Raw genomic sequence first — 144179 nt, forward strand, 5'->3', positions numbered from 1 at the left:
CATTGATTAGTTTTAGTTTTTTTTTATTGTTGTTGCTTTTTTAGTTGTTTTGTTTCTTTTGTAATTTTAAGGATATTATATACATGTACACATTGAATACTATTTAGTCATGTACTTGAAACAAAGGAGACCCTAGCCTTACAAGCCTTGCTTTTTCAGGGGTTCTCCTTGTCTTTCTCTCAATACGTAATTAGTTATTTGCTGTGTTTCTTTTTTTTTCTACTGTAACAATGATTTATGGTTAGTTGACTTTCATTTGAAGAATGTGAAATCACACTTGTAAGATAAAATGTATGTGCAGACCACTTATAGAGATCAGTGGTGCAGACAGTAAGACGAATAAATATCTTATCTTATAGATAGACGAGTTGGCAATTGGACGAATTGACATTAGACGAATCGGAAATGAACCGTTTTGGCTTTGGAAAGCAAAACGGGCGAGGTACACAAGATTCTATACTCGGCAGACTTTCGAAATTTGGGTCTGTGTGTGTGTGCATGCGTAGGCGTTGTGCTGTTATGGCTGTTATACACAGCTGAATTGAGGGAATTGAGTTCAGTGAAGAACACTTACTCTAGGGAATACAAATAACTGAAATATTAAAGAGTGACTTATGCTTTGAGATTTATTAAAAGAGAAAAACAAGTTTGTGCTACATCAACAGTCTTATTACACTTCACGTGCATATTAAAAACATTGTAGATAACCCCTCTTTCCTCATAGCGCCTTTGTCCACTGTGCACTGTTCGAAGAAACAAAGCAGAAATCCAAGCGGGCCTTTCAAATATATGTTAGATTTCTTATCGAATTGATAAAATGGAAATTTTTAAGACAAGACGAGGAAAATTTTGTGTTTCTTTTCGTGGATACACTTATACAGAACGGAACAGAGCGAGGGGAATGATTTATTGGAGATGCAGAAACCGGAAAACCTGTTCTGGCACACTCGTCACACTAGCCGCCGCAGTTTCGGCCTCGGGCCCGGAGGGTTACGGCGAGCCCGAGGAGAAGAATCCCCACTCCCACCCGCCCGATATGAACGCCGCAGCGATTGAACGTGTGCAGTCAATAATAAATGAACGTGCAAGGTCTGAACTGACGAGTGTCCCAGATATATATAGACAAGAACAAATGAGGTTGCTTCTTGAAAATGAGAGTGCTGCAGCAGCCCTTCCACCTTTGAAGTAAGCATCCATAGCCAATTTTTACATATCGTACTAGCCTACTAGCTTACTAAAAAGTACTAGCTACTTTATAGTAACTTACATTATCATAGTTCATACTCATTTTAAGACATTAGTCTTGAGGACTCCATGATGATGTCTTTTTAAAAAAAATTGACATAGGCCCTATACTTCTTCATCATTGGAGTCTTGAATCCCTTTCCTAATAAGAGAACCAAGTGAATAAAAGATGGATTCCCCTTGGAAATCCATCTTTTTTATTAAAAATCACATAATTGGTCGTGATCTATTTATTTCTACACCTTCCTACACCTAATGCGTAGGAAGGTTTAAAAAAACAGGAAAACAAAGGTGAAAAATAAAGGTTTCTTACCAGACCAATGTCGCTTAGACTAGCCTGGAGGCGTCTGGGGAGTAAAAAAACATTTACTTCGTGGGCTTACTCCCCAATGACGCCTGGAATTAGATCCCATTTATCTCTGTGTAGGGATGAGACTCGCGATCAAAGTTAGGCTAAATCAACACTTGTCCATTACTTTTGGAGCCCAAATTCACGTAAATGGGCCCAAACCATATTAACCCCCCGTTAGTACTAAATTTCATTTTATTTATTAAATAAATAGTACTAAATTAAAAAAAAACATAAGAGCACGAGCGTAACTTACCCAGTCTGTTTACGTCGCCATTTTAGAATCTTTTGTTATCGATACCAAGATACCACACATGTGTAGAGCTGCAACCTAGGCTTTATAAAAATACTTGCATCGGCTAATAAATATTAAGAATCGTAAAATATTTTTTTCAGTCAAAAAATATCATTTAGCATGTGTTATGATATTTTTTGACCGAAGGAAGTATTTTAAGATTCATGATATCGGCCGATTGAAGTATTTTTTTAAAGCTAAGTTGGCAGCTCTACACGCGTGTGGTATCTTGGTATCGATAACAAAAGATTCTAAAATGGCGACGTAAACAGACTGGGTAAGTTACGCTGGTGCTCTTATGTTTTTTTTTCAAATTTAGTACTATTTATTTGATAAATATAATGAAATTTAGTACTAACGGGGGGTTAATATGGTTTGGGCCCAGTTACGTGAATTTGGGCTCCAAACGTAACGGACAAGTATTAGCCTAACTTTGATTCTTGGAATCACATCCCTACACAGAGATAAATGGGATCCAATTCCAGGCGTCATTGGGGAGTAAGAACACGAAGTAAATGTTTTTTACTCCACAGACGCCTCCAGGCTAGCGTAGACCCCTCGATCCACATGTAATACCAATGTAAACAACGCAAATACAATGGCGTCGACCCTTGAACCGCTTATGTATTACGTACTTCGGTTAGCGATGCTGTTCTGAAGATTGATTTATAGATTAAAATGATTATTTTACAAATAATGAAATATAATACCTGATTATAAATAATTGACATAATACTGCCATTTTGTCTTTCATTTGGTCCACCACCCATTAGGTCAATAATTGGTTCGTTTAACAACCAAATCATCTAATTTCGTCCAATTCATAAATCGTCCAATAGTCATTTAGTCTAAAAGCCAAATGGTTCAATAGCTATTTTGTCTTCAATAGTTTCCATTATACGAGTGGGGGTGGCAAAATGACTTCTACCTTGAAATTATTGCAGATAAAAAATGATTAAAAAAAATCATGATGATGACTAGGCCTACTATCAGGAATGGAATAATACATTACCGTGATGGGTTTAGACTATCGGTAGGTGACAGTGGACCAACTGCAGTTAGACCAAATGGAACATACATGTAGACAGAATGAAAGTACATATATATATACCCTTTTACACAGGATTTTCTTAGCCCCGGATTATCGCTAACCCTGTACTATCCTTAACCCCATACTGTTTTTTTTTTCCTTTTCACACATGCCAAATTTTAATTGCTAACCCCGGATAAGAAATGCTTGCTTTTTACACACGAAACTCGCTAACCCCGGACTAGTGTTTTTTGTCGTAGTACATTCGTAGTACAAGTACTTCACTCGTAACTTTCTTACACATGCTAAACTTTCCTTAACCCCGTACTATAGGTAGGGCTAAATTGCCATTTAGCCCTACCTAAAGTACGGGGTTAAAGGTAAATGCTAGTTTTGGTAACGATATCAAAACGAGTTCGTACAGAATCCAATGAAATGACTACCAAAGTGTCTGTTTGTATAAATAAAACGCATGTGCCAAATGATTCTGGAAGAAATTGCGTAATTGCTGAGAAATCAGCAAATAAGCACAGGATTCGGGTAGAGCGTCGGGCCCGACGCCCTAAGCAATAATTATACATTGTCCCACGTACGCTTATCTGTGTTGGGGATCTTCGGTGTGAACATTTTTCAGCGTAGATTTCAAGATTTCACAAAGTTCAGTTAATTTAACTGTACCAGATCTAGATCCTCGATGATATACTGACAATTAAGCCTTGTTTTACAGACTTTCTCATGAAATCAGTGTTTACTGCAACTACTGGAATTTCTCTTTAAGCTTAGCCCACTTTCGTTTTATACTAGTGATCTTAACCCCGTACTATCGCTCTTTGCACCGCAATTGCTGGCATAACCCTGTTTTTGCAGGGCCAAATAATCACGTACTAAAGGTGGGGTTAGCCCACTTTGCAAAAATGCTGTGTAAAAAGAAAGTGGGCTAAGCTTAACCCTGTACTGTATGTGGGGCTAAATGGCAATTTAGCCCCACCTATAGTACGGGGTTAAGGAAATTTTAGCGTGTGTAAAAAGGGTAATTGACTAAGTGGTCATTAGACCATTTGCCTTGAGACCAGTTGGCTATTGGACTAAATGATAAAAATGGACAAAGTGACTATAGGACCAATTGGCAAAATAATGCAATTAGACCAAATGATTATAGATAAAATGGTTATTAGACCAACTGGCTATTAGAAAAAATGGTAGTTGGACGATGTGGATACTGGATAGTAGACCAACTGATGGTAGACGAAATGACAGAACTTGTTGTGAGTGGACAAAATGGCAGTAAACGAAATGGCAAAGTGTTTGTATTAGAGGTGCTGGTCAGAAAATTGTGAGCGTCCCAGTTTACAGGAACTGTCTCACTTTTCAAAGATTTTCCACACAAGAAATCTAAAGGAAAGTTCATTCACCTGTCAAGTGCCGACACTAATCAAGTGCACAAGTCAGACGGTGAAGGGGGGGGGGGGGGTATTGAGGTCACTGAATCTTTTTTGAGCACTTGATTGCTGTCTTGTGTCCTACAGGAAAAAGTGAGAAAAAAAACTGTCCCCATAAACAAGGACAATCCCAATTTATCAAGACATGATTTGGATATCCGTGTTTTCTGGGACAATCCCAATTTTTGGAGTGGCACCTCTACTGATTGATGAGTCGAGTGGATATCATGCATGGAAAAGTCAAAGAAGCTTGTAAAACTACAAAGGATCTCTTCGCAGTCGTAGATCATGGCAGGGGCAGGTTAGGTACGTACTAAATAAGGGACCTGCATGATATCCACTTGTCAATGATTGGAAGTGCCCCCCTCCCCCCTTGACGAAGTTGTGACTGCCGCCTGCGAGCATGGTTTTGGGGGAGAGGGGTCCTCTAGTTAATAGATAGTAGTTTCAGCAAAGAATTTCATGAGAAAGTCTTTTTAGTCAAGGTTAATTGTCAAGATATACATCTAGATCTGGTACATTAATGTAAACTTATCTTTGTAAAATCATGAAATCTTAGCTCAACATTGATAATTCTGATGATCACTAACTCATAAAAGTATATGGGACAGTGTATTAATATTGCTTCAAAAAATACCAGACATTTGATGGAATTCTGTGCTTATTTTGGTCATTTCTCAGCAGTTATGCATTTTTTTTCCAGAGCATTTTGGCACATATTTTTTCATACATACATACATGTACAAACACTTTGATTGTAATTTTATTGGATTCTGTTTGAACTCATTTTGAGATCGTTACCAAAACTGATATATCTTTAACGTTAGATCTGATATACTTGTTTATATTCAGAGGCAGAAAGTTTAGACAAGATCTCAAGTATTCTTATATTATTCCCACACTAATAAATGAAATACTCTTTTCATGCATCCATAATTGAAAGTATGTACCTTTTTTTCGTGCTTTTGTGCAACTTTTGAACTTCCCCATTTTTCTTAAGTCACCCTAATCTAATAATCTGGCACCCCTATTATTGGTATGAAAATGGTCATAACTTGAAATACAATAACTTTATCAAACTTAGGTATATGTATACACCTTTTCTAACAGGAAATATTATGAAGATACATGTATTTAGAATTAGGTACGGTGCACTGCTTTTATTTTTTATTTTTTCTCTTTGCCTGTATCGTAGTTTGTAGATTTCTTATCAGATTTATTCATTTTTTTTGCAATGTTTAAATTATTACTATTTTGCAATACTAAAAGATGTCATTGATTACTAACTAGTTTTTTCTTTTGGTTGGATGGTAAAGTTACATTATTTAAATGTTCTACTTACTCATAGGAAATGCACCATTTTACAAAACTTATTAAGTTGAATACATTTCCACATTTTTCCTCTACATCTAGCTTTATTCCTGAGATTTCTATTTCTTTGCAGAGCCATGGCAAGTTGTGCTTACAGATCAAGGAAAAAGTCGCTTCCAACACAAATCGCCAATCTCACAGGAATCACAATGGAACAGCCTATTCCTCAGAATACGGTACAATCATGCAGTGTTTTCTCTCCTTTTTTTGTATTTCATTTAATAATTATTTTCTTTATTTGTAATATTTGTAATATACTTATTTCTATATTTAGTATATATCTTATTTATTTTGTGTGGGAAATGTTGGGCCCATTAAGGGTCTTTTCCCTATTAAGGGACCTACATGTACATGTATCACATTTCAAAATAACTGTGAAGGGCAAGTGATAGGTGTTTTGCCTAATTGAATAAGTCTCTGGGCTCTAAACCACAAGACCCAGGGTTCAAATCTCATTGCAGCATACATGTGCATTCTTTCACAAGGCATACGTTTGCCACTGTCCACCCTGGTGTAGTAAGTGGTAGGCACCTAGTTAGAAGGAATTCCATGAATGCTCAAGCACCCAAGTAGGGTAGCCATAAAAAAATCCAGGATAATAGTATGCTATGCTTTTAAACATTGCATTATGTCATATAATTCATGTTGCATTGAATAACTATTATACTGCCATTATTACCATTATGAATATTTTGTATTATTTTGATAATGATAAGATCATGAATTCAGGGTCAAAATCTTGATTTTCTGGAAAGTTAGGAATTCTAAAGTACCTTATCTTTGAATTAAGATTTTAGGTTATTTCATGGACTCTTGACATAATTTTTTTTTGCTTTGTGGCTGATGAGGTTATGTAAGACTGTTTGTTTTATTTTTCACCGTGCATAACAAAAAATAAATTGACAGAATAGATAATAATGATACTAGTACATAGTAGGAACCTAGATGTGTCTTCACACATCAGAAAAAAAATACATCCTGATTATCCAGACGTCAGTATATATACCAAATAAAAATTGAAGAAAATCATTTGATAGATAATATACTCTCAGAGTCCCAGGACATATTATACACCTTTATACACATATACCAGGCTTTGAATTGTATAGCGGGAGTTATTCATCCAAGGTTGGACTGGCATTACCATTTTTTCCTGAGAAAAATAGTGATTATGCCAGTACAACCGAGGACAAATAATAATTTCCTCTATACTTTCAAAATAATATATCCTTCTTTAATACCGGTAAGTTAGAGCAATAGATCTTGATGATCTAGTTTTTGTACTCTTAGTTCATCCTTTTGTTAGTCTGCACCAAACCAGCTCCGCTGACTGACCTACTTTTCATCATTGAGATGATGGAATAGCACATTTTCGACATCATCGCAAAATAGTGAAAATGTTTGGTCATATAATGCTATTTAAACCAATCAATCAGCATACAGGATTTGATTTATGTGGGATATAATTCTAGCTATGAAATCATGGCAAATATGTTCATTTAATTTGCAGTTTTTAAGGTGGGAACTATTTTTGTCTCATCTCCATAGCAGAGCAAGAAGATACGCGCCGTTTTTTATGTGGTGGCGGTGTCAACATCAAATCTTAACCCAGGCCTGCTTAACCTAAGGTTGAGTTTTTGAAATGACATCATAACTTAGAAAGTATATGGACCTAGTACATGAAACTTGGACATAAGGGTAATTAAGTATGACTGAACATCCTGCTTAAGTCTCAGGTCACATGACAAAGGTCAACGGTCATTTAGGGTCAATGAACTTTATCCTTGTTGGGGTTATTTTTTGAATTTCCATTGTAACTTTTAATGTTTATGGAGCTTCTGTAGTTCATAAAACTTTGACATAAGAGTATTAAAGTATCACTAAATATTCTGTCTGAAGTTTTAGGTCACATGACCCAGGTCAAAGGTCATTTAGTCAACTTGATCCATGTTGGGGTTATTTGTTGAATTACCAGCATAACTTTGAAAGTTCATGGAGCTAGTTCATAAAACTTGGACATAAGAGTAATCATGTATCACTGAACATTCCGTTTGTTTTGTCAGTCACATGACCAAGGTCAAAGGTCATTTAAGGTCTAAACTTTGGCTACATGTATGTTGGGGGTAATTGTCATCATGATTGAAAGTTTATGGATATAGTTAATGAAATGTTGACATACATGTATATGGGTAATATGAAGTATCATTGCTCATCTTGCACTAGTCTTAGGTCACTTCATTTAGGTCAAATGTCATTTATGGTCAATGAACTTAGTATTATTATGAATGGTGTTTTTGTGAATTATTATTTTATCAAAGTCAGCACTGCTGCTATATTGAATCTTGTAATGCAGGCGAGACTGCCAGAGGCGCTCCACTTATTTTACTCACTCGATGCTTTAACACACTGCCATCTTTTGTTATTTTGTTCCTCCAAGTTTGTCATTTTCATCCATCAATTAGTCCATCCCTCCTTTAAATATTTTTCCATCTGTCCATTCAACCATTTATTTATCACAATTTATCTTCTTGTATTTTCTGCCATACATGAATTCATTTAGCAATACCGTAATCCAAAAATAATGTCCAGGGAAGCATTTTATGGACATTTGTTGTCTGACAATCAGATCAGACAACTTCCCTTGGTTTAATTTGCTGAGAAGCATTAAATTACTGTGATAAATTTCAATGATTAAACAGGACTTGTCATTTTCAGGTGTTTTATCATCTAGTTACATGTTTATTAGTGAAATGCTATCCACGAAGTGTATAGTGAGATGGAAATGTATTCATGGAGAAGGGGGCCTGGTCGAGAGTCAGTAAATTTTGAGGTTCTGGAGCTTCTGTTAATGTTTACACGTATTAATGATATTTCATTAACTTGTCTTTTTCCTAAAAAGTTTATTTCCAAGTATCATATATATAGGGGCGATTCCACGGTTACTCACGTTACATTTGGAGACACCTTGACTCATACTTGGAGCTGTAACTCCATTATTATTGATAGGAACTAAACATCTCCTTATCACAACAAAGTACACAGTCTGACTATCCTTCGTATAAAAACAAAACTTGGGAAATTCTATTATGCTCCTGGAAAATCTTTGGAATGTGTCGGTTACTCACGTTACATGATTTGGACATGCATAAAATGAAAAGTCGACATAAGTGAAAAGTCTCCTCATACAAGGCTTTTATGAAAGTTGATTATATCCATTTCACAGAAGTATATTAGGGAGACAAACTTTGTATATAATTAAAAAAATAAAGAACACATGGTTTTTACTTGGGGTGCAGATAATATGGTTACTCACGTTACGGTTACTCACGTTACATTTTGTCCATGTATGGTTAACAACACACATGTCATTAAAAATTCAATGTGTATAAAATTCATTGCTAGGAACATCTAAAAGAGATTTTATACCAAAAATTGGAACAATTGGAGCTTTATTAGGGAGTAGGAGGGAAAAGTACGATTTCGCTTACTAATTATGCATAAATTAGCATAATCGCTTAATACCAATTTGCATGAAATAAATTACTGTATAGTATTGTAGATTATGTCCAAGACAACCTGCATGCAAATTTTTGGCATGATCGTGCGGCCAATGGCCGAGATCTCAAGGGGGGCCTGGGAGCCCCACCCCCCCTCCCCCACCCCCGGGCCATATCAACTCCCAAAATACCCCGGCCTAGATAGGGTTACAGGTAGGGGCATTCAATGTGTTTTCGAACACTCTTTAAAGTTTGGTTAATCAAAACCAAGTCTTACTAATGCACTCTCGCATTGTGAATACTTCTACTAATATTCAATTTTTTGTGTGATTGTATGACCACTGATATTTTGATGAACAAAGAGTCGCATCAAAGAGATGTACCCTCATTTTGCTTTTAATTAATCAAAAATAACTTCACAACTCACCATGAGAATTAAAACTTGACATCCCACAGAAAATGTTACCGAACTGAATAATTTTTACTGGTTACTCACATTACATGATGGTTACTCACGTTACAAAGTTACTCACGTTACAGTTTTTCTTCATCATTTTTATAAAAAAATCGTACTTTTTAATGATTTTGATAGTCATCACTGTGTCAAAGATTGTTTGAAGGAAGAGAATTTAAAATCCCACCAATTAACTGTGAAGAATTTTTCTCTCAGAAAACAAAGTCATTTTTTTGGTTACTCACGTTACATCACCTGAGCAGGTTGCAATGTTCATTTTTGAATGAGTACTACAAATTTACTTGAAAAGCGGTTGTGTATTTTAAGTAATTTGACTCTTCTAAACTTCAGAACTATGTAAAGTGGTATGTTAATGCAACAACAAAATGGTAATATGGCATATTTCATTTTTCACTGTTTTTCTTGTATTTTGGTACACAATGGAAGACACAACTTTTGACCATTTTTTTCCAAAGTATACATATGAAAATAAACTTTTTATTTCTTGTTCCTGAAACTATCATGTATGAAGGACTTAAAGTATTAAAAAATTCAAGAAAATATTGAATTTGAATTTCTAAGCTCATGTCCACCAACCTGTGGAATTGCCCATATATATATATATATATATATATATATATTACAAAGTCGAATGACATGCTCAGAGATTATGTGAAGGTTCAAACAAAGAAAAGTATGAGAATTCTGTTAATAATGTTTTTTTAACAAATGTTCAACCATAGAGCTTTCTCAAGTTAATGACAAATTTATTAGCTGGCATCAAAATAATGCATCAAAAATTTGTTTTCCACAGAGTTTTTTAAAAATATTTGTCTTTGTTTGAACCTGTTTTTGGTGGTGAAGAGGTGTCCCAGTTGAGAGAGATCTTTGATATTTGTGATTTTTCTGAATTGTTTATTTGCTCTGGCTATTTTGATTATGGTTTTTAGTGGATTACTTCTGATTGATGTTTGGCATATTGTGTTCTTACTTCATTATGGACCAATTTACAATAAAAAAAAATAATTGATAACATTAAGTGATAACGATGTAAGAATGCAAAGGACGATAATGTCTCAATGAGATTCCCGATCACCCTTTGAAAAAATAATCAATTTGTTTAACTTTATTTGTACCAATTTGCTGATAAACATTGGATAGGTTTGGTTCGGAGTCATACATTGTATAGGCCATTTTTTTAAATATGAGTTGACATATCATGCTTGCATAGGCCTAGGCCCCCTAGCACTCATTGACCTCATTCAATTTTCCTGTAAAATATACCATTACCATAGTTAAAGGTATTCAGTTATTACAAAAGTGTGATTTGGCCAGAAATGTGTATTAGTGTTTGTTGGTGAAATATAGAGTCTCAGATATGATTGCTTTTCTAAATTTGATTAATAAAAACGAGATCATGTTTAGTTTATCGATCACCATATTCCAATCCGTGGAGCTCAGCTCCTCTGATTTGTGGACATTTTGTGGCATGGGTGAATTTTGAGTTTCAGTTTGCACTAGTTACGAATAATTTTGAAATGTGGCATAATAATCGATAATACCAAATATTCTTTGTGCAAGTAAATGATCGTTTGAGATTGAGATTCTCGAAATTAAATTAGTTTGATTCTTCAATGAAAATCTCAAAGCGTTTTGTCTGGAAATCAATTTTAAACGGTGGCGAGGTCTTTAAATTTTGTTTTGGATTATCGCGGCGCTAAGGTAGCTTTTTGTTTTTATCAGATCGTATCAGACCACTCGTGGAAATAATATTGATCGTAGAATGTTCTTTTTTTTTCTTTTTTTAATGGTTCAAAAACTTTTGCGATCAGTAATTACAAAACGCCTATCCAGTATCGCGGTGTTCGTAAAGGATCACACGACAGTTGGAACGAGGTATTGGGGCGGACAAAGAAATTTAAAGGTATAGTCATTTTGCCAAATGAATTAAACGGGGTTATTCGGCCAAGATATCTATTATTGAATCTATTCTTTCGTATTCATCCTTTCCTATTTTTTTTTTCTCTGAGTAATTGCTGGCGGAGGAATTATCGTATTATCGGAGGTAGTTATAGCGGGAGTTGTCGGCAGAGAATTTGTCAATAGAGCAAAATAATATCGGCGGAACACAGTCAGACTGCAGGTCCCAAGAAAGTGGCTTCTTTCATCCAAGTGATATTCATGACTTGAGATGTTTTGCATATTTAATGAGCTTGATGCGAACCAAAAGACCTCTTTTCATTCGGTCATTGCTGCTCTAATTGTGCATCGAATTTCATGAATTTGGTACCATTGTAAAGAAGAATCATTCTTTCAGGACATGTGTTTGGATTTATTCAAATATTTTGTAATATAGGTTAAAATTTTGATCTCAAATATGCTACAAAATATTTTCACCTGACAAAAGCTGCTATTTTCACACTTTATTTATGTTTGAGCCTAAATGATTTTTATATCATGATAAAGCTGAATATGTAAGCTTTGAAATGATATAGGTTTCAAAATAAGAATTGGTTTAATCATTTTCATTTCCAAGTACATAAAGCAGTTTGAAAACAAGAATAATGCACTCTGTTGGTCAAAGATACCACCCAGTGGCAAATTCCAACGGTTCCAGTGCCTGGGTTCATTTCAAGGTCACACTTCCCATGTGGTAATCTCCTCAAATACCCCGCGTCTGTTGTTCTGTGAACCTTATCCAGCCAATCAGGACTCTGGATTTCATGCAAGTACAAAAATTCAGAAATCTCGTCTTGTACCTTGGTGGGAAAAGTGTGATCTTGACCCGATTAAAAGGTGCCGCATATCAAGAGTGGCATTGTGAGAAAGTACAGAATTTCAGCTTTATGGTGATATAGATATCATTGAGGCTCAAAATAAAAAGTTTTGCACAATTTGCATAAGAAAACAGAGGTAGAAAATTCAGTTTTGAGGCACATTTTCAGGCCAGAAATTTACTTGTTTAAACCAATATGAAAGAGTAACTTTTACTCTATCTGATGGTGCAATAATTTCATTTAACTTGAGGTTAAAACAGGTAAATTGTTAGAGAAAGAAAATCTCACGAATCACGAGATTTTGCAAGGGGGAGAATTCAGCCACGAGATGATTTGGATGAATCTGGCCTTTTTGCTCATTAGCATAGGGACCTGCGGTCTGACTGAACATTAATGTTAGTGGCGCAGTCTCAGAAACTTATACACAGTTTCGGACAGTGGCGATCATTGACGTAGCCATTATGCGGATCCAGTGCATGCATGGCGAAGCAGAGATAAGGGAAAAAATTGCTTACCCATGATAAACAAGGCTGTTTTTCTGCAAGTTTGTATAAAATGAACATAATTTATAAATGCATAAAAAACAATACATGTCGTAAATAAAAAAACAAGGAATTATAACACACAAAAAAGTACAAAAGGCGAAAAAAGAGAACCAATCTAAGATCTTAAACGGATGATATTCAAATTATACATGTATAGCAGAGCGAGACTATAGGCGCCGCTTTTCCGACAGTGGCGGCGGCGTCGTCAACATTAAAATCTTAACCAAAGTTAAGTTTTTAAAATGTCATCATAACTTAGAAAGTTGATGGACCTCATTCATGAAACTTAGACATAAGGGTAATCAAGTATTACTGAACATCCTGCCTGAGTTTCAGGTCACATGACAAAGGTCAAAGGTTATTTAGGGTCAATGAACTTAGACCATTTTGGGGGTATCAATATATCAAAATCTTAACCAAGGTCAAGTTTTTGAAATATCATCATAACTTCTTAAGTATATATTGACCTAGTTCATGAAACTTGGACATTAGGGTGATAGTGTATTATTGAAGATCCTGTTTGAGTTTCAGGTTTCATGACCAAGGTCAACTTCACTTAGGGTCAACGAATTTTGACCATGTTGAGGGTATTTGTGGAAATGTCACCATAACTTTAAAGTTTATATATCTATAGTTCATTAAACTTGGAACAGAAGAGTAATCATGTATTCCTGAATATCTTGTGCTTGTTTCTGGTCATATGACCAAAATAAAGGTCATTTGGGGTCAATTAACTTTTGCCGTGTTGGGGTCATTTGTTGAATTGGCATCATAACTAAGAAAGTTCATGAATCTACGCATGTATTCATGAAACATTATAGACATAGGGTAATCATGCAGGTATGAATGATTGTTTTGCATATCATGGTCAAAATCATGTTGGTTCAGTTGAGTATTTTTTATTATCATATTAGTGTTTTCTTTCGTGAATAATTATTTTATAGCTGTTTTCAAAGTCAGCACTAATGCTATATCGAATCGTGTAATGCAGGCGAGACTGTCAGAGGCGTTCCACTTGTTTAAAAACAAAATATGGCTCTGCTTTCTTTCAACTGTAAAACAGGGGGAAGTCGGGTATATGTTGGGATATTAATTCCCGCTCTTATAAAGCGCGCAGCATGTTTCATTGGTATTTCAACGAAAATTATCTCATCAAAATTATTTCAACCATGCAACTACACTGTTATCTCTCGTATAAAATGATGTATGTTTTGATTCATCGATCCAGGAAGGAAGACAAATTACGAATAAACATATATCTGATCATTTGGACTTACTGTTTTGAAACGGAGAGAACAGTCTTAAAGCTGAAGAAGCGTCCCGGATCGGATCGACGTGAAACTGTTTCAAAACATAGTCCAAATGATCAGATTTCTTTCTCGTATATATGCGCATGATTCGAAGTCAGTTGAAATGTGTATGATTAGATTTAAAAAATAACCAGGAGTGCTCCAAATTGGGGGAAAAACAAACAAAAGCACGTGAACAAGTGAACACGTATCATTTTTTTGGACCCAATTGTTTCCATTATTCTATCTTCATTAAAATATCCAATTAAAGGCACAGAATATAAGAACAACGTATTTATCTCAATAAACCCAAGCGCGTGGCGTGAGTTGATTTTTTTCTTCAGATTTAGACCCAAGAACGGGACTCCCTTTTTGTGATCAAGAACAGGATTTTTATCCAAAAAAAGGTCTTCAAGCTCGTCGGGGGGGGGGGGGCAGGGGGCTATACGCGTATGGCTACCAAAGCTTCTTGGGGGAAAGAAAGAGTAGTGGGGGCAAAATATAGGCAAAGAGGAAACAAGTCACAACAATTACTGATTTATGAACGAGCTTAGAAGATGATGGGCATCATGATTTAAAATGAGTGAGGCACGCGACACTCAAGATTTTTCCTGGACAGGACAGGGCGCTCGGTAATAATAGAGCTGCACCACGATTGATGCTTCTGAATAGGGCCACCCTCCCGTTATTTTATTAGTATTTTACTGTTTTTAGCAGAAATAAATTTAAGTAAAATCAAATCAAGTTCTAGGCCATAACCCCCCCCCCCATTAGCATTAATTATAAACCGTTATTCCCCTTTAAAATTCAGAAATGCTTAAAAAGCATACACATCTTGGATGTTGATTCCCCGGTTGATTCTCATTTGGCTCATCAGTTGTAATTAGCCCTTGGTGGCTAATTGGCCGTAAATCTTGCAAGTGACTGTGTTTTCTTTTTGTACCACGCCCCCCTACGTAGAGATTTCATCAGCAGCTGATCGATATCCAGAGTCCGCTTGCAGTAGTAAAGCGCAATTTAGCTTCCGACTGTACTGTATGTATGCAAGTCGCTGTCGCGTCGGCCGCTAGCAAGCGCGAGCTACACCGGCCGTATAGCTAGATAGCGGTCGAGTTCATCGCATCGTGTGCCGCATAGCTCGCCGGCGCCGCGCTCTTCAAAACAATCTCGAGGGCGACTTGCACTTGGGAAATATTTGAGGCGGAATTTACTAATGAAGCAAAGGATTATTTGTTGCAGCTACCGTACTGAATTCTGTATAGATTTTTAGAGAACATCGTTGCCGGATTCACATTCTTGCTCAATGTTGCTTGTTGAATGTTGTTTCCTGCTTTAATACTGTGAACTGAAACTGAAAGTGCGGTTGAACTTGATCGATGTTCTAACTTCTACTAGGGCCTAGTGTGGATATATTTGGGAAGGGCATTTTGTTGTATATTCGTGATTTGCAATATCATCAGTACCACTACCAGTGATGGCGGCAATGGAAAAGGTGAAGTAAAAGGGAATAAGAATAGAAGCGGATCTATGTTTTTTCTTTTGTTTTTTAGTTGACCCCTCTACCTATTAAAGCAAATGTAATTCCATGTAAATACATCTGGGAAACCTGAAAAAAATTTTGGTAAAATGTGGACTGGTACATTACTACTCTTGTAAATATACTCAAAAGTATATTGTCATTTGATTTTCTTAAATCTACAACGCATTTTGATGAATGTCAGTGTAGTTTGGTTCGGAAGGGGCAAGTAAAGAGATGGATGTTTACAATTAATTCAAGGCCAACCTCAACCTTATCTAAAAAGCTAAACCATATGATTAATTACAATAATCATGAAGATTTTTTTAAGGGCAAAATGAAAAAGTATAGCTGGTTTTGATTGTTCATAGAACAGTGAATTCATCATGAAGCATTGAAGAATAATATTTGTTATACAGATTATCATTACCAGTAGTAAATTACATAAGAAATAGTGAATGTGAGACATCAATTTTTTATAGCCCATTAATGTGCATACATGCATGTAACTGTTTTGTGATGATATGGGAAACTTTTAAAATGAAAAAAAATTATTAGATCTTAATTAAGTTTTCAGTGTGTGTGTTTTTTTTTCTTTAATATGATTCCAAGGCGTATATTTGACATTTAGAGCCTCATCATGAGAACATTTTTCAGTTTGTTTTTCTATAAACTTCAAGTAGAATACTCATGCAGTTTAGAAAATGTTTATAATTTTTTTCTGTTTTCCTGAAGGTACATGTGAACTTTTATTAGGTGACTGTTGCTTTTCATTGTTATTGACTTTTCTTTTGAAAACAATATACCTATTTAAATGTCTATAGTTTTGTAAATATTTTTTACTTTGCCTTATCTATCATGACTTATCAACACATCAGATATGATTATCACAATATCATGTAAAGTTTACATATTGTGATATACATGTATATCTGATGTGTTTCAAAATGCAATAGATATGTAAAAGTAGGGGAGAGAAAAAAAAAAATTACTGTGTCGTTTACTTCAATGCAATCATCAGCACAGAATAATACAAAAAGTTTATATTTTGATTGATTTTAATTTCATTTTGTAATATAACAGACTGGTAAGCTATGGGGAGGGCGTTTCACCGGCGACACTGATCCAGTCATGGAGAAGTTCAATGCCTCGATTGGTTTTGATAATCGCATGTGGAAGGCTGACATAGAGGGCAGCAAAGCTTATGTAAAAGCTATCTGCAAAGTTGGACTGGTCACAGAGGAGGAAAAAGATATGATAACCCATGGTCTTACACAGGTGAGTATCTCTGTTATTAATCTCAGACTTGGGCCTTTTATTTAATGCCTTCAAGAACATGGCCATCCTGGCCTTGTTTGCCCCCCTTTTTGCCTTTGAAATTGGTAGTATCCCATTTGGTTTTTAGGAAGCATTGTGCCATTTAAAATGGCCTAATACATGTAAGGTATTGAAATGTAAGGCCTTTGTTTATTCATTGTTTATTTGGGTGCGTCGTGGTCTAGTGGTTCTGACTCTCGCCTTTCGAACAGAGGGTCGTGGGTTCGAATCCTAGCCATGAGGTGGTTTCAAACCGCCTCGATCACAAGAATCCCCGTTAAATTACAAGAACTTTTAAGGCTAAAAAATACCCCTTAATTATTCCTGCATTCACACCGCCCCGAAACACATCCTTCGGGATAAGTTCCCGAAGTTACGAGCATGCGCAGTATGGTCTGATAAGCAGGCAAGGTGCGGGATTCAAAATCACTAGCCCAGCAGCCACCCACGCCGCCGCGCCCAACGACACGCTGGGATAAAAGTTCCCGTAATTTGCTTTCACATTGCCAAAATACCTGCGACCTTGGAAAATCCCCACGAAAGTTCTCGTAATTTCTCCAAGTACCTACTATTTAGCGGGTATTTTCTTTCGGGGAAATTACGCGTAGTTTGCTTTCACATTACCAAAATACCTGGTATTTTCTGATCGGGGTAAATTTCCCGATCAGAGAATACCTGGAATTGGCGAATTTCGAGGCGGTCTGAAACCACCCATGGCGTGTTTTCCTTCAGCAAGAAATTTATCCACACTGCTGCACTTGACCCAGGTGAGGTAAATGGGTACTGGCAGGAAATTATTCCTCAAAAAGCTGTGCACACCAGAATCGTAAGACTAGCTTAGCCTGCGTAATATGGGAGCGCCTTGAGCACCTAGCAAGGTGGATACATGTACATGCGCTATGATACAAATCCAATATTTATTTATTTAAATGATAAGCACTTGCTGGCAGTGTTTGTTCTTGTACACCATTGCTCATGAATATTATTCCACGATCCTCGGTATTTTTATTCTGCAACATTGTTTCATTTTATTTTAATGTGTTGTAAAGAAGTGGTTCAGATATTTTCTAAGCTATGGTAAGTTATGTTTGCATGCCTGTTTCTGTATGTTTGAAATATTTTCAGAGGAGATTGTGCATTTCCAAAATATTCTACACCTTGCTAACCAATTGCACTAATCATGAATTTAGTATGTTTGATATGTGGTTGCTTGTGTTGTGAAGAGAGCTGTTGATGTCGGGAATCACAATTTGATAAAGACCATTTGGTTGTGTAGGAAAAAAAAGAATCTGTCGCATATGGTACTTACTGTTCATATGATGGTGTACTCACTGTGAGAATGAACAAGCATGTTGTATATTACATTTTGCTTTCCCTAGATGTTGTTCTGTAATAAAATTTCCAGAGGAAAAAATACCGGAAGAACTCTGGAAACTATCTAAAAGGGAGCACTGGAAATCCCCATCAGATTTAGGCAGTAAGCTGTGAAAGTATCCTTCGGAAAAAAAATGATCATTTCATTGTAGGTTTTCTTTTGAGATCTGCTTTACTTCCCCTTATTGAAGAGTCCATGCTTTCATATGATTTTTTTGCTTGCTTTCATTGTGAAAAAAAAAACAGTTTTACAGAAGTAATGAGCTGTGTTGCAGAAAGAGAGAAAAACGATTTTCAATGTACAATATTTCTGTTTTAAAAGGTAGAATATGTCTACTAGGGTCTGGGGATATAGTGTTGTGCATGGTATTCCTTTTTTTTACTCAACAGAAAGCAGAAAAATATAATTTTGATTTGTAACTTTTACCCTGTACCAATGTATTTCTTCTGAGTACCTTACATTTGTACTGCTGAATGCTGCTTGTATCTCAGTCCTGTCCTCAGCCAATTTTCTCCTGTTTTTATCTGGTAAACAGACCTCGCAATCACTTGATTGCTCTCTGGCTTGCCTAAAATTAGTCTCGAGTGTATGCACAGTTTTAAAGGGGCAGCTACGTATGCAATCTGAAATTGAATGCAGTGCCTGTGTACTGCATTGTACTACTAGTGGATGATAAGAAATAAGAATGCATCCCAAAATATATTTTGATTACATTTCAATTCAGATCAGAATATTGAATGAATTTGTAATTGCTATCATAGAATTTCTTCAAGTATGTGTTTTCTTCAAAATGATAATGCAAATACCGAAAAACAGATTAAACATAGGAAATGAAAACGAAATCTTTATCGGTTTGTTTTCAAATAGTATTGTTCATAAATTAAAGGGATGGTCTGGACTGAAAATATTTATTTATATCGAAATAAATAGAGTAAAATTCACAGAGCAAAAGGCTGAAAATTTCATTAAAATTTTATAACAAAAAAAAGTTATTGAATTTAAAGTTAAGCAATATTTTGTGAAAACAGTGATCGTCATGAATATTCATTAGGTGGGCTGATGATGACACAACCCCACCTCCACTTTATGTTATTACGTGAAATCATAACTGTTTCATTATGTATTTTCATTTGTGTATAATACAAGTACATCTCCCTGATAATGAAATAAGTTGCAGCTATGAATATCTAATGCACACATGTAATCAGTTTTCAATCCAATGTTTTAAGTTTTTTAAGGAAAACATTTGAATAAGCCTATTTTTCATACATAAATACAAAAGAACAAGTGGGGATATGACATCAATTTGCTTTAATATTGAATATAAAGGCAAGCCTAGAACTATTTCACCAGATTAATGCAAAATTTTAAAATGTCCTAACTTTGTTTTTCCTTGTTCGATTTTGATCAAATTTTCAATGTTTTTCTCGTCTGATTTTTCTTTATCTGTTCAGATCATATTATCCTCAGCCTGGAGTACCCCTTTAACATATTTGTATTAATTTCAGATAACACAGATTTTGGCATGGAAATAATCTTTAAACAGTAGCAGCAATCATAAAATTCGAAGCCATACATGTAGTTTTTCTAATAATAACTGGTATAAAAACATGACTAGATATCAGTTTTTCTCAATTTTATATCGTATAGTTAAATGATATGCAATCTGAAATTTGAATGCAGTGTCTCTGTACATGTATAATTTAAGAGTAATTCTGATTTTGTTACTTAGAAAATCAGCTTAATTTAGTAAAAAAAAAAAGAAGAAGCAGCAATCGTATTTTCAAGTCATTATTCACTATCCCTGATTGAATAGTATCCGTGTGTGAGTGTGTATTGAATGATAATTTCAAAGTCTTGACAGTCTTTCACTTTAAAGGGGAAGTTCACCCTGAAGAAAACTTTGTTGTAAAAATAGCAGAAAAAATAGTTTAAAAATATTGGTGAAGGTTTGAGGAAAATCCGTTAAAGAGTAAGGAAGTTATTAAGTTCAAAATTTTGGATTTGTGACATAAACGAGCAGCTGCCCCATGTGTTATGTAATATAAAATGTGTATGAATTTCAAATTTTGTATGGTTCCTGATGACTTAATTTTGTTTTCTTTTCATGATCGGGTGTGAAATGATTTGTCTATTGATATACAAAAGTTACAGTGAAAACCATTGTCAATTTTCTGAGAAAATGACATTTCATTGATATTTTACCATTCGCTATGTAGGAACGCTGCTCGCATATGACGTCACAAATCAAATAATTGAAATTCTAATAACTTTTTAATTATTTGATGAATTTTTCTCAAACCTTCGGCAATATTTTTATTATTTTTTCTGCTATTTTTACAATAAACTTTTTTGTCAGGGTGAACTTCCCCTTTAAGCAAATATGTACATACAGCTGATTGAAATCTGCTTCTCTTGGGTAATAGGAGATTGGTGCAGTCCAAGCACGTTTCAAACCACTCAATCCATCCATGCCAGATGAAACAGCCTCAGGGTAGCTCATTCTCTCAATAACCCATTATCATAAATCTGATAAACAAAGATACAAGCTAATGTTATATATTACTGAAATGTTGCAACTTGATGAAGAGGGGGCAGAAGTGCACTTCTGTATTACATATATATGTTTGATGTATGATTTATGAGAATTTTTTTCATAAAAATAGGAATATTGTGATTTCACTCGTACTTATTCAGCTTCTTTATGCTGTATGTGTTATATGTGTGGCTATGAGAGAGTTAGCATAGGATATACATACATGAGGGTGACAGGCCATTTCTCCCTCACGAAATCCAAAGTCGCCTCTAAAATTGGGAAAATGGAATGCTTTGGGGCAAGCATCTTTTCTAAATCCACCCCAATATCTGCCACAAACAATATCAATAAAGAGTAAGAAAATCAATATTCTACAAATCACAATAATGCTTTTACAGCATAATTTCTCATTGGGGGGGAAAAATAGACCTTAAATCAGAGAAATAGCATGAAAATCCAGCCATCGTGACAATGTGGCAATAAATAGCCATGCCCCCCTTAAAAAAATATTTCCTACCTTTGGAGAGTGTAGTAATATTTTGTGTAAAACATGATTTTGTAGAATTCTTTTTGCTAGGAATATTATTGTTTTGAAATATTGTAGATGTACATGATTATTCACTTGACTCTTATGTAATGTACCTTTGCCATTCCATGATTATAAATTAATTAGTAATCTCTAGAATGATCTGTGCTTTGACTATTAGGGTGAGATTTTTACTAGAGGTCTAAGATATCTCATTCAACTTGCTTCAGTTTCTTTTATTTATGGCAAGTTTACATTGTCACTTGAATCAAATTAGAGACTGGTAACATGTTTTGTATGAACTTCATTCTGCATCAGGTAGCAGATGAATGGGAGAAGGGACAGTTTACAATAAAGCCTGGAGATGAAGACATTCACACTGCCAATGAAAGAAGACTCAAAGAATGCATTGGACCAGTTGCAGGAAAATTACACACAGGCAGAAGCAGAAATGACCAGGTAAACATACATGTAAACAATATCTTAGACTCTCAGCATCTGTAATTACAAAAAAAGACGATTTTATTATTCTATGAAAATGTGATGATCACATGATTAAAAAGGCGATAAGATTTAATGTTCGAAATTAATTATTTTATGAATTATGCACAAAATGACAAATTAAAATCGAGGCATGACATACAATCCCAACTCTTTCTGCTTTTTACATACACAAAATGGAATGTTAAAGTAAAAATGAATTACATAAAATTATCTGAAACTCTAAAATGTACCGGTACAGTAAGTTCTAGCCATATCTTGATTACTTCAACTTACAAGTATTGTGATTTCAAACTTTTTGTGGATATTTATTTACCTGTACAGTACTTTAACAATGATCCCAAACTTTTTGTTCTTTACTCAGTGTGCTACTGACATGAGGCTATGGCTGAGAGATAGTCTAGAATACATGTACCCGATGGTTAAAAATCTCATCAATGTACTTGTACAGAGAGCAAGACAGTGAGTTATTTCTATATATTCATTGTAACTAATGTAAGAACCCATTTGCATCAAGAAATTTTTGATACCCTTTCAATAAAATGCATAGGGTAGCGCTGTTTTGTATGTGAATATTGCACTCCTGAAATAGTGTGAACATTATTGAGTGAAAGACATTATGATTTCCATATTTATAATTATAAGGACCTCTTTAGAAGTTTACATTGAAAATATTAGATGGACACTCCTAGACAAATCCCATGTTGCATTATTTGTTTACCCATGAGGATCCGTTTTGGTTTCAAATATTTGCATTATTAGCGTTCTGTTTTCCATGCATGTATTTACACTGCACATCAGGTTGAGATGCAGAGAAAAGGCTGTTTATGTTTTCATGTTGCACATTTTAGCAAGGTATGTGTTTTAATACTTGAAAAAAATCCATCGACATGAATATCTTACTTTATAAAATGAAATCCTTCTGGACTCTACTAACATGGCTACTGACTACCATTTTTTGCTCTTTCTCCTTCTTCCTCTTCTCATATCACTCTCACCTGTCTCCATTCTACTATAATGGTATGCCTTCTGTACAGGGAGGTCGATGTACTGATGCCAGGGTACACCCATATGCAGGTATGTGTAAATGTATTCACTAGAATGTACATGAAGCTTTAATAATGAGATAGAATAAATTGAATACCGGTACTCCTACAAAATGAAAGGAAAACTAGAAAGAAAGTATTGCTGCATTATTAATAGAATTTATAATAGGTGAATAATTAAATTATGTACCAACTATGTTTTAAGACTGTTTTAGCTTTCATGTACTATGGACAGTGATTTTCTGTTTTACCGGTAAATAACACTGAAATTCTGTTTTGTTCTTATTCTTTTTGTTCTTAGACCATTTTTTTAAATGGTAAATCACGGTCTCTAATGTACAAACAAATCATACATAGGTGTTGCAGCTCATATTTTTGAGGTGGCAAGAAGATCACAGCCTGCCAGTCTCTTTACCACAACAATTGTTGTGAATCCCCAGGTTAATGTCTTAAACCTTTGTGTTATTTGTGTTTGTAACAAATACATCCAAGAAAATTGGGGAGGATTTCTAACAGTTCTTAAGACTGATATGTTTATGTAGTCCATTTAAGAAAGGCCCCAATTTTCCTTTTTTACACTATAGAGTAGTAAAAAATGATGCATTTAGTACCTTATTTTATGTGTTCTGCAAAGTATTTGCCTCCTTAGATCATTACCTTTGCATCAAAATTAAAGGCCTGTACAATTTTATGAAGTAACTTTTATTAGAAATGTTTTATTGTTTTTTTTTCCTTTAAGAGAGCACAGCCGATCAGATGGAGTCACTGGCTTCTAAGGTTAGTTGATGACACCTATTTTATCAATAAAACCGCTATTAGGAAGTGCATATTTGTTCACTGGCATTAATTCATCTTTCTTCACACTTCTTCTACTGAAAAGAAGTAGAAAGAAATTCAAGAAGAGAGAGGGAAAGTATTTTCTATGATGTTACATGATGTTGCTCATGCTTTTTTTAATACTTTGAAAATGAATTATAAAAAAAGTTACTAGTATGTTAATGCACTGTGTCAACAGGGATTGAACACTCAATACCTTTAAATGTGTCTTTGAAATTTTAGTTCTGGATATTAGGTAGACTATATTGTAGACTTTGTAAGTTAATTATTTGCAGCAGTGTATTTCATGTTTCATTTTACTTTTTCTTGACGATTGTGATGCTGTTGAGTACTTTCTGACGCTGTTGAGTACTTTATTTTCCACACCTATTTTTTCACCTGAATCTATGTTTTGTTTCTTTGATTCAGTCATGGTTGGGCTTTACAGAGAGATGCTCAAAGATTAAAGGAGCTACAAGCCAGGGTCAATGTCATGCCTCTTGGAGGGTAAGTCAAAATCATTGGACCTCGTTCCATAATGACTTGGCATGAGTTGTAGGTCACATGATCAAAGCCAAGCGTTATTTAGAGTCCGTGAACCTTGAGCATGTTGTGGCATCAACATCTAAAACTTAAATCCTGGTTAAGGTTTGAATTTTATTCCATGAAACTTGTGTAATGGTTATCAAGTATCAGCAACAGGTTATGTGATTTCAGTCATTAGGCCATTATCAGAGGTCACTTGGGGTCAATATACTGGTATCAATTAAAAGAAAAATTAAACAAAGTTGAAGATTTTAATTTTAAGATACTTTTGAAATCGTAAGTCTTTATTCTTTCAATTTGGATACAGTGATTGTCAGATATTGATTATATTGTTAGGTCACTGGGTCAAGTTCAAATGTCATTTTAGGTCCAAAACTTGGATGGATATTGGTATTTTGCTAGTTTCATAGTAAGTTGGAATATCTATTCATTTCCTTATATTATGAAGCTTGTCTATACAAATTATAAAAGTTCAATGGTTTTGAGATCACTGATCTTGGGATTTTTTTATCAAATGAATGTTGTTTTTGACAAATTTCTTGTTCTAACTTTTATCACGTACTGTATCGTTTGTTGTTGCGTTCATTTATTACTTTAGAGCATTCTAGCTCTTGGTATTTCCATTCGTAACTGATTATGTTTTGTTGTACCATTTCATTATAGAGGTGCTCTTGCAGGAAATCCATTCAATGTCAACAGAGAAGTCCTTGCTCATGGTAGGCAGATGTTTTCTATTAAACTTCTTAAATTTGTATTAATATATTACTTAAATTTGTATTACTATATTGCTTAAATTTTTTGCAACATGTATGATGCTGAAGATTTTAATGTAAAAGATTCGTAAGAATCTTTTAAGGATGTCCGCATTGATTATGAGCTGGTCCTGTTGACTGCAGCCATTGGCATACTATTACCCCCTGTGACCTGCTTCATGTATTAAAAGTTTGTAAAGTATACATTATCAATATTACTGATTATAGGAATATGCAAATCAGGGCCCCAATATGCAAGAGTTGTGATGAATTAAATCAAACTCATAGTGAGATTGATCTAAAATCCATATCTTTAAAGGTTCTGTCACATCGATCTATGTAAGACTTGTGGGTGAATTACGGGGGTGACTAGTTTTGTCACCCACATTGACATCTCGTACGTATCTCACACGCAGTAGAACACGCAAGTCTGATTTGCACATGAAAAGTTATGAACATGCTCAAACTATGTGGCAACTCACCCGCAAAACTTGCATGGGATAATGTGATGGAGCCTTTAAGTACACAATTTCAGATCAATTACAGTTTGAATTTCATTTTTGAATCTATCCCAACTTTGTACAATGAGGCCTAGGTATTGGTGCAAGCCAATACATGCAGGTGCTCAGATAATCTCTATTTCCTTCTGTTGGAGTTTCAACTTGTTTTCCTTTATTCACCTTTCAGATCTCAAATTTGGCAGCCCATCGCCCAACAGCCTTGATGGTACAAGTGGGCGTGACTTTGTAGCAGAGTTTCTCTTCTGGGCTTCGATGACAATGGTCCATCTAAGTAAGGTCTCTGAAGATCTTATCCTCTATTGTTCCAAGGAATTTAGCTTTGTCAAGCTAGCTGATGCTTACAGGTGAGTGTAAATGTTGAATATCCTTGAAAAGTATTTATATTCTGTGTTTTCCGTAAAGAACATTCATTTCCTTTAGATTGTAGAGAGTGATCCTTTGTCAGGATATGTTACTGAACTTCAACTAAAAGAAATTGTCCATCATTTTTTATGACATTTTTGTTTCCTTTAAATAAACATAAGAAGCATGAATTAACACTCTGAATAGTACAACTGTTTCAGAAATTTATGCAGAAACTAAATATCCCATTTGTAGATATGATGCAGTTGTCAACAATAGAAAAAGTTGAACATGGTAGAGGTGTTGCATTACTCAGTATTGTTTGAAAAAAAAATAATGATCTGTTTGTACATTCATTTTATCTGTTCTCAGTTTAATTAGGTTATCAAATGAAATTTTTAACGATTTTGTAATATTTTTCTTTGAATGGATGAATATGAAATTGAATTTATTTTCTTTATTACAGTACTGGAAGTAGTTTGATGCCCCAGAAGAAGAATGCAGATAGTTTAGAGCTGATCAGAGGGAAGACAGGAAGAGTGTTTGGCAAAGTGAGTCAGCGCTGCTGCTATATCCCATCACATTATGCAGGTGGGACTGCCAGAGGCGTTCCACTTGTTGAAGTATGATCTCTTTCAATCTTGAGGGACTTTTTCCATTGTTTAGGGCAATTTTAGTAACTTTTTTTTTTTAAATCTTGGTTTTGAAAAATCAAATGAAAGCATATCATGATATGTGAAACCTGGAAACAACGTAGGCCGTTGCATATTTTTGCTCCCTCCATTGAAAAAATCTGTCATGTGGAGTTTTATTGTATTGGGACAATCTAGATGCTCCTCAATATTAATCTGAACACACACAGTATCTTGAGTACCATCCAGTTCCTATAACTTAGATGTGTTTTCATTTCAGTGTTCTGGATTCTTGATGACACTGAAGGGGTTGCCTAGTACATATAACAAGGATTTACAAGAAGATAAAGAGGCCATGTTTGATGCATATGATACACTCACAGGTAAGATGACACTCTTTGCGATTCATGAGTGGTAATTACCTTTTGAAAATTTGTACCATTATAAAGCAAATTTGCAAAATGTATGCTTTAATTTTATTCCAGTGCAGTAGATCAATGAGCCCAAAGTATTGAGTACAGACATGGCATATGAGGCAAAATCTCCAAAAGCTGTGAGAGTGAGCAAACAAAAATTTGATCTTATATCAAGTGTTATTTTGTGATAGATTTGGACACAATCATAAAATGATATCCTACTCCACCCCTTTTCCTAAAAAAACCCCTGAAAATATCTCTTTAAAACAGCTCAAAATTTACATCTGCTCTTGAGGATATTTTGACGTTAGTTTAAACATGATTGTTCTGTACAGGTGTATTACAAGTTGCTACTGGTGTGATATCAACATTGACAATCTTCCCTGAGACAATGAGAGCTGCCCTTAGTCCTGATATGCTTTCTACTGATCTAGCTTATTATCTGGTCAGAAAAGGAGTAAGTATATACTCTCTACTGATCTAGCTTATTTCTGGTAAGGAAAGGAGTAAGTATTGGACAAGGGGGATGGGGGATTCTATACAAGAACAGATTGCTAAAAGAGTGGTGGTCATATGATGATGACAATGAGGATGATTATTATGATGATGACGATAATTTGATTTTGTGATGTCATGTGAGAGCTGCTTTTTCAGAAGTCATTTGATATTAATTTTCAAAAGTTTAACAATTTTTTTATGAAACATTCATTTCTTAGAATAATGCATAATAGATACATGTGATAATCTTGAATGCAAATGTAATATTATGTCAATATTTTGAGGAAATGTCAATTTGAGGAACTTGAATATTTTGAAAATTTAAAATTTTGTTTTCTCTTATGGATTTTCATTATGCATGCAGTTACAAGTGAGCAGCAAATCCTAATCTTTTACAAGGAGCAAATAAAGCCACTGCAAACAAATACAAGCTTTCATTGCTCCCATTGAATTGAGCGACAGAGAACTTGCCAGTTTGAAAATCATTAGAGATTAAACCTGAATATAGAAGAAAAAAATATATTAAAGAGGAAGGACAGGGAAGGACCTTTGCAGAATACGTTCAAGAAAGGGAAAGAATTACAGATATGGTTTTAAATCTGAACTGTGGTTTTCTATTCCAGATTCCATTCCGTGAAGCTCATGGTTTTTCAGGAGAGTGTGTTGCCCTCGCTGAGCAGAAGAACTGCTCACTTGTTGATCTCACTATGGAAGATCTCCAGTCCATAAAGTAAGCGTATTTGTGTTTTACTTTTCATCAAGCTTACTTTCCTAATCTTGTTGTAAATGAAAATGTCTTGGTTATGTTATGACAGGAAATTATTTTATCTGTAAGAAAATGATATTAAGTGTTTTGATTCAATTGTTTTTTAAAAACCTTTTTTATACGCATCAGATGAACATGTAGCATTGTGTAAATGTCCCGCAGTGCAAGAAGTGAATTCCAGTTTTGGAAGCTCCATATCACTTTGTTCTACATTTTAATTTTGAAGTTTCCAGATTCTCTATCCAACAATATATTTTTGTAATGTTGCATTATTATTTAAATAAATCAGTATTTTGTTTCTAAATTTTATTTTTCCAGTCCGTTATTTGAAGAAGATGTTGTGCATGTCTTTGATTATGAGAACAGCGTTGAACAATACAGCAGCTCAGGGGGAACCAGTAAACAGTGTGTTCTGACACAAGCGTCTCAGCTAGAAATGTGGATCACTTCTCATTGAACATCTCAACAAACGTGGAACAGTGGGAACATTGTGAGCTATGTATACTGTTGGAGATGACAGATGGGTAAACCAGGAGGGTTGTGTGAACAGTGTTTCAGCACAGCTTTTTGAAGCCTCTTTGATCCCCCATATGTCAAACAAAGACTTCTCCTGAATTAAGGATTCATCTTGGATAAGCATTTGTATGTTCCTATAACAACCAAGAAAGACTCAAGGAATATGTATTTACAACTTGATTAGCATAACTCAAAAAATATTAGTTTGCATGCATTACATTCTTCTTTGTGTTGTGTCTGTAGCTTCCTATCTTATCTTTGCATTACTGTTTGAATTTATAAAGTAGAGCTTACTGTGAGGAAAAACTGACCAATTGTGATTGCTTTCATGATTGTTTCTTTCAATTATACTTATTATTACATTTGTTAAAGCTGTATGAATGCTAGTATACAGGATTCAAGTCTGCATAAAGATTATATAATACATTTATTCTAATATTTCAAAATTTATTAATCGGAATGTCATTTTCCTTTGGTTGATTTTTTATTAACGATATTTGAATAAATGCACTCTCAGTGATGTTTTAAATAGAGCGTGTATGAACACATTCTTCATATGAAGATATTTTTTGATCAACTTCTCCCACCTTTTAATGCGGATTGCTTTCATTTTGTAAGATTGAAATTTTAAACCACATAATATCCTATTTTACTGTGTAAATACTGCAATGAATGAAAACTTTGAAAGTAACATTTACTATAAAACCTGAACATAATAGCATTTAAACTGAACATTGCTGCCTTTTATTTGACCTATGAACCACCCGTCAGCTTAGCAAATCCAGCAATAGTGAAAGTGGATTGAAAATGTAAAATATTAGGAACTGTATGCTTCTATTACTGGATTTTTATCAACATAGAGACTGGATTGGTAATTGTCAACACTCCCCCCCCCCCCCCCCCGGAACTGTCCTTATAATAGGATATGTTGACAGTTACTGTATGTCATGAGCCTTTTTTTTTTACTTTTAAATTTTGTCTACTGTGTTTGTCACTTAATGTCTGTATGTTACTACATATTTCCAGTATTTATATGCCATCAAAATGCCATCATGAGAAATGAAATTTTGTCAAATGCCACAATTTTTTTTGGAATTTATTTTTAAAAATTCATTTAAATCATTTAGGTCTATGACAGGTTTTATTGCATTTTTACTATCATTCTGGTTTTTTTTTCTTGGTGTGGGAGGAGAGCATCGGCACCTTACGTAAAGGTGTCCAGAAACGTATTCATTTAATCTGAAATGGCCTTCTTTTGCCATGGCGAAGATACTTATTATGGGGGAGAGAGTTTGGTGCAATAGTTACTTTTTTTTTAAAGCATTCCAGGTTTCATAATAATGTTTAGAATACAGTACATCTGCTTTTTGTATCAGTCAACTCACATTGTACATTGTAAGAATCATGGATGTAAAATTTACTCTGAAACTTCAAGATTTCTAACCCCACTTTGATTGGCAAAATAGCTGTTGTATACTTAGTATCTGAATCTAAATGTGTGCTAAGTTGATATATTTCTTTTGTTTCCAAAAGATTTTTATTTCAGCCTTTGGTGCACTTCACGATCGACTGGCAAAAATACCTGGAAATTGCTCTTTGGTCATAGAGTAATTATTCATAAACCAGTATATCATTTTAATAGGTCAACATTTAATGAACTATTTCAATATTTGATGAAATAAATTTAATGTTCACACGTTAGAGCTTCTTTTTTATCTATAATTAGTTTGTCTGTTCAAGGTCAAGTACACACCAAAAAGCCAATTTGAATTATACAGAACAGAAAAAAAATGACAGTCATACAGATTGGATGTGAAATATTATTGTTTGGGTGGCGTTGACCTTAACAGAGCAAATGCATTATCATGGAGTAGTTATATTTCATGTACAGGTCTCTCCAGCTCTGATACAATGTACATGTTGGATTACATGTAGATGGAGTAGCTGAGATTATAACTGTATCATGTATATTATTTCAGTATAAATGTTTTAAGAATTTTAGTGCATGCTTAAGGCCTGGTCCCACTGGCCAATGGACACAAGACATATAATGGATACAGTGGACAAGCAAAATCAATCCATTTTCATCCGTTCTAGACAATGGACAGAATGAGCAAACAATGAAATCAGTGGACGGGTGCTTGATGGATATGGAGCATATGAAACACATATACAACAGAAATATAATGTTTTCCAATGGATGGCAAGATTCTTTTCTGTTTTACATCCTCTCTGCATCCGTAAGTGAAGTGGCACCAAGCCTTCAAAGTGCAAGACTATAATGTATGTGAAATATATGTACTCAAATATACTTGTTCAAGACTGAATTATGTTCCCATATCCCTGTGATTATTGTCTTGTATAATCATTGTAGTTCAACCTTCAATAAAACTACATGCAACTTGGGGGGGGGGGGGGCTTGGACTTTTTCACAATATAATGTATATCCACTGCACAAATTATTTTCACTGCATCTCTCCCCTTGTTTATCTTCAAGTCTTGTGCAACTTCTGAGACCAAATTTATTTATGCATGGACACATGGTTCTGAAATTATGCAACATTATGTTAGTGCATATAATATCAGACTGAAATTGCTCAAAAATGTACAGGGTGTTTCTAAAAGAAGGTAACCAAGTTCAAAGGTCAGCTTTATCAAATATGATTCATTCTCGTTATTTTTACACTTCATAGCTGATTAACTAATCTACTTTAATTTCACACCTTTCTTGCATCACAATCGTTACGGGTCACACAAGTAATGGTCCTTTGCAGCGAAGGGTACAAAACCTACTTATGGGATGAAACCCATTGTGTAAAGTTTTGGTGTTATCAGTTTTCCCTTCAAATTTCAATGAAATTTTGTCCCTTCTGCTAACTTTTTTGCAAGTGAATGTCACATATTTGGTGTGTAGTTGGAATTTTGGTTGAACACATTCGTAGAGACTAAAATGGCACAGGCTTGTCAGATAATCTTTGTCGCAATCCTGCAGTGGTTTAAAGGGTAATGCATTGATTTTTGAAAGTGTTTGTGTTGGAATAAGTGTTCAACAGAGATTATAAATAGTTGATAAATGCCAGTCGCTCACAAACAAGTTAACACAGTGCATCACATTTCACTGAAATTTGAAGGGAAAACTGATTAAACCAAAATGTTACTACAACTACAACTCTATGACCATTGACAATGGTGACCCAAGCAAGGTGTCAAATGAAAGTTGAGAAATTACTCAGTCACATAAAACAGAAATCACATTAACAAATAATGAATTTATGATAAAGCTGACCTTTGAGTTTAGATTACTCTTTTCAGAAACACCCTGTACATCGTACATGTATATCATGTACAAAATAAATTTGGGTTTGACTCGTGCTGCATTGTACATGTACATGTAGGTACATGTAATTTCAGAACTGCATACTCTGACGTCATTGGAAATTATTATAAGGTCTGTGAGAGATATGCAGGTTCCCTGTCATCTTCATATTATTTACACAGAATTATACAGTTGGATAAATTGAAAAAGGCAAAAGAGAAATAAAAGTGCATGTATCATTGAAAAAAATTCACTGATATTTAATATGGTACACTCGCAACTTGTTTGAATTTACAAAACTTCACAATTTACATAAACGATTATCTGACGAAAAACATGTTGTACTTGGATATCAAAAACCAACTACGCATATACAGTGATGTAGTGTGTAAAAAAAAACCTTCAGAATCTAACCTTTTTCTGTACGTGTACTACATATCAGCATTTTGTTTTCTTTTTACAAAGGAACTAAAGTACAATCCCCTACACATCTGTTTGCTTCATTCAGATTATTTACAGGTTGAAAAGATGGCTTTTCATAAGTCGGGAATGTTGATTGTACAGTACAAGAAAAATTTATGGACTGTTGAAGGGTCATCCTGTATACTGGACAAAAGTACAAGAAAAACAATTGGTTGAGTCCCGACCCCCACAACTACTGAGATCAGTAAACTCAGAAATATGCACAACTGAGCGTGCTGAAGCTGCCAATAATGAAAATGACCTATAAATGGATGGATAAGAAATTACATGCACTGGTAATGGCCTCCAAGAACAGGTGTTCTTCGGTCTTCATGAAAATCATGTAATGCATTTTACATTACCTCACTGGAAATCAAGTTGGCTGTGCTTTATTCTATCATTATTCCAATTATATTTACATTTCTGAGATCAAATCACAATCCACACGCTATGAAAAGTGAAGTACAGTTTCTTCCAAAAAGTAATGGACAAGACTAAAAATAATGGATTGGATATGCTTTCACTTATTCAACTTTTTGGAGGTCAACTAGGGAAGAGTTATATACTTCTCAAAATGTACTCTTTTAATTCAAGGCACTTGATGTTACTTGAATTATAATCCATGATGATGGAGATTTGTAAAGTATCACACCAATATTTACAAAAAATATGCTGAAAGAGGGAGATTAAATGGTCAGATGCATGAAAGAATAACTGACAATTTCCATCAACCAAATATGGACCTTAATAGGCCAAAATTTTCTATAATTCTTTCATGTTATCACAACTAACTATTCACAAGCATCCTTTTCTTTATGAAATTTAAAAAGTATAACATTAAAAACAGATGACAAGCATTTCACAATCTCGGTGTTAAAAACTTGTAGCTACTGAAGTCTGGGTAAAGTCTTGTCCCAGAACATGCATTTGTACACATTTAGCCATTCATTCCTTATGCTTGATGAGTAACAAACACTTACCTTGAAAAGAGATTAACATAGTATGTCATTTCAGCACATTGAGTAATAAAATAACTTGTCACAAAAAAACAACCTGATTTGCATGAAAGGTACAACTTCTATCATATATGATCCCTTGCAATGATCCCTTGAGTTTCTTTTTTTCTTCATTTTAAGAGCTCAATGTTCTTTTCCTGTAAATCTCTTTTAGTCAGGTGTCTTGGAAAATCTGCACTAGTAAACAAAATCTTGAAACTAAACATAAACTTGTTCATTACTGATAATTGTGTTTGCAACAGAAAAGGGGAAGAAGTAAAGGTCCATGTCATAAGTTACAACCACTGTCTTCATTGAAAATGAAATAGATGGACGGATACTGTTAAGATGTCAAATACAAACATGTAACAGTACACTAACACACCATCAAAGATTATGATGATGAAAATGTTGACATAGATCCAGGATTCTGTAATGTTATGTCAAAATGGGAACATGCACATAATCTTTTAGTGAAAAAATGCAATCAGACCTTGTGTGGAGTTGTACACAAGGGGAACATTTTATGATGAGATAGTCAACTGGTGATTTCCAAAGACTAATTTGGTCTCAGCCAATCAGATTCAAGGATTTCTTGTAGCTTATAATAGTCTGTGAAAATCACTATTTGTTTCAAGATATGCTCCAAAGGACTGTATATAGGCAGAAAGAAATTATAGTACAAGGGTTATCTAATGGTTTTTGGCAGATCATCTCCTCCTCTGGAAGACGTTTCCTCTTCCTCGTCCTCCATCACCACGTCCACCACCACGGCCTCTTCCTCCTCGACCTCCGGCAGCAACTGCAAAATTAATAAATAGTAGGTGAATGAAATTTCATGTACATTTAAAATCTTTGATAAAAGCCTTAGTACATTTGATTACAATTTTGATCAAACAGCCTATCTATTTAAAACTCTGCTGTGGCAGATTAGCCATGGAGGGTGGCATGCTACAACTTTTGTGCCAAACAATCAGAAAATTGACATCCGATCTGTCTGATCATTAAAGGTCAAGTCCACCCCAGAAAAATGTTGATTTCAATAGAGAGAGAAAATCAAACAAGCATAATGCTGAAAATCTAATCAAAATTGGATAAACAAGAAAGTTATGACATTTTAAAATTTGGCTTGTTTTTCATAAAACAGTGATATGCAGAACTCTGTGACATGCAAATTATTTTATAATAAATATTTACAATCAATATTCAAATTTTATTTAATAAATAATAATTTCAATCTTCTTCAAAATGGCACTTTATAACATAGCTCATCAAAGCTATGTTACATAGAAGCGGTTTAAGCCTATTGGTGTTTACAAACGGATCGAGGGATCTACACGAGATCGGTCTGGTAAGAAACCTCTCATTTTTCATATTTATACTAACATATTTTTTACTCCTTCATACACATTAGGCATATGAAGGTTTATAGATGAATAAAATCAAGAGAAACAAACCGATTTCACCCTCTAAATTTGGATTTCCAATCCGTGTTTGTATGGACTGGACACAATTTCAAGCCTCCTTGATGTAAAAGTATATATATGTAAATAATATCATCATGGAGTCCTCAAGGCTATGACAAACTCACTTTTTTTTAGTAAAAAAGGCAACTAATGTATAGAAAAAAAAGACTAGCGTATTCCACAGTGACGGAATTTACCATTGGACACAGACTCACTTCTACGAGACCTTGCCCTTTCTTGTAAACGTCTCAAAATTGGAGATTGAAGCTCACCAAAAACAGACAAATTGTGGCACTTTATGGTATTGGTAACTAAGCCAACATATGAGGACCCAATCGTACATTCAGCTTACTCTACACTACAGTTACTAAACTTAACATCGGACACAGACTCACTCCTTGCCCTGTCTAGAAAACGTCTCAAAATCGGCAATTTGAAGCCAGTTCTCGGTTTATCACTCGCATTAAATTTTATGCCGAATCGAGAATGGAGAGAGTGAATAGCGCATGCGTGGAAGTCTGCAGCAGTTCTAGATCTAGTTAGTAGTTACCATTTAAAATTGCTGCAGACGGCCGCGCATGCGCCATTTTCAATTCGGCAGAGAATTTAATATGTGTGAATTGATGAATAGAGAACTGGCTTCAAATCATGAGTCCTGGAAAGCGGGCTGAAGCTCCCTGGGTTTACCCTCACCTGAGGTAGGGTTGACCGTACCTCAAGCGATGTTCATGCAGGCTCCACTCCACCACCGCTACACCTACCTGAACATCGAGACAAAAAACTCACTCTGATACTCCAAGTGACAAAGGTGTGAATTTATGGGGGGAAAATAATTGAAATAATTCATGCAACATCACAATCTAAAAAAACAATTAATATATAAGGGTGAGTTCGGACCCTAATGCATGCGATGTTTTGAAATTGGCAGCGAATTATTTTTATACATGTGCATGTGAGTACCTACATGTACATGTTGGCTTTAATTTCTAAATCACCAATTTTTAGAGTGATCAGTTGATAGAAGCATGGAAAAGAATAGACAGGAATAACTGTTGTTTCTGGGGATTTATTTAACAATTTCTGACATTTTACTAATATAATCCCCATTCACCGACGGTAGTGTGTTAGTACAAGCCTGCATGTGCAATCAGGTCAGCAATTTGGAGGACGGGTTTTGTCCAGATTTTTTCTTTTAAATTCTAAATGACATTATTATCTTGAACGAAGGCTCACTTTTTTTTGTTAGACTCTAATAATCTTTCTTTTGATACTTTATAAGTTCTAAGGAAATATACATGTAGATCTACGTCTGTAAGGATGATGACGACATCCAAGATGGCAACTTATGTCGACCAACGAAACAAAAGGATTCAAAGATGACTCTGTTTCGATTATCATTTGAAAGGAATTAGCGGTAACGTAACTGCGGTTTAAGGTACTACAATATTTCTGAATTTTATATATTTTCTTGTAAGTTTGAATGTACTTTAAGTTTTGGATAGTGTGACATTTTATGTAAAAAAAAAAACGATCCCAAAATCGGGTTTCCGCCATATGTTAGAACTTTATCTTAAGTTACTGCTAATACGTTGGCTGTACGTACGGGCCAACAACTCCTCAGTCTATGCAAGGCTCGACATTAGCTGTGGCCCGGCCGCCCCGGGGCCACCAAAAATTCATCTCGGGCAACCATTATTGAAAAAATGTTAAGTTTTGGTGGCCCGAATCGGGCAACCAATAATTTTCAAAGTAGCGCAATTTTTCTCCCGATTTTGCATGCATTTATCAACTTGCAAGCCAATTTGTCATGCGCCTTTTTTGTTAATCTACACACAAAGACTGCATAGTCATGACAATATGTAGGCCTACCGTTAGCATACAGTAACTATTATTCAGCCGGCCGTGCCGGCTGAGCTTTGCATGCATGGAACCACTGCAGCTAGCTGTACTGCGCTAGCAGACTATTCAGACTCAGGGAGCTGCGATACGAATGTTACTGCTAAGAAATCTTCCCCAGAACTTTGAAAATCTACGTCAAAGTCACATTTTACACCAATGAAATGCCCTTCTACAGTCCATATTACTGAAACCTGATTATTTGCAAGTATTAAAAGGAGGAATTATGACCTCTCTTTTGACTCAAAGACTGATTTCCAAATGCATTACCGGGTATTACACATAAAACACTTAGGTGAGTACATCACAGTCCCACATGTGCATTTGTATGTATGTTGATATTTGGTTTATTTCGAAGCTGTGTCTCTTCTAGCCAAAAATAGACAGCTTCTTTCTTTCTTGTTTATAAATGACTTCTTAAACCACTCTTAAGGAAGTAAACACTTTTGGAAGGCATTTCATTGTTATGAAATGTGAATTTTTTTCCATCATCTTGTCAAATATAGGGAAGGAATTTTCTCACTATTTTTTCCAGATAACTTGCCGTTTTCTTTTTTTTTCTTTCATTTTTTTTTACAGTGATTAAACCATTTATACCCCTTCCATTTGAATATGCCTGATTAAAGAACATGTTTCTACTGAATAAGAATAACTTTCCCAATTTTTTGATAATTTTGTCTTATTCATTTTTCTTACATTTTCTTGGGGTTTTTTTATCAATTTTTTTTCCTGTTCTTTGTTTTTTCTTTCTTTTGTTTTATTTCACTTATTCATTTTTACAATTTTTGTTTTCTCTTTTCAATATAATATTCTAAAAATTATTTTTGTTTATTTCCCCCTTTTACACATTGTTCTAATTCTGCAGCATATTTTTCTGTGATTTTCTCCTGCTAAATATGCTAGAAAAAAAGAAAATAAACTGGATTTGGGGCCTGCATAATCTAGGTTTTACGATCAAAAAGGAAGAAAGGAAAAATCATTGTTTTGTAAATCTATCTGATTTTGCTATAGGTCTATGCACTATTTATTTACTTTACCATTATGAGTGTGTATCTATACGGAGATTAAAAGTCCAGACAACCTGGGAAAAATACAATTCTTTTCTCTTTCAATCATTTCATATTTACAATGATACAATGAACAATTTATACATTACATGTACCACAAAATAAGAAAAGTAAAATAACAGCAAGCATGATTTACATACAAGATGTACAAAGAATAGTGGTACGTGGTATTTTAGTGACTGCAGAATATTTCAGTTTGTTTTCATTTTCAATTAACTTTTTTTCTTTATATTTTTCGGGCCATCAAACTTTACTAATGGGCCACCAAAAAGAATTATTTGAAGGTTTTGGCATGTTTGGTGGCCCGAACGGGCCACCACCAAAAAAAGTTAATGTGGAGCCTTCGCCTTCGCCTTGGTCTATGTTATGTATGGGTGAGTGGAGCCAACGAAGTTCAGTGGAACAACCAAAATACAGTCTGAAGCTTTTGGTCGACCGTCTAGGAAAAGAAGTGAAACTTTGTGCACAATTATCATGGTTATTGAGTCTATATAATTGTTTTTAAAGATTGTGATGTTGCATGGCATGAGCCATAAATTTTATAATTCCCCTCGCCTCCCCCCATAAATTCCCAAATGTGTCACTCGGAGTATCAGAGCGAGTTTTTGGTCTCGATGTTCGGGAAGGTGGAGCGCCTGCACGAACATCGCGAAGTAGGTTGACCGGTTACACCATACAGAAAAATATCAATTGATTTTACATTGCAAAACGTACCCTGGGCTCTCAGAATCGCAGACTTTCCTCGCCCTGCAGATCCCTTAGATCCGGCTTTCTTAAACATGGGAGCATTCTTCAACATATCAGGCAAGATGAAAAATCTAATTTTGCTTCCCCTGATATAAACATGCTCAAGCTGTGCGACTCGTCCGTCGCGATAAGTGACAGTTATGTGCATCATTTGGCAGTTCATGTTGTCTTCGGCTTCGATGAGCTTTCCACGGTAGACTTCTCCTGTATTCGTTTCACAAGTGATGATATGTCCCTCTGCCTCATGTAAAACCTTGATAGGTACACCGATAGACATCTTTTATTTCGATTTCAAGTATTTCTGGATGAAAATGAACCTCGATTACGTAGATTTTCTGCGATTGTGTAAATAATTCTGCTTTCTGTCGACCGTGGACGCGAGATCACAATAATAAACAAACGTACCGTCAAGTTGCCAATTTGATGATAAAGATTGAGCTGGTCGCGCTATACGCTATGCTAGTCAGGGGAAGGGTTATTTTATTTAGGGATGGCTGCCAAAATAAAATTAAACCAAACCATGTTTACATTGTGTGGTTCGTCGTTAATCAACATTCAATGGAATCATATAAGTATGTTTAATCTATAATAAATAATATACATAATTCTAAATCGCGATAGTTAGTCTGCGCTGCAGACACAGACCAAGAGATATTTCAATGACACGTACACTGAGACCCACTATCATGGCAGGATACGTTTTCACACGAGACGAGCAGTACTAGTATTAAAGACATAGAAAAATAATTAAGGAAGAGAAAATAAATCAAAAGAAAATGAAGAGAAAATAAAAGATGAAGAAAAAATGAAAAAAATGGAAAGAAAAATAAAAACCTCCACTAAAATAAATAAAAACAATCTAAAAGATGAAAAAGACAAATGAATGAAGGAGAAACTGAAAGAGAAGTAAATATAAAAGGAAGCTTTTAATTCCCTTTTAAAAGGTCCAAGGAGAACATAATAAAGTCATTTATGCATGACAATAGTTGATCAACGATACTTTGAGAAAAATTGAATAAACAAGAAAGTTAAAGATAAATTCCAGTTTTGGTAACGATCTCAAAATGACTTTTTACAGAATCTAATATAATTACCACCCAAGTGTTTGTTTGTATGAATAAAAAATATGTGCCAAAGGATTCTGGAAGAAATTGTGTAATTGCTGAGAAATAAGCAAAATAAGCACGGATTCGGTCACTTCCGTCGGGTCTTTATTCCAGCAATAATTATACACTGTCCCACGTGTGTCTATCTGTGTTGGTGATCTTCAGTGTGAACGTTTTTCAGCGTAGATTTCAAGATTTCACAAAGTTCAGTTTATGTAACTGTACCAGATCTAGATCCTCGATGATATAGTGACAATTAAGCCTGGTTTTACAGACTTTCTCATGAAATCAGTGTTTACTGCAACTACTGGTATTTCTCTTTAAGAGCATTTGAATTTAGATCATTATTCGTAGAACTTTTTAGTTATTGTCAATGCCAGAAAGATGTGTGATGTCCGTTTTATGATAGAGGTGGAAAATTTTGTCCACCTATATGGTGATGTCACATGTGAACAACTTTCCCATAAACTTTTATATATTAATCTGCCTCTTTTCTCATGTCTATCAGTAGATCATAATGAGAAGGCAAGTAATACAAATTTCAAAAAAGAGAAAGAGCAAAAAGATATATTGGGGGGTATTTTATAGTCCATCAGAGGGAAAGTAGTTCACATATGTGACATCACACATCTTAATTTGTTGCATTGCCAATTGGAGACCTCCAAAGCATTAATGCAATATTCAAATGCTCATAGCTTTCTCATTATTTTTGACCGATTTTCTCAAAATTTCTTTGATATCACTATATTTGACTAAGTTTTGTTTCCGCATGCAAAAGCCCACTTGTTACAAACTGTTGTGCCCCTTTATTGAGAGAAGAGTTTGCACAGCAGTATGGTTGATAGAATATTTCAGATGTTTCCTTTGCCTTGACACGAAGGAGGGAATAGACTTTCCAAAGTTGTTTTTTAGGGGGATAGGCCTATCATTAAAAAAATAATGTGGGGGGTTGGAATAAAAGAATGTAACAAAACCATGAATGACAAAGTTTGCTCATGTATGTTCATGTTTCATAATTTCTTGGATCGGATGGTGATTCGTCATAGCCACTGAGTTTCATCAAATTCAAAATCAGATTCTGAATAAGATTCCTAACCTTCACTATTTGCATAAAACAAAATAATGCACAAAGATTATCTAAAGCCAGGAAAGTAGTTCAGGCATCTTTAATGTATCAAATAGTCTAATTGCCATAATCATACAGCATCCTGTGGAATAGACTAAAATGCCACAATATTTCATGTAATTTATAAAGATTATGTTAACAATCATGGATCAGATCACTATGCTAACTTTGATGATCTATCTGACTTGTCTCTGCCGTGCAGCCTTTGAGATTGGCCTTTCTTAGCTGCTGATCAGGGGCCCGTAACACAAAGCTTAGCAACGATCCTAGATAATTTTTCTACGATTGATTGCATTGACTACAATGTACAATCAATCATGAAAATCAAGCGTATGATTAATCGCTAATCTTAGTGTTACCGGACCCAGGAAAATTGTTGAGCTGTCCAATTTTTTTATCTAAAATCATGGTTACCACAACCTCAAGATCTGCCACAATCACAAATATTCCACGATTTAGACCATGTTTTCCATCGTGGCATGAATTGTGACAGTGAACTTGGTATAAATGACTCGTGACTATTGAGTAATGTAGTGGAAAGGGCTAACTATTTGACCTAAAATATGTTTACATAAAAAAAAAGACAGGAATATGAACAAATACAGATACTTGGACCCCCTTCGCTCTCCATCTGCTTCTCTCTCTCTCTCTCTCACACACACACCCTCATTTGCATCCCATTTCTTCTGATCATTTAGATCTCAGATTTATCCTGGAAGCATAACTATGAAAACTATTGAGTATGGCGACTCTAACACTTCACACATTTTTTTTCTTGTTACAGCTGGCATACATGTATATACACTCACAAGGTCTTGTCTTCTTTACCAGCAATCTCAGCAAAATTTCAGCTGTTATGTTACATTAGATATATATCCCAAATATGACAGCCTGATCTCTGAAATCCTATTTTCATTCAAAATGAGTTGTTCTTGTTCTATCAGTTCACGCAATCACACCCATTGATAAAACATGTCACACATGAGTCAATCTGCCTATTGTTTCTTATCCATAGATCATATCAATTTAAAGCTTGTGTTTAGTTTTGGTAAATCCACCAAAATGCACCTATCACTATTCCAATTCATTGCTAGCTAATATGAATGGATATGCCCTGTAACAGTTATGATGTGGAGGATATGAAATGAAAATGTGTTTTACAGGATAAATTTTGTGATTTTACATGGAAATTTAACTTGATCGGGTCACCCTATCAAATTAAAATATCTGTGTTTTTGTCTTTCAATTAAATCCTATTCCAAATCATGGAATGGGCTGAAACTTTCAAGATATGTTCTTTGTCCGTAAGTTTTGGATATCTAATCACTAAATTTATAAGAAAAGTGCTTGAGAGCCCCTTTTTTAATTTAAAACAAGCATCGCCGAGAGAGGGTGCTATATATCCAAGATTTGAATATTTGAAATTTTCTCAGAGAAGTGCAGTTGGAAAAATATCTAACGGTCTCTACGCTTCAGTAAGACTGTCATATTAGATGATATTCGACTATCAATCACATTATTGACCCTTTACCAAAGCTATACACAGGCTTTAAGATGATCCCTGGTTACATTAAGGCAGTGCATACAAGGAAAACTGCATGAAATAAGACCAGACAGGTATCTTCAGATTTCAATGAACAGAAAATCTCACTCCTTGCTTAATTGTCATAGACTTTAGGGGGTGCTCATTTTTTATGTTTAAAGCATTGACTTAGACCCTCCCCACTGCAGTGTACGTACGTATAGAGGTACAGATAACAGGCACAATTAGATATGAAATTATGCATCATACAAGTCAACAGATCACTTCAAAATTGTTTTAATGTGATTCATATTTGTGAGTGGATCCTTTTCTATGCATCATGATGATACTCTGTCACTTTGAGGGAATCAATACCAGACAAGTTCTGGTAATACAATATGTTTATACTTTGTAGAGAGTAGTACACTCTCATAAAAGTGATTAATACTACAGATAAGGAAAAACAAATAGGTTCATGGGAAGGTGTATAGCAAAGAGTTAAGAACTTACAAAGGTAAAACTGCATTTCATAACCAAAATGAAAACAAATTCGACCGGTTTTCACCAGCATAACTCAGATATGTTAATGTTGACATTGAAATGCTACTGAAAACAATATGAATGAAAACATATTTATCTGTTCATGAACATCCTCAAAATACAATCTGAATTGTACATTTACTTGTGGCTCATTAAAATGACAATTACCAGTATTGAGAATAATGAATATGAATATAGTATTCATGTGTGCAAAGATATACGTAGAGACTAAGGACAGAATTTTCACAATGTAAAATCAAACTCGTCACATCGGTAAAGATAAAGAAATATTTTAGATACTAAAATCACGATCAATAACAAAACCCTGTTACCTAGTACATTTTCTAAAAATGGGGAAATATTATAAACAATAAATTAATATACACCTGTATTTACATTTATGTACACTTTCTTATAAATAACAATGCAATCAGCAGAGTTCATAATTCTAAAAAATACATGTTAAATGTTACAATAATGCAAACAGCCTACATATCAAATCAACATTTCATTCAGACATAGCACAATTAAAATCAAAGAAAGAGGCAGATAGGTAAAACATGGAAGCAACAATGGACAATTTCAATACACTTGTACCAATAATTGAATTGGAAGCAATACTTAAAGCACCAAAAATGAGCAAAGAATATCATTGCATTTAACGAAATTCACCCCCAATAGGAGGAAACAAATATTTCAATCTGTAAAGAGTTGTAATATAAGGCAATAAAACAAGTATTGACCAAAGCAAGCAAACAATTATGACTGAATCTTGAAAGAGTATTGCCTTAAATAATTTCAATGTTGCCCTCATAAGCCAAAAATCAGAAAGTTGGGAAGGTCTGCAATTTTTTTTTAACCTTCTCTGCTGCGCTACACAAATACATGTAAAATCATGCAAGGAATGATTCATTACGCCATCAAAATCAAATATTCAATATCTGACAAAACCATTGTACATGATATTTGGGGGTATGCTAAAAAAAATACCACCCCTTTTTTTGGTATTTTACAGCCGGTGGAATAAGGGCAAAGACAATTTTCAGGCCTAAATGTCAATGCAGGTCTCACAAAACTTTGAAATATAATCATTGCTTTGCCTATACATTAGCATACATTTTCGAAACCCTATCCTAAATGAATATCTTTATACATGTAAACATTATACTTGCACATTTCTTGCGATGCAGAACGCACTTACACAAAAATAGTAATTATAGGACTATACATTTCAAAATAACTATTTCAATGTAATACAAGGAAATGTTTATTGCTTAAATTTTTTATTCTGTCATTGCTTTTAACTCCCTCCAAATATGTACATTGTTTCTTAAGATGCCAATAAATACATCATGCACGCTGTCTGTGTAATAAACAGCAAATTCTCCAATTTTGAATATTTAACCAAATACTAATGAAATAACATTCCTTATACATTTAATACAGTTCCAAAATAAAAATAAACTGAAAATGGTTCATGTTTCATTGTGATAAGTCATCCCCACTTCCCCCAAAATTACATCAACAGTTTGCCAGTATTAATTTCAAATAACTAAATGACAACCATAACAATAAATTGGCATTCATATTTGCATTTAAAATATATTGCACATAAATGACAGAATGTCCCTACAGCTGCACAACACTGTTTAGTAAGAGTATACCCCTAAATGTCAAAAAGTCATGAGCTTGGCCAATTAATAGATTCAATAGTGTAATATCAACATTACTTCTTCAGAAATATAAGGAGACAGACAGGATTTGAAATCTGATTCTTGTCAATACTGTAATATTGATTTAAACTTAGATTACTTTGTCATGGAAGTACATAAAAATAAAACAAAAACCCATTTCAAAAAATCATAATTCTTATGTCGTATGCCTGGGTAAATCTGAGCTGCTTAAGTTCATTAATAAAGTACACAAATCAACCATGCAAGACACTCAACAAACTTTATAGCACCAATACTATCTCAGCTCAATGAAGACACCAACTCAAGCTAGTGCTCTCAGTATTAAAAGAATTCCTTTCTTACCCCTTTGCAGTGGCAAAAGTACATTCGTGTTTATGCAAAGGATATTTGCACAGCACCAGACTTTCAATCTGGAGACATATCCATTCTCTAGAAATGTCATATCATCATGGAACTCACTTCCCTATACAGTTCAAATCTCATCCTCTCTTCAGTCATTTAAAAAAAACTTGAAAACCTATCTTATGTCTCGTCAAATACATGTACCCTAATAAACCCCCTCTCCTTATGAATCTGAGGGTAATTTCTTATTAACGTATGATTTGATATTTTTCTAATTCACTGTTATGTTGAATTTATATTGTGAGGTGCCTTGAACACTCCTTGGAGTGGATAAGTGTGCATTAGAAATATTTATATCATGGACTTTCAAAACTTGGACATGTCATCTGCTTTAATCTTGGGCAACTTGGGCTTTATTTCACAATCTTCAGCGATATTACTCCAAAAAGTTGTTTTCTGTCTCTGTATCTATGTCTATTTCAATAAGCTGATTTGCTTCAAGAATCTTCCTTGATCTTGAGACTTCTGATGGTGTTGATGATGAAATAACGAGAGAAGAACATATTAAGAACACGAAACCAGACAAACTGAGAAGCATGAGCTCTCATTGCACGCTGCATTGAAGAAAATACAAAAAGGACGTCAATGAAGAAAGTAAATTTATCTAGATGCTATAATGGTTCTACGTATAGGTAGGTATATTACTGTATTAATATACAATAATGTACTTTCAAGTTTTATATTATATGTAGGCCTATATAAAGACAGCAATTTGTCATGAGTTTGCAGTTTACTTGTCAGCCCCTCCCATAAAGACAATAATATAAATACAACAGATAACAGCTTAACTAACATATCTGGTTTCAAATGACTTTTGACCTCACCATGTGATCTCTGACAGTATTGCAATATGGTTGCAAAGTAATAATCATAAGAGTCTTGCAAGTAAACTTTAACACATGACCTCAATTGATCACTTATCTCGTAATTTGATCCCCAACAGCACTCAAACATGATTTCATTCCTACATACTTTTCTCACAAGCAGTGCTTTTTTGTGGTTGCTCTGTGGCAGTGGGGTTGAATTCCTTGATTCAGATCTCACAGAGAGTTAAATTAATCCCATTTTGTTTAACCTTTCCATTTATAATTTTATTTATTAAAGAATCAAATGTGTCAATCATGCACAAAATAAAAACAAAGCACAAAATTTACATCCTGACTCTTCTATCGCACGAATACTTGTAATTAATATACATGTAAAGTCAAAATGAATACAAACAAAAAAATTAACATCAAAATGTTTAACTGCTTTCCTCCCACAAAAACAATGAAATCAATCTATTCATAATTAATTCTTACCTGAGCTCTTAGAACCCCATAGGGTGAAGAAACCAATACCTTGTTGCCTCTGATTGCACATAGAATGAAACTTATAGGTACCTCTAAGAAAGAACAGTATTTTCTCACTATACCAATAGATTCTAGGCAGAAGGCACGAACACCTATGAAACAGAAAAAGTGCACAACAGTTTCAACAGAACTATTAGAATAGAACATTGGTGCAAGAAGAAAAGACAAAATTTACCTGTAATCCCTCTGAGAGCTAATGTATTCTTTTTTATAAAATTGGCAAAGTTAGTTTCATTTAAAAAATGTAACCAAGGAAGAATCATTTCCTTTTATCATTCCATTGCTTATTAGTAACAGACATCTAAATGATGCTACAATATGAAAACGGGACTCTTTTGAGTGTATGTTGATTTTACATCCATGCATTCCCTAAAATAAAAAAGAACAGACAGTTTTTATTGAAGTAGGCTGGGTGCTCTGCATTGCCTAAAAGTAAAATGAAGAAGAAAGTCGAGAATCCAGATGACAAATTATAGAAAGATTATATCAAAAGGGGAATCATTTTTATATCAAACACAAAAGATAACACTTCAAGAGATACTCACCCGAGGGAAGCTGTCGTTGAACAACCAATTTTCTAAAGAAAAAATATGAAGTTTATAGGTTAAACCTCTTCTCTCAAGAACACATGCTTTAAACAACAACAACAACAATAAATGGTGTTTACCCTAAAAGCTCAGATGTGCAAAGGCATACGCTTGTAGCCAATAGTTTTAGGTCAATAAACCTATTCAGGAGGGGTATTTTTTTTACTGCAAAACACACAATCACAATTTTTTGAGCCAATTTTCCATTTAAATTTTCTGAGAAGCCAATAAAAATTAAATAACAATGCCACCAAAAATAGTCTTAGACAATAACACATTAAGTACAAAACCACTCTGCCACAAGATCCATGAATAATTGAAGATTATCATTATGCCATAAATGTGATTTATATAGTTTACCCATTTCCATTACCAATTTAACCAAAGAATTAACATTGTAAATTGTCCTCAGATGTTGTATTTAATTATGTAAGAACTTTTAATGAAAAAAAGCCAAACAAACATCTGTGAAGAATAAATTTGATAAAAGTAACACTTCCATTGCAGGACATTGCTGTTATTCGTTCAACAAACATTATTATCACTTTGGGGGACAAAGGCAAAGACAACTTAGGCAAAATGTATCATGTTAATGAAAGAATTCATGAAATCGTCATTCATTTTTTTCCATGCAAGGTTTTTTGTTGCAATATACATATTTTTACATTATTTAGAGATAAATTTATGGAATAAAGAAAGATGGAGAAAGTCAGAACAGTAAAATAATGTTTCTGAAGTATTCTGTGTGATGTACTTTTCTGAAGTGATTATAACTAAATAAACATACCTAATACCATTGTAGGCTGCTATATGATTGGGATGAGATGAAACACCATGTTTATCAAATGTAAGAACCTGAAATAAAAATTTGTATTAAATGTGTGCTTACTGTCAGAGACAAGACTTGACATCTAGGTTTAGAAACACTGTTTGATGACATAATGAGGTTAATAAAAATATATGGTATAACACATAAAAAAAACAGTAAAAAGGAAATTATAAAATGTCTTTATCTCCCCTTCTGTTCTCATAAACTGATGAATAAATTTACTGCTTTTTTATACAGTGTATCTATAATTTTTTAAATCATAATGAAGTATATTTGTACATAGAGAACTATAATTAGATATTATGTGCTTAATAAATACAGGGACATAACAATACAAATTCAGAGGCCATTAATAAAAATCTCTCTCATTATCATTATGAGATTTCTTACGTTACTTTCTAATCACATGACCCATCTTCAGCAATATTACCTAAACTAAAGGTATATTATGAAGTATGAAAGGAAAAGAAAGTCAAAATAGGGGAAAAGCGTGAAGGAGGAGAAAGGCCTAAATGCCAGGAAGAAAACTTTCGAAACTTACTATCTGAGCATCACATTTGACAATCTGATGTAGAACAAGTTTGCTGACAAGCTCCTCATCCCATAATGCATTGGGGTCATCTGGTAGCTCACTACAAGATTGCATAAGGTTGTAAAACAATCATTGACCATCACTACAATGTTTGGATAATCTTCTTCTTGGTGCCTAATTGATAACTGGTATGCATTGAATATTATACTAGGCATACATGTAAGTGGTCAGATATACTTGCATCCATTCAATCCAACAACAATCTCCAGTGTTCAACTTGACAAATTAAAAAATGTGACATGTCAGACACAAGGTCTTGTCCTAGTTATGGCCAGTTATTCATCATGAAGTGTCTTGAGAACTAAAGGATGTTTAACAAGTTTCCAGTCCACCCAAAATATTTTTCAGTAAAAACCATACATGTATACAACTGTGAGTGTTCTGCCCCTTTCATGTTTGTTCCATGGCCTCTATCACATCTATTCAAGCACATTTCTTTCATTACGTCATAGTGTATTATATTTAGTCATACTCAATCAATATATAAATTTGGTTTTACCTTTCATTTAACACTGTCACATTGCATGATGGGATGCCAAGAATTGCACAGCTTAGAATTAGTTCCTTTTCTCTCAAATCTCCCTGTCCATAGTAGTCTCCTATTCAGATGGAAGGAATTCTCATTTAATTCACCAGCAAAATATAATTTAAAAATCATACTGTTCTGATTATGAAGAAAATTAAGCCATATTGTTATCATTTACTTTTTAGACTGTGGGATGGTCGCTAAAATTGTGACTTTCCATGGGGCGGCAAATGCAACCACGGTTCTTGGACATGATATGTAAATTATGAGCTGATGAGTGAATACATGCAACATGTTGCCATCGCTGAATTCTGCTCCTTACCTCAAAATTAAAATAATAATATGCGAAATCGTACCATTGATTCGACTGAAAATTCCGTCATTCACCCCGTGTGTTAAGGACTTAAAGGACAAAGTCACAAAGACAGACTGTCAATGACCATGACAATGACAGTCTGTCATGACTGTCAAGTCAATTCATATCAACTCAATAGACAATACTCACCATTAGAAAGGCATAGAATGTGCACAGATGTATAGAGATTGGAGTTGAGTGCCAGAATGGAAGGCGAAAAGAACATACACTCATCGTCTGGATGCGAAATAACGAGTAAAACTGTCCTCGACTTTTCGGCTATAGTGGCCCGACTTCGACCTAATCGCTCATTGTCTTCCTCCCGGAGCTTCCCGCGGCGATAGACTGCGATGAGGTATATGAGAAGGGTCAGGAACACGTACAGAGCAATCAAAGAAAGCGGGCCGACTCTCTCCTCGAATTTAGATTCTGTTACAAGATTCATGATGATTGTTATAACTTTTTTCAAACTCATTCAAATCTCCATACCTACAATCTTTGATTAGAGGTTTAACAGGCGACTTATCGAACTTAGCCTGGCTTATTCACCAATGTGCTGCTTGCGCTTTTTTTTGTACGGTATAGGGTACGGTACCGTATGTAGCTTGTATACAGTCATATCATAGAGCTAGAGTTAAATACGTACAGTACAGTACGGTACTATACTGTGCGCGCGAGATACTATACTGTATTGAAATTGGGGGCGGGGGCGCAAGTGGCGGGGGCGCAAGTGGCATGGGTGCTCGCTCAAGATCAAGGCAATGACGGAACCAGGGGGGGGGGGCACAGTTTGCCCCTCCCCCTATCGATAGGCACAATTAAAATTTGTAACGTGAAAATGCTGTTAAAACAAAAGTGTGCCCCCCCCCCCCACTTTCATTTAATAAAAGTTGAGGGGTTTTTTTTTTTGCTTGTCAAATTTTTCCTCAAGAAAAAGTGCCCCCCTTTTGGAAAATCCTGGATCCACCCCTGATCCACGGGTTATGGAATTAGGGGAGTATAAGGCTTGTGTTACTTATTGAAAACTGGGGTAGAAAAAACCATAGGATGCAAACAGAGTATAGGCACTCATGGATCCATTTTTTTTTTCCAAATGAGTGTGTATAAAGGGGAAGTTCACCCTGAAAAAAACTTTGTTGTAAAAATAGCAGAAAAAATAATAAAAAAAATTGAAGGTTCGAGGGAAATTGGTTAAAGAGTAAGAAGGTTAATAGAGTTCAAAATTTTAGATTTGTGACATCATAAATGAGCAGCTGCCCCATATGTAATATAAAATGCATGATTTTCAAATTTTGTATGGTTCCTGATGACTTAATTTTGTTTTCTATTCATGATCGGGTGTGAAATGATTTGTCTATTGATATACAAAAGGTACAGTGAAAACCGGCCATTTTCATTTTTCTGAGAAAATGACATTTCATTGATTTTTACCATTCGCTATGTAGGAATGCTGCTCGCATATGACGTCCCAAATCAAATAATTGAAATTCTAATAACTTTTTAATTATTTGAGGAATTTTTCTCAAGCCTTCGGCAATATTTTTTATTATTTTTTCTGCTATTTTTACTATAAACTTTTTGTCAGGGTGAACTTCCCTTTAATTTCAAAATTTTATGAGCATATAAAAAGTCATTACTGAAAAATGACTGGCAGTATTTATGTCTCCAGACATTTTTGGGATCCAGGTGGTGCACCCAGTAAAAATATAATCCAGGCATTTAAGGTCAAATTGAGCCTCCTTCAGACGTGGTATTACTCTAAATATTGTTAACTTTTCTCTTAGCCTCTGTTAGAACACCCAATATTCTAGCCATAATCAATCAAATATGTGTAATGTTTTGAATTCTTACATCAACCAATAGGAGTGTATCTTCTGTAAAAACGTTTGATTGTTATGTTATTGACATGATGAGACTGATATAAGCAGTGATTTTTTTTACCCTAGTTATGCAAAATTATCAACTGCAATGCTTTTGAGGAAAATGAATTGCTGATACCCGACAATCCATCTGATTCAAGACATCACTTGTTTAAAAGGGGGTTATCTTTAAACAGGCAAAAATCATTATAATGTTGTCTTCTAAAACAGAAAATACAAGAAAACATGGACCTTTATATATATTTTTTCAGTATACAAAATAGAATTTAATATGATTGTCATTTGTACAGATAACTGAAAATACACAGCAATATATATTTTTATGTCCTGCATAAGAAGTACATGATTTAAAAATCATTGAATATGTACTGATTGCATCATAAACAATTTTCAAATTCATTTTAATCACTATGATCGCAGGGTTGTCACTACGTTGGCCGCCACCAGTCAAAACCTTTCGCCAAAATGAACCCATCATACAAAATCCAGACCAGCACAAAATGCAAAATATCACACCCATCTGACCAGTACTATTTCTCCACTGACATGACAAGGAAAATTATCATTTTGATGCATATATTGTGGAAACTATATTGGGCTTTGATCCCCTTAGAAAAGGGGGGTGGAGATAAAAATTTCAAAATTCAAATGTGCTTGGTGACAACCCTGGTGATAATCATAAGAAGAAATTTTATTGCACAAATTTACAAATGAAACATCTAAAAAGAAACATTACAACTCATCATCATGAAATTTTGAATCAAAATTAATTAAAATTCTTATAAACTCTATCACGCAGCAAGGTATAGTTACAACTGTGAAATTTGAATTCATTTACACGGAACATAATTCAATTCCAGATGATAGAATAAACCTTTTCAGAAGTCCACCTGAATGCTGTGTTTGTTCTTGTAAAAGCAGAAAGATAATATTTAGAAGTTAAATCAATTTTGGTTTACAAAAAAAAAATTTGAAAGCAAATAGATTTAGATTTGATTATCAAATCATACTTGTGATGTCACTTGCAAGCTGCTCTCTATAGCTGGCTCTATAAAATCTAGGAACTACTTTTTAAAAGAGAAGTAATGTTACCCATGCATTTATTGCAATACTGGAAATATAATATCAGAAACATGATTTCATGATGTCTCCATGAACAATAAATTTGTAGATTCATTCGTCAAGAACAATAAAATATCATTTGAAAACCAAAAGATAAGAAAGGTTTATATTCATAATAATAATCACATGCTGTGAAGGTTTTTTCAATAACAAAAATGGGTATGTGAAAAAGTTTTAGAATCTCCATGTATTGTTTCATATCATAACAAACCAATAACTATTTAAGGAGCTTTGCTCTGTGTAATACTCATCTCCATCTTTAGGGTTAACCATGACACAAGTAAAAAATGATAAAGCAATTAGTACTAAATAACGAACATGTGTACGCTCTACTGTGTGGAGATATATATTAACTTAAAGGTATTTGCTAACATTGATTTGACTTTTAAAAAATCTGAGCTGCGAGGTCCCACTTGTTGCCTGCACCTGTGATATGTTACAAAAAGGAAGCCCGGAAAAAATCGCATCTGAAAATCATTATTTTATTAAGTGCTTCAAAAAAGTGAAATATAAAGTGACCGGAAATACCATCTTAATTTCACCCATACACTTATGTGTTCTATTATTATCGACAAAATAGAAATTACACAAAACCATCAATTATAACGTATATCAAATGGATTTCTTTCGATTTTTTTGTTGTTTTAGAGTTTTTAGGTTGACAGAAAAGCATTCATGTACATATTTCATCTCTCCTTTGAAATCTTTTAAATTACATGTCTACAATGTTAGCATACGCCTTTAACAGTACTTCTAACAATGCTACTGTATATCACATGACACATACACAATCATACATAGGCATTTGAGAAAAATTCATTCTTTAAATAGGGACGTATTGAAGCCCTTCTTATATACTCAGGCAGTTTTATTACAGATCATACAATCAGCTGAATTTGTGATCAAAGGCTTATATACTTGGACATTATAATCTGTCCGACATGTGAGCCCGTTGGACTAATGTGATAAAATTTGAACAGCTAGGGGCGGTATTCTGAGGTCATTTTATCTTTAAAATATTTTATTTGATCTCTTAAAATGAAATTGGTATTCTGAGATGACATTTTATCTCCGAGGTAAAATTTTTAATTTTATCTTGCGTGTAAATTCTATCTTGCATAACTATAGATGATACGCAACAGAACAGTGCTTGCGTAGACATACCCATTGCGTATCTGGGTATTGCAACGCGGTTGATGTGCTTGCGCTCATGTTACTTTGAGGAAAAAAATAAAATAAACTTAAAAGAGGGTAGAGGCTATTTTATCTCCGAGACGTTGATTTCACCAATATTTCTAGGTGAATTAACTGGTTTTAGGTCTCATCATTGTTAAACCCAAACTAGCACCCTGTACCATACTCAAATGTTTCAGAACTATAAATGCAGTTTACTAGTTGGTTTGTCTAATGTATTTTATCATCCCTTTCTCCTCCAAGACTATCCTAGACATACTGGCACAAATTACGTAACATGCTCCAGGCTTTTCCATGTGATCAGCCATCTAATTGATTTCTTATTACCATGAAATTAAGAAAATGGGCAATAATCACACATTATCATTGTATGGAACCTAAGCCAAGCAAGTCCTCTCTGTTCCAAACTATGCCTACTTTCTCCCATAAATTTCCAGTGTAATGTCTCTTCAAGACAAATACACATAACAGGAATTTGTGTATCATAAAAGTTGCTTCCTGTTCACAATACTGTTGTATGATTCAAATACAATTCACTGCTGTATGGCTATGTTCAATTCACAGAAATTCAAAGATACTATAAGACTTTGCCAGGATTCATAATGTTCATAGGATCTATTGTATGTTTAATCTGTTTCATGACATGTATCCCAACATCACCGATCTCTTCAGTCAGAAGCTGTTTCTTGCCTAAACCAATCCCATGTTCTCCGGTGCAAGTCCCTCCTGCAGAAATGGCCCGCCTTTATAATCATGAGAAAGAGATTAAAAAATTATATTAACAGAATTCACTTTCTGACATACAACAGTGGAACAATATTTGGTCATTACGTGCTAATTGGCATTGTTACATAGACCTATAGGGAATGATCAGGTTCTATGCATTTTTGTCTTGAACTATTTTTTTTTAAAGCATGTAATATCATAGCCATTATCGCAGCTCATATTTGAACTGTTTTGCACTTTGAATATCAGGACCAAAAATATAAGTTTAAAGATTTCATCTTAGAAGAATTGCACACAGGGGAACATTTGTGGGAGCTTACATCCATTCTTGGTAATTCCAAATTGATATTGGATTTTTAATTGAATCCAGTATCAATTCATACAACTCCTAATTAACAGGGGTATCATTTGTTACATTTAGGGACAATAGCCTTATCTACCTTTAACTGTTTGATGATGGGATACATTGGATACTTACCTCCCAAGTATACTGGTGAATTCTTTTGCCTTTTTGAATTCATCATTATCTCTATCCAGTAATAGAATACAATGGAAATTGCCATCACCAACATGGCCAACTATGGTGTCTGAGAGTGACAAAAAAAAATGAAAAAAGTATCACATTTGGAATATTCAATTATTCATGGCTTATACCAAACTGTAATAAAGAATTATTCATTTATCATGTAGTTGGTCTTCTGTATGAAAAACAACAGAACTCTTATGATAAATTTTAAATGTCATTCTTTCATCCTTTCTCTATCTTGAAGTTTAGTTTAAACCACATCAGGGGTCCATTTCATAAGGCAGTTCGTATGTCACTTAAGGCATGGTCACACCGCCCGAGCATTGTTGGAGCGGTAGGGAAAGAGGGCCGAATTTCGCTCACAAAATTGGGAAAAAAATCGAAAACATAAAAAAAACAATCGAAATCGAAAATGGTGAACGGTAGCTTCACGACCGCTCCAACAACGCTCGGGCGGTGTGACCATGCCTTAACACACGACTTTATGCATGACTGAAGATCCTTTCTTGTGCTTAATGAAATTGCCCTTGTTTAACATGGGAGTGAACCAAATATTGACAATTACATTTCTGCATTCCAATGCTTGTTAATTAAGAGAAATGTATATCTCCGAACCCAAAGTGGATTGGTGTATTTCTTTCAAATGATACCCATTGATCGCAATAGACAAAGACCAGTAATATAGTCTGATATGGCTTTTCTTCTTCATTTGTGCACATTTATCCAATGAAAATTAAAAAAAAGGAAAATCTGAATCCAACACTTACATATGAAACCCATCCTGTTTAGGTCATCAATGGTCTCCAAGATAACACGAGGCATATGAGAGATTGGTACACATACATCTGTGGATAAACCCTAGGGGAGATTATAAGAATGATGTTACGTTGGGAATGAGGACAAATGAAAGGTAATCACACAACCACCACTACCATTCCTACCACTGCTACATAAGTTACCGTCATCACAAATCACTTTCAGTGGAATTTCAATCCTAAATATGAAATCAATTAATTTTGATTAGCAACAATAAAACTAACACAACAATTATGAATTTTGGCTGGAAAAAGAATTTGCATTGGATTTGTACGTGAAATCACGTTTTTGAGCAATTTCGTGTCTGACATTCACCTACATATTGTTGCATGATTTCGGAACTGAGTAAGGACCCAGGCATAAAAATTTGGTCTAAAAAGTTGGACGAACCTTTTAAAATAAATATCCTCCCCTCCCTGTACTGACAGGGTTTAGTGTACAAATGTGGCATTACATAACTCTAAGTAACTCCTATTGAAGTGGAAATGTCCCAATGAAATATACAAATATACCAGGTTTGAGAAAGTATAGTTGAAATATTTTATCCGAGGTTGGTTCGGCAATAACTATTAATACCAACATTGCTGGACCAAAAGAGGATGAATACTTCCACTATACTTTCAAAAGAAACACACGGTTTATTTGTTTATATCCCTTCCATATCAAAGTTTAAAAAAAGAATATTGGTAATCTAGTCCTAATTGACCCATCTCCATGATCTGGACAAAATCAAGATCGACTTAGCACTAATTTATGCAAAATTGGCTTATCATCCTGGGATCGATCTTCTAATAATTCCATGGTTGTGAAGGTTGTGAACTAACCCTGCTGAACAAAAATCAAGCAGCCTGAATCTTTTGATGATCGAATGATGGCCATCATTAATTTTATTTTCAGCATACAGATTAAAGAGAAATTCTAGTAGTTGCAGTAAACATTGATTTCATGAGAAAGTCTGTAAAACGAGGCTTAATTGTCAGTATATCGTCAAGGATCTAGATCTGGTACAGTTACATAAACTGAACTTTGTGAAATCTTGAAATCTACGCTGAAAAATGTTCACACCGAAGATCCCCAACACAGATAAGTGCACGTGGGACAGTGTATAATTATTGCTCTGAATGTCGGGCCAAACACTTCAATTTCTTCCAGAATCCTTTGGCACATACGTTTTATTTATACAAACAGACACTTTGGTGGTCATTTCATTGGATTCTGTACGAACTCATTTTGATATCGTTACCAAAACTAGCATTTACCTTTAATTATGAACAAGCAAGACATGATTTTACACCAGACGTTTAGTCAGCTGAGAGTTTGTGATTCAGCTAGTATTGCATTTATATCTGTGCTGATTGCACTGCGCTCAGCTAGCGGCCCCTGATCAAGTATCTGCACTGTCTCATCACTAGACTTACCCAGTGGAGGCAGCCCATCATGTGCTGTGCCAAAGTAATAGTGTGGTTTTCCATCGGGCGCAAAATAGTACAAACACTATTCTACTCTTGACGTCACTAACTATTTTGGTCTCAGATGAATTTCATTTTTCTGATGAAATTATGAATAGTACGTGAAGGGCTCTTGACCAATCAAATAGCAATAAATTTTCAGTAAGGGATATAAGGATTGCATTACCTTACATCCTGGTCTCATTGCAAGACTAGCATACCAGATATCATGTCTGGCCTTCCAGAGTTTGTTTCTATCCTCCATCTTAGTGGCCCATTCAAAGTTAGATCCTCCATTCATTGCTACAATGTCACCTGCAAATCATAGTAACACTGGTTAGGAACATAATATAACTGACATTTTTTTTATAATAGAACACCATTTAGAGATTCTTGGCAAAAATTCCAGAAAGTCATGACTGGATCAACTATCACAACTAGCCTTCCAAAATATTGATATAAGACTATAAAACAGAAAAGTGCTCTACCAACAAATCACTCTCAATATTATGAATCATTCCAAAATTTGTCATTTCTTGAGGCTGAGAGTGATCTTTTAATCTGATTAGTCTGTATTCCTCAAACTAGGATTACAAAAAAATTGACTGCAATAAAAATACAAGTGAACAAACTTACCAACTGTTTCTATTTGTGATTTGATGGAAGCTTCTGAACCATGGAATTCCAAGAAAAGAGTAGGAGCCAGCTTGTTGTTCAGATCACTGAATTTATTTGTTGCATCAACAGAATTTTCATCAAGAAATTCTGGGGGGGGGGTAATGAAAAATGTATTTTGAAATAATATTCTATCACCCTATTTTCAAATTGTTTATCCAATCATATAGATTCAGGTTTTATGGTTTACTTGCAAAGAACAGAAAAATGAAAGATACAATTCAATGGAAGATTTTTAACATGTTAAGTTGACATGTTTAGGGTGAAGTCACAATATATCAATCATCAACAAACCTAGACAAAGCCACACCATAAACTAATCCAATATCTGATTGAAACTACTAACGATTCATATCTCTGAAGATTTGAAGAAGAAATTATTCTAGAGAATTTTCCTTTACAGTAAAAGCCATAAAGGTGCTTAGCATCTACAATGTGTCGTGCCATGTATAAGAACTGAAATGTATTTACCTATCCTAGCAATAGGAACTCCACACTGCAATACTTGAGTTACTGAATCTACTGCTGCATTGACTGTATCAAAGGAACACACTGCTGACATCATCTATAAAACACAAAACACCATTAAGGAAACACTCTAATTTGGGATTGTGGGATTGTAATCCAATAAATGAATCAACAGTTAATGAAAAATTAAAGCACATATCTAACTCCTTTCACCCACGAGCAGCAACTTGCTTGGATGGTTTATCATGTTGCTATAATCTAGGTTACCAATTATGCCACTGCACTGGCATAACTGCTATTATATCAAGGGGTTCTTACAGAGAAAATCATGCTTATACTCTGAAAGAGAAATTCCTCAAAACAAGTTAGTATAGTGCCTAATTGGGGATTGCCAAGGGTACCACTGTGGAATGTGTAGGGAATCTTAGTAATAGGGTTGGTATTCATTAACTTCTTTTGAGGGATTATTTTAATATAAGACAATATTGAAAATATTAAATAGCTCAGTTGGTAGAGCACTAGACTTAATTCCAGGAAGCCATGGGGATGTTTCATCAATGTTTGTAATCAGACAAGCCATCAAATGTGAGAGCTAGATCAGTAATATCTCAGGTTTTCATTGACAGAGAAGCACTGGTCTGTGACTGTTACTATGGTAACTGTTGGATGACTACTTATCAGTGGTAGGCAACAAGGAATATGAAGTGTTATCCTGAAATCTAAAGCACATGGGTGTTCTGGTGCCCTTGGATGAGGCAGCTATCCTCATTACCTGGTTCCTATTAGTGACTCTCAATATGTTGCTTCAATGGTTGCTTTAGATATATATATATAACTGTTCTCTTCATCCATTTTTTTATATATATAACTATATATATATATATATATATATATATATATATATATATATATATATATATAAATATATGATACACATCAGCTTTACTTTCTAATCAGTAAGGTAAATAACCAATACAAAACTAAACCTTTCCCATACCATTTCAGGCATTCCATATATCTTGAGTGTTGCCTTGGTGATGATACCAAGGGTTCCTTCTGATCCAACAAACAGACTTGTCAAGTTGTACCCCGCTGAACTTTTCCTGTTTATTAAAGAAACAAAATCACAACTCGATTCAGATGAATTGTTGACATGTTAAACGTCCTCCAACCCTGCCAGGCCCATAACAATTCTTTACAGTTACATTTTGAACATTCCTTCATTATAGGTGAATTAATTCAAAGACGTGATTTTAATGTTAAGATGCTCATCAGTGAGTGCCGACTTTAACTGTGCAATGTTTTTTAATATCAACAACATCCAAACTAAGGTTAGGAGACTAATTCCCTGCTGCTAAGAAGTTGCATCGTTGAGAAGGTGATTCAACAGTCGGGCTTCTACCACAGTCTCACATAAAAACCCTTTTAATTCCCAATTTTCCCAATGAGGTAGCAAATTTATAGTATACTGCACTATGCAATGTTATTGCCAAAGCTATTGCTGAACTGCCCATGTACTAAATACTTCAAGGAAATATTCATATTGGATGCCCTTGTACCACAATCAAGTAGACTGTGACAAATGCAGATACACATATTACCAAAGGATGCAAATCCCATGTTGAGATTTGAACCCTGAACTTCATGGGTTATAGTCTGGGGATATATCCAATAATCTATGACCTGATGATTCAGTGACAAATGTTTTCAGCTTGTCTTTTTATGACTATGGCTATTCTGAACTAGAGTTTAAATCAAACCCTGGTTTAAAATTGTGGTTTAACTATGGAGAGCCAATTGAAGCACAATCTGTTACAGTGCACATTCAATTTAACTCATTTGACACTGAAATTGTTCATAATTGTCTGGGAATGGTAACTGAAGTATTTTTCTTCATTATGAAAGCAAATCAGACAAAATAGTAAACATTAAAAGTAAACAACATAAAAAAAATTGAATTTTTGGCTTCCCATAATTTTGCTCAGAGTTAGACCATGGTCTAAGCTAAACACGACTTCAGGATACGGGCCAATGGGTTTAGATTTATGGTTTTGATACTAAAAGAATTTGTATTTTAGAATGTAGGTTCATAGAATTAGGCTGAGGTTCTATATATTAATATGCATGTTTCAAATTAGAGTAATTATCGCCTGAACAAATATGAATAGAAAAGGAGAATCTCTAGCCAAACACATGATTTCCTATACAATCTGCTCCATTCAATTCATATGAAATCTGGCAAAAATGTGTAGTACCTTGGTCGACAGCCCTCGCCTGCTGTATGGAGAATAGATCCATCAGGAAGCACTACCTCTAGGTTGAGGACATTCTCTTTCATAGTACCATACTGGACAGCATTCGTTCCTGATGCACCTGTTGCTGCCATGCCACCAAGTGATGCATCCGCTCCAGGATCTATACAAGAATCAGGTCAATCTAATCAAAGTAATCATAGATCTATTTCAGTTCAACAACATTGCTACTAGGGCTGGGACTTAAACCCGGGGACCCAGGTCCCGTCCAGAAGCCTCGGGTACCCGGGTAGAAAAATCAATACCTGATACCCGAAATTGTTTACCAATATAACATAAATGTATAAGATGTGTATTGCGTAGTGTAAAACATGATTGTAACTCATCACAAAAGTACACAAGTCTCATTTGAATCTCACCAATTACCCTCGGAATATCTATAAATCAACAAGTTTCTCAAGTTGTGGCTGAGAATCTCAGTCACAACTTGAGAAACTTGTTGATTTTGTTCAATCATCGGCATGTTTCTTTTGCAGCTTGAGCATATGAAGTGCCAGCCAATCACGTTTGTGTTACCATTTTCAGTTCATCATTAACCAAAAATAGTAACACGGTCGTGATTGGCTGGTGCATTTGATGCTCCGAAACTTGGAAATCAATTGACTTTGAGCTCCCAGGCCCCAACTTGAGATCTCGGCCGTTGGCCTTGCGATCGCACCAAAAATTGGCACGCAGGTTGTATGAAACATAGTATACAAAATTGTACAGTAATTTATTTCGTTGTTTTTTGGACCTTTTGTTTTTCATTGTTTTTTCAATGAATTGTTGGGGGACTCTTCTGAGATTAGAAACACCGTAAAATAAATACATTAGACTGGCAATAATAACAAGGCAAAAGCGATTTTGTGTCTCGCCCAGGTATGAAAATATTACCAGAAATATTGTGATTCGCGAGGGCATGCAACAGAAGTGTATCGAAACTTCATTGTAATATGACTGGGATGGAATAACACTTGCCTTAAGAGCCTTGCACATAAATTTTAATGTTGACCTGAAAATGACCTTTGACCTTATCATGTGACCCCCAACTACAGCATAACATGCAGGTCCCCCAAGTCAATCTACCATCCAAGTTTGGTTGAAAAGCACCTTACGGTTGTGGAGTTAGGTAAGGTTGACCTGAAAATGACCTTTGACCTTATCATGTGACCTCCGACTACAGCGTAACATGCAGGTCCCCCAAGTCCATCTACCATCCAAGTTTGGTTGAAAAGCACCTTACGATTGCAGAGTTAGATAAGGTTGACCTGAAAATGACCTTTGACCTTATCATGTGACCTCCGACTGCAGCATAACATGCAGGTCCCCCAAGTCCATCTACCATCCAAGTTTGGTTGAAAAGCACCTTACGGTTGCGGAGTTAGGTAAGGTTGACCTGAAAATGACCTTTGACCTTATTGTGTGACCTCCGACTGCAGCATAACATGCAGGTCCCCCAAGATCATCCACCATCCAAGTTTGGTTGAAAAGTGACTTACGGTTGCAGAGTTAGGTGTCATAAGAGAGTCTTGCATGTAAACTTTAACGTTGACCTGAAAATGACCTTTGACCTTACCATGTGACCTCCGACTGCAGCCTAACATGCAGGTCCCCCAAGTCCATCTACCATCCAAGTTTGGTTGAAAAGCGACTTACGGTTGCAGAGTTAGGTGTCATAAGAGAGTCTTGCATGTAAACTTTAACGTTGACCTGAAAATGACCTTTGACCTTACGATGTGACCTCCGACCTTACGATGTGACCTCCGACTACAGCATATCATGCAGGTCCCTAAAGTCCATCTACCATCCAAGTTTGGTTGAAAAGCGACCTACGGTTGCGGAGTTAGGTGTCATAAGAGAGTCTTGCATGTAAACTTTAACGTTGACCTGAAAATGACCTTTGACCTTACCATGTGACCTCCAACTGCAGCATAACATGCAGGTCCCCCAAGTCCATCTACCATCCAAGTTTGGTTGAAAAGCACCTTACGGTTGTGTAGTTATGTGTCATTAGATTTGTGACGGACGGACGACAGACGGACGGACGACATTTCGATCCCTAAGTCAAAAATAATATACATTTATGACTTTTGGTTAAAAACACAATCTGCATTGACTTTGTACACGAAATCACGTTTTTTTAGCAATTTTTAGTCTGACATGCACTTACATATTGTTGCGTAATTTCGGAACCAAGTACCCGGGTGACGCCAAAATGGTCTCAAAAGTTGCGCAAGACTTGAAAGTAAAAAGTCGGTGAGCGGCCCAGTCAAAGAATTTCGCGCCAGCCTGGATAGGGTAAAACTATATTCCTGTGTCCTGTACCTTAAAGATTTGTTATAATAACAAATCCACAGTTTCTATAACAAGTTTACTATCAGCCAATCAAATTGAAGGATTTAAACTGTTATTGCATATAATCACAAGTTTTATGAAACGGGCCCCAGTAAGGAAATTCCTAATCCGATCTTACCAATTGGAAACCACATTCCATGGTCTTTCAGATGGTGATTAAGGGCTAGTCTAGTTACTCCAGGTTGGACGGTCACATCAAAGTCCTCTGTATGAAGGTGTAAGATCTCATCCATCTTGGTTAGATCTATACAAACTGATCCCTGATATGAAGAAAAATAAATTTAAGAGGGGAAGGGGGAGAGAATGAGAAAAAAATACAGATATTTCCTTTATACCCTCTTACAACTATGTCTGTAGTAGTATTATCAAAATAAAATAAAAAATAAAAATAAACAGAATACTTTAATCAACTCAAACAATTATCTGCAACTATGTAAAACTAGCTCAATGCTTTACAAGCCCTGCAGAAGGTGTTGTCTCAAAAAATAAAGTTTTTGAGACAACACCTTCTGCAGGGCTTGATTTGTCATGGCACTGTTAAACTTTGGGTATATCAAGGCTATGATTCATCTGTAGCTGGGCAGTCCCTCATCTGACATTCACTCCAGCAGAAAATTATCTTAATTGAAGCTTTAATATTTCTAAACTGTGATTGAAGTCTACAGGTATTCAGAAGCACCTTACTCAAAAATAGGAAGACAATTAAATATTTGATTAAACCAATTACCGGTGGTGCTAGGACACCTCCCTCAAGTCCTGTTCCTGTTCCAAATGGGACGATTGGGGCCTGGTGGTCCCTGCATATCTGGACTACATGGCTCACTTCCTCAGTGGTCCTGGGCCATACAACCAGGTCTGGAGATGAAACTGGTCTGGTCAAAGATACAAAGTCAAATACTGTTATCACTCTATGGTCCATAATATAAATTTGATCATTCCATGTAGTGCATCCACATTCAAAATTTAAGCTTTCCATTTTTATAGGTACATGTAAGGGATGTTGTAGGAAAATTACAATTATTTGAAACTACCATCTTGATTTTCATTGATTCACACATTTCAACAGCATTTTTATATTCAATCATTGGTACTTATACCCCCATCTCACTAGATGGCGATTCCGCTGCGATCGTCAAAAATCAACAAAGCATGGTATATCGTAGCTTGAACGTGGCTTGATCTTTTCAATCTTCTCCGTCGTACCTTGATCTTTTCTGAAGCGGCAAGGATCGCCACCATCTTCCTGGTCGCCACAAAATTTTGAACATGTTCAAAACTTACGTAGCGAGATCGCGGAGGTGCTAAAGCGCATCATAATCGAGTCAAGAGCGTATTACAAACGACATATTCGTAGCTGTAACGAAGCTCCAACGCACAAAGCGTAGTAGAAGCGCATTAAAAGCGGCACCGATCGCCCGTGTTTTTCAGGCCCGTTTCCAAGACAATTCTGCTACGCTGCTTCCGTTTACGAGGCGACTGCCTTGCGCTCGACACGCTTCACACCGTTTCCACCACGACGCTTTCCCTTTGGGTGGCATGTGGCACACGTTCTCAGCCCGCTGCAGGCATTCGCGTTGCGCTTTTGCTGCGCCGCTGATGACTGGCCAGCGATTGAGCAGTGACCGTCTGCGCTGCTATGAAACAACGTGCCGATGGTAGCGGATTATCACATTTTCAACAGATTACGAGGCGACACCACGACGTTTTTTCAAATATACTTCCCAAAAAAGGACCAAAAAGGGAAGCTGCCCAATCTGTTATGCCGGCGGTCCAAGAGGAAGCGAACAAGAGGTTATGGTGGTGGTAGAGGAGGAGCAGGCGCGGATCCAGGAGGGGGCCGAGCCGGCCCCGGCCCCCCCCCTATTTTTTGACAACCTGCAGAAAAAAGTTTACTCTTTACCTTGATAGAAACTACGAAAAACAGAAAGAAAAGTAAGAAAGAGGTATTTTACCCATGATGTGTAATTTACAGCCTCGTAACGACCGGCCCGACCCCGAAAGGAAACAAAAAAAAAAAGGTGAGGGGAAGAATTGGAGAATAGACTTTATATAATTTTTTTCGCTCGTGCTTCGCGCTCGCATTGCCTGCATGTGTAATGAATCCCATTCAAGAGTGTTTAATGACACTAATATATAACCAGTATATATACAATATATCCAGTTCTGATATCAATTTGCACACAATTCTCTAGCACATCAAGCATTTATTATTTTGTTTGATTTACACAAATTGTTAATGTGTATCAAAATGTTTTATTGTTTAATATGTTTAATTTGTGAGATACCTATGCTCTTTGGAAATTCTCACCAAAATTTGTCAAAATGTTCCTTTATCATGTCAGTATATCAAAAAATTAAGCTCATGCTTCGCGCTCGCATTTAATTGTTTGAGACGCACAGCTTGTTTATTTAAATAAAAACGCGCTTAGACTGTTCATTTTTTCAGGTCGGAATATCAGAAATTTTGAGCTCGCGCTTCGCACTCTCATTATTTATGGTGATACTTGTATCCTCTTCAATATTCACTAAAAACAGTCCTAATTGAGTCACTTTTCACGTTACTATATGATAAAATTTCAGCTCGCGCTTCGCGCTCGCATTGTTTAGTTGGATACTTACCTTTGTTCATGATTATAACGACTGCTTTGAATCTTCAGTTCTAAGGACATAAAATATCAAAGATTTTTAGCTCGCGCTTCTCGCTCGCATTATATATTAAGACCACATGAGATACCTAATATTGTTTATAGCAATAAAAACTAGTTAACATATACCTAAAACTTCAGTCTTTAGTTAGGACTACCCCGTGAAAAACCAACAAAAAAAGCAAGATTGTAGTGGCCAATCGAGAAAAATGTTGATCAAAATATTTTTCGGCCCCCCCTATTGGCGAAAGCTGGATCCGCCCCTGAGGAGGAGGAGGAGGTATAGAAGGAGGATGAAAATCTAACTGCTGAGCCAGCTTGAAAGAGAGAAAAAAGACGCTCGCATGTCTTGATGACGAAATGGGTTACATCCGCAAAAATATATAAATTGAATATGATTTAAAAATAGAATGAATTCTAACTACAGTGACAGTAAACAATATTAAAATTTTAATGATTCGATCACTGATGTATTGATTGGGAAAGCACACTTTATGGGGATTCTGGCATTGTGCCCCCCCCCCCTTATGAGTGCTTTCACATCAGTAGAATACTTCTTGAAAGCAAATTTGAAAGAAATTTACCTAACAATTTTGAATGACAAACTTTTGTGGAAAAAATAAACAAAATATAAAACATTTTTATGCTCTTTTATAAAATTCTGGATGCATCCCTCATATTAACTATTAGGCTCATCGACATCTTTTGAATGAAATTTTAATATATATTGTATATTATGACTTAAGTGACAGCCAGGATCGGACCCAGTATCTTTTTGGCCTCCTCCTTCTACTGTCCTCGTATCAGGTCCTCGTATTCAACTTCTAATTGAAGTTGTTGTATAATGCTAAGATGTATAAGTCCAACCAAATTCTGGACATCCATCTTGGTCGGAGGTTGGCAATCGACTGAAAAATGTCTCATGTGCCGCGATCAATATGCCGATTGCTTGAAATCGTTTCAAGAGCCCATCATGAACGTAACACAATCGTTCCATTCGTAGCACCACCGTACCGAGGTCCTAATTAGCGTATGGGCCTCGTTGTACGGTCGCTTTGATCGCAGAAGCAGCGCATCACATCTGCCTCAAATCGTGGCAAGAGAGTGGCAACGTCGTACTACCAGTGTATTACCATCGCCTTCAGCGCAGGTCCGTCGCAGTGAAGTTGTAGTGCAATCGTCTCGTAGGCTAAAAATAGAATTCGAGGACGATTCTGCTACGCTTTGCGGGATTTAGACAGATTGCCATGGTCGCCATGTTCGCCATGATCGCCATCCTAGTGAGATGGGGGGCCTTACCTATAGAACGCATGAGCCTAAAATATACTGTACCCACTTTCTAACAGCTATAATTCTGTCATCTACAGTGAAAATTTGTATGATTGATTCATTAACACTGTAGTTTGCAAATATAAATGAGGTTGTGCAAGGCTTACATGTGATATGATTCATCATGGTTATGTTGTTCACGCACAGCTTCTGCAGACGAAACATTTTGGGAACCAACTATTGCTGCAATGGATTCTTTAGCTCCTAAAACAATAGACTATTAAAGAAATAAAGTCAAAACAAAAGACAGTTAAACTTAACTACATGTGTACCTTACCAAAAGTGATAGTTGCATTCATGCAGGAATAACACTTTTTTTTCATAGCATATCTGCACATTTGATATAGATAAACAATGAAAAATACAGCAAATCAACTGAGGAATTGACACAGCGGGATTCAAATGACTGAAATGCTTCTTTCAAAGCAGATTTTTCCAGCACTCATTTCTTTTGCGTGTAATAAATGTGAGGACTAAAATGAAAAGATGCACCTTTCAAAACATGGCACCCACTTTTGGAAATGTAATTCAAATACTTTTAATTTTCATAGAACAATTTGTTTTTAAACCAATTTGAAATGTGGCATCTGGTAATTTTGGAACCATACTTCTAAATTTTTCTTTACCAATGCCATTTCAATGTTATACTTCCCTTCTCCATTGATTAAACTGCAGCGTGTCATCATCAAAAAAAAGTAAATAAAAGAAATCCTTATTAATTGTCACCATTACGATCAGTTTACCTTGTTAGCAAAAGATGAAGTTGAGAGGGTCTTGATATACCCAGAGGAACCACAACTGCATGGAACCCTGCAAGCACCTGTGATAAGCCTCCACAGTGACATCGTGCTGGAAAGACAGACAGAAAAAGAAAGAAACACATCTCAATAATAGCATGTAGAAACTCTGACTGGTTATAGTGGGTTTCCCAAATCCAAAGCCATGCTCAGGACTCTAATAAGAAAACTTCCAGTTTTCCACATGAGAATAAGATCCATTTTCTTTTAAGATAGTGTGTTATATGACTGCAGCATCTTTTATGCTCTCAACACCAACACCGGACTTGAAATCACCCATTTTGTTAGTATTACATCTAGATTGAAAGCTTCAGTCTGTTGTCTCATTGGTTGTTTTGCTTCACTATATCCTCTATAGTAGAAACTTAAAAGGTAAAAAAAAGGTATAAGAACTTCACTAAAAATATAGATTTCAGCTAAGTTACATTCAGATCCAATATAAGCATCCAACTTGGAGGGTCATGAGTTTGAATCCTAGCCATGGCGTGTTTTCCTTCAGCAAGAAATTTATCCACACTGTGCCGCACTCGACCCAGGTGAGGTAAATGGGTACCGGCAGGAAGTAATTCCTCAAAAAGCTGTGTGCACCAGAATCGGTAGAAGACTAGCTTAGCCGGGGTAATATAGGAGCACCTTGAGCACCTAGCAAGGTGGATACGTGCGCTATACAAATCCTATATTATTATTATATTTATAACCATCTTTTCTGGGGATTTATTGATTAATTTCTGAAGTGAGAATAAAATTGTAGTTCAGCGGAACAACACCTTGATTTGTACAGAGACTGAAGGCAAGCTTTTTGTTCTATCACATGGGCAGGTGCAGCCGCTAATGCGATCTACCGACATGACCGACAGCTGACCCATCGAGTCCCGACCAATGGTAAAGCGTTGGCGATCAAAGGGCAGGCGCAAGCAGGAGACTCGGCTAAGCTCAGGGGCGGAATTCTGAAAGCATGATTAGTGCTCAATTTGCATTTTGGTATTCTGAAAAGTCACTTAAAAGACATTAAGTATCCCTTTACTTATTTGGAACTAGGAAGGGGTGCATCGCGCGCACTTGAAATAGTTATGACCGCACAAATTGAATAGTTACAAGACTTTGGTATTCTGAAGTCTCATAGCGCTCAGTTAGCGGACTTTCCAATATGGGGAAAGATACATACTGGTTATAAAAGATCTGTTACTGTAAATCTCATAATCTCTTGCTTTTTGTGGCTTTCATATCTCATAAATATCAGATCGGTTAACTTCTGTGACTAAAGGAGGAAGGAAGATAATTGAGGCGAAAAGTATAAAAAGGGAACAAAGAATAAAGGGAAATAAGTTGAAATAATTTATAAAAACAATTAAAATAAGGAATAGGGAATATATTTGGAAATAAAGAATTGAGAAAAACAAGAGGAAACAGACATTGCGTGCATAGAGGAAGTATGACTATTATTTTTCTATATATTCTTTATTATTAGCAGGCATCATAAAGTATTTCATTTATTTGCACATATTTGATATAAAGAATAGGGAGACTATCAAATCATACGTGCAGAAATGTTCAGGGAGAAATCAAACCTTGCTTCCAACAATAAAAAATAAGGCAAGTATTCGAATAGGCCTAATTATTCTCTCATAGAATAAAATACAAAAAAATGGTGAGTGATGTTGTTTCTCTCACCTACAAAATGTAAAATGTTAAACTATTTTACATCCGAGTTTGATAACATTTTCAGACTTATAATATGCTTGTCTGATATTTGTATCTTTTTATTCAAATCAGCATTTCTTGGGAGATTTCCCCTATAATAAAATGAAAAGTGTGTATGTTATTTTATTTAAATAAGCAGGAATTAATGTTATATTTAGAAAAATACCCCTAGATGCTCCAAGACAAAGGCAAATATTTTTTTAAAGAAATCTGGATTCAAACAGGTGGATGTGAAAATCTGAACAGGTTCGAACTTCGAAAAAAAAAAGAATGAAAAGCAACAAAGGTAAAAAACAAGTGGAATGCCTCTGGCCGTCTCACCTGCATCACGCATTTCAATATAGCAGCAGTGCTGACTTTGAATACTACTCTAACTCGCACAAGAAGTTCAGTGATACATGGTTACTCTTATGTCCACTTTTTATGAACTAGACCAATAAACTAACAGAGATATGATGGTTATTCAACAGATACACCCAATTCGGCCAAAGTTCATTGACCTTTGACCTTGGTCATGTGACCTGAAACACGCACAGGATGTTCAGTGATACTTGATTACTCTAATGTCCAAGTTTAACGAACTAGACCAATAAACTTTCAAAGTTATGATGGTAATTCAACAGATACCCCCGATTCGGCCAAAGTTCATTGACCCTAAATGACCTTTGACCTTGATCATGTGACCTGAAACTCGAACAGGATGTTCAGTGATACTTGATTACTCTTATGTACAAGTTTCATGAATCAGATCCATAAACTTTCAAAGTTATGATGGTAATTCAACAGATACACCCAATTCGGCCAAAGTTCATTGACCTTTGACCTTGGTCATGTGACCTGAAACGCGCACAGGATGTTCAGTGATACTTGATTACTCTAATGTCCAAGTTTAACAAACTAGACCAATAAACTTTCAAAGTTATGATGGTAATTCAACAGATACCCCCGATTCGGCCAAAGTTCATTGACCCTAAATGACCTTTGACCTTAATCATGAGACCTGAAACTTGCACAAAATTTTCAGTGATGCTTGATTACTATTGTGTCTAAGTTTCATGAATCAGATCAATAAACTTTCAAAGTTATGATGGTAATTCAACAGATACCCCCGATTCGGCCAAAGTTCATTGACCCTAAATGACCTTTGACCTTGATCATGTGACCTGAAACTCGAACAGGATGTTCAGTGATACTTGATTACTCTTATGTACAAGTTTCATGAATCAGATCCATAAACTTTCAAAGTTATGATGGTAATTCAACAGATACACCCAATTCGGCCAAAGTTCATTGACCTTTGACCTTGGTCATGTGACCTGAAACGCGCACAGGATGTTCAGTGATACTTGATTACTCTAATGTCCAAGTTTAACAAACTAGACCAATAAACTTTCAAAGTTATGATGGTAATTCAACAGATACCCCCGATTCGGCCAAAGTTCATTGACCCTAAATGACCTTTGACCTTAATCATGAGACCTGAAACTTGCACAAAATTTTCAGTGATGCTTGATTACTATTGTGTCTAAGTTTCATGAATCAGATCCATAAACTTTCAAAGTTATGATGGGAATTCAACAGATATCCCCAATTCGGCCAAAGTTCATTGACCCTAAATGACCTTTGACCTTGGTCATGTGACGTGAAACTCATGCAGGATGTTCAGTGATACTTGATTAACCTTATGTCCAAGTTTCATGAACTAGGTCCATATATTTTCTAAGTTATGATGACATTTCAAAAACTTAACCTCAGGTTAAGATTTCGATGTTGAATCCTCCAACATGGTCTAAGTTCATTGACCCTAAATGACCTTTGACCTTGGTCATGTGACATGAAACTCTAATAGGATGTTCGGTAATACTTGATTAACCTTATGGCCAAGTTTTATTAACTAGGTCCATATACTTTCTAAGTTATGACATCATTTCAAAAACTTAACCTCAGGTTAAGATTTGATGTTGACGCCGCCGCCGCCGTCGGAAAAGCGGCGCCTATAGTCTCACTTTGCTTCGCAGGTGAGACAAAAAATGAGAGAAGGGACAATACAGAACTTCCAACAACATACTGAACCTCTAATATATAAGCATCTCTGATGCAAAAACTAGTTTAGCCCTATTTTCCAAGCACGATTACAAGAATTCTTAGAATTTGCATTATAAAGCTCACAGCACAGTACAGTGCAGCTTGGCGCTGCATGACGCAAAGTGAAGAGACTCCGCATATTAAATTTTACGTTGTACGACTTAAAAGGTCGCATTTGTATGGCCATTTCTGTCCAGGGGTGTGGTATAAAAATTAGTTTATTGAGCGCTGATACTATACTAGTTTTCAGAATACAAATTTTGAGGTCAATTAGCACTCCACGAAATGGGGAACTTATGAGGAAACTTATGAGACTTTCCAGAATACCCCCCTCCACATATATTAGTCGTACGGGGAAGTGCCGCTTTGATGACCCCCTTTTTCACATCACGAGGTATATATTTAGTTCCCAAAACCGCGTACAGGTACTTTACCCTTTTACTTTAACTTCAGTTCCAGTAACTTAAACCCCCCAATTTCAGAGTTTTGTGAGGCACACCCCCTCAAAAAAAAATTTGAGTGCCCCTCCTCAGGTAGCCTTCTGCTTAGGCTATGCTCTGCTCACACTGTGAGTCACAGTGCACAGCCACAGGCATATTAAAGTCTGAAGCCCGTCTCATACTGTATGTGCGATCTGATGCGACAAGATTTTTCAAGAAATCGCATTTTGCATAAAAAATGGAAGTTCCAAATCTAAGAAGTAATTGTTTCATTCAAAGTTTGGCATGATGTTAGAAATATTAATTTCATATCTTTACTTTGCGGCTAGACCAAAAGCTTCGGTCTCTGTTTTGTTGGTTGTTCAGCTGAACTCTGTTGGCTTCACTCACCAAATACAGAGACCGAAGTTCTAGCGCGATCTGTGCAGGGGACTGAATGGCCATATGTTTATGTACCGTACTTAAGATCGGATAAAACGGGGAAGTGAATTTGTTTGCGCGACAGCCAAGGTAAGTCACTGTTTTTGTTCCTTTCAACTTTATTTTTCTGTTTTTTGGCAATTAATGCCAAGAGGGAATATAAATTTGCATTTTGGTCACGTTAATTTTCAAAATTTCTATTCATTAAAGGGGAATCCAACCCAAATAAAAACTTGCTTTTATAAGAAAAAGAAAAATCAGACAAGTCGATAGGTGAAAGTTTGATCAATATTGGACAAACAACAAAAAAGTGATGAATTTTTAAATGTTGTAAATATTGGTAATCACTATACCCATGGAGACTTCAAATTGGCTGCATATGGGATGTCATAGTGATGTAAGGCAAGGACTACTCTTCCATGTACTCTAATACATATTACGGCTAAAATGTCATTTTTCCAAAAAGTTTTATTTTGAATTGTATTTTTCGTTCATGATGACATAAAACAATATACTGCCTGGATTATATTTAGATTACTCTCCCAGGGGAATGGGTACTTAGGAGAAAACCACAAATCCCTGATAATAAAGTACATGGCCTATGGGAAAGTTGTCCTTGCCCCTTGTCATAATTTACTTACCCAGTTGCCAATTTGAAATCTACATTCTATTAGTGATCTCAATTTTAAAGCAGCTATAACTTTCTTAATGCTTGTCCGATTTCTTTCAAACTTTCGCCATTCTATTTAATTTATTTTTCACCTTCCCAACACAACATTTTATGGCCAAGGCTGGATTCCCCTTTAAAGACAAAAATTGAAGAGCCCCGACGGGGGGATTTTGCATTGCAAGTCCCCTAATGGTGGCTGCGCTGCACGATAGCGAGCCGTCTGTGTACGAGGAGAAAAAAAAATGTTAAAAAACTCCTCGAAACAGACGGCTGCCAGCTGTCTACTTTGCGGCAAGCCTTGTTTTCGGAGTAAAATCCCAATTGGCTCCAAGTTCGGTCGCAGCTATTGATGACTGACGAGTGACATGACATGACATCAGTCGTCAGGATTTAATTTGGAATTATCTTTGAATTTGTTTTTATTCATTTAGGGAAGTTCGAACTGGACTGAAATTCGATTTCAGTAGTCCTACCAATATTCTGAACTCCGATCCATATGATTTTATTAGCTGGAATGTCCATATCAAATGTTATTACAATTTCTTTGAAATTCAGACCGCAATGAATCGCAGTGCATACAGCATGTCGGGGGCTACGGAGCGGGGACTGCCCCGCTTCCGCCTCCCAAGCCCATGCCGCGAGCTGATGCTTCAGCTCGGCCAGGATCCTGATTATTCATGCTATTTTTTTAATGTTAGCAAGTGTTACACCTACCAGAATTTAAACTCAGTTTCTTTACAGCTGGTCAGCACAACTAAAATAACGGCTCCAGCTCAACAGACATCCATCATCCTTGGAAACCAATCGTTGGATTTGACTTTACTTGCTTGATGATGGGATGGGCCCCCACCACCTTCGAGTCGAACTCCGCCGATTAGCTGTAGTGTGTAGGTACGATGACTCGCGATATAGCGCCTGGCCGGCCGGCCGGCCCCTGCCTCTAACGCAGAGCTAGCTATATACCTCGGAGGTACCGGGGGGGGGGGGGGGTGGTATAAATCAGGTGGGTTGATCGACCAGCATGAAGCAGGGCGGGGGGGGGGGCTGGCCTTGAGGACTCGACTCCTTAATTGATAATTTCATCAAGGAGTCATCAAGGCTAGGCGGGAGGGGGAAGTTGCAAAATCCTCCAGGGAAAATCCTTTCTTCACATCTACACTCCTTGGCAAATTCAGTTTTCTCATTATATTCCACACTTTACACTCGTAATATATTCACTTTTTCTTATCAAGATATACAAATCAATTTCACCCTTCATGCAATTCTACTGAATTTTTCACATATATTCCACATTCACAAATGCCCCGGAGGGGCCACTTACATTGACGAGTGGATACCATGCGCGACCAAAAATACACGAAAAAAGGATGTCTTTTTCACGATAGGGCACGTTACGTACGTAACGTGATAAGGGTGTCAAAAACACAAAAATAATGAAAAAAGGGTATCTATTTCGCTAGGAAAATTATGTGTTTAGGGTCAAATTTGCGGGGATGATAAAACAAAAATTAAATGTTTTATAAAGGATGTCCTTTTTGCCCCAAAACTACGTGTTTAGAGTCCGATTTGTGCGAGGTGTAGAAGTGGGGTCGTACTAAACCAAATAAGGTAAAGCCGACGACGGAAGGACCCGTATAACAATAAAACATTCCTGTACTTGTTTAGGGGGTTATTTCAGGGAATATTTGCCAAGAGTATCGTTTTGTTTCCAATACTTCCAATACTTGTTAAGGGTAGGGTTTTACACTCCAATACTTGCTAAGGGGTGCATTTTCAGAATATGGAAATTACGTGTTTAGGGTGCTTTTCGAGACCCATGGTCGCGCATGGTATCCACTCGTGAATGGAAGTGGCCCCCCGGGACAAATGCCTAACTACTTTCACTTTCTTTTCATTCACATTTCATCTACTTCAGGATTCCATTAATTCTTTCACAATATAGCCTGGCTAGTCCACACTCTCTCATATACTCCTCACTTTCTCTTAACCATTACCTTCAACAGTATATATATTCCCCAGCCTATTCTCTCTAACACATTTTCAATGATTGAATATGTTCCTGACTTTTCAGAATGTTTCATGTCCATGCATTTCCTTACATTGCATGAACACTCTCAAGTTGAATTTACACCCTATACAAATAACACTCTTGCTCTTCTTCAAAGCCCAAAGCAATTGGAAAGAATTGGAATTGATGAAGGAGATAACACACAAAAACACATGATATGAAAATATATTTGATATATTTAATCATAATAAAAAACAAGAGACAATGAAATTCAATTCATTGAAAAAATACCATTCTAAACAATATTTCAGGCATTATATACCACAACATGACAGAATTGACTTCAAAGGAGAATGAAGCCCTTGGATCAACTAAGCTTGTCTGAAAACAGAAAATCAAAGAAACAAATCACTGAAAGCTTAAGAAATATTGAACAAATAATGAGAAAGTTACAAGCATTTGAATGCAAGATCCCTAATGCTATGGATGCCCCCCCCTCTGGCAATACGACCAAAAGTTGTGAGGTCACAGAAATAAAACTTCCCCCTTTTACAAAGAAAGTACACCACATCTTTTTTGTTCATTTTAATGATCCAAACTCTTTGCCCATGATATATATGAAACATTTTACCTTTACTACATATCCTCCCATGAAAAGAAAGCACCTGATCTTTGGATAGACTTGATAAATGTGACAATTTCAATCAATAAAAGAACAGTTTTATTAAAACACCATCCACAACTGAAATTAGTCTTATGAGAAATGAGGGAAAAGGCAAATATTGTGTTGCTGCAAAATGAAATATATGTGTTGTATACTTTATAAAGTAAACCCAAGTTTAACTGTATGTAGACTGAACAGGATTTTTTAATCCACACCTCCTTGGATACGTGTCAGTCTTACTTTTTCACTATTGAAAATATTTCAATGACATTTATTATATACTCATCATATTATTCTTCTTTCATATAATAAAAATCATTTACAAACAAAAATTTTCACTTTAGAATTAAACGATTTGTAATACTTGGTGAATAAAGGAAACTAGCATTTCATTAAATTATGGTCTAAGCTAGGTTGAGGAATTGTGTTGAACTAATTATGTGAATACCACCTAATGCATTTAATGCAACACAGGATTTAAACATTATTATGATTACAAAACAAATTAAAATATGAATTCTGAACCAACAGCAATATTTTAGTACTGCAATACAACTTTAATACCATAATAAATTTCATTGAGGCCTATTTGCATGATGAAACAATTGATCAATTATGTACAGTGTATTTTGGATATGTAATTCTAAGCATGGTACCATTTCACAACTTATATCACAGAAGACCATGTAAAATGGGTTGAGGGGAATTGTTGAACCTGGGGTAGTTTCAATCATAATTGTATCATCCTGAAATCTTGACAGTTTTTACCACAACATACTTCATTTTTTATGAATACATCTTGCCAGGCCAGAGTGAACCTCTAAACAGAAATATTTATATCAGTGAATTGATATGGGTGTCAGACATTTCTGGATCCAAAAAGCAGGGCCAAAGGGGGGTTTAGATTGTGGATTGTTACTACAGGTACTCTTCTATACATTACAGAGCTGGTCCTTTCATAGCCAGGAAGTAGAGAGAGTCAATACATCTATAAATAGAATCCTTTTTAATAAAATTTGTAATGATATACTCCGCTGCTTGCTTTTGTTGATATGGAGTCAATTTTGTAAGTGTGAATGAACACAACTCATCAAGTCAAAAGACAGTAACGCCAGTATTTTTTGGGGGGTTATCTAATAAATATTTAGTGCTTTGTTAAAATTTTACATTAGCATTCTTTCAATAAATAATTCCATTTTTAATAAGTTCTTATCTTGTTGCTTAGTCTGGTAATCCTTGAGAAAACTTTTTGGTCCTCAAGAACAATCTATATTTGAAAGGTATAGATGCATAAAATGTGTATCATTGACTGAATCTATTTTCTGAAAAATATTCATGAGTGTATATATATTACGGGGAAGAATAGTTCCCCAACAATTGCACCAATCTTTTTACAATTTAAGTTTACAAGATCATCTAATCAAATAGTTCATTTACCTTTTACCTTTCTTTATTGTTTATTAAAAGTTTCATAGCCACCCTTTGCTGTGAAGGTTTCTTCCCAATTAACTCCATGAAACCTCTCAACTATCTCTCCTTGTATAGTCCCAGGGTCTATGCAATGAGGGGCGATTCCTTGGGGGGGAGGCAAAGAAAGAAGGGATAAATTATTTGTTATAAATTATTCTAGGACACACAAATTATTTATATCTTTTGGAGACAGGTGGCCAATATCACCTAATTTTCTGGTAAATGTAGTCCTGACAATATTAGCAAAATCTAAGTTGCATATAGCATACCGACTGATCAATAAGCAGGGGAAGCTTGAAATATATTTATAAACATGATTTACAACAAATTAAACATCATAAAATTTCTTGACACAAAATAAAAGTTTGGTTTTCTTTATCAACATAGTTTTATTTATAGATGATGACTAAACCTGTACCTAACATCCCAAAATACAGTTAAGTATGGATAATTGATTCCACAAGGACTATTGTTTATAGGTTTTAAAACATTTGAAAAGAAGAGAAAATTAAAAAGTAAATAGTAATACTAAAATGGATGGTAGAAATAGTACTTGCTTAGACTTTTAAGCTAGGATTCAATGGAAAATATACTACCGCCAAATTATGCATTCACAAGACCAATCAGACTTGAAAAAGTCATTCAGTTGCAAAATAATACTGCATTAAAGGGGAAGTTCACCCTGAAGAAAACTTTGTTGTAAAAATAGCAGAAAAAATATTTAAAAATATTGGTGAAGGTTTGAGGAAAATCTGTTAAAGAAAAAGAAAGTTATTAGGGTTCAAAGTTTTGGATTTGTGACGTCATAAACGAGCAGCTGCCCCATGTGTTATGTAATATAAAATGCATGAATTTCAAATTTTATATGGTTGCTGATGACTTAATTTTGTTTTCTATTCATGATCGAGTGTGAAATGATTTGTCTATTGATATACAAAAGGTACATTAAAAACCATTTTCAATTTTCTGAGAAAATGACATTTCATTGATTTTTTACCATTCGCTATGTAGGAATGCTGCTCGCATATGACATCACAAATCAAATAATTGAAATTCTATTAACTTTTTAATTATTTGATGAATTTTTCTCAAACCTTCGTCAATATTTTCTTACTGTTTTTTCTGCTATTTTTACATTAAACTTTTTGTCAGGGTGAACTTCCCCTTTAAAAAGACTGTTCTTTTTGTCACCTTTGGCCCACAGAATCTTCTACTAATAAAAATCTGTTGAAGGTCAGTATGGCGTTATAACCTTTATATATAAAACACACACAAACATTTACCAGGGGTCTTTTCGGGGTATGATTTACTCAGAGGGAACTTTAACTTTTCTGATAAAATAAATGGGTATTGTCATAAATTAATCTATTTTCCAAATGTTCTTCCTTCATTTTTGGTCTCCTTTTCTTCCTTTTTTTTTCTTGATACTTTATAGATGGGCTGATGATTCCCCTCCCCAGGTGACATCGCCCCGAAGACTAACCTTTGCAGTCAGGGCTTGACCTCGGAGTGTAGAAGCTCTGTACTCCACATACTTTACAAAATGTATGTTTGGCTTGGTGTGTGTTGAATGTGTAACATGTCAGCATGTCCTCTCCCTGACAAATACAATAAAAAGCATGGAGGAAATAGATGATAGGGAAAATTAAATTATAAGCGTTAAATATGTCTTTTTTGGTTAAAAAAAACACTACCATATGGAAGATATCAAAAGCTGATTATAATGAAGAAAAAGTGAATGTAAACGGATAATCTATTTATATTGGCTATTAAATAATATTCATTCTTAAGACATTTAATTCCATGGTCATCAATATAATGATAACATTAGTTTCAACTTTCAAATAACATATTATTTATCTGAACTACATCTGTTTAGAAGCAATATATTACCCTGTTCATTGGCACATTAAGGCCTATCATGCAACTTTCTTCTAGCCCAATCCATTAAATTTTCATACCATGTACCAGTAACTGCTATATTGTGGGGTGGTATGCCTAGGCGGAGGCTTTATAAGCTTGATGCTGTTATGCTACTCATTAGCATTGTGAGATTACAGACAGATACACACCCATCTTGTGTTAGAGGTTTTTTTTTAATGGATGAATGTCCCATGGCAGTTTTTTTTTAAAGAAAAACGCCTGCCGCATCATGGTTAATAAAAATATAAAAAAAAACAAGATGTGGGGTTAAATCCTTTGCAAAAACTGTAGTCTCGCCACATCAGAGGCATTGTTTCCATATGATAGTAGGGACATAGCCGCAGCCTCCGCCTACATTACAATGAATGTAGTCTCGCTAAACCAGACGCATCACCCGGGGGAGGGGGGCCACTTCCATTCACAAGTGGATACCATGCGCGACCATGGGGTCTCGAAAAGCACCCTAAACACGTTATTTCAATATTCTGATAATGCACCCCTTAACAAGTACTGGCGTGTGAAACCCTACCCTTAACAAGTATTGGAAACAAAACAATACTCTTGGCAAATATTACCTGAAATGAACCCCTGAACAAGTACAGGAATGTTTTATTGTTACGGGTCCTTCGGTCGTCGGCTTTACCTTATTTGGTTTAGTACGACCCCACGTCCTTCTACACCTCGCGCAAATCGGATCGGACTCTAACACGAAGTGTTGGGGCAAAAAGGACATCCTTTATAAAACATTTTAATTTTGTTTTATCATCCCCCCAAATTCGACCCTAAACACGTAATCTTCCTAGCGAAATAGATACCCTTTTTTCATTATTTTTGTGTTTTTGACACCCTTATCACGTTACGTACATAACGTGCCGTATCGTGAAAAAGACATCCTTTTTACGTGTTTTTTTGGTCGCGCATGGTATCCACTCGTCAATGTAAGTGGCCCCCCCGGCGCATCACTCAAAGTGAAGTATAATGGCAGAAATATAGATGCAGTCTCTGTCTATAAGCAAGTTTGCATCAAGTTTTGCAATATAAAACTAGCATATATTGACAGAACTCATTTTCAACAGGACTTTGAGTTTGTCACTACGAATTTATCATAAAGGTAAAGTTAACCAGACATCAAGGTTGCTTTATGAGACCTTATGCATTGGCATCATTGCTCTGCTATCTTAGAAGCTGAACCCATTGCCTTGCATGTGTTTGTGATCTGCAGCTGGCGCATCTCTGACAATTCCGTTTACGCGATATCCTTGATAGAGGGCGCTATGAGATTATGACATCATATGCATAAGGTCTATAAAGACAGAAAAATGTAAGAAACATTAATAAAAGTTTGATGAATATTTATACATAAGCCTCCCTCATATCATGTGTTTAAATTAAATTTTCTCAGAATATTAAAAATCATTATACACGACCCTTTGCATTCAATACATCATCACCAAGTCAGATTACCTCACTTCAAACAGAATCCCAGTCATCTTGAACCATTAAAAATAGGTTTATATGGAATTAATATTAAATCAAGACATTGGGCAGCTACTCCAATGTGACCCCCAAATATCAAAAGTTTACAATTCCGAACTAATTTAAACTTACAATATATATTGTGTTTTGTTAAGACTCAATTGATGTTTGTTCTCATTTGACCTTGATTTTATCAAACCACATTGATGTCAGTAGGGAATTCCTCTTTAAAATGCAATATTTCCTCATACTGTGTAGCAATATCAATCAATCTAAACCAATTATTTATTTTGTAAGAAGGGGACTAACCTGTAATAGTTTGAACTTTGAGTTTGGGACTATGAAATGCCTGTTCTGTTTCTTCACACATATGCTGCAACTGAAATTAAAAATGGGTTCAATATCACAACATGCACATTCAAACTATAAAAAAATAATATTACACTCTATATAATAAAAGTTAATCACTACAAAAATATTTTATTAAATTATAAAGATGAGCATTTTGTTTATCAGTACTTCAATGAGAGCTACAAGTTTCAATTTACCATTTTGGTTAGGACAGTTTGTGATCGAGGGGTGGGAGGGACTCCCTGTGACTTTCAAGAAAAAAAAAGAGGTTCATAATATCCTGTGTTTTAATTAGAATTAACACAAACTCACTAATGGGGCACTTTGCCACATCAAAATGGCAGGTGTCTTCCTTTTCAATGCACAATAGAGAGCCCACCTTTAGTAATCAATAAATAACACTAAAATTATAGGTGAAAACAATTTTCAATTTAATCACCATTCTAAAAAAACATTAATATTCAAGTGTAGGCACCTATTATCTGGACAAAAACATTGAGAAGCTTATATTTGGGGATTGTTGGTTAAAGAACTTCATAGAGAGTAATTAGAGAGGGAAAGAGACCGACTCAGAGAGCGAATTCATTGAAATGAATTTTATTTATGGGTACATTCACCAAAATTTAAAGAATATAGTGTTAATCATACTTATATTATTGAGTTAAATGAATTACAAGAACATTTCATTAATCTTTGTCATATCATCTCAATTCATACCCGTTCTTCATAATAAATAAAATAATGATAATCATGTTACTTACTCACAGTCCATTACAGTAATAACAGCTGGAGCCATTGCTTCAAATCTCACCAATCCACAATGACATCCTCCTGTGTGTTTGATCAAAGGGGTCTCTTCTTTGGTTTCAGTGGCCATGCTTCACTAGGATCCTATTCATAATCAAAGAGAGGATTGCTCATACTTCAGTCACATAATTCAGTCAGAAATACTGTTCCTTCTAAAGTTATTAAATTTTCTTACTAATCCTCTTCCTTCTCATTCATCTCTTCATTTTTTCTTTCTTCTCCTTTTAATTCTTCTCTTCCTCCCCCTCTGTCTCGTTTTTTTCTCGCAACCTCTTTTTTTTCTTCTTCTACTCCTTATTCCCCTCTATCCCTCTCTTTTAACAAAAAAACATCAAGATGGAATCAGTAAATTATATAAATCACACCTTGTCCTCCAAGTGGCAAATGCTAGACTTTCTTTTTTTTAGGGGGGAAGGGTTAATTGGTTCCTACTTTTAGTCATTTATTTTTTATTACCTCAATAATAAACAAATTTCAACTCTTTGCTCTCTGTATAATAATATTTGTGAAGTTTCCCTTTTTATTTCAAAAAGAGGGCTTCAGAACAGTATGCTCCAAAGGAGTGGATATATTATCAGACATATAATTCCTTTTCCATACCATCTTTCATAAGAAAAAAAAATTATGTGATACATATAATTTGAATTGCACAGGGGTGAAATCTGTAGCAAATCTGTTGAGCAAGCAACCATTTATGACCAAGTTTTAACCTGGACTCTAGCTGTAAGTCAAAGGAACATAGCTAATTGCAGCCACTTGTTCACTGCTACCACCCTGCCTGTGGGGAATCTACAGGTAGGACTATGGTATGCCAATGTTGTACAGAGCACACAAGGTTATATTATAACCTTGTTCATTGAATGAGTGATTGCAGCAAACAAACATTCCTTGGACATGTTGGAAGTAGGCATACAGACTTTGCCCCTCTGTATTCTAAATGTTGAGAAAGTCTTTAAAATCATGGTCAATTTGCCACATCACTGTAGATCTATATCTTGTACATTATAAGCAACTTGTCCATATTTTGTCAAATCATAAATCAAGAAATGTATGCTAAAAAAACGGTCTCTAGTTACTAAAGACGATTGTCAAAACAGAGAAGTCTAGGCCTACACCATTCTCACTACCTTCCTAAGACTTGGTAGAAAATGTTTGAATAAAACTTATTTAATTTCATACAATAAAATACAAAAGAACAAGTGGGGATATGACGACATAATCTGCCCACCTAATGAATATTAATCAAGACATACCGTAGTAGAACTGTTTCACCCGAATAAATAATGCGAATCTTAATCTTTAAATGTTTAATGAATTAGCATGAGGGCCGATAGTAGGCTAGTATTTAATAGTAACTTTGTTAATTTGTTATCCGATTTTGATCAAACTTTCAGCATTTTGCTCTGTCGGTGAATTTTACTCTATTTATATTTATTTAGATATGCCCATGGTCATTATATCTGCAGCATTTTACTTGCCCTCTATTGTCACTTCACCCTAGAATTCTTTGTAGAAGTTTATATCTGTCGTCTGTAGCTGTATACGCTCTCAATTTGTGTAGAGTGTACCGCACTGTACTGTAGACTATGTTACATGTATACTATACTAGAGAAGCGCGAATGAGTTGGTAGTGCAGCCTTGGTCATGTGACCATTTCTATTGTCAGGTGATTATGAATTTGCATTGTCCTATCCTAGCTGCAGCGCTGCTAGTGTGCTACCCTACTATTCGGGCCAGCGCCAGCCTCGTACAAGTACAGCGATTGAGAGAGCTCGAGCGGTGGGATTGCAGAGATGGCCATGTCTTCATCTGAAGCGGCAAACTCCAGCTCCAAAGTTGGGCCTAAATCTGGAGGTGGAAAAACTGAAGCGCTTGTTGGTAAACTAGATCCCAGTGTTGACCCGATGATCATTAAATCAACTTTGAAGACCATTAGAGAGAAAATTCACAGTTCCAAGCAATTTTACAAAGAGTTTCTAGTCAAGTTTTATTCATCGGATGGAGGGAGCAAACTGCTTGAAATCTTGAAAGAAAAGACTGAAGATGAAGAGCTTGTTGACCTTTCTGTCAGTGTATTGGCTACTTGTTGTTTAGATCAAAACAATGCTGAGCAGGTACTTTGTTACTTATTACATTTTGGTACATTTGATACTTTGATTGTAGGCACTGGGCATCATTGGAGAGACAAGACGGCATTATCGTGATATAGGGAACCACCGTTCACTTCACACAGCAGCGCTTTATTCAGTCACACGCATGGTTCCCTATTTCCACCTCCATTCACTTTGTACACAAGTGCGCGTACACAAATCTACGAGTGGTTCCCAAAACCACGATATGGCCGACAAGACATTTTGCTTTGGTTTGATTCACCTAGAAATTAATGAGATCACAATTTCTTTATTAACTTACGACATATACAGTAGGTAGTGATACTTGTTATTATTTTTATTAGAAGAAGAAAAAGGATCCATGTCTCATAGTCATACTGACTGTGTATGTATCTATCATCAAGATCAGTTGAATAAAGATCAATCACAGAAAGTTTTTGTAAAAGTAATGTCAATTATAAATGAGTTTTGCTTTGACTCGTGCACAATAATCACTGTGTTGAAGTGAGGCCTTTCCAAGATGATATGAATTTTAAGTGTTTTTTATGGAACTAAATAGTGTTATTTCTAGGAATAAGTTTCATTTGTACCTCTTATATTGATTTCATTAGCAAAATTTTTTTGAAAGCTTTATAGCCCATTCATTAAAATTCACCCCCCCCCCCCTTCTGGGGGATGTTTAACAAAGATTTAAATATGACTTAGAGTTGCAATTAAATACCGGGTTGCGTACGGTATGAAAGGCTTGACCGCAGTGGTCAGATCGTCTCAAGAGGACGCGCACTAATGCGTATGAGCGCATCTATCGATAAGATCGCGCGTTGCATATCTTGTACTCGTCGGCATTTAAGTGCGACTTAAGTCATACTTACATGTAAATCTTTGCGAAACACCCCCCTGGATTATAAACAGTGTCCCTACTTGCAAGTCACGCTTTTGGTATTATTTATCTTTTCATTACAGGTCAAAGATTGTTCTGGAATTGCAATTATTGGTAAGTAAAGGATCTGTCCTGAAAGTTCTCTTTGTTTCACTGGTCTAATAAAATACATTGTAGCAATTCTCGACTTTTCATTTTGTTGCTATTTTCCAAGCATGCCTAACAAGTATGGCTTCTTTAAGTCTATGTCCTACATTTGAGGAAGATACTGGTTATACTTTTTTCATTATCACAAGGAAAACAAAATTTTTTTTTAATTAATGATCTTAACAAAAAAGTAAGATTTCAGCACAATGAAGCAACAAAAGGAAATATTAGAAGACCTTAGTCCAGTTGATAAAGATTATAAAAACATACATTGAATGATATTCGCATAAAATTTACTGGAAAAAGTATTGTCATATCAGGGGAAAGCCTGGTGACATGTGCTTGTGCAAAATAAGATACCCGAAATTTTATCCAATGTTTCAACAAAGTGATAACAAATTTCCCAATACTTAAGTTATTTTAATATAGGCCCCTAATCATCAATTTTTGACAAATAATAAACTCTTCATTCAGATGTTTGTTGATGAGAAAAAAAAATTAATCTACAAAGATCATATTTCAACTTCAGGCAAATTGGACCAAATGATTGTGAATCTTATTAAGTGCCCAAGAACAAGTTCCAGTTCTGTCTACCCGTTAATATTTTGAAGTTAAAACTTACACCGGTAATACCTTTATCTGTATCACTGTATCCACTATCTGATTCCTAAAGATGTTATTGATAGTTATCTATATGTTCTTAGTCTTGAATCAATTTAATACACAGGAGCGATCACATTCTTTGTGAAAAATCAATTGCCATAATGGCAGTTGATGACCCTTAATACTCCTTGATTTACGAGCCAGTGATAAGACTTTCATTCTTCACCATTTCATATTATTTTTGTATTATTACAAACTTCTTTTGGTTTTTATTTATTTTCAGCCTCAGTCCTCCGGCATTATTCAAAATCCTCCATCAGCATTACAAACAGATGTGCAAGGGCTCTTGCTAATCTTGCCCGAAGCACAGACATTGAGGATAACCTGGAAGAAGATGTCATACCAATCCTGGTTCATGCGCTCGATGTCACTGAAGATAGTGGCTGTTGCCATAGCCTGCTCCGAGTCCTCAAGATATTTGCCTCAAGTAAAGACAAAACTATCTTATGGAATATCATTGGATGTGGAGGACTGCGTGTTGTTTGTGAAAAGTCCAAGTCAAAAGATAGCAAGCTTGTTCTCTTGGCCGCTGAAACTGCTGTAGCCCTCACTGCACCATTTGACAAACGGAAGTTACGCTGTGCCCTGACACTACCTGCAGCTGCGGCAAATCCTGTTCTGGAGAATGATAGTCTGTCCAATCTCTTTGACCTTCTATCACACCATAAACCAGAGGTACAATATAACTCTTGGGAGTGCATTGGAAATCTGATGTCCAGTGACATTGGAAGAGCAGCACTTGGGAATGCAGGATTCGTGAAGTTTTACCTGGCAACGGCCAAGAATGAGGACGTCAAGAAATCTGTCAGGGAACGATGTGCCCAGTACCTTTGCCTCTGCTGCCAGGAATCTGTGAACAGAGCCAAGATGTCAGAACTTGATGGTTTACAGTTTCTCATTGATCTTATAAGTGGTGATTCAGATTCTCTTCCAGATGTCCCTTCTGCTCTGGTGATTGCTGCCATAGCTGAATTTCGTTATGATGCCAGTTCTATGGAGCAGTTTGCTAACAATAATCTTGTGAAGGTACTCATTCAACATCTTCAGAAGAAAGTAAAGGAACAAAGAGAGCAACCAGATGAAGATGAAGAAAGTATGATCTTATTTATTGATATGATTTTGATTTTTAACATGTTCAGTGTTATGATTTTCAAAGATGAAATACTAGTTTAATTCTTTGTACAATGGTTTATTATATAGAGCTTGATTGCAATTAACGACAATACAGAGCAGACATATTGCTTAATTTCTCTTGCAATTATGAGAGTATTAGATAAGAGTTGGACTTACAATCAATAGTGCTTTTAACTGCGTAAAAAAACCCCAAATATTAGTCTGTAGTAGAATCCTTTAACTGCAGTATCATATATTGAAGAAAATAATAATAAGTGTTGCTTACTCTGGGAAGTGAAAAACTGTATTTATATGGGGTTTTCTGCTTGATTTTGTATTCATTATTTATAAGAGTTCTAAAAAAAAAATATATTTTTCACAATTCTTCTTCATTTTTTTCAATAAATAGAGGCATCAGGATTGGAAGAAGATGAATCTATGGAGAGAGGAGCCAGAAAAAGAAAGAGAAAAAGACCAAGGGGGAGCTCAAAGAGAACCAGACTCGATTCTGATTTGGAAGATTCTGATACTCACACTGGTATTGAAATTGACAAACATCTCTTGAATCCAACAATAACGATTCCTCAGCCACTGACCAAAGATTGTGATGATGGTTTATCACCGCAGTATTCAGCCCACTGGTATCCAGAGAGCCCAAGGCTTTCACCACCCCCTCAGAACTTAGCAGGGTCATCACCATCAAAGTATTATACCTCGGGCCTTTCACCACCAAGAGCTCATTTTAGTACATCCCCACCTCACATACACCAACCTACTTACCAGTTTCCCTCATCTATGATGTCTCCACCCAAGAGTGACAGTGCTTCTCCAGGGAGTAGTCCGTCTCATTTTTATGACCCATCATCTCCTCAGAAGTTCTTTGGTTACTCAGAAGAAATCTTTAGTCCTGTGGTGAGCGAAGAATCAGACATTGATACTAATTCAAACACCAGCTCAGAAAGTTTTAATAGTACAGATGGGGAAGACAAGGGGGTTAATTTAGCAGGAGGTGGGACTAGGTCACTGATGCAACATGATGATGGGCAGCAAAGTGGAATGTTGGCACAGGCAACAAGAAAATTGACCCTGTCGAAATGTGACACAGCAAATTTGTCAAAACCTGAAGATACTTCATCTATCCATGTTGTCTCTGGATCAAAAATGGAAGTTGAGAAAACAGGATCTGTAGCAGAGGTCAAAGGAACTACCAAGGCCAGCAACCAGTCACTGTACCCTTCACCTAGCCCATCAACATCCTGCTCCAGAAGTCCAAAGAATCCTGTCCCTAGGGCTATGAGAATTCCTTCTTCTCCAAGGACGAGCTTTAGCTTTGATCTCCCCGATGGAGAGAAGACACCCACGAAACAACCCGAGATACGTCCAAAGCGCAGACACGAGGAAGAAAACATTTTGCTAATCCTTCAAGAAGTGATACTCCTTCACCAAATCCCCTCAATCATGTATATCACTAAAGAGTGCTCAGTTGAGACCCTGCTTCACTTTGCAACTGTGGACACGGTGGCCAAAGACAGAGCCAATGTGCTACTCAAGGATATACTTTCTTCCAGATTATTCTATGACAAACTGATGTCTCACAACATTCCATTTCTTGTCTATAGGTCTCTAACAGCTAAAGAAAGACAATGTAGAAGGATTGAAAATCAGCAACCTGCCAACAGGATCAGAGGATCCATCGATGATAAAGACAAAAGTCTACATGAGAGACAGCGGAGCAGGGTACAGGAGTATCTTGATATCTTGAGGGACATTGGTGAAAGCTCGTTTGGGCGAAAGGAGATGGAACATGTTCTGAGAGAACAACAGAAGGAAAGGAGACTTTCTGCAGCTTTGTCATTGCCATATCTTTTCAGGTAAAGTGGTTAAGATTATTAAAATACAGCATTCCATTTGCTTCAAAATGTTTACTTCATTGTTTATCCCTCCTATTCCTCTCCCACCCCCTCTACGAAGTAAAGTTCATTTTGTTATGTTGTATTGTATGTGTAGTAGGATTCTTTTTTGGGGGGGGGGGGGGGTTACAAGTAGAAATACCTAATAGCACAGGAACATTATTATCTCTGTGTATTGTAACAAAAAGATAAACTTTCAGTGTAGTGCATACAACTATGATCTTGGTTGGGTACTGCATTCTGTAGTTGATTGCAACCTTGCTATCTAATTTGAATAGTCTAGATCTCTATTAGATTGCCCCTGTCATTTAGAAATATAATCATTATTGGTAGTGTGAGGTACACTAATACTCATGACTTTCAAAATCTTTTTAAATCCTAATAGATGTGAAAGAACACTTAGGGACCTCATTGTGGATTGTGAGATAATACAACAGATGTTGAGTCATTTTCAGGACCAGTCATCCAAAGACTTGTTGAGGAAAGCATGTCATAGCCTAAGTCATACATCACGGTCATTACTTCCACAATGGGAGGAATATCGGGATCAGCACTTCTCTCTTGACGCCCAGTCACCACCTGATGAAGTCATGATCACAAAGACCAATGAAGGTGATATGGCTAGTAGCAATGATTGGGATGAATGTCTCTACATGGCTCAGGAACATCTAAGCGACCTGGACCTTGTCTGCAAAGATGGTGAAACCATGAGGGCAAGTCGGCAAGTTTTGTCTGCAAGATCTGAATACTTTGCATGTCTCTTGACTGGACAGTTCCTGGAAGCAGGTCAGGAGTCAGTAACACTGGGAAGCTTTCAAATCAAGAGCCTGACCTGTGTAATTCATAGTCTGTATGACTGCCACCCTCAACACTGCAGAACCCTTCGCAGCCTTATCGGAGAAACAATGGAAAGTCTTCTGGATATCATTGCAGTGGCCAAGTTCTGCATGACTTCAAAGAACAGTTTACATCCGTCAGGATCATCTGATTACTGTTTGTTAGAACAATGGGTTACTCATATCGTACTCCATCGCAGTTTGGTAGATCGGACGGTGTGCCATCTCGTAAACTTCGCCGCACTTCATAACTGCCAGAAGCTCCTTGAATGTTGCCTACTCTTTGTACTTTGTAGACGTTCTAGACTACGTAAACACCTCAGAGTTCTCCTTGCTTCACAACTTGGTGACCAGATCAAACACTGTATTGTTGAACTGTTCAAGAATCCTTGAATACATATCTTAGAGCAGATCTTAGAGTTTGATTTTTCATCTGGCATGATTCTAATATACCACCTGTCAGTAAATAAAATGAAGGAGATTCAGTTTAATGGTATTTTAGAGTTCTATTTGATTAAGGTATAATAAGCTTCAAGCCTTGATATAAATCAAACACTGCATTGTTGAACTGTTCCAGAATCCTTGAATGCATATCTTAGAGCAGATCTTAGTTTGATTTTTCATCTGTCATGATTCTAATATACCATCAGTAAAATGTAGGAAATTTAGTTTAATGGTATTTTAGAGCTTTTTAAGGTATAATCAGCTTCAAGCCTTTATATAAATCTTAGTCCTAAAAAATATGACTTTTTAAACTGGTAATATTCAGTGTAAGCAATCTGCCTGCACCCTCCCAAAAAATATATCTGATCTACATGTAGGCTTTGGGAAAATCAGACAATGCAGGGTTCTGCATTGAACAAGTCATTTTTATAAATTCATTTGTCCATTGAAAGTATATATGACACCAACAATTGTGAAGAGCTTTGAGCAGAGCTCATCAGAGCTAAAATAACCAACACCACTCACTAAAGCCTCATATTGAGGGAACACCGTCAGTAAAATTAATAAGTCAAACATGGTACCAAATAATCTGTTAAAGATTATTCAGAATTCTATTAAGAATTCCTTATCAAATCACATTCTCTTGACAATGAAATGTCAATTACATATCAATGGCAACAGAATGGTATATTACTCAGCCTTTAACAAATTGAAGTTAGTTGCTCTAATGTATTACTAGTAGCGTTGAACTAATGAAATTAAGAAACATAATTTACAATGCAGAATCTATCAAATCTATCATTGACATTCGAATTTGGTTCAGGTAACCCTATTTTTTTCTCTCATTTATTCATATACATGTATTCTTATGAAACAGGCTTGAAGGCAAAACAGATATTGTAGTATGACATATATGTATTATGAGACTTATATTAGAATTCACAATTACTACTGACATTGTTTACATCATACAAATTTTGATTTTTTTTTTTAAGTTTTATGTGCATTCATGCACAATCTTTGAATATATTTGTTAGATTAGTTTTGAAATTGTATGTCAAAGGGCATTAGACAATTCAATACAATATTGCTCTAAACATTAAGTTTGAAGACATGTTTTGTTTTGTTAAAGGGAAAGTATACCCTTTTAATGAATGTTTGGGTAAAATCAATTAATTATTGACTTTAATGAGTTATATACAAGCAGCTACACCTTATGTCATGGGATTTATTATTTCATATATTAAATGCTCCAATGAGAAACATTTTTGCCCATCATGAACAATCAAATCAAGTTTGCATAAAAGCAAAAAGAAGAAGTTTCATGAATGTTATGTCACAAAATCAAACCTTTCAAGCCTCAGAATGATTTTGATCAAGCCTTTGTTTATGTATCTATTCAATATTAAATCAGAATTGATGTCAGAATGAATCGTTATCAGTGTCCTAAACTTTTTTCTGTAATCTGTAAAATCACATATTCCCTTGTGATATAATTCATTGGTATATTTTATGTAATGTGCATTCCTTCTTGAGATGGAACTGATACCTTCTTCAGGTATTTGTAATGCTATATATATGTCTGTATTTGCTTTTATTGCCTAATTTCTTTGTCTATGTGATGATTAGTAATGAAAATGAAAATCCATAATTCATTGATCGAAATAGACATGAAATGAAATACTCCAAAAATTTGCTTTGCGCAATTGATCGTGGGCCCGGCAGCCGCTGTGCAGTGCCAGATCGACGAGGCTCTATCCCTTTAGTTGCTCTTAATGAAAAGATGCTTGTGAGATTCCTACAGATCTCAAGGGTTCTGGTAAGGTGCCTTATTACTGGATAATGATTTAAATATGAATGTTCATTATAGATAGCCAAATAGGACACTAACCTGTATCATTGGGTGATTGGGCCCTTGGATTGTGACAATTAATGGCCTCTGTCATGACTACAAATGAAATCAAGGTCCCTATTTAAAATACATTCAAAGTTTCTATGACTAATTTAACTAATTTATCATCATCAAATCAAATCCCATGATTTAGTTCAATGGTAATTGTAAATGGTTATATGTTAAAAAATATATGAAATGACCCAGAGGTCTTGTAATTCAATTTCAAACAACAAAATAAATGTGGTGACATTTTGGGCTTTCCAATGTTGAACCACATATTGGAGTCATGACCTAAATTAAGCCAATGATAGGAGAGAAAGGACAAGAAAGAAAGAAAGAAAAAAAAGAAAAAGGGAAAAAAGAAATAACTGATTGATGGGGGCCATGGGAAGATGATGTCCATATTTGATTTTTCAGATGTCATGTGTATCAATCAGCAAGGCTTCCGCCTGGCCGGGACCGCGACCTTTAACATCACTTTATATCCGAAATATGTGACCAGGGAAGAAATCGTTGGTGAGAGAAAAACAATTTGCAATTTAAGAAAATTGAAATGGTATTGAAATTATAGTTCTGCAAAGACCGAGGGGGTGGGAGAGACTCGAGAAGGATACAGCATACTTGAAAATGGTAGTGAAGAAACGGTGAAAAAAAATGATAGACAATAATACAAACTTCCTGAAAGAAAATAGACCTCTGTACAATAAATAACATTTCAAACGAAGTATTTAGGTATAATTTGTATTTTAAAAATGAAACTCAAGGGAAAAAAAAGAATAGCAAATAATCACATCTATGCAGTACATAAAAAAGATCTATCATACCAACAAGCAAAGGAATTGGTGTCCCCCCCCCCAAAAAAAAAGAACATTTAAAAGACTACATGAATGAACATTCAAAAGACTACATGAATGCCACTGAGAGAATTAATTGATTTCATTGAGCTCTGAGTTTTTATGAGTGCGGGTGTCGCAAGGGGAATAAAAAGTCCGGGAAAAAAGTGTATGACTTGAAGGAAAATGACTGGGATTCTCGATGACCAAAACGTTTATATCTAAAAGAAAGTACAATATAATATTCTATCTATCTTAAAACACACACAACAAATTCTGACTCTACTTGTCTAGGAATTCTCCCTTTAAGGGCAATGTTTTTCGGTGCATAATTCGGAGCGCCAACGATCACTGTAATGTTCTAAACAAGAGATGTCGCTAGACCACTTTTGGCGCTCTGACTTTTGGAACAAGTGTTCACGTAAGTCTTGTATGTTCCAAATAATTAAGCTTTAAAATAATCTTTTATCCATTTATTTTTCTTGTACAATTATGTGAAAAAATAGATTATTTCTTTCCTGTTCAGGAAAAAAATCACCTTTACAAATTTTATTTTTATTCGTTGATTGATACGATTTTTTTTTCTCTGCTTTCACATTGTTATATAAAGAAGAGATTGTGCAGTTAATTTCATTTGTATTAATATTGATAGGCCTACTGATATAATTCCTTTGTTTCGTAACATGTACAAAATCTTGCTTTATATGAATTGTGGTCGTAAAATGATTGATTTCAATGAAAAATAAAAAAATATAAAAAACAATAGAATTTATGCCCATAAACATTTTTGCATTTAGAGTTGCATAGGGCCCAACGATAAGATTACCTTTAATAATTTTGGTTATAATGGCCCACTTTGATATTGATAGGCTAGGTGCAAAGGGACCACCCTATCCAAGGAAGAAAAAGAAAATGAGGTAAGAATGTGAGACAAACATGCTGGTGGTAGGTATCCCAAAGAAGGGAAACACAAAAGAAAAAATCCTATTAATTGACTCAATGAATTGAAAAAATGGAATGTGGAAAAGAGGGTAAGTTTAAATGGAAGCATTGAAGTGCGAATGACAAAAAGAAACGATGGGGTGAATTGGGTCGAGAAAGATGGGGATAAAATTTTTGAAAAAGCAATGTGATCCTTCTCAATGACTGTCTCAAGGACTGCACCTCACGTGCATGAAGATAATCCCTTAAAAGCTACTTTATGAAAAATTCATTTATACTGCTCGCTCTTGACACCCAGGAGAGGGCAAGAACAGGGCACTGGGAACGATTTTTTTTTTACTGTGGCGCTGATGTTAATTTGAAAAGCAAAAAAGGGGGGGGGCTTATTTTGAAATATAGGTAAATTTGCTTACATTTCTGCATTTTCACACCTATTATAATTTCAGGGGGTGCTGCCTATGGAGAATAATACACGCAGCACCCCCAAGGAAAAATTTCCATGCAGCGCAGGGTCATGTGCGAGAGAAGCCCATCGACTTGATTGGAACAGCTTGTGTCACTGTAATGCTCTTAACAAGAGATGGCGCTAGACCACTTTTTAACTTGTGCTGTATGATATTTTCCTCTATTATTTTGCAAAGGGCAATATTGAGCACAGTTCGCACTTCGCTGCCAGGCTCAGGGCAGTGTTATAGCTCCAGGCTGGTGTAAATCGAGACGTGGGCAGTGCTCAGTCCCTTATGATGTTTTAGTTGGTTAAAAATAGTGGGGGATACCCGAGGAGACAAAAAAGGGAGGGAGAAAAAGTATGAGAAGTCTGTGGCGTAGGCAGTAAGCCCCCCCCCAAAAAAAAAAAAAATGAGGGAAGGAATGTATAGGTGTAAGTTTCCAAAATGTTGTGAAAGAGCGAAAAATGTTCCTTATCATAACAAAAATCTGATGATATATTTTCGACATCATTTTCTAAACTTGAAAAAACATTTCACAATTTTTTTTTCTATCCCTTTCAATTTTCTTTTTCTTGGTAGAGGAGCTTCCCATGCATGCTCTGTGCAAGTGAACAGACAGTAACTTGCCTTAAAAAGGAAGGGAACATGATCATGAAAACCGTTGTATTGCATTCAGACAAAAAAAATGTAATTTAACTTTGCGGATAATGATGTTGGTCAACCTTTTTTTCATATTTTATACATTTCAGAATGAAACCAACTCCTGTACTCCGATGTTCATTATGGCCTATAAGATAATCAGATAATGAATGCCCCTCCCCCAAAAAAAAGGAAGAAAAAGAAATGAAAAACCCGGATCAACGGTTCACTCTCCATGCAAGCACATTGCCCCCCCCCCCAAAAAAAAAAATAATAATAATAATAACAGTGAAAAGCAATAGGACCAAGGCCCCTCGATCCCCTTGATCTGCCCCTGCCTATAAGCATAAATAATGATATACCTTTTCTCTCTATGAAAAAATACTCGTATGACAACAAATCGCAACAACTGAACGATACGTTGGTTAAAAGGTCCAAACATGGGCCATGCAACAACCAAAGAGACAGAGGTCTATAACAGGCACACTCAATTAATTAACCAATGATATTTTCAAGACTTACTTAATGATCAGGGGTAGTATCAGAAGTGGATAGGGGCGTGATCATAATGATTGATCACGGACCCGAAGCGGCTGCGGCCTTCCTATTGGTGGCGCCCCCCCCCCAAAAAAAAAAAGCCGAGGGAAAAAGGGAAAAAAGAAAAGTAGAAAAATAGAAAATTAGAAATTAGAGGCAAAAACAACAAATGGAAGGAGAAAGGAGAGGAGGGGGAAAACATACGAACAATATGAGTAAAAAAGTGCATAAGTATGTGGAGCGGAAGTTTGAAAATCTAAAAACTTTCAGGGCCACTCTTACCCCGCTCGCATTGCTTTTAATATCTATGTATTTTATCGTATAAAATGAGATAAAGGCCTACATAACTAGTATATGATTTTTTTTAAAGAGGGTGAATAGTTTTGATAATTTCCTCAAAATCTGCTTGTCACAATTCTAATTAATTTCTATATGATATGAATGATTATGCACTAAAACAGTCATGATGTCGATGACATGAAATAAAAATGTGTTTTACATAATTAAATTATGCCTAAACTCCCCCTTTACAGTTATGAATAATAAATCAGATACAGCATAGCTCACAATAGATTTGTTCCTATCGTCTCAGCAAACCTCTTTTTGGATGCCATTTTTTCAGGTCAGCATCACGCGCTTGCATTATCCTCTTTATAATTTTTCTTAAAACGCCGCTTTAAACACTCTTTTTTTTTTGGGGGGGGGGGTAGATGGGCCTACCATGACTGATCTGGGTATCACCTATATAATTTATCAAAATTTCACCTCGAATATTTAATAAACAAAAACCTATAATGCCTCATCCCCGAAACCCCCAACTTTTCGCAGTTCATGTAGCTGATCGGATGAACAGTATGAACGAATTTTCTTTTTCCTCGGCCCCCTTGTTGTTTAAATGCTAGATCTGCCCCGTCCTGTATACCCTACGGTCTATCAGATCTAAATCTTATTGCTTATGGAATTAGTCTGGGAATTAGGTATTTTATAGTTGCCAGGTCCTGTGCATCCGAAAGTTGGTACCTAAAACTTATTTGGCGTTGAGTGGCATGCGATTGGGTAGAGTATTGACAGAAAATTTTCATCTCATGCAGGGGGTTCCCTGCAAAATTCCGCCGCTCGACAACACAACAGCAAATATAAAAAAACTAGAGAGATTATAAAAAATGGAAAGCTTCAGGGTGTCCAATGATTCCCCTCTCAGAGATCTCTCCCCGTCCACATTCGAGTCCGACTAAAAAGTGTGTTTGAAAACACACACACACACTTATATATATATATATATATATGTATAGTTCAGGCCCCTGTAACTAGCTCCTAGATATACGACCCTGATCTTGTCTTGTCTTTCCGTTGATGCCCACAATCAAAGTGTGGATTATATTATACAATTCATATATATCAGGGGCGGATCCATGATTTTCCAAGGGGGGGGGGCACATTTTCCCGAGGAAAAATTTGCCATTGACAAGCAAAAAAAGAAAAAAAGAAGAAAAAAACAACTTGAAAAATAAGGATATTTTGTCCACAAAAAGATTTGACAAGCAAAAAAAAATGGGGAAAAGTCTTCACTTTCAAGGGGGGGGGGATACACTTTTATCTTAACAGCAATTTTACATACAAATTTTAATTGTGCCTCTTAAGGGGGGGCATGGGCCGGCTTAATTTTAGGCGCCCCCCCCCCTCCTTGTGGATCGGGCAGATATATTTTATGTAGTTATGAATATAACTACATATGTGTCAACTCTCTTTGTTCCCATTTCCGGGAAACACGGAAATACGAAGTGTCCACATCCCATATTGAACAGGTGATTTTCTCTTTTGAATACCCTTTTTTCTCATCTGCCACTAAAAGAAATGGATAGATAAATAGAATTCACAAAAACATTGGATGCACAGAGAGACTCGCACACGCATGCGCATAATCACGCCATCTTGCATGGAGTGTACGAATTGGGAGGAGTTTGGAACTGCTAGCCATATGATTTTACAACATGAATTTCAACGATTCCTTACGATCAAGGAATTTTTAGGCTTAGCCGCGATATAGATGTGAGTATTAACTATCGATTATTTTGATAATTTTTCATATATGAGTCCTAGAAAGTGGAATAAAATAATGGTATGTGGGTACTTCCGTAACAAATCCTGTGTCGGAGTGAGTGTGTTTTGTGTATAATTGTGCACCGCCACCGCCACCGGTTCCTTGACCATGCCATGCCACACAATACAGTCACACTAAAGAGCTAGAGTAAGACACAGAGTCACAGACTAACTTAGTTCAAGTCTTCTGTAGTCACATTCACTTTTTACTGCATGTCATGACATGATGTTTCACCTGCAGTACTGTAACAGCATTAATGTTATGTTGGGGTGACCATGATTTGCGCGCATTGATCTACATGATTTAGTTGATTTTCAATTTCAATAAAAAAAATTCTCACACTGTAGGGGCAATCCTGTATTTTAGGGGTCTAAATTATTTTAGGTTGCTAACTTCAGGCAACAGCTCCAAGACTGTTGTTAACGGTAGTTGGTAGTGCATACGTACGTGCCGGGTATGGCGGGCCGTTAATGCCATTATTATAGGACTAGTATAGTACACGCCAGTCGCCTATGTAGTAAAGTTGTAGGCCTATTTACCAGTGGGGTATCATTTATACCTTTATACCGCATCTACTGGAAATATACAGTTGTGTCTGCAGTCACTCATTCAATGAACAAGGTTATAATATAACCTTGTTCTCACTTACATCTTCATGTGTGGCAAAATAAGGGTGACAATGTTTGGCTTATTTTCTCTTTTTCTTTGGGGCAAATGCTTGATTTTTTTACACTGACAGTTTCCATTACACCTATTATTCATACAACTTGACTCTTATTTAAATTTGATTCTTTAAATTATTTTTTTCTTAATTAAAAATAGAGATAAAAAATGAAAATTTTCTTGCCACATTACTTTCCACCAATAGAGGGCGTACCAAAAAAATGCCCCAAATTCAAGTTTTTGAGCGCTCTGGTGAATACAAAAATTATTCAAAAGTTGCTAATGAAAAAAAAAATTGCAACTGTATGGAAATTAGTAATTTTGGTCACAAAGGTGATATTTTAATGATTTTTTAAAGTGTGTGCTCTGTACAACATTGGCATACCATAGTCCTACCTGTAGATTCCCCACAGGCAGGGTGGTAGCAGGGAACAAGTGTCTGCAGTCAGGTTTCCAGGTCTATCTTGTACTGTACGTTGTCTTCCTAGCTTGGATAAATCGCTATCTGTGCTATTTGTCCTTTGCTGTGCCAATGCAGTGACTAGTACTAATCCCATGCATGAGCATAATGCCATGCAGACCAAAACTTGTCTAGTTTTGTTTTGAAGTGATTGACTGTTGATGCTGTGACTACTTCAGCAGGCAAAGAATTCCAGTCGCTCACCACTCTAACACTGAAGGTGTTTTGCCTCACACTCAACCTACTCCTTTTCAGAAAAAGCTTGTAAGGATGACCACGGGTTGCTTGAGTGGAAGCTGATGTGAAGAACAGGTATCATGCGATATATAGGAGCCAGGGGGTGGTATAGAATAACGGTATACCTAAAGCCGTCGGGGTGTCACGTGACCCGGGACTACCGACTAGTCATGGCCGGGGGGGGGGGTATGCAATGAAGAAATAATAAACGGCCCGCCATACCCGGCACGCACTACTGAACTACCATTAACAACGGTCTTGGAGCTGTTGCCTGAACTGAAGTTAGCAACCTAAAATAATTTAGACCCCTAAAATACAGGATTGCCGTGTGTAGGTAGACAGCTGGCAGCCGTCTGTTTCGAGGAGTTTTTTAACATTATTTTTTTTAATTTCTCCTCGTACACAGATGGCTCGCTATCGTGCAGCCACCATTAGGGGACTTGCAATGCAAAATCCCCCCGTCGGGGCTCCTCAATTTTTGTCTTTAATGAATGAAAATTTTGAGAAATAACGTGCCTAAAATGCAAATCAATATTCCCTCTTGGCATTAATTGCCAAAAAACGGAGAAAAATCAAGTTAAAAGGAACAAAAACAGTGACTTACCTCGGCTGTCTCGCAAATTCACTTCCCCGTTTTATCCGATCTTAAGTACATAAACATATGGCCATTGAGTCCCCTGTACAGATCGCGCCAGAACTTCGGTCTCTGTATTTGGTGAGTGAAGCCAACGGAGTTCAGCTGAACAACCAACATAACAGAGACCGAAGCTTTTGGTCTAGTGTGTAGGTAGCCTGTAGGTACCGGTATGTTGCAAAAAAATAAATCTCAGAAATAAGGCGTTTTCTTCATGGCATCATTTAGAGCTCATCAAGACCTTTAATTTAACACCTCATTTATCTCAATAGCCCAAGAAATAAAGTTATTGCAGGTCATATAAATTGCCTATTCAATTCTTATGTATTCCTTTGTTTTTTAAGCCAAAAGTTGTGATCTTAATTGGGACCAAGTTGCTCTAATAGAAAACGGCAATGCGCATGCATTTATATATGAAAGTGCCCCAAAACACTCCCAAAAAGAACAGACGCCGCCGAAACAGGGACATAAAAAACACACTTAGCGTCAGTAGATTTCATTCAAATTTCACCACAATATACATGTAGTTTAAATGTTGCTCTATCGGGAAGAATACCTTTTAGAGTGGGATGATACCTGTAAATGTGAATAGCAAGAGGTTGAAAGCAAGGCCAAAGTTCCAGTAGCACACAGAGTCGCAAGATCACCAAGTGAGAATTTTTTCAAGTCTAGACGGCTGCCATAAACATTCAACTATGTAAAAACAATGATGCCATGGGGAATAACCTTTCCTTTCACATGCAAGAACAATACAAAGCAATGCCCCCACAGTCGCCCTGCAATTCTAGCCAGCACACTCAATGCCTCATTCAGAATTCACCTAGAGGGCGCTTTTGCAACATACCTAGTCACAGTTGCACTTTCTGCAACGCCGCCCCTGCGGCCCCTGGGGCCCGTTGCAGAAAGAGTTGCGTTGCGTTGAAAAATCTTCTTTATATTATTCATAAAGATTTATATTGATTATTTAACTACTATCAATTTAAAAATGTAAAAAAAAAAACCCGATTGTTTTGTGATGAAAACTTTTTTTTCACCTAAAATTGCATGGGAAATGCTTTTCAATAGGCATGTAATCGTAATCGATCGTAATTGGTTATTTGAAAAAGGCAATAAATAGTGTCACTTTATTCTTTATTTCTCTCATTTGTCTCTCATTATAAAAAAAAAACTTTCCCTTGTTATACTGGTACCATAATTTTGATATTAAAAAATGCCAATTTATGGTCACCTTTTCTTTAAAAAACCCCTGGTTTTTTGGAATGAAAACTTATATTTTTTCACCTAAAAAGTGCATTGAAAATGCTTAACAATAGGCATGTAATCGTAATCGGTTAGAAAATGGGCAATAAAAATGTCCTCTATTCATCATTTTTTCCCCCTCACTTTCAACATTTTTGTTTTCTTTTTAGAATGTTTCTACTGAATAATAATAACAGTAATACTTTTCCCATTTTTATTAATTTTGTTTTATTAATTTTTCTTTCATTTTCTTTTGTTTTTTTCTCTAAATTTTTTCCCTGTTCTTTGTTTTTTCTTTCTTCATTTTCTTTCTTTTGTTTTATTTCACTTATTTATTTTATAATTTTCTTTTTTTCAATACCAGAATACTATTATATTCAAAAATATTTTTGTTTGTTTCCCCCTTTTATGCATTGTTCTAATTTTGCAGCATATTTTTCTGTGATTTTCTCCTATAATATGCTGAAAAAGAGAAAATAAGCTGGATTTGGGGCCTGCATAATCTAGGTTTTAGGATCAAAAAGGGAAGAAAGGAAAAATCATTGTTTTGTACATCTATCTGAGTTTGCTTTGCACTGTTTATTCACTTTACCATTATCATTGTGTGTCTATATGGAGATTTAAAAAAAAAGTCCATACAACATTTCATATTTACAGTGATAGAACAATTTATATATTACCACAAATCAATTAGCAAAGTAAAATAACAGCAAGCAAGATTTACATACAAGATGTACAAAGTGAAAGTAACTTAGTGGTAGTGGCTGCAGAATTAATATTTCTTAAGTTTGTTGTATTCATTTTTAATTACCCGGTAATGTTTTTCTTTATATTTTTTGGGCCACCAAACTTTAATAACGGGCCACCAAAAAAAATTATTTGAAGGTTTGAATGGGCCACCACCAAAAAAAGTTAATGTGGAGCCTTGTCGTAGGTTACAATGATTCTGGGGTGGACTTAAATTGATTGTATGTTTGCATTCTAGTCATATTTTTTTAAAGGGTTCAAAATAAAAACTTGTAGCAAGCATAGTGTAAAATATCCATTTACAGTTGTGTTGAAGTTGCAATAGATGATAACTTCAGCAATCAATCGGCGTGTTTCTACAGAGATTCGTTAAACTGTATTACTCGCGTTAGTATCCAGCATTCCGGAAATTTTCCGTTGAATGAGGCGTGATGCGGTTTATTGATAAATCACATCGCTCTTTCTCATAGCCACCTCCCATTGCCGTGTAAATCCATTTATTTGCGACGCGGAATATGAGTTAATAAATAGATTATACGCTCTGTAAACAGGTTGGTTTAATGTCGATTGGGTTTTTCGATTCCAGTCCGGAAAAAGATAAACTGTTGTAACAATTCTCTGTAGAGACACGACGAATGGGTGATCTTCTGTTTTGGTGCCTTTTTTTTCTTCACTCCCTCATTCCCCATTTAGAAGATGAAAACTGAAAATTTACTTATTTAAAGGGGAAAGCAATCTAGAGATACTGTAGAATGCGCGATTCGTAAGCCCCATTCAATTGTTTACAAACCTTGTACGTCATGCGTGTTCGTCGGACTAGTTCAGCAATCTCTGGATGTGTCTGAAAACATCTAAAAATGACTGAAGTAAGGGGCTACACGTTCGGAAAATTCGCAGCCTGCGCTATAAAATAGACGAAGCTGATCGATCACACAACACCCAGCCTACATGTACATGTAGCTAGCCTGCCGCGGGGGCCGATGTGGTGTGAGGGTATATCATACATGCTGCAACAACAGATAGAGTGAGGTAAATTCAAGCAAAGACAGCAGAATGCGACAATATTCGTTAGAGGCCCCAAAAAAGACAAAACCCAGTGCAAGGGTATATATTAATCTTCACAATGCTTACCAAGAGTGGGTCCGACAAAGAGACAGAGCTTTATTAAATCACGGCGTACAGTGAAGCCGGCTTGGGCAATTGGATGAGGAGTTTGCCCTCCAACTTCTCCATCACCATGGCTTGCTGGCCCATGGTGCCAGATCCTGCAGCGATAGCGGATTTCACACAGCATATGCGGTGCAGCAAATCGAACAGCCGAGCTATCCCACTTTTGTTCAGTTTTCAATTTCGCTGGTCCTAAATTTGGAGGTTATGCTTGCAGTCCGGAGAAAGCGAATTGCTTGAGAATACATGAATTACCCCTGGCTGGTCACTTTAAAAGGGTGCACACACTTCAGGCTGAAAATAATGATTAATATCTAAAGGAAAATTTAATCAAAATCTGATTGAAAATAATGAAGTTGATTTTTTTGCAATATTTTGTGAAAGCCATAAAAGCGTGCCCTCATGAATTTGCACTAGGCAGACTGATGTCATGTCCACATTTTCCTTATTTCTTATTTCATTACATGACCTTATAATTACATATTTGATGTACTTCATGTTTTGGTATGCTTGTGTAACAAAAACTTCAGTAGTGATTGTCTTACACAGAAAATCAGTATTATTTTTACATTCTTTGTGGGCAAAGGTGAATAAACAGAGTATGATCATATTTATTGAGTTTGTTGCGTATTCATGAAGTCAGGCAAAGAACTGTTTTACCAATCTACAGTAATGCAAAACTTTTGAATTGCCATAATTTAGTAATTTCACATCCAATTATGAAATTTTTACTTTTCTGTTTGTCTTATTTTACTCCGTCTTTTTCAAGTCACTTAACCTTGAAACCCAAGTGCGCCTTTAAGGTAAGAGGTTGCTTTAATTCCCATTAAAAGCTGCAGGAATAGTGGCGTAGACTTGTTACTATGCTGTTTGAGATTTTCCACTTGTAATTTCTGTAAGAAATGAGTTATCACTAGATGACATAATTCTTTATCAGTAGTTAGATTGCAGTATTGATAGATTATATGCACAGCCTGGAGAGGCTACAATGTTTCTACATGGAGGCCTTCAATACGTGTATGAAGAATTGTGCAGTTGCTTGTTGCTCATTAAAATCACAGATTGATAAGCGCTACTAATCCCAGCATGTGGTTTAGATTTAAACTTTGTTATCAGCCCATACTTCATGTTAATTGGATTCAGTGGTAGTCAGGTTCATACTTGGGGATATCCTAACAGGCACACATGGACTATTCTAAAAGGATGTATGAAGTTTGTAGGACATTGTTCTCACTACCTCTCTAAAACTAGTTTAGTGGAAACTAGTTTAACGTGTAATGAGAATCGTCAAAATGATCTTGAAAGCGATCTTCCAAACTGGTTTATGAAACCACCTTGCGATGTAGTTTTCAAGATCGCTTTGCCTTGTTAAACTGGTTTTTGGCATTAGTGAGGACACAACGGTTCTTTGGGAAGCAATCTCACATTTTGAGCACGCTGCTTCACACACTGGGTAGAATGCCTACACAATGGTTTCTAATTTCGCGTGAAACGTATCACCTTACTGACAGCATTCCCATAGCAACAAGATAGCTTTACGTGAAGTGATTTTGAAAACCGCTTTCTGGTGATCAAATGGGAACGCTAGCAAAGTGAAAAGCGATATTCCAATTTGGTTTCCTGAACCGGTTTCCAGTAAACTAGTTTTAGAAAGTGTAGTGAGAATAGGGTCTTAGAGATGTTTTGTGATTTTGATGGAAGGTCTATGATACTATCATCTCCTCATCAAAGTCTAGTATTATGTAAACACACTTTAACTGGTATTTTTTGCTGGGATGTTCTAGTTTTTGCATGAGGAAACATCAAATCATTGAGAAATGATTCTCCATGGCCAGATTCTGTTTTTTTTTAATACTTCCAATAACTACCGTTACATGTAAGAGTAGGACATTTTTGACAACTGACTTGGAGACTGTTTTTTTTTTTAATTTCATCTGACAGGTACTTTTCTTGAGTTTGATTTTCTAAGAAACTAGGGGTCTGACTAACTGATATTGTGGAGGATAACACAAGATGTTGTGCTCAAAATGTCAAAGTCTCTTTATGAAATGCTCCCCTGTTTACCGAATGTAGTTTGATAATGACAAGATATAGCCTGTATATGTAGACCTTTGGCCTGTTCAAACAATCCAATGTCTCGAGTACATGTTGTTATCAAAGATTAAGATGAATTAGGTTGTTTGTTTTTTTACATTGGTCACATGTTTGTCCAGACATTTGTAGCCTGCATTACCGGTACACATTTTTGTTTGTATATTTTCAATCAGCAATACGTGTATGCATATTATGGGCTGTAGTGCTGTATGCAAAAGTGAGGGATTGATTTCACTCTATCATTTGTATTTAAATACTGAATATCAACTACACTAGCTGGTATTTTTTCCCTCTCAATAATGAAAACTTGGTTTGATTTGTAGTTCATTTAAAGTCATGATTATGATTCATTTTTAAGAACTTTGGCTTATAAAATACATGTAAATATATGTATTATCAGTTCAATATCAGTTGAAATTATTTCAAACTCCAGTAGTTGTACACCTACATGTATAGAGTACATCTAGGGAACAGAAATTGGGGGGGGGGGGATGTAAAGTTCAATAGTTATGTGTCATTGAGCATTAATGAGCAATACTAGTAATGTAATTAAAAAGAACACCCATGCTAAAACAGTTTCTCATAGGGTTCATTTGGATTAAGAAAAAAAAATCTTGTTCTTTTGGCCTGATATTGCCATCATAATTAATGATTAAATGTGGCCCATGATTGATTGCCACGTAATAAACCATAATTAGATTATAAGTACAAGGTTTTTCATCAAGCTAATGAAATATGTTATTTTACTATTAAAATTTTTCTATTTTCTATTCTATGGTTTCAAAATTGATATATCGTAGTAGCCCCTGGTATTTGTGCTTGTGCAATGATCATGAATTTGCTGTTGACATGGTACTTGCAGTTCATAGATTGTGTACATGTGCAAATAGAGGGATGGTTTACAAGCATGCAGGAGGCTCAAGATGGGGATCCTTCAATCGTGGCGGTACATGGCATTGGAGTATTTGCGCTTCACAGCAGCCAAAATGCAGACCAATTGATGAGTACGTTGCTGAATGCTATGTTGAGTCATAGAGTCATATTTAATCAAACTTCACTCAACCACATTTGAGGGACAGCTCGGGTGTAAAGGATTCTCCCTCTACTATGGTCCAATGCAATTAGTCTTGATGGACAGGCTTTTGCATGAATATTTGCCTCTGATTTAGCATCATTTTAGGATATACTTTTGTAAAACATACAAGGACACTATTGACTGTTCACTAATTTTACACATATGACAATATGACATCATTGGTGCCCATTTTCATAAAACCGTATTCTCTATCTGTGTTCTACATGCACCTTCCGTATTTACAATGCTACATGTATTGGCCACAGTGCACACTGATACTTGTATGCATAACAGCATGTACATGTAGGTATATCAAGGTTTCACGAGTATAAATGGGCCCATTAAAGTGAAATTGTTTTTAACCAGGTACAGTATATCATAAAAAAGAACAAACAAGCTAGCTTCCCCTGCGGTAACAACCAAATGAAAATCAAAGGACATTGACCAAACAAACTAGTAAAAATTGCAATAAATGTAAATTGGGGGGAGGGGGGGAAGAGTATTATGTTTTACAATATGAATTAGCCTATTCCACTGTTCACACATACATGATCATCCTGTCCTGTCATCCTCGTAAGGTAATTCCCCTTGGTGACATGGACAAGCATGCGTGGATGGTTCACACTGAAGAAACAAGGTTTTATTGATTTTTAGGGTAGTGTCATGTGTTGACTCTGGTCTACCTCAGACTTTGCAGTTTGCACCAACCTGGATGATAATTTGATAAGAGTCTGGAATTTAGTACACCCATCAAAAGGTGTAAAGTTTATACACTCCATTGCCTCTGGTTTTACATTCAAGAAACCACATTGATATCAGCTTGAAATAGTTTTCATATTTGTGTAGTCTTGGCTTTATGGTAGACAAAAATTCATTATAAAGTTCAATTTAAACTTTTAATGCAAAGTTTTTATGTAAACATGCATGTTGGCCTAAATTTTTGTTGGCACAGGGCGTGACAAAACCTCTTGCCCAGGGCAAGTGAAAATGATGTGCGGGCAAGCATTTCCCAAAGTGAAGTGCTCATTTTGGGCAAGTGGTTGTTTTTCATTTTACCAGTGATTCCTAAAATCATCTCAGTTACATGCTAGAACGCGACGATGCATGAATGTAAAAACTGCAGCTGCGCGCGCTTGCCTGGCTGTCTGACTACTATGCAGTCGTAAATGGGAGACTGGATGGGAGCGATTTTCATGTTGGGACTCGCTTGGTACTTGGCAGTTTTAGGCAGTTGCGAGAGTGATTCCAAAGCACACGAGGGCGGAATCGCTCGTCGCTCCCGTCTATTTTCAACCCTGCGGGCAAGCAAATTTTTTCGTCACTGGCCCTGTTGGGGAAGTGATGAAATATATTTTTGTAGAGGCCTGGGCTTTTTCAACATGCCAAATATGCCAATTTGCACCATGTGATAGTATGTAGCAACAAGTTCTCTGGCATGTTATTAATTTAGAATTAGAGGAGTCACATAATGTTATGGTTGTGTTTATCCTGTGTTTGTTGCCTGAAAAAAGAACCTTTTTTATTTGGATTAATGATTATTAGTGGCTACGTCCACATTGCATTTTCTAAAATGTCATACTCTTTGTTCTTTACAATGTACGTAAATATTCATGAGAGATGTGTAATATTTTCCCATCAAACACTTTCTGATATTGCAAACAACACTTTCATGGAACATTATACCCTGCTTTTTTTTGCAGTTGGTCAAGAGGTCATCATTGGGAGATAGGAAGGTGAGAGGACTTCCCGGATAGATCATCAACATCGATTTCTGAACCTGATCACTCCCTGCGACCTGAGAAAGAGAGAGAGGGGGATACCATTTGGTCAGGCGGGTGGAGGAACAAATACCAAGCGCTATAGCTGTATTTGTGTGACCACTTGGACAACTTCACGTCCAAAATTCCTGGGATTGAAGCAGCGTCTGCTAGGCTCATCGGCATTGGATTGAGCAACAGTCGTTCATCAATCACGTGGGCTGTGCCGCACCAAGGCCATTTCATCATCGAGTGGCCATTTGAGTTGCCTAATTAATAGGCTTGTCATTTCACATTTTTATTCACAAATGTGATCTTATGATCTTTTGAATAGCTGAAGTGGATTTCCTCTGACTCGATTAAAAATGGATGGAAAAGGTGTAATAGAGATGTACATGATATAACCAGTCTTGTCAGCTAGAGAAGGAAAACAAAAATATTTCTTCAAGTTTTCTTCTAACAATCCTTGGATTGGAAATTTATGTACTTCATCTTCCCCATAAGGAAGTCCTATTTTAGCTTGTAAATACGTTGTGAATAATATCAAACACCTTATCATCCACAAACATTTGTCAGATTCGTGTAATGAAATTTTCTTTTACAACCTGGATGTGATTCTTGAGGGGTGCACAAGGCGTCCCAATCCATTCGATGAGTCCGTTCATCTTGTTCCATCATCTTCCGCCTGAACAGCGCCCCCAGAAACCTCTGCAGCCATGCCTTTGCCGACGCGTGTGGCACAGATCAAGGACTTGGAGGTCCAAAGACTCTTTTCAGATGAAGACCCAGAGAAACTCTTTACAGGCATGACAGAGATTGGGCATGGGAGCTTTGGTGCCGTCTATCATGTGAGTAAAGCTCTGTCAAGTGGTAATGTTTCTGTTTTGGTTACAGTACAGCATACATGTGCTCAAGAATTAATTATTCAGTCTTTATATATTGAATACCCTAAAATGCATTTTTTTTAAATCAGTATTTCTGAGAAGATCGTGAAAGAAGGAAGATGCCCTTTCCAGGTATGACAGAGATCTGGGGGCCGTTTTATAAACGTTCGTAAGATAAGAGCGACTTTAAGAACGACTGGGGAACCCGTCTTACGTGCTAAACCATAACCAATGAATATACCATTTACCACAACAAAGGATCACCAGTCGTTCTTATATTCGCTCTTAACTTACGAACAGCTTTGTGGAATGCCCACCAGGCTTCAATAGCAGCTGCGATATAAGAATAGCTGTGTCAAGTGCTGGTGTTTTTGCTATGTCATTTTTTTTAAGGATGAAGATGGGGGGATGGGTATGTCTGCCAAGATAAGTATGAAAAGGAAAAAAAAACACATACATGTAGCTATTTAGCATAACACTTCAAATTTTGTACAACTCATTAATGTTCCAAACTTTATTTTTATAATGACTCTATATGAAGCAACTAGTATAAATAATAGTCTATTATACTAGTTGCTTAAAAAATACATGAAGTACTTCGACACTTTTCAATTTCAGGGATCAAATTTTCACACAGACACAACCACAAGCATGTTTGTACTTTATTTTATTTTCTTAAATCTTGTTTTTTTTTAGAATATTGTTTGTACGTGAGGGTAAATACAATACAGTACATACAATACATACAAACAATACACACAGTATGTGCCATCTGACTTCTCTTATTAATGCTATCCTCTAGATCGGAGTATATTGCCCTATGGCCTTTCCTGACTATTCTGCTTGATACTATGGCAGACTGGAAGTGTTTTGCTCGTCCACTATTATTGTTGCTCTATTGACATTGCAATGTTGTAAAAATTAGGTCGCAGATAAAGGTCATTTTGGTTGGGCTGAATGAATACAATGAGTACCAGGACATCTCCCATCCAGATACAGGCTTCATTGTTGCATTGTTTGGAATTGTAACATTGAGACTGTATGAATATTTGACTCAAGTGGCCTGTATTCTGAAATTGGGTTTTATTTTAATAGACCATGGTCTGTGCTAAAATTATGGGAACCTATAAAAATGTCACAATTTTATTTACATCGTTTACTTTTTATACGCCCGTCCTATGCGATAACTTCAGTTTACCTTAACCTAGGCTCATATAATTTGGTGTGTATGATATTAGCATGGATCCCAGGAAGCCTATCGATTTTCAGGTCAAAGGTCAAGGTCACATATATCTTATCTACTGTATCCTTCCTTGAGAGTCAAAAGAGCTGATATACATGTATTGAACCTTTACTGCGAAAGATTTATGTCAACATTGGCTATCCATAGTTAAACCACAACTTTAACCAGGATTTAGATTAAATCTGAGTTCAGAATACGGGCCTGTGTGTCGTCCTTTTGACCTACTATGGCTGGATATGTTCATGGTCCCATACACTCACTTGTAAACATCAACAGATTGAAAAATTTAAAAATGAATAGTTGAAACTGAAGTACTCATTAACATGTAAAAGACTGAAAAATAGGATACCAATGTATGTGGAGAATATGAAAAAGTGTACAAATGTATTGTCTGCAGTTCCATGCTTATATTAAATCAAAATGCAGCCCAAAGCATCATGTTCCCACGGATATAGACCTGCTGCATAATTCATAATACAAGAGAATGTATTCCAGTGACATGCACATTTGCCAAACGTGAAGCCATCCATGGATGCTTTTTAGTGCACATTCCAGGCATTGTGCTGCCTCATAGCAGGAGAGAGAGAGAAAGATTGTGCTGGAATAGTTCACTGGCATAGACTCTATATGTGCATGTATGCATGAATATGGAGCAATATCTGAATTTTGGGTGAAATTTATTCTATTATTCATAATTTTATGCTATATTATAATTTATTAAATATTTATTACTTTTGGCCTTTTATTGTTTCTTCTATGTCAGGGTCTATCCACTCTATAAGAAGGGCTTGTAACTTGTATTCTGTATAATTTTGCTTTGATCCCTCAACATTCATTGTGGTGACAAATTTTAGAGTATTGACACTTAAGTTAACCTCTTGACAAATCTTATGACTACTCTGTGACACCAAATTTTTTAAATGCATTCCTTACCTTTTATTTTCAAGTCTTTAGAGTCATTTTCGCAAAAACCAGTACGACGCTGCCCGACTTGTAATATACCTGCACGTTAACCCCAAAATTGCTTTAAAAAAATCATAATTAATGTGAATTGTTTTTCCAACCCAAATTAATAAACTTGTGATTAGTTTTACATTTACGGTTTGATGAAATAGATCTTACTCTTACTTTTTATGATCGCATAAGACAAAGTTCATTAAAAATGAATTAAATAGATAACAGTGGATGATTATCTGGGGCTCTTATTTATTTTTCAGGGCTCATTTCAGCATTTTAGGTGTGAAATTTCTTTGAGCCCCATTCCTCCATATTATTTTTTCCCCTGCTTCACTCAAAATTTGAGTCTGTGTATGCTGACTACATGGTATCAGGCACACTCCAGTATCATGGCTTCTATTGTCACACAAGATCAAGTTGAATGCACTCTAACAATGTCTTGAATTTCCCTCCCTCCCTTTCCCTCAATATCCTATTATCTCCTCAACACTAAAAAACATCCCTTGTTCTATCCTTCCATTTTACCCCATTTGAAATAAACACTCATTGTTGTGATGAATATGAGCCCCTTGGCTGGGGCCTGCTGTACAGTATGTCGATGATGGTTTGCTTTCATATCTTTTTCACTTGTCTGCCATATGCACTTGTGATAAAGCCTTACTGTGTATCAGAGGCAAGCGGTGTATTTTGATACCGAGTTATCTATCCGATCCCGAAATATTGAATGTCATACACCTAATGTATTTCCTTAAAGTTTATTTGTCTGTGCAAGACAAATAAATGAAGAATATGAGCAAGAGAGAGTGTTTACATTGTATTATTGAGCAGTCATTTATTCATGTAGTGTAATATAATACAATAAAGGAATTCCTTGGCTGTTCCCTCTTTTTGCTGTAGGCTTATTTAGGGATGAGAATGAATGTTTTATAAACATTGTACTTGTATAATAACAAATGTTTTCAAAGTTTGGATCAGCTTTAATACATAAAACAAAGGGGAATCAATAATAGCATGCCATTCTTCAAGCATGTGCTAAAGGTCAAGTCTTCCCCAGAAAATGTTAATATGAATCAAATCAATAGGATGTAAAATAAACTTGTGACATCCTAAAATGATTTTTCACGAAAAAGTTGTATGCATATTCACAGTCATATATGCAAATGAGATAGTTTATGATGTCCCTCACTATTTCTTTTGTTTTATATTGTTTGAATTATTCAATATTTCTATTTTTTCAGATGACCAACTTGACTGAAGCACAAAATGATATTCCCCATGTTAATTCAACATGTTCAGGGAGGAATGAAACTTTTATTTCACATGACAATAAGACAAAAATTAAACTATTTCATGTTTCATATAATAAAAATTGAAATACAAAAGAAATAGTGAGTTGGTAATGTGATCAGTCCCCTCACATGTATGCATACTGACCAGGATGTTTACATTTTTTTAAATCAAGCAAAATTTTAAAATATGACTTTCTTACTTTACATCCGATTTTGACAAAATTTTCAGCTTGGTAGATTTTAAATTATCTTTATAAAAATATACTTTTTTCTTGGGGTGGACTTCTTTTTAAATGACGATCCAATCAGGTGATAGCTAGATATTTGACATCTCTACATGTACATGTGTGTGAACTCTGTTGTGCATTTGACGAGAGAAAAAAAAATCAGTAACCATTTTGAGATTTGAATGTAATGTTATATACCTTTATTTCTATGTTTCTATCCACAGGCAACAAACACAATAACGGGAGAAGTAGTGGCAATCAAGAAAATGTTATATAATGGAAAATCATCTACAGAGGTAAGTTACATGTTCAAGATCAGTTTTCCTGCAAGGGGGGGAGGGAGGGATCCAAAGCAATGGTGTTGGAATTTGCCTATTTATTATTATGAAATAAGCCTAGCTGATCAAATTCAGTTTGAAATGTTTTGAAACAGTACATGTCAGTGTGCAAAGTAAAGTTTTGTGAAATTATGTGATAGGCCTATATTTGACACTAGGTGGTTTCAGAGACCGCCTCGAAGTTCGCCAGTTCCAGGTATTCTCTGATCGGGAAATTGAAAGCAAACTACGCGTAATTTCCCTGAAAGAAAATACCCGCTAAATAGAAGGTACTTGGCGAAATTACGAGAACTTTCATGGGGATTTTTCCAAGGTCACGGGTATTTTGGCAATGTGAAAGCAAATTACGGGAACTTTTAGCCCAGCGTGTCGTAGGGCACTGCGGCGTGGGTGGCTGCTGGGCTAGTGATTTGAATCTCGCGCCTTGCCTGCTTATCAGACCACAGTGCGCATGCTCGTAACTTCGGGAACTTATCCCGAAGGATGTGTTTCGGGGCGGTGTGAATGCAGGAATAATTAACGGGTATTTTTTAGCCTTAAAAAGTTCTCGTAATTTAACGGGGATTCTTGTGATCGCGGCAGTTTGAAACCACCTACTGGATTCCCTACTTTCCTGTTTACATAGATATCAATCAAATTAGTCTGAACCCATCCATCTAATCGTATTGACAACTACCATTTTCATTTTAAACTGCTTGATATGTGTAATTTTTTTTTTTTTTTTGGGGGGGGGGGTCACTTCCATGTAAGAGTGAACAGAATCCGTGAAAAAAAACCTGGGAAAAGGTTGTTTTTCATTGTTTGATGCGAAATGCAAAGACTGAAGAAATAGCAATTTTTTTTATTGCCCATAAATCACAACATGAAAAGGGTTATGTAATTTTCACTGACAGCAGGACTGACTGTACAACAAGCTTGAACAGAAAAATCTTGTCAACCACAATAAAGATTTAAGGCAAATAAAAAGTCAGAATTTGAAGGGCCGTCTGCACCAGCCCAAGTTTTTCAAATTAGCGCGCTATTTCCGATCCGGCAAATTATCTCGATCTGAACAATCTCGAGATTATTTGTAATGGAGACGCAATTATCGCGCTAATTCGTAGGATTAATCTCAAGATTGCAATCCCAAGTCAACTTGGGATTATTTGCAAAATAGCACGCTATTTTACAAACTATCTCGCTAATTCGCAGGTGCAGACGCAGTGGGGATTATTTATTCACGGCGTCAGACCATAATGCATCGATGCATCCGGCTAAAATCTCGAGATTCAGCAAACTCGGGCTGGTGCTGCACCACCTAGAGAGTTTGCTTCTAAAATTATAATGCATTTTAATAGTTTATAAAGCACCTTATGCCCTTTTTACACAGGATTTTCTTAACCCCGGACTATCGCTAACCCCGTACTATCCTTAACCCCCTACTATTTTTTTTCCTTTTCACACATGCCAAATTGTTATTGCTAACCCCGGATAAGGAATGCTTGCTTTTCACATACGAAACTTGCTAACCCGTACTAGTGGTTTTTGTCGATCATTCGTAGTACAAGTACTTCACTCGTACACTTTTTACACACGCTAAAATTTCCTTAACCCCGTACTATAGGTGTTTCCAAATAGCCATTTAGCCCCACCTAAAGTACGGGGTTAAGCTTAGCCCACTTTCGTTTTACACATGCGATCTTAACCCCGTACTATTGCTCTTAGCACCGCAATTGGTTGGATAACCCTGCTTTTTTGCAGGGCCAAATAATCCCGTACTATAGGTGGGGTTAGCCCACTTTGCAAAAATGCTGTGTAAAAAGAAAGTGGGCTAAGCTTAACCCCGTACTATAGGTGGGGCTAAATTGCCATTAGTCCCACCTATAGTACGGGGTTGCATGACCAACCTAATTATATGTAGATTGGCTTTTTTATGTCTGTTGTGTGATCACCTATCAAAATAGATTGCATGAATGTTATTTGTCACAATTGTATACAAAAGCGAAGCAAACTAAAAGGAAAACCTCCTTCATCTCTGCCTGTCTCAACCATATTAATTTTTCAGTCTCTTTAGAGTCAGACATCATGATAACATTCATTCCACTGATAAGAGATTAAAACAGGGACAATCTCCTTATCTCTGGGTCTCCCCAATAAAAACAGACTCAACCCAGTGATAAGAATGTAATTTCTGTACATGTAGGCCCTCTACTACATGTACATGTACATGAAGTGCAAGTGCATATAAATGCATAACTTGACCTTGTCATTGTGTGTTATTGGCCTAGCATTCCGAATCCTTTGTGTACATACACATGCATGTGCAGCATTCAGCTGGCATACCAGTACTACTTACATGCACTGTACATGTACACACAGCTATTGAGATGTGAATGAGTTCAGTGATTATGCATTTATTGAAATAAGCTTTAGCAGGAGAAAAGGCTTTGCTGAAGTATATTGTTAGTGGCAAGGTATACTATAATATACTAAAATAAGGTTCTAAAATTTTGCTATTAGTTTTTCATGTAACACATTAAATAGGACTTTATTGCAGCTCTTTCAGTAATAACTAAAATCAAAATTTGTATTAAAATTCACCTCAGATCCAGTATTGTATTGAGACTATGTGCAAAGTTAATGCATAATTGGCCAGTGAACCAAGATAATATCCAGAGAATTATAAATCACTAAATTTGATTGCCCTTGCACTGTGCCAGCCAATATAAATTCAAATGTACATCTCTTTGTAAGGCTGTATTGTACGTCATATGATCAAGAGTATTATTTTGAGTTTTTTAAAATGGCCTATATTTATCCGTAATCTTTAATATCTCTACTGATTTTTTTCACCAGACATTTCTTTTCTTGTTTTTTTGAGGGGGGGGGGGGGTGGGTTAGCCCCTCTGCAATTTCCTGGAAATTTGATATTTGGGTATTCTACGTGTAATCACCTTAAGGTTTATACATGTAATAAGTAACAGAAAAAAATAATGGAGCATTTTACTGGTTAACAATTGATAGGGTTAACAGAAATTTTATTTACTATCCCTCACAAAGATGTTGTTAAAATTGAAATGCCAATGAGACAAAAGTGATAAGATTTTGGGTATACATACAACAGTGAACAGTCACAGAGATTGAATTAATTCAAGTAGTGTGGATCTCTCAGAATTTTTTTATTCTTAATTACAGAGAGTGGATGTTAGACTGAAAGTGGTGAAGTAATTAGCATTGATTTCTGTGTTGTACCTGAAGAGCTGTTAAAGCTTTTAGTCAGGTGTGAAGTACCTATTGCACCCTCCAGTCAATCTTAACGTCCTGCTTCATTATTCATACAGAGCTGCACAAACCAAATTAAGCTCCTGTATCCAGGCCAAATGCCCAGCCAATTGCTGTCTGATTTCCTATTTCACAATTCCATGCAAAAGGTACAGACAGTACAGTATTTACTCAGTCAATTTTCTTTCTCTCCCAAGCCTGGTAAACATTGTTGGGAATGCCAATTGCTGGTTTATTGGGCAAAGATTTAGACCCAGTAAGTGGTAATTTAATTATGCAATCCAATTTGGTCTATTGAAGGATATGATTAGCATATTGAAGGTGGAATTTTAGCATTGAATATTGATATGTTCTGATGGGAGATGGATCCATTCAATTACTGTTTCTCCATCTTTTGTAGTTGTCTACACCCAATCTTTAAAGAACAAGTCCACCCCAACAAAAACTTGATTTGAATAAAAAGAGAAAAATTCAACAAGCATAACACTGAAAATTTCATCAAAATCGGATGTAAAATAAGAAAGTTATGACATTCCAAAGTTTCGCTTCATTTCACAAAAACAGTTATATGAACGAGCCAGCTACATCCAAATGAGAGAATCGATGATGTCATTCACTCACTATTTCTTTTGTTTTTTATTGTTTGAAATATGAAATATTTTGATTTTCACGTCATTGTCATGTAAATGAAGTTTCATTCCTCCCTGAATACATGGAATTCCATTATTTTAACATTTTGTGCTTCAGGCAAGGAGGTCATAATCGTCAAATTCGTAAAAAAAGAAATATTGTATAATTCAAACAATAAAAAACAAAAGAAATAGTGAGTGAGTGACATCATCAACTCTCTCATTTGGATGTAACTGGCTCGTTCATATAACTATTTTGGTAAAAGTAAGCGAAACTTTGAAATGTCATAACTTCCTTATTTTACATCCGATTTTGATGAAATCTTCAGCATTGTGCTTGTCTGATTTTTCTCTATTGATTCAAATCAACATTTTTCTGAGGTGGACTTGACCTTTAATGTATTTTGATGGGAGGTAGATACCACTCCCACTCTGCCTGTATCTCTCGACACCCCTCCACCTCGCTTGAAAGGGCAAATCTACCCCAAAACAGCGTAACACTGACAGAAATTGACCAAACGTAGATTTAAAATAGGAAAGGTATGACATAATAAAGTTTTGCATAATTTCACAAAATATATGGACAATGGACATTCTTGTTGGTATGCAAATGAGGGAACCAACACCATCATACTGACTATTTCTGTTGTATTTTATGTGTTAAAGAGGAAGTTCACCCTGAAGAAAACTTTGTTTTAAAAATAGCAGAAAAAATTAAGCCTGAGTCATATCGATTATTTTGAAAACCGGTGTTCGACAGCTCTAATTCGATCGAACATCGATGCATCGAATATTGAAGGCGGGGAAAATTTAGTCTTTTGTTTTTGCGTCGATGCGATGCGCTTTGCATATGCACTACGCACTGACGGTATGCGCTGGCGTTGGCCGGGTGAGCGTTGCACAAGCAGATGACAGAGCAAAGTTCGTTTGTATTTTCCATGATCACAAAACACACAAAAAAGGCTGGGGACCAAAGCAGAATTCTTCCCAAAATATCTTCAACAATGATATTTGCAGATGACAAAATATAAGTTTAAAATGAAACAATAATAAAGACATGAATCACGCAGAGTCGATCCGAATGATTTTCGGTCAACTAGCATTCGCAGTCCATTCACCAGCCCCGTCCGCAGCTCCGTACACTCACTCTCCCGAAACGACAGGCGTGCTTGACGTCAGCGCCAGCAAACAAGTGCAATCAACGGAGAGCGCTGCAACTTGCCTGAGATTGTGTAGTTGGATCCAAAATGAGCTCCAAATAAATTTATGGGAATAAATACGTAATTTTCTCTGGATGATCATTTGAATTGCTATTCAATGCTGATATAATGATTGTGAGGAAAGATTGTGGAATATGAGTCATGACGATGTTCGAGAATTAATCCTGATAATGACAATCCAGTTTTTTAGACGCAATTTAGCATGCGATCAAAATAAATACGAATGTTTCGAATCGAGTCCTAAATTCATCTAAATTATTACGATTTAACAATATTTTATGGTCATTCTTATTGACGATGTCAGCAAAGTATGTTATGTTCATATGGAAGAATTAATACTGGGATTATTTCTATCGTTATTCCATCTCTGGACGTCTCCAAGCTAGCTCCGAGAAAATAAGCACAATGCGCATGCGTGTTCGATGACGTATGACATATTTTCCCATTCATGAAATCAGAGCCCAAAGTTGGGCACAAACTAGCTTTAAATTGATGGGAAAAACAATCAAACGCAATTTTCTCTGTTTTGTAATGTAAAATGTTATTATATGGTGATATTACGAACTTGAACTGAGTTTTTGCATGTAGACAATGTTCGAGAATCAATCCTGACGTGATGATTATTTTTTTTAGACAAGTGCACTTTTAGCTCGACTCAAGAAGTCAAGTCGATTGTCATGAGATGTTCGCCATTGAAAATTAAAACGATATACAAACGTTTCACATCAAGCTCTAAATTCATATTAATGATTATCATATGCAAATTATTGTTAAATATTACGATTAAATAATGTTCTATGGTCATGATATTAATATTGTTCATGAAAGCAAGATTTATTTTACGTTGATCGCGTCAATTTCCGGCCATTTTCTGGTTTGATTAAAGAACAGTACTGCGCATGCACGATCGATGGCCATGACTTCCATTCATGAATTCATCGTGCATAAATTATCTCGGCACGAGCAGACGAGTAAGACTCAAACTATGATCGAAATAAACTTCAAATTAATGGTGAATAGCATCATAATTACTCAATCGGTTTCATTTTGGGGGCAATAGAAATCAAGTAAGTAGTAGTAAAGTTGGACATTACTGATATTTTGATGATTGAGTTTAATTGATTGTGTAAACCAAACGAATCGGCCGGCCGACGTATTTTTTTTTTCGATGCACCGATTTTGCAAAATCTGCACCGGTGTTCGATGACATCGATCGAACACCGATTTTAAAATCGATTCGACTCAGGCTTAGAAAAAATAGTAAAAAATATTGGTGAAGGTTTGAGGAAAATCCGTTAAAGAGTAAGAAAGTTACTAGAGTTCAAAGTTTTGGATTTGTGACGACATAAACGAGCAGCTGCACCATGTGTTATGTAATATAAAATGCATGAATTTCAAATTTTGTATGGTTCCTGATGACTTAATTTTGTTTTCTATTCATGATCGAGTTTGAAATGATTTGTCTATTGATATATAAAAGGTGCAGTGAAAACCATTTTCAATTTTCAGAGAAAATAACATTTCATTGATTTTTTACCATTCGCTATGTAGGAATGCTGCTCGCATATGACGTCACAAATCAAATAATTGAAATTCTAATAACTTTTTAATCATTTGATAATTTTTTTCAAACCTTCGGCAATATTTTTTATCATTTTTCTGCTATTTTTACAATAAACTTTTTGTCAGGGTGAACTTCCCCTTTAAAGAACTCTGTGCGAAAAAAATTGATATTCCTCCCTTAATATGTGGAATTAAATTTTAATCAAAAGCAGTGCGATCAAGAGGGTCCCTACTCCTTAATCCGTATTGTCTAATCTGTAAAAATTGAAATATTTTCATAAACAAAAAACTGAAGAGATGGTGAGTGAGATCATTGATTCTCTCATTTGCATATGTATGAGTTGGCTAGTTCCTGCAATTTAGAACCAGGCCAATAATACATTGACTTCAATGTGGCTAATCGTGTATTCATGGGGTCATATCTTGGGGGGCTCTATGAACCGATTCCCACCAAATTTTAGGTTGTGGGGGTTTTTCATCATGCCTCGCATAGATATGGTATTAAAAAAATTCTGAAATGCAAAAAAGTTTGTTGTGATGTCATCACTTCCGTACTTTAAGGCAAGGGTATGTTGAATGTCGATTTACAAATTTAAAAGTCAACACGAATCATGATTGAAAACTTGATTACAAATCACCAAATACAATCACGGTCAGCGGCGCACTGTTAAGTGTCAAAAATATAAAGCTGTTTATATGTTGATTGTCTTTTATAAAATTTCCCGCTTTCGTTAGCGCAGCTTTATTGCGCAGTATGACCCATCACAAGAAAGGTCAATTTGGCACCTGCTTTTGTAGGCTTCCACTGCAAGAGAAAATTAAAAGACATAACAAAATTCAATTGTGTTCAATGTCGCTTTCACGATGCTGAAGGTCAAATCTGAGATGATCGTGTTTATAAGCGCTTCTTTTTTTTTACTTTGAAAAATTTTCTTCTGAATCGTGATTTGAAAGACATTTACTAATACAACCAGGAATGGAGGACATTGAACACACCCTCTGTTTCTCATGATATCCGTTGTTTGTAATCATGTTTTCAATCATCATTCATGTTACCGTTTAAAGCTTGGAAACCGACATTGAACACACCCTATATTTTTGTTCTCTTATGTCAATGCTCTTGCCCCTTCCTTATCTCAACCTGTCTAAAGCCACCCCCTCACATACTCTCGCTGCACTCTTACACCTGTCTCTACCCTCCCACCCTCATGTCTTGTTGAGATTGTTCAAACTGCAGGAGATCAACATGCATGTAGGCCTACATGTATGTGCATGGGCATAACATATACATATATACGTTTTTGTCTCGCCTGCATAGCAGAGCGAGACTATAGGTGCCGCTCTTCTGGCAGCGGCTGCTGCGTCAACATTGAAATCATTAAGGTTATGTTTTTTAAATTAAATCATAACTTAAAAAGTATATGGACCTACATGTAGTTCATGAAACTTGGACAGAGTGGTAGTGCGGTCACTTGTTCAAGGTCAAATGTCATTTCGGGTCAATGAACGTAATATTATAATGAATTTTTTTGTGAATAATTATTTTATAGTCGTTTTTAAAGTCAGTACTGCTGCTATATTGAATCGCCTAATGCAGGCGAGACTGCCAGAGGCGCTCCACTTGTTTTTTTTTTATGGACTGAGTTTATGTGAGGGCAAGTGTCGTCATATTCAATCACATTTTTTTTTAAATGTGTAATGTTCTTTGTTCATTTTGTTGGTAGATGTACAATCAACAGGGAATAATTTTGCTTTACAAATTTGAATAGCAGTTTTGGTCATAAGAGAAAAGCTCTCAACTAAGTAAGGTACAGTCCTATGTAAAAATATTCTATACAATAGACTTTATACATAGCAGACTTTCAAAAATATGGAGCAAATTGCAATGCAATACCAGGAAAATTATTCCCTGATCAACATGATTTCAATGTTGAGGTGTTGATTTCTGTAGAATATGAGAATTCAACTCCTGAGAATACTTTAAACTGAATATGGGATCTCTCTTTTCATTCTTTTTAGAAATGGCAAGACATCATCAAGGAAGTTAGATTTATTCACAGAGTACGGAATGCAAACTGTATAGAGTTCAAAGGATGCTATCTCAGAGAACACACTGCTTGGGTAAGTTCAGTTCAACAATTCTTACAAGAAATTATTCCACACATTCATACATATCTTTCAGATTCCAAGTAACCTTGTATTTATTTTTTTTTCTATGTAGGCCTTTACTTTTGTAAAGAAAAACCCCAGTCCTTCATTAGGTGGTCTGTCTAAGACAGATCACCTATTGTTTTCGTCAGAATTTTCTTTCTTTATTTATTTCTTTCTTTATTCTTGGCACCTATGTTTGTCGCCAACTTTTCTCGAAATTGGCTGAATCAATTTTGCTGATTTTTTCGTCATACATAGACTCTATCATAGAGACGGCAAAATAAGCTTTTCAAGGTCATATGGTCATGATGACGTCATCTACGCGCCATTTTGTAAAATTCTTCATTTGATCATATCTTCATTATCAATTATCAAAAATTAACAATATTTACATGACATTAACTTCATGTCAAGGGTCAACTGTCAATGTCATCAAAGGTCATGACGCGCGCGTACGCGCGCGTCAAAGGTAAAAAAATCGTCCAAATGACCTATAAAATTTTTTGGGTACGTTTCAGGTCATTTTAAGCATTTCAAAAATTTGCGCGCGCGTTTCCGCGCGTTACACCTTAACACAACGCAGAAAAACCGTTTCTTTTAATATCATTGCATTGCTAATAAAATTCTGAGCAATTTGATACCTTGATCAACCTTCTACAACCATTAATATAGAAATTAACACCCATTAAAGTTTGCAGCACGTGTGCGCGCGAGCTCTCACTATAGGCCATATATGGGCAAAAACATGCCTATTGTAAATTCACTGTAGCTCTTTAAAAAGTCCGTTGACCCCCAATTTTTTTTTCATATATCGATAGAGTATGAGTTGTAGATTTGATTTCATGTCACCATTGTCCCTAAATTATATCGTGACGTCATCAAATAGGCGCCCAAACTAAAAATTTTATTTTTTCAAAAATGACGTCATCAAATTTATGCAAATTTGGCTGTAACTTCTCGAATATAGATCATTTTTCGCCCAGATTTCAATACATTGTAGTTTAGAATGTACTCTTTCTCCTCAGTTAACATGAATATTCGTTTTGAGAAACGCATCATTGCGTAAAACAGCGATGAAAAGAGGCATGTCATTTTTCCTCATTTTGCGTGTAATCTCTATGGGACATGACTTTTTCCCAAAACTAGATTCGACATTCCTCTATTTCGTGAGCCATATCTCCATTATTTCTTGTCAGCTTTCCTTGAGCTTTTAACATGTTGTAGCTGAGATTCTGGGCTATCGGAAGTGTGCCCTTCATTTTTTGATCAGATGCCGGGATCATGCCCGTATTTCACTTGCAAAATTGGAATTGTAATTCTCAAAATTGCTTACGTGTAATCTCTATGGGGAATATCGTGGCTCAATGGATAACGCATTTGACTTGCTTTCTCGAGGGCGGAGGTTCGATTCCTGGGGTAGAAAAGATGATTTTTTTTCTCTTTTTTTTTTCTTTTTTGCCACCTCTTACATGATCCTTTATGATAATTAAAAGGTATGAAAGTTAAAATTTAGCAAGATAAAACAGATTATAATTGTTTTTTTCATATCACATGTATTTTGTGTGTAATCTCTATGGGACATGACTTTTTCTCAAAACTAGATTCGACATTCCTCTATTTCGTGAGCCATATCTCCATTTCTTCTTGTCAGTTTTGCCGGAGCTTTTAATATGTTATAGCTGAGATTCTGGCCTTTCGGTAATGTGCCCTCCACTTTTTGATCAGATGCCGGGATCATGCCCGTTTTTCACTTGCAATATTGGAATTGTAATTCTCAAAATTGCTTACGTGTAAAGTCTATGGGAAACATTAATAATCATATTGAGCAATGGTCAAAATTTATTCTTAGGATGTCTAGAATCAAGATTATCAATCATATCTAAATTATTCATTTTATACATTAGCCGACTCTGAATGAAAAATCATGACAGACCACCTAATTCGTCCGCATGACGAATTAAATTCTAGTTATATTTATAACTCTGCAAGCCTTAATACAATGTTCATTCTCTAGATGAATATAGAGTGAATAGATTCAACAAGTACAATATTCTTTTGTGTGAATAGAAGTGGAGAAAATTTCCCTGATACATTACATGATTTTTCAAACCTTGGAAAAATGTTCTGGTCTTGGCCTTCACTTTGTTGACTTGTTATTTGAGATCTATATCAAATGGTTTGCAATGCCAGTGTGATGTTTTTCTGCTGGTACTAGGCAGGATGCTCAAGTTAGATTCCATGGAATATGGTTCTGCTTTGAGATTACAAAACAATCAACTTTTTACTGCAATTCTTAAGTGTTCTTTACCATTAAAAAGAAGAAATATGATTTTGAAGTTTTTGCCACTAAAAGTGTGCATTACTCAAACCTGAACTGAGGTCATGTGTCACATATTTTTCATTGTGATACGCAATCCATCATTATACATGCATGCATAATGTACTTGTTGAGAAGATTTGAATGAAACTGCTAACCCTGAAATCTGTGAACTGAGTACAAAGCTTTGGGTGAATCAGTGGTTTTAAATCAAATATCCTTATGAAGTCAATGAGGAAATGATTTTCTAGAAATGTTCCATCCAAGATTTCATGCAATACCTGTTAGCAATGTATGCAATATTGTTGTGAAATGGCTCAAGTGCATAAATGTACCATGACATAGTTCACATGCCAAAAGACTGATCAATTAACGTACAGTAATATGCATGTAGAGTGAGAAGCAGATAAAATGTTACTATTTGATTCTATTCCATTCTGTTTTATTTTCATGTTTTAGACTTTAACTGAATGACCTAATTGGAACCAAGAAATTACACCAATTATATGCTATGAAATACACAAAGCCAGTTTCATGCATTTTTAGAGTTCAACTCAGACCAAGTGTTATGATGTCCAATTCTCGAGACTCACAAATTCCATTGTTTATCATGCAAAATAGCTAGTTGTTTTGGCTTCCAATATGAAGGAGTTCTCATACAAATGGGACTGATAAAGTTATAATTATTAATAGAATACTTTCATTTATTTTGATTATTTATCAAAAATTTACAAATCAAGACAAAAAGGCAATATTTTATGGCCATACATGTCCATGCTGCAATCCTGTGAAGGTAATATCATTTACAAATTAGAATGAACTCTAGGCCAACCGAAGCATCTGTAGAAATTTGTTTTAAAAGTAGGCATATATACAGTATGAATCATTACAATTTAGCTTCATCCATTTATTTTTAACACCGTTTACATGGTCGCAGGAGAAGACAATATACTTTACATCAAAAGAGGGTATTGAGAGTGATTTCAAAAGTCATTCAGGTACCGGTAGCTGTTATAGGATATCCTTCTTTCCTGTGATCTGCAAAGCCGCTCAAGCCCAACGCCTCTCATCATTTAGGCCACACCCAGTTTCCTTAATAAATATTGTCCTGACGATAGGCCTGTATAATAAACTGATCCATGCCCTGCTACATGATAGTTTGGCATTTTCAGATAAGGAAACATTTCTTGATACATTCATTTACCGGAAATACCGTTCATGTTTTTATACTGACGTATACAGGAAAGAAACATTTTCTTTCTTTCCTCCTTTTTTTAAAATTTAGTTATCAATTCGGCAATAATTATATGAATGATTTAACATGAATAAAAACAGAACCATGTGCATAATTGTGCATACATACATGTATGTACGCATAGTGGAAAATGTAGAGGTTAGTTAAACATTATTCAGCATGAGGCTGTGATTGGCCTTTCTCAGAACTATACAAGTATACAAGGGGGGGAGATGAACTTCTTTCATTTAAATTTCTGATAGGGTAGGAAGGGGGGGGGGGGGTAGTTCTCTTAGAATCGCCTCCCATTGGTAGTGGTAGTATTGTGATATTTTACAAATGATGGTCATTTATGAGTGTGTTGCAGCAAGGGTACAATATATGCTACAATCATGAGGTATGTCTGGCCTTGCGCAGTGTTTTTGCTTTAGTATTGTGAATACCTGAGATGCCTGCACTGTCACCAACATCACAAATTTAAAAATACTTGCATTATGTCTTTTATGAAATGTGTCGGCAGAATGAATTCATAATGGATAGTTTAATCACATCCCTCCATATTTTCTAGGATTGTAAAAATGAACAGGTCACATCTGCTCTCTTTTATAACATTACAGGCGTACATGTACATGTATCTACATTGTAGTATGTGCAGCAGGCAAAGTCCTCGCCATAGCTCTTTTTTTCTCTAAAAAAAAGAATGCATATTTCAGATGGTGTCTCTTCTTGTGTGCTAATTGCACAGTGGCAGTGCATAATTGAAGGTTGGGTAAAAGTCGAGCATAAATACATGATTTGCATGTATTTATTTGCACTTGCTATTTGGGATGATGATGATGGTGTTCATGTGAATCATTTATGGCAAATACATGTATCTGTGGCCCACTTGCCACAGTGAGTTACAATGAAGTACAACTAAACAGATAAAAAACGGCTTGATTTTTTTTTTTGGGGGGGTATTATTAAAACCATTTTTTCTGATAAGAACTCCAGATAAAATTCTCTTGGTGTTGATGAATTGTGTTGCATCAACAAATTCTTCAGTCAAAATAGGATGAAATGCTGACTTATTTGAAATATATGAAATAATAATTTATGGAATTTCACTCTGTCTTATCTGTTTCAGCTTGCCATGGAGTATTGTCTTGGATCTGCATCAGATGTTTTAGATGGTTAGTAGCAAAATAGTCTCAAACTCATTACATGTATATCAAGTTTATCATGTTGGGTAACCATGACTAATTGACAATAGAATTCTGGAATAATTTGGGACGGTGCAGAAAGTAAAATTTAATGAACTGCGTCTCTTATAAAATTGTTGTCAAAACAAATTTAAATTTTAGATGTAATACTGAAAATAATGATTTCTTCAATATTTTCATGAGGCATTTTTGTCTCTTTGTCTCATCTGCTTAGCAGAGCAAGACTATACATGTAGAGAACTGTTTTATCGATGGTGGCATCGTCAGCATTGAAATTGCAACTTGAGCTTTTCTTGTAATGGCCAAATGTCATGCATCTAATTTCATGAAACTTGGACATAAGGGTATTCAATTGTCACTGATAATCTGGCATGGGTAGCAGGTAACATGATCAAAGTTAAAGGTAATATGGTCAATGAACTTTGTGGTATCAATAACTTTACAAAGGTTAAGATTTTGAATTTTCAAGGTAATATTGAAATGTAAGTCCCTATTCACTGTCGGTGAAATTAAAGGTAATTTTGGGTAAATTACTGAAGTGAGGATTTTTAATTTTCAAGAAAATTTAAAATTATACCGGTCAGTAATCCCGGTATAATGCTGAACATAGACATAATGGGAAATAATAGGTATCAGAAATTAGGTGAGTATAATTTCAGATTACTGGGTCAAGGTCAAAGGTCATTTCAGATCAATTTACTTAGATAAACATTTTTTTTTCATTATATGTTAAATCAAATGAAATGAAACCTCTAAATAGTTGGTTGTTAAATATAACAAATGATACAAAATGAAAAACAGGTTTCTTAGTCGAGGTCAAAGGTCATTTGAGGTCAACAACCGTCACCATTACAAATCATCGTTTTTGTCTATTGAAAATTTATTCATCTTACATGTAGTTTTCAGAGTCAGCTCTGCTACATGTACTACATGTATATTCCAATGGGTATTGCAGGCAAGACTGTCAGAGGTGTTCTACATGTACATGTTTATCTAGGCAAGGGGGGGGACATTGACAACCCAATGAACTGAATTCTACATGATCATTCCACTCGAGCAATGCATGGTGAATCTTTGTCATCAAATGGTAGAAGGCAGGCATGCATGCATTAAGGCATTTTTGTTTCCAGGAAAATTGGTTTTAGTTGTGCAGTCAGTCCATAGGAGTGACTCAACTCTCATTATTAATCACATACATAGACATGTATTTTTTGATGAGCAAGTCATTATACCAATCAGAATGTCATATTTCTTTAATACTGAAATTGATCTGTAGAGAAATCTACTTTGCATGGTAATTTATTTGGGTGTGACAGCATAAATCTTACAAGATTGTACACATGTGATGATGTTGTACATGTACAGTAGAATGAGATAATGTCTTTGTATGCCTTTTATACATTTTAAAGGTAAATCAATGGCACTCCAGCAATGAATAGAATGAAGAAGATAGACAAATGACTAACATGTATGAATAGAATTAATTTTGTAATAAAAATGAAACAAATGACCAAATTGAAATGTTAAGGACAGTTTAGGATATCTTTCAATTGATGTTGCAATTTTACGCCTTTTGAGTAACCCCTCTTTGCTTCCTGAACAGGAGTTTGACTTCTAAAATCATCCTGTTAAAATCTGAATATCCTGCTTCATAATGAACCCAATCTTTACTAAAGGGACATTACATTAGTTGATATAACATGCTTTTGTTGACATTTCTGATGCTGTGTGTAGAACTTGTGGTTTCAATTTACACAGGATGATTTGTTTACATTCTGCGCTCATGAAATACTGTGCGTGTTCAGGTACAACATGTAGACAAGGAAATCAGGATTCATATCAAGCAGAAAGTGATAATAGCAGCACTTATCTAAATGTTATAAATGATATCAGTATACTGGGTACCAATTTCAAGTTACTTCATCTAGAATTTGTTATGATATGAAATTATCATATTTCTTGTGTTTTGATATCTCTTGTGAATGGTTTACATGTAATCTATCTACATGTATGTCTGAATACTGGGAACTATAACATAAATGCTATTTTTTAGCTCTTTGGTGCATTATGATTTTTCTGATGAAGTTTATTGAATTTGAAGGACATTACAAAACATGCATATTGACCTTAAATGTCACTATTCTTAGACTGGAATTTAACCAAATACGTAGCTCTAATATGTATACTTGTAGCTTGAAGTATAAAAAAATACAAACAATTCCTTGGTAGGAATCAATACCAGGGTGCTACATAACGTTTTAGAAGCAAGTAAATATACATGTACTTGCCCAAAAATCTATTTCACTTGCCCGAAAAAAGTCATTGAAATTTACATCTCCAAAAGAAAGTTTTGTGGTTTATAAACCATTGACCTTTTCTCTCTTTTGACATGAACTGATCTACTGTGTTATTGCATTTCTTTTTCCAAAGTGATTTTATCTTGCCTGCCATGACCAAAATTAGGGTCAATATATCATATCGACCCTAATTTTGGAGAATTTGCTTGCCCCATTCGGGCAAGTAGTTTTGGTCTTTACTTCAAAACACTTGCCCGACTCTAACTTGTACTTGCCCCGGGCAATTGGGCAAGTGCTTATGTAGCACCCTGAATACCTTTTCCCGTCTATAAAAAAAGGAATTAAGATAATACATGTCATTTGAATTATTACAACAAATAGCTGCTTTACAATATCAACATTGCTAATCGATGTGGAAGATTCATTTACATGTGCATATTTTTAATTTATATTTGCAGTACATAAGAAACCTTTACAAGAGGATGAAATAGCCGCAGTGTGTGAGGGCGCTCTTCAGGGTCTACAATACCTTCACAACTATGAGACAATACATAGAGATGTTAAAGCTGCCAACATTCTTCTCACAGAGCATGGGACTGTTAAATTAGGTGAGTATAGCCTCTATCAAATATATTGCTGGTAATAATATCAATAACATAATGACAAAGTGATGGTGATGAAAGTGTATCATACGTGTGTCTTAGGCTTATTTCTGATTATATTCAGCTCTAAAAATAACATAATTTGCTGTTTCTTGCTTTCTTTCTTTTCTTTTTTTTTGCCTCTGAGCATTTTATTGATTACTAATTGTCATTTTACTCTGTGAGTCTCCTTTTTTTTTAGCTTACAGTCCTGCAGCCCCCCCTTTTTTTCATGTTTTTTTTTTTTATAGTTATTTCATGAAATACGAGTGTCTGTTGTGAAGACTTAATGCTTAATTGCTGTTACAGATGACTGAGAGAAAACTTTGGGTCTTATAGATTTGTTTTGAGTTTGTATTTTAAACTACATGAAATATTCTGACAATGCATTGAGAATAAATGTCTTTTGTTATCAAATCCAGGTGACTTTGGTTCAGCTTCATTAGTAAATCCAGCCAACTCATTCGTAGGAACACCATTTTGGTGAGTATCATTTTCATTTTTGCAATTTTTCAGACACTTATTATGAACATTGTACACTATTGATGTGTTAATGTGCATTTTATTTGAAATTAATGAATGATTAATTCAGAAAAGAGCAAGCTGTTTACTACAGATGTCATTTACTGTATCAGTCGTAAAATAACATTGTGATTTTCCTTTGTGACACACTTTTACCAACCAGTTTTCTGATGTTATAACAAATTATAGAGATTGTGAAATGCAAAGTCCTATATTTGTGATTGATGGTGATGCATTATATTGGTAATGAAATCTTCATGTGGCACTTGTAAAGACAAAGATCATTTTTCTTCCAGGATGGCTCCTGAAGTAATACTTGCCATGGATGAGGGGCAGTATGATGGCAAGGTTGATGTCTGGTCACTAGGAATAACATGTATTGAATTAGGTAAGTTATCTGCTTATTAAAATACAAATATATGATAATAAACCATCTTCTTCTTACTAAAGGCATTGGTAATTTTGATACTAAATTTTGAAAATTTTTATGGGTCATGATTAAATATTTTATTAGAATGTTAATTTAGTAAACAGAAATTTAGAGACTAAAAGAACTAAAATTACAAGGAAAAAACAAATTGCAGAAAATGGACAAGATGTGATTGAAAGTTTTCCCCTTCCCATCATAATTAATGAAATTCATGTTGACTGATTATTATGACACTTTATGGTAGGGGAAGGCGGGGTAAGTTGAGCATAGGGGCAAGTTGAGCCACCAGCCCCAGGCCAATAATGAATGAGTCAGACATTGTGGTGGTGTCATGTATTGATGACCCATAGCATAACCCCAAACCCCACCACATTGTTTCCAACTTTGAAACAAAAAGTAGTTTTTTAGAGGGAAAAATATGAATTTCAGCCAAAAAAGTAAAAAAGAGTGTGAAATAGATAAGTGCTTTATAAACACACACGTCTTTAAATATAATAAAGACATGATAACAACATTATTAGTCCAGGTATGGATCTTCATTCTTGTCATAGTCTTTTATATGATGGATGCATAATAAATGTGTGGATACAAAATTATCGCACTAAGTTTGGACTGGGGTAAGTTGAGCCAAACAGCATGGGGCAAGTTGAGCCATGGTAATTCCTATGGTAATGTATCTTAAAAAACAAACCATAAAAATCGATTGAAATGCAGGCTGAAGTGAGCAAATTTACATGACTGCTCTTTTCCTTTTACAGGATGTTAGTATTTATAGAGAATTAGCAAGTGAAAAGACTTTAAACAAAAAATTGACATGCTGGTTCTCCCCCATACATTTTGTACATAGTTTTTGTGGCTCAACTTACCCCAGAAGGTGGCTCAAACTTACCCCATATATGGGGCAAGTTGTGCCATTTGACATCGTTTTTTTCAAAGGTCACGATGACTTTCAGTGTGGGGATAGAAAGTTTTATATAGGTGGAAAATATTTCAGAAGAATTAAATTTCAAGGCAACGTACTTATTTCGACAAGATTATTAATCATATCAATTCTAACATGCAAAAAGCAAAAACTGTCACAACTTACCCCGCCTTCCCCTATATTTGTTTTTGGTATGCAATTATTCAGTTGTGTTTGTCAAAATTTTCCCCAAATTAAACATTCTAAGGTAAAGGCCTGGGTCATTACGCTATTAATAAACAGGTGTTTACTGTTAACCAGCAGGGGTAAAAAAAAAGCGTTTACCAAAAGTTGATAAAATTCCCTATTTTGCATCTTTAAATCCATGAAACGGCCATCCATTTTCCACATTTCCTTGAAATTGTTTTGATTAAGTTGGAAACTATCAAGAAAATGAAGGATATTCAACACTTTCTTGATTCTGAAAGATCGTTTCACAACCTTCACCAAAAGTTTCTAAAATTTTACATTTTGCACCATTAAATCCATGAGATGGCCATCTATTTTACATATTTCCTTGAAATAGTTTAGAAAAATAACCTCTTTCTTGACTCTGAAAATTGTTTTATGATGTCAAACTCTCTGTATTATAGTCCCACCCGTAGACTTTCATATCTAAGACATTAACTGAAAATGATCTTGTGATCCTTTTTTAATCATTTTACACTCTTTCAACACCATGAAAGTCTACCTGTGTGACTACAATATGTACTGAGTGTAACATCACAAAACAATCTTTCTGATTCAAGGAAGAGGTGAATATTCTTCATTTTTGGTAGTTACCAACTAAATCAAAACAATTTTAAGGAAATGTGGAAAATAGATGTCCATTTCATGAATTATATAGATGGAAAATGTGAAATTTCAGAAACTTTTTAGGAAGGTTTTTTTTCCCTGAGGCACTGGATATATATACAGTTTTGATGGTTGTCAAAATAGAAAAACCTTTGCTTTTTATGCTTGGCCATACTAAGGTATTTTCATTTAAACTTTATAATTGACTTTTTCAGATTTTTCTGTCTATTTTGATTAATTTTTCAATTTGATTAATGAATCAAGAAATTGTGTTATTGTTATTCCGCATGTGTGATGTCTTATTCTTTTTATTATTATTATGGCAGCTGAAAGAAAACCACCGTTATTTAACATGAATGCCATGAGTGCCCTGTATCATATTGCTCAGAATGACCCTCCATCATTATCAACGTCTGGCTGGAACCAGTGCTTCCATGATTTCATCAAGGCTTGCCTGGCCAAGGAGCCTGACAGCCGCCCCAGTGCAACACAGCTATTACAGGTAAGATCATTGCTTGCATGATTTCATCCAGGCTTTGATTATCTGTTCATCCTTTTTCCTGCTGATAGATTGTATGGTTATCAATATGCATAAATGCACAATGATTACACATCATTTATGAGCTTTGTGCATATTTAGACAAGGGTTAGACTTTTCAGTACAACCAGTGAATGAATCTTTTGCAAATTTACATATATTTCATCAGGATAACAAGAAACAGAATGTGTAATCTGTTTAAACGTTTTTCCTGTACAGGAAAAAAGTGTAACATTGTATGTAGATAATAGAATGACCAAAGCTCACAAGGAAGGTAGAGAACTAATAAAAATAGAATGGTATGTATTGATCAAATTTAAACTAATATAAAACTGAAATTGTCAAAGTAGTTTCAATTTTCCATTCCAAAGAAGATTATGATTTATTATTGGTTTGAGTATTTAAAGTATTTTATATTTTTATTTCTTTCTAATTAATTTACGTATATTTGTTTTTATGAATATGAATCCATGTTATAATCTTCACTTCATTTCTCTATATTTTTTTATCTTTCTGTAGCTGGAATTTGTAACAAGGGACAGGCCTAACAACGTGTTGATTGACTTGATAGAGAAGACAAGGAAGGTGGTACGTGGGATGGATAATAAGAATGTTGGTAGGATAGCACAACTTTTCAAAGGTCACTCTAACAAACCAAGGGATGAGGACACGGAGGTCAGCACAGATGATGTAAGCAGATATATCCATCTTTTTTTATATTTTTTTCACTGAAGGAAGGCAGTATCAATGCACGGTAGTTAAGTATGTACAAATAATTTTTTCAGCTGAATCTAAAAAGAATGACATTTATGTTTTTCAGCAAGACAAGGTTCATTGGAAGAAATATTTTCAAATTAAATTTTGTACCATACTGCTTTATTTTTATACTGATCAGGAATCAATTTGTATTGAAAATGTCTGGCTTTTCAATTTTATGATAGTTATTTGGTAGACCCTTGGTTGTTCACAAATTGATTGCTGATTTATGTCTAAAAATGATCTGAAAAGATCTTTCTTTCCATGAGCAATATGTTTACGACTAATATTCATGACATAAATTTTTTCAAAGGAGGTTTGTACATGTATACTGGTATAGAAGCTTTAATATGCTCCAAACATTTTTTGCAATAAATCCATAGTGTGAGAGATTATTTCATGTTATTATTGAAATAATGTCCCCAACAATTTCCATTTAAAAAAGATACATACAATTGATATCATTTTTAGTGTGCATGTGATCAGAATCTCACCCAAGAAACTTTATACAAAAATATTTGCTGTTCAAGTGCATAAATTAGCATGATTAATTTCTTGAAGATTAAGTGGAAATTTAGCTTTTTATCCTTGTAGATTGCCTCATTCGTGCAATTGTGATTGCATGATCCCAGTCAAAAACATAAAGGAGCCATAAGGTGTAGGACTTTCCATATTTCCCTTAGAAAACTATTGGAAAAGGTGATAGATTACCACATATGCTTTTGAGATAGACCTGTACCATTAATACACACTAAACTGATCAAAGAAATAGAACTAGGATTTTCTTGAGGTGGGTTTAATTTGGTCCGGGGGAAGAAGGTTTTTCAATGACTGTTGGCTTTTCCATCCATGCAGCAGCCGTCCGGGGATTCATTTGACCCCAGTGAGCCCACCAACAGTATGAGCAGTGTAAACGACCACAGTGAGGATAGCAGTCAATCAGGAAGCGTCAACAGTATTCAACCTTCAAAGGATGGCACTGCTGACAATGCACAGATGCGCAATGAGAGGGTAAGAAGAAGAAGCCATTGCTTCTCAACATTGTTGACTTATCTTTGTAGATGCATCATGTGTAGGCAATCCAAGATTATTGGGGAAGTCTGTATGATCACACATACTGATATAATGGGGGAATGTTTCTTGACATATATTGGATTAAGGGTGGGCTTAGTGGGGATAAATTAGTATTGGCTTTATCAAGAGTTTTAGTTGAGAAATAAAGCTTCTAGCCGAATTCGCTCTTTGAGTTTGAGCTGGTGTCATTTAAAGCATTTAATTATCAAACTTGAAGTTGTTCAATTTTAAAATAGGCTGGAACTCGACATGGGCATTTTGATGTCTGTTCATTAGATGCATATATGTTGATAGGAAGCTTTATCTGATGAGTGCATATCTCATTGTCAGCAGGCCTGTCTTTATTGCTATTGATACCAAGATAGCATAGCATATTCGGAAAAATGCCCTGGATGGAAAGTAATCTTTCCTACATTTTATCCCTTTCACCTTATAGAATATTAAACATGCTAATGTATTTTAAAAATATAACTTATAGTTTTGGTCCAAAGCATATTTGATAATAATCTTGGAATGCCTCTTGATCCTACATATCCATCTTCTGTTCTTTGAAACGCAAATCACCTTTGCAAATGCACAAAGGCTTGTGCAAGCAGAACCCCTTTTCATCAATACCTTCTTATGGACTTCATTTTATTTTCAGTGATTCATATCAAAATGAACATACAACCCATTGTATGCCCTATCCCTTCCTATTCCTTTCTCTGTTCATTGCCATGCTGTTTTTCCTCAAGCATATTTGTTCATTTGTGACAAAAATGTCATGCATGCCTAAATATGATTTATGACGTTTAAACCCATTTCCATCCCTTTCACAAATTAAGGAGGACAGTTTTCAGGCATTTGCCCTTTGTCACTCTAAATAAAATATATATTTTAAAAGATAGTGCTGTGTTAGCATAAAGTTAGCATAAATAAATCAATTTTGAAATTGCTGATCGTGCTTTTGTAATGTATACCTTTTGTGTAGAAAAAAATTATTTTAGAAGATAACACAGAATAAATCCTCTACATTCTTTAAAGTTATACCACTTTGAAAACTGATTCTTTAAGGATGTTATATTTTTGAATTGTGAATTGCATGTTGGCTTGGTTTGCAGTGGCCATTTTACTGTTGATCGATTGAGAGTTTTGATTTTAGCATTGGACAAAGTTTTCAAAGCATGACAGAACGTGGTTATTTATTTTCAGTTTTAAATTGGCTTGCCTGATCTTACACTTTTCTTGATTCTGTATAAAGCAGATTAAATACTTGTGTCAACATTTCTGTTTAGAGTTCCTTCACATATGGCTTCCTGCAATTCTGATAACTCTTATCACTCATTCCACATCATTAATAATGACTATTCGTTAACATTGTATTATTTGCTATATTCTCCTCTCAGCCAGCCTTCATTCCCCATTTTGCATCAGTCATCAAAATATGTTGATATAATTTCATGTAGAATTTATGATAAACTGATTCTTTCTTGTCTGTTCAATTTTCCCATCAGATGATGATATTCAAAGCATCAAAATCTACCTTCCGTTTGTTGTAAAAGTTTTCAAATAATAATGCTCCAATGACCCAATGTCTAAAATATAATTTTCTCAGTTATGCTTTATCGATATAGACCAAGACTATTTAGAATTTAAATTATGAAATATGTAGATTTTCATATGACTGTTTATGATTGAAACCATGTTCGATGCTTCCTTAGGCCAGTTTTGTCCACTGTAATTCTTTTACTTTAGTAATTATGATAAATATTATGACAATTCTTTTGTTGCATACTAACCAAATTCCTCTTTTAGAAGCTCTGTGAAGTAACATATCTTCTTGCTTGTCACCTTTTGCCCTCCTCCTCCTTTCCTTCTTCGTCCTTGTCTCTTTGTGTCCTTGCCACACGATACCATCATACTTGCCAATACCACCGACCCTAAAAAAATCCACACCGTCCATATTGAAATGCCCTATCAATCTCGACTGTTGTGTGGCACGTTGAACCTCAACAGAGGGGGCGGAATCCCTCAGTACCGGAGGGTAGGGAGGCACTGGCCATGGGTATGTCCCCGTGCCCCTCCCTGGACAGCATGGTCTCTATCTCTTCCTTCTGCTCATCTCTTGGTTCCATCTCCTACGCCGAACGCGAGGCCTTCCTGGCCGCCTCGGGCTCGGTCCGACTACGGGTACGGGAGAAGCGTAAGGTACAACACCCTTCCATCTTGGATCCTTTGTGTTGGTGTTCGGTATGTTGGCTATCCTCCCCCTTCTTCACAAAAAACTATCCACCAAAGGAAAAAAAAAGGAAACATATATGCTCACACACCATTTATTTGAAATGAAAGAGAAAATGAGCAGCATTGCTTTTGTGGATGATCCTTGATGGTTTCCATGGCAACTGTGATTTAAGTTGATTCGGTTCCTAAGTTTGTGTTTGTCAGTGCTGCATGAATTCTATTGCATGAGTAGTTAATTGAATCTTTCTAGTCGATGTCGTAGCAGAGGGCAGCAATTCACAATCGATGCACACATTTCTTGAATCCTACAAATATTTTTAGAAATAGAATTTACCAAGCGTCACCTAGTTTTGGACAAGGTTTCGAAATCAGGATTAACATGTAATGCATTCAATCAATTGATAATACAGTCAGTAATGCATATTTTCTGGGTATTTTATTGGACTGCAATTCAAATTTAAATGTATTGTATTCTGTTTTTAAAGAGATGTATAAAAATAAATGAATTTGAATTTGAAACTTGAGTTTATTTCATTTCAATAGAAAAAAAGGAAGTATTACAATGGCATTACATGTACCTATGATATAAGCTAGTGCCTGTAGTTTGTGGACCCTTAAAAATGTAAGAAGTTCATTGAAAATAAAAGTATAGATGGTTATACTGAAGTTGGTTTATAACACTAATAAATGCACAAAAACTTTATCGAGCACTTGTTTCAACTATTGAAATTGTAAGCAGGCAAGACTTATAATTTGTTAGCCATTCTCTTTTTTCACTTGTTTCTTCGTGATATTTCTTACCTTGAACCTTCTTGAGTGAGCTCCTTTATTATTTGAAGCAAAAATGAAAATAAAGTATTGATAATATTTGAAAGATCAAAAGAAGTTGATTTTCATTCTTGAAAATTTGAGCCAAACACTTTTGCATGGTGCTTAAATGTTGAGCTGATTGAACAATAACTGCATTTATGTAAAGCATTTCAGTTCAAGAGAGCTTTTTATTTTGCATTGCACCCAGTCTACTTTGTGAGTGGTACAATCAGAGAATGCACTGCATGATATAGCTTGTTAGTCTAGGGTAGAATGTTTGGTAATGTTTGAACATCTCATGATTATAAATGTGAATTACCTCTTGATGGTTGTCCTATGATCATTCTCTTCTTTGCTGCTTGCTTGAAGAACCCCAACTGAATGTGTGAATAGTGCTTATAAATTCAGAAAGTTCCCTGAGATTTTAATATTACATTCTGTGACATAACTTAATGAAATGGTTAATAAAGTTAATGTGCATTGTTTTCAGACGAAAGCATTCCTGCCTTTTTGAAGGTTTATATCTTTGGACATATGTCCTGAATATTATGACGACAGAAGCGTATACAAACAGTTCTTGCTTGTATTCCAGGTTTTGTGAATATTGTAAGAATAGTAGGGTCTTTTTACAATTAAGGACTCATCAAAAAAGCTGAAGTGATTGAAATGTGAAATTGTTAAAACGAAAGGTATCTTTGCAAAAGAACTTTACTATTGCGGCCTCTGTGCCCATGTGTTTCTGAAACTCCATACATGTTGGTGCTTCTTTTGAAATCAATGTGTGCAGATATAAAGTGTTCAGGAAGTAGTGACTCTATTTTAGAGCTAATGCTACAACCAACCCAGCTTTATTTGCCATCCCTTTCCCTTATTTTCATTCTATTTCATTCATTCAATTTGGCATGAAATTTGATGGATAGGAAATCACTTCTATATTATTCCAAGAAGTTATATTTTTTTTAATGAAATTTAAAAAATACAAAATGTTACTAGTGAGCTAGATTTATCCTTTGCAGTGAATGTTTCTGCAAGCAGTGAATAATCAAAATGATGATAAGAATTTCTGTCAAAGGGCTCCCGTTTCTCCTGCCATGCCTCTGTTAATTCAAAACAACATTTTCTGCTAACTAAATGGATACTTATGGAGGTTATTATCACTTTGAAATATTTATTTTCATTTTTTCCTTTGGGGGGCAGTCCTGGTTTTTCATTACTGTTTTTGTTCTGTTCTAAAAAAATTCAAGACAATTTGTTCTATGAAACCGATTTACAAGCTTGAAAATTCTCAAGCCCATCCATATACAGTAGAGGACATATTTGGCTTATGTGTGATTATTTTGAAATAGATTTTGTTTTATTCAAGTTACCATCAGCTTTTAAATTCATAATACATTAATGGTGACCATTTGAGGAGTCTTCCAACATGATCATGTTTGAACATTATCACTTGCTTTCATTATTAAAAGATTTGTATAACTCTCTTCATAGTGCCATCTTTGTCAAAGCTTCATCTTGAATCCATTATTAAATAATTATGTGTTCTAGTGATATGAGTATCATTCTTATCAATCACACTGTCATTTTACTTTGTATCACTGCTTATGACTTATGATTTGCAACTTTTATTCTGTGTCTGCTTTTGACCTTGAGACATTATATTGGCGTTAGAAACTATTTCTAAATTTCTACTTTTTGGTTTGCGAAAATTTGTTGTCTTTTTTTTTAGTGCTTCTTGGATCAACTTATTTCTTTTGCAGGCTGTGATCTTGTTTCTTTGTTTTCATATCATACTTTAGAGATCTACTGGCTTTTCATTTTCAGTCTGCGTCTAGCTTCTTGGAAATATTGATGTCGCATACGTTTTCAGAGGCTGTGTTATACTTTTATCACTATGCCTTCACTTCACCTCCAAACCATGCTAGCGGTTTCTTTAATTTCCCAAGCACTGTATTCCTTGTTTACTATTTCCTGTTACATACTACAAAGAACATGCATTTTTCTTCTTTTTTTGCAGTTATCAATAATTTTACACTCCTGCTTTAAAAGCTTGTACCATATTTCACTCACCATATGATTTTAATGCTAACCCGTAACCTTTATTACACACAGCTTGATGTAGCAGTCGGAAATTACTTTTCACTGGATAATGCATTCACCTCAAAGATATTAATGTATTATTTTTCCTCATGCCCTATCTGCTCCACACATACATGTAGATTTTGTAGCCTGCTGTTTAAAGTATTGTAATGTTCATGTCATTCATATACCTGTCCGTTGTCTATAATGTATTGTACCAAGCTGTTATTTAATACTTTATAAAGTACAAAACCAGTTTCAAGGGCATGCAGCAGACAATATGGAAAGATGTTTTTAAAAATTGATGAAGCCTGCTATGCATAAATCTGACTTATTCATTGATGCTTTGGTACATGATTAGAAAAAGTTGAAAGTTTTGTTTGTCCTGAGAACAATATAAACATTTCAGAGAATCTTTTGTATTGAAATTATCTTTTGAATAGCCAGAAATACAAATATATATTTGACATTAAATTATTGCAACATTTAATGTATTCTTTGCATACCCTTGAGAAGAAAATTTTTGGAAATGTTTGCTTCTCAATCTTGCTGTTGAAAATGGAATAAAGAAATACCTTGAACTCTTGGAGCTCCTATTTGCCTTCACCTCAATCCACTTTAACCCTTAGTTATTTTCTATACAATTATATGCTATATTTGGCCATCAGCTTGGATATAATGTAGCATAGATCTAGATATGAAATTATTGGGTGCCATTTTCTAGCCATAACACCTCTTGATATAAAAATTTCCTTTTCATTGGATTCTTTCTCTTTCATTTAATTGAAGCATGATGAAATCATATTGCCTCTTGCTACTTCTTGCACGAGTGCGTAGGATTAGAAAAGGAAATTCACTCCCCGCTCAAAAAAATGGAGGGGGGGGGGCAAATTCCCAAGAAACCCCTTTAAGCATCATGCTTTACTTTATTAAATTAAAAACCTATTATTTTTCAATATCCCATTGCCTATTAGTGTCGCTACATAATTTTCTCTTTTTGTAATTTTTGCAATATTCTGGCTCTGGTCACAATATGTCGCATTTTAAGCATTTTATAGGAGTTATATTTCAAAATTTAATGGACAGGCTGTACTGTCCAGATCCCAAATTTGGCCATTCGAAGAACTGCTTATCAAAGGGACAATTTTCACTCAGATGATATAATGGCAGCAATGGTTTTTCTTGAGCATTTTACTTCTTTGAGGCATAAATATTTTCACATTTCCAGAATTATTTATATCTGCAAATTCATACCTTTTCTTACAATTCATATGCTGAGATTCTTTTGTCCTTGGCCTTGTACCTCCACACCATAATATTACTCCCTGAGTAGTAAAAACATCCTCAGACATAGCTTGATGGTTATCTGTCTTTATATGACTTTCAGTTACCGAGTGAAAGCTTGAGTGCAAGTATGACGTCTGAGACAACGCCAGAGCTACCATTCACAAGAGATGACAGCTATCGTGAGAATTTCAAGACTATCAGGCCTACATCAGTTGTTACTAGACAGATGAAGGAACATGAGAATGAGCAGAGGCAACAATTTTCAGGTATCAAATATTTCATTAAGCTGTCACTGCATTGAATTAAAATATTTGTAGGTTGTCAATTTGTTTAATTTATCAATCAGAATATAGCAGACCTAATGATTATTTCATGTGATCGTAATATAAGATTTTAGATAATTTTCCTGTGAAATTATGTGAGCATGTTGAACATAAATTTTTTTATAATCAGGAATTAAGAAACAAAGAATTTTTAACAGGATAATGGTGCAAGATTCTCAATATCTCAGAGCTTGGACAATGGTTCCCTCTATTCCTTGCTTTTATCTCAAAGATTGGCTGTAAAATAATGCTTACCAACTAGAATGACTATGTCAAGGGTAATGATGATGATTATTTATGTTAATGGAAATGCTGATAATAATAATGTGATCACATCCAATATGACTCGGTGTTTCCAAATCAATACCCAGTCTTAAGCATCACTGTTAACATGGCACTCTTGCATTCTTGCCTGGCTCATGGTTGTACATTAATGATTCTATTCTCCTTCTCGTTTACTAGGTTACAAGAGGATGAGAAGGCAGCATCAGAAACAGATTCAGCAGCTGGAAAGCAAGCTCAAACAAGAGATGGATGAGCTGAGGGATAAACTAGATAAAGAATTCAACCAGTGTGTGCAAGCTAATGTTAAAGAACTAGATAAGCTCTTAGCGAAGCATACAACAGATATTGAGAAGAAGGTATGGGAGTCGGCTTCTTTTATAAAAATAGCACACCTTTGTATCATTTTGTAATAAACCTAGGGGTGTTTGTTTCATCAAGTCTTTTATAAAGTTCATCTTGAATTTAAAAGTAATTAGGATATGAAGTACAAAAATGTGAGTGCAAAATATTTCATTACTTAAGAATGACTGTGTTGCAAATATTTTAACTTGCATTGTACCTGAACCAAGATACAAATGTAGGAGTGTAAATTCTGAAGGTTTCCATGGCAAAGAAGAATCTTGTAAGTTTCAAGTCACACCATATCTGACAAGAACACACTTGTCGAAACGTTGAGTTTGTGTGCTCCTTTTCAGGTCCAACAATTGCCCACAAAAGATACATGGTGTACTGTGAAAACCTGCTACACCTTATGTAGTCCAGTGCAATGTTTTGTTGAATCTGGATTTACGCTTCAGCAAGTACTAATATGGATATCATTATGGAACACCCCTGTTTTCTTGTAAGAAACTTATTTCATACATGGTAACTTGTGATTCATGCTATATCTTATTTTGTTTATGGAGCATGCTGTAAACGACTATGTGCCTTTCACATTGTCTGATATAAATTTGGTTAAGCCACGTATCAGAATTACATTTCCTCTTTTCAGAATATCTCCCTAAATATAATTGTTGCTTTTACTCCCCCCCCCCTTGCCTTGCAGGAGAAAGCAGCAGGTAGCGAGGAGAAGAAACTCTTAAAGACAATCACATCCCAGCATGAATCCGACCTAAAAGCCTTCCAGATCAAACAGAAGAAAGATTACAAACACAACAAGGAACAAATGAGAAGAGTAAGATATTAATCTGTTCATATTATTTGTATCTAGAAGGTGTTTCAGGAACCTGTTCATAAAATTACCATATTACAGTTGTTCAGAAGTTTGTCCTTGGCTTTATGAAAGAGCCCCCAGGTTTTCTAAACTTGGTATCATTGTCGAGATACACGCTTCTCCTTTGTCCTGCAAATTTGTTTGGCTGAAAGCATTTAAAAAAAGTATATTTGTTAAATTTATAAATCACATTTGATATCATGTTTTCTGAAATTGGCCCTGCAGGTCAAATGGGTCAATAGTCATTGCACATCCTGTAAAGTAGTAATGGTTTTACCAAACAGTAAATATTGTTTTATATTTCCCCCCTGTTACCATTCAACCATTTTGAGAACTCAGTATTCTAATCTTTTTTTTTTTTTTTTCAAAGATTTTTTAATTCCTCAACTCATTTTATACATAAGTATCACATGAACAGATACATTGTAATTTAAAAAAATCAGCATACATTTCAAAACAAATACAAATTAATATTTCCTTTTTATACAAAATATTACACTTTTTTCGATGCACATTCATCAAATAACATTTAAAAGCAATAATTCTCTCAGATTTTTCAATTTTTTTCCAAATCAAAATGAGCAAAAGTAGGTTTGATATTCTTGTATTTACATGAATAAATGCAAACAACACAATTTTATTGGTGAGATGAAAATTATTGAGGGTTATAAATCCAAAACATGCGGGTGGCGCGTTTTGTTTGTAAAATCTGTTTAAAAGTGAGATAATAGTTTGTACTTTGTTCTAACCAATCTGTGATAATGGAATGCGGTTCTGTTGTAGGAGTTGGACAGTACTCCCAAGAAGGAGCATGAAGCCAAGATGCGTCAACACAAGGAATCTCTTCATCTGGAGCAGCAGAGGGCTGAAAGTGACCTGCAGGACAGGCAGCATCAGAGGCTAGACAAAGAGATGAGGAAACTCAAAGGGAAATTACTACTCAGCAAACAGACCGTTGAGCAGGACCAGCTAAGAGAGGTGAGAAATCAAGTCACTCTGGGAGAAAATTGTTTAGTGACCAAAGGAGATTTGCTTGCAGATTGTAAATTTGAGAGCATTATAACTTTTTACATGAAGTAGAAAATACAGGCATATCACTTTTGTGAGGTTCCATATAAAGGGGGTTGGACATGCTGTACATATTTATGGAGTTGCCCCCCAAATTTTGTTAAGTCACTATGCTTCTATGAACAGTGCCATCTCAAAACCTCATTGCATCACTGCATCATCATCTAGGATGCAACTGTAGTGATGGAAATATTCCTTCCAAACTTGACTAAAATTGTGCCACAATATTTGTCAAAAAAATGTTATTATTTTTTATATGCTTTCAGACACTTCTTTTCTACAGCAGAGATCAAATAACCATCATATCCTTAAGCCAACATTCTTATTTTATTTCTAATTGTTTGATAAAAAGTATGTCTAGAGACTATTCTATTGTACATGGCAGGATGTCCACTGCTTTATGGGTAAAGTGCCTGGATGAGTTAAAGAGAAATTCCAGTAGTTGTGTACAGTAAACACTGATTTCATGAGAAAGTCTGTAAAACAAGGCTTAATTGTCAGTATATCACCAAAGATCTAGATCTGGTACAGTAACATAAACTGAACTTTGTGAAATCTTGAAATCTACGCTGAAAAATTTTCAGACTGAAGATCCCCAACACAGATAAGCACACGTGGGACAGTATAATTATTGCTTCGCCCGACGCTCTACCCGAATCCTTTACTTATTTGCTGATTTCTCAGCAATTACACAATTTCTTCCAGAATCCTTTGGCACATATGTTATATTTATACAAACAGACACTTTGGTGGTCATTTCATTGGATTCTGTACAAACTCATTTTGATATCGTTACCAAAACTAGCATTTACCTTTAAACTATGATAAACCAACCTACCAAGAACTTAGAAATGAATCCAAGACTTGAGTCCGTCTCTCTTTTTCTAACACAGACAGCCTTGCAGGAGCTTCACAGGAGACAGGTAATGAAGGAGATGGAGCATGTGATGGCTCTACGGCACCATGAACAGATGCAGTCTATCGAATACCGTCATATGAAACAGATTCAGGCTTTA

General features: G+C 35.5%; 7 protein-coding genes across 11 annotated transcripts in view; 3 read left to right on the forward strand and 4 right to left on the reverse strand.

Annotated features, from left to right (window-relative positions):
• The first annotated feature begins 490 nt into the window (after nucleotides 1-490).
• Nucleotides 491-31229, forward strand: LOC121409125 (argininosuccinate lyase-like). Of its 2 annotated transcripts, XM_041600951.1 has the most exons (15): nucleotides 491-1185; nucleotides 5803-5905; nucleotides 16891-17085; nucleotides 21880-22020; nucleotides 22427-22524; nucleotides 23100-23139; nucleotides 23848-23885; nucleotides 24354-24431; nucleotides 25134-25186; nucleotides 25910-26087; nucleotides 26552-26636; nucleotides 26998-27100; nucleotides 27469-27590; nucleotides 28255-28361; nucleotides 28716-31229. In XM_041600951.1, exons 1-15 carry the CDS (start codon nucleotides 818-820, stop codon nucleotides 28852-28854), a joined length of 1848 nt encoding a protein of 615 aa, XP_041456885.1. In that variant the 5' UTR covers nucleotides 491-817; the 3' UTR covers nucleotides 28855-31229. The 2 variants fall into 2 exon arrangements, with proteins under 2 accessions (XP_041456885.1, XP_041456886.1); XM_041600952.1 differs by lacking the exons at nucleotides 491-1185; nucleotides 5803-5905 and adding an exon at nucleotides 15321-15783.
• Nucleotides 31230-32463: 1234 nt separating this feature from the next.
• Nucleotides 32464-39279, reverse strand: LOC121409126 (small nuclear ribonucleoprotein Sm D3-like). Its single transcript, XM_041600953.1, has 2 exons — nucleotides 38830-39279; nucleotides 32464-34488 (listed from the first exon to the last, which is right to left on the reverse strand). Exons 1-2 carry the CDS (start codon nucleotides 39137-39139, stop codon nucleotides 34397-34399), a joined length of 402 nt encoding a protein of 133 aa, XP_041456887.1. The 5' UTR covers nucleotides 39140-39279; the 3' UTR covers nucleotides 32464-34396.
• Nucleotides 39280-42897: 3618 nt separating this feature from the next.
• Nucleotides 42898-50086, reverse strand: LOC121409127 (N-acetylglucosaminyl-phosphatidylinositol de-N-acetylase-like). Its single transcript, XM_041600954.1, has 7 exons — nucleotides 49644-50086; nucleotides 49112-49211; nucleotides 48562-48652; nucleotides 47979-48046; nucleotides 47150-47181; nucleotides 46554-46696; nucleotides 42898-45806 (listed from the first exon to the last, which is right to left on the reverse strand). Exons 1-7 carry the CDS (start codon nucleotides 49966-49968, stop codon nucleotides 45690-45692), a joined length of 876 nt encoding a protein of 291 aa, XP_041456888.1. The 5' UTR covers nucleotides 49969-50086; the 3' UTR covers nucleotides 42898-45689.
• A 2806-nt stretch (nucleotides 50087-52892) lies between these two features.
• Nucleotides 52893-73965, reverse strand: LOC121409128 (probable D-lactate dehydrogenase, mitochondrial). Of its 2 annotated transcripts, XM_041600956.1 has the most exons (13): nucleotides 73796-73965; nucleotides 67712-67817; nucleotides 67076-67185; nucleotides 63722-63866; nucleotides 63113-63254; nucleotides 60604-60763; nucleotides 59346-59451; nucleotides 58352-58445; nucleotides 57842-57970; nucleotides 57393-57520; nucleotides 55709-55799; nucleotides 54894-55002; nucleotides 52893-54432 (listed from the first exon to the last, which is right to left on the reverse strand). In XM_041600956.1, exons 2-13 carry the CDS (start codon nucleotides 67811-67813, stop codon nucleotides 54267-54269), a joined length of 1482 nt encoding a protein of 493 aa, XP_041456890.1. In that variant the 5' UTR covers nucleotides 67814-67817; nucleotides 73796-73965; the 3' UTR covers nucleotides 52893-54266. The 2 variants fall into 2 exon arrangements, with proteins under 2 accessions (XP_041456890.1, XP_041456891.1); XM_041600957.1 differs by lacking the exons at nucleotides 67712-67817; nucleotides 73796-73965 and having other exon boundaries at nucleotides 63722-63861; nucleotides 67076-67163.
• A 1342-nt stretch (nucleotides 73966-75307) lies between these two features.
• On the reverse strand, nucleotides 75308-83353 carry LOC121409130 (centromere protein V-like). 3 transcript variants are annotated; one of them, XM_041600961.1, is made up of 6 exons: nucleotides 83259-83353; nucleotides 81735-81864; nucleotides 80932-81001; nucleotides 78707-78821; nucleotides 77198-77328; nucleotides 75308-76741 (listed from the first exon to the last, which is right to left on the reverse strand). In XM_041600961.1, exons 2-5 carry the CDS (start codon nucleotides 81848-81850, stop codon nucleotides 77204-77206), a joined length of 426 nt encoding a protein of 141 aa, XP_041456895.1. In that variant the 5' UTR covers nucleotides 81851-81864; nucleotides 83259-83353; the 3' UTR covers nucleotides 75308-76741; nucleotides 77198-77203. The 3 variants fall into 3 exon arrangements, with proteins under 3 accessions (XP_041456895.1, XP_041456894.1, XP_041456893.1); XM_041600960.1 differs by having other exon boundaries at nucleotides 77191-77328; XM_041600959.1 differs by having other exon boundaries at nucleotides 75308-77328.
• Nucleotides 83354-83497: 144 nt separating this feature from the next.
• On the forward strand, nucleotides 83498-91310 carry LOC121409129. The gene is made up of 5 exons (XM_041600958.1): nucleotides 83498-83894; nucleotides 84855-84885; nucleotides 85805-86674; nucleotides 87104-88565; nucleotides 88990-91310. Exons 1-5 carry the CDS (start codon nucleotides 83574-83576, stop codon nucleotides 89831-89833), a joined length of 3528 nt encoding a protein of 1175 aa, XP_041456892.1. The 5' UTR covers nucleotides 83498-83573; the 3' UTR covers nucleotides 89834-91310.
• A 5774-nt stretch (nucleotides 91311-97084) lies between these two features.
• The window catches only part of LOC121409131 (serine/threonine-protein kinase TAO1-like), a 52154-nt gene continuing 5059 nt past the window's right edge, over nucleotides 97085-144179 (forward strand). Inside the window, exons 1-16 of the mRNA XM_041600962.1 lie at nucleotides 97085-97227; nucleotides 107296-108200; nucleotides 112177-112248; nucleotides 120983-121084; nucleotides 125792-125837; nucleotides 128623-128772; nucleotides 129228-129288; nucleotides 129624-129715; nucleotides 131840-132015; nucleotides 132571-132741; nucleotides 133663-133818; nucleotides 140375-140540; nucleotides 141060-141238; nucleotides 141928-142056; nucleotides 142879-143073; nucleotides 144069-144179. The exon at nucleotides 144069-144179 is cut by the window's right edge and continues 129 nt beyond it. Of these exons, the coding sequence (XP_041456896.1) occupies nucleotides 108069-108200; nucleotides 112177-112248; nucleotides 120983-121084; nucleotides 125792-125837; nucleotides 128623-128772; nucleotides 129228-129288; nucleotides 129624-129715; nucleotides 131840-132015; nucleotides 132571-132741; nucleotides 133663-133818; nucleotides 140375-140540; nucleotides 141060-141238; nucleotides 141928-142056; nucleotides 142879-143073; nucleotides 144069-144179 (1938 nt within the window). The 5' untranslated portion in view covers nucleotides 97085-97227; nucleotides 107296-108068. The remainder of the gene's footprint in view (nucleotides 97228-107295; nucleotides 108201-112176; nucleotides 112249-120982; nucleotides 121085-125791; nucleotides 125838-128622; nucleotides 128773-129227; nucleotides 129289-129623; nucleotides 129716-131839; nucleotides 132016-132570; nucleotides 132742-133662; nucleotides 133819-140374; nucleotides 140541-141059; nucleotides 141239-141927; nucleotides 142057-142878; nucleotides 143074-144068) is intronic.

This window comes from Lytechinus variegatus, chromosome 2 (genome assembly GCF_018143015.1).
Source record: "Lytechinus variegatus isolate NC3 chromosome 2, Lvar_3.0, whole genome shotgun sequence".
In the NCBI taxonomy this organism is placed as follows: Eukaryota; Metazoa; Echinodermata; class Echinoidea; order Temnopleuroida; family Toxopneustidae; genus Lytechinus; species Lytechinus variegatus.

Coding starts and splice junctions, on each gene's coding strand:
- LOC121409125 (XM_041600951.1), top strand. CDS start 818: ATGGAAATTTTTAAGACAAGACGAGGAAAATTTTGTGTTTCTTTTCGT. Junction 22,525..23,099: donor CTTGTACAGAGAGCAAGACA/GTGAGTTATTTC, acceptor CCTTCTGTACAG/GGAGGTCGATGTACTGATGC. Junction 23,886..24,353: donor TGGAGTCACTGGCTTCTAAG/GTTAGTTGATGA, acceptor TCTTTGATTCAG/TCATGGTTGGGCTTTACAGA.
- LOC121409126 (XM_041600953.1), bottom strand. CDS start 39,139: ATGTCTATCGGTGTACCTATCAAGGTTTTACATGAGGCAGAGGGACAT. Junction 34,489..38,829: donor TGCGATTCTGAGAGCCCAGG/GTACGTTTTGCA, acceptor TTAATTTTGCAG/TTGCTGCCGGAGGTCGAGGA.
- LOC121409127 (XM_041600954.1), bottom strand. CDS start 49,968: ATGAGTTTGAAAAAAGTTATAACAATCATCATGAATCTTGTAACAGAA. Junction 49,212..49,643: donor CATTCTATGCCTTTCTAATG/GTGAGTATTGTC, acceptor CCATCTGAATAG/GAGACTACTATGGACAGGGA. Junction 48,653..49,111: donor GTGACAGTGTTAAATGAAAG/GTAAAACCAAAT, acceptor GCAATCTTGTAG/TGAGCTACCAGATGACCCCA.
- LOC121409128 (XM_041600956.1), bottom strand. CDS start 67,813: ATGTCACTGTGGAGGCTTATCACAGGTGCTTGCAGGGTTCCATGCAGT. Junction 63,867..67,075: donor CATGATGAATCATATCACAT/GTAAGCCTTGCA, acceptor ATCTTTGACCAG/ACCAGTTTCATCTCCAGACC. Junction 57,971..58,351: donor AGTTCCTATTGCTAGGATAG/GTAAATACATTT, acceptor CCCCCCCCCCAG/AATTTCTTGATGAAAATTCT.
- LOC121409130 (XM_041600961.1), bottom strand. CDS start 81,850: ATGGCCACTGAAACCAAAGAAGAGACCCCTTTGATCAAACACACAGGA. Junction 81,002..81,734: donor ATTACTGTAATGGACTGTGA/GTAAGTAACATG, acceptor TTTTAATTTCAG/TTGCAGCATATGTGTGAAGA. Junction 77,329..78,706: donor GTCAAGCCCTGACTGCAAAG/GTTAGTCTTCGG, acceptor CTCCCCCCCAAG/GAATCGCCCCTCATTGCATA.
- LOC121409129 (XM_041600958.1), top strand. CDS start 83,574: ATGGCCATGTCTTCATCTGAAGCGGCAAACTCCAGCTCCAAAGTTGGG. Junction 83,895..84,854: donor ATCAAAACAATGCTGAGCAG/GTACTTTGTTAC, acceptor TTTTCATTACAG/GTCAAAGATTGTTCTGGAAT. Junction 84,886..85,804: donor TTCTGGAATTGCAATTATTG/GTAAGTAAAGGA, acceptor ATTTATTTTCAG/CCTCAGTCCTCCGGCATTAT.